The following is a 142,916-nucleotide window of genomic DNA, read 5'->3' as shown; positions in this document are numbered from 1 at the left end:
TGTATGGCAGCACAGCTGCTATCCCCAGGATATGGTACTCCCAAGCCACCTGTGTTGGCACCACAGCACCAATCAATTCGAGACCGGTGAACATCATGTACTAAGGTTGCCAACCCCCTAGCCCTTGGCTAGGTTTTGGGTCTGCCCACACTAGCATGCTCCATCCACTCCTCCCTTCCCGGCACCCGGCCCCACCATCACCCCCGTCAGGAGTGGGTCAAAATCCCCATTTCTGCGTTGTTTCCCCACAGACTGGGACAGAGAGAAAGGTCGCCTGCCACCTGAGTTGTTGCACCCTTCCCAGAGCCCACTCCCAAAGCAGGGAACAGCGGGGAGCGCACATTCTGCGGTGACAAAAGGAGAGGAGCCAAATTCCCCCCGCTCCCCTCTCGGGGTTCCTCAGTTGCAGCGAGGGTGCGTGCGCCTCCTCGCCCCGCTGCTAGGCTGCTCTCCCTTGCTTCCTACCACTCTCCCCGCGGTTCCTCGACGACTGCACACGCCTTCCCCTAGGCCTGGCACTGCAGAGAGGCTGGGGGCGGGAGGGCCACGTGGAGCGGAGCGGCCCTGCCCCGCGGGGGCGGTGGGGCGGAGGAGGAGGAGGAGGAGGAGGGCCGGGCGGGCGCCGGGCGGTGCGGAGCCGCTCCCCGGGTGCCACAAGTTGCTGCGGCGCCTGCGTGGAGCAGCCAGAGCAACAGCTTTCGGTGGTGGTGTGGAGCGGGAACTCCGTGCCGTCCCGCCGGTGCCGGTGTCCGCCGCGCGCCATGGCCCGCCTCCTCCTGTACCTCTGCTGCTGCCTAGGTAATTCCCACCCCGCTCTGGCCGCCGTCGGGGCACGGCAGGCTGGGCGAGTTCCTGCGGCGCTCGCTGGGACAGCTCAGGGCGCTCAGTGTGACCGTGTTCCCACTTCTCTCATCCCTCTCTCATCTCTCTCCCGCTGTGCAGCGCTGTGGTCCGCGGCCGCGCAGGAACCCGAGTATAGCTACGGCTGCGCTGAGGGGAGCTGCTATCCCGCCACCGGCGACCTGCTCATCGGCCGCGCTGCCCGCCTCTCCGCCTCCTCCACCTGCGGCCTCCGCCAGCCCGAGCCGTATTGCATCGTCAGCCACCTCCAGGTGAGCGCCTCGAGTGGTATCCCGCCCGGACTTAGGGCTCGCTGCCGTTGAGGCAGAACGGCCCTGTTGCGGTGGGACAAGCCGCTGCTGCGAAGAGGGGTGCGGGATGTGGTCTTAAAGCGTTGTAGGACCCCAAGTCCCGTCAAAGCAACCTGGGTCTAGGCAGTCTCCCGCACGTCCAGGCTCCCGACCCTCTTTTCCTTGCTGAGGTTAATGAGGAAGCGTGTGCCGCTGCGACTGCAATTAATACTTGATTTTCAGACGTACTCGGAGCTGTCTAGACAGCTTCCTGATGGAGAGTGGTCTGTAGGACCTGGGTAGTGTTTTAGCCGCTGTTCCCTTCATGCAGTTACATTTCTATGGTGAAAGGATGCAAATAAAGTTGTCTCGCACATCTGGTGGAAAGCAGTTACTTTTCAAAGCCAGAAGCAGCTCACTGGACTCATAATCTCTGAGACAGAAGGGTTGGTGGAGAAAAATAAAGTGTCAGTTATAAGTGCAGCTGTGTTGAACTGAAAGTAGAGAGATGATCTCCGACCGAATTTACTGCGGAAACAATAGGGCCGGATTCTGGCACTCAGAAGGAGAACCACGGGAAGTAGAAGGAGCCCTGCCTGAGGGGCTGTTGCACTTGGTGCACGTTCGTGCCCCGAAGTTAGGAAATATCTTTTCCGCGCCCCTTCTGCCTTTAATTTTAATTTTACTGTACTGCTCAGTCTGCTAGAGTTAATGCTCGATTTAACATGGAGGTTAGCTTCACTGGCATATTATCATAGTATACCAGGATTGAGTTTAATGACATAGAATCTCTGATGGAACAAAATAACAAAGACATTTTGTTATGTTTTCTTTTCTCAAAAATGCTAAAATACCGTAGTAAAAAGCATCATTTCAGAAGGTCACATGTGCCTGTATTCCTGGACTCACAGCCCCAGCTCAGCATTTGGGATGGCCCTGGTTTCTTCAGAGCTATAAAGTGGTATTGAAAAAATCGTGGGAAGATGCCAAGTGTCCTTTTAATAACTGAGGCTTGGCCACACTGAGCATTTTGTAGGATTGGGCTTTCTAGCAATCAATTTTGGTGGGAGAAGGAGCAAGTCGTGGCATGAGATGGGGTCTGTGGTCCTTGGGAGGAGATGCTGAAGCTGAAATTGGTGAAATGGAAAGCCTGTATGGTGCAGACCAACTTTCAAAGTCTTTGTTGATAAAGCCCCACACTTGTCTCCATTAACCTGCTGGAGGAATGGTTCTTGTGTAGCTTTTGTCAGTGACAAGTTGCTGGTGTGCTGAGGCTCCCTCAGTGTGAAATGATGAACTCCTCTCCCTCCTCTGCCAGAGTGCAAGGTGTTTTGGTCAGGAACCCTCTCTTTTTGTTCACATCCTGCCTCGCAAAATTGGAAAATGGTGGGGTTAGGCGCCAGGACAATGCGAAAATGGCATTGTTTGTAGTCAGGCTGGGTTTTCTCCTCCTGGTGAAGAAGCGTCCAGCTTTCCTAAGCAGCACATGCCAGACTGCACCCAACTGCTTTTTTATGGACACGCTTTGTAGTGTGTAAAAACTGAGTTTATGTGCATAGCTTGGGGTTGCCATAGCAGGTGAAAATGCAGCGTTTAGGTGGGAGCTTGACAAGCTCAATTCAGAGTAAAGTTAACCCCACAGTGAAAAGGCTCAGTCACTAAATTGCTGACGGCTCCTTGACACACATTGCACCTCACTAGAGGTATCACTGATAGTTAACATCTCCAGTCTAGCTCCCAAAAGCCAGCATTATTTCATGCTAGTTGTTGAGAACAGAGTTTTGCATGTATATGTTTGCACAGAGGCAATTCAGCAATTTTCTGTAGATACTGCCTTTGACTCTGACTGGAAGAGATTTCCTGAAACTGCAGTTTCAATAGAAAACCTACTTCTAAAAATAAAATTTATGGAATTCCTGGCATATTTTTCACTTGGCTGTGCATTATTTGATAAAGGTAAATACACTTATTTCAACAAAACAAATACCTGTGGTGACTCCTGCAGGCAAAATGAGTGGAATGTGATATGGATGGAAAATACCCTTATCTACAGGAAACAACTATAGCCCCACGGGTAGAATCAGTAATGCTAACTATTTTGTTGTTTCAGGAGGACAAAAAATGTTTCATATGTGACTCCAAGGATCCCTTCCATGATACTCTTAATCCTGACAGTCATCTCATTGAAAATGTTGTCACTACATTCGATCCAAATCGCCTGAAGCTCTGGTGGCAGTCGGAAAATGGTATGGGTCTTTGTCTGGAAACCATTTCCAGAGTGGCAGCTGTTTCCTCCTCTTGTTTAAGGGTGCCTGGGGGCTCACTGTTATCTCTGGCTTGGCAATTATTGCATATGAAGAATCATGCTGTTCAAGGAGGGCTGAGTAAAACTGGCTGCTTTTGTGTGCCCTGAATCAGTCCTTAATCCCTAATGAAGTCCCTTCAGCCCCAGGAGTGTTGAAAAGAGCTGTTCCACCACTTTGCAAAAATTCTTTCCTAAAGAGAAAAGTTTCCCCCCACGGGCTCCAGATCTCCCTCATGTTTGGGCAGCAGGAGTGGTGCAACCTTCCAGGAGTAAATATCCCAGAGTTGCACTGCCAAGGAAGCTGCTGCAGGGCTTCCCCAGCCACGGGGCTCAAAGGAGGGTGTGGTAGGAGGAGGTTTCCCTCCTGTTTCCCTCCTTGTCCTACCCTGGGAGAGCAAAACCAGGGGTATCTCTTAGCCTGTGAACTGCCTTCTCCCTCCTGGGCTCTCTGAATTCCTTTATCCATGTACTAAGGAGTAAAATGAACACTAGAAACAAGCCAGCTAGAAAAAATTGCATGTTAGTTTGATGGCTTTTTTTTTTTATTGAGCCCTTTGTCCATTTTACTTTTATGGTTATGCTTTTGGCATGCCTTCATACACAAAACAAGGCATTGAGGTTTTTCAAACAGCAGGCCTACCCTGAAATCTTAAAGACAGCCAGCTGGGATGGGATTTCTACAAATGCACTGGCAGTAGTATCCTACTGTATATGAAAATTAACTGGTAATATTTGTAATATTTCTGTTGCCTGGTAAAGAAAGGTTTTCACTAAATCCTTTTTAACCATTTAAATCAGCCTAACAAGCTGCTTGTTTCCAGCAGCTCCCTTCTTGCATCCAAATAAATCATGTTTTTTTGCAATAGGCTTGGCAGTGTTCACACAGGAAAGTTCTTAGCTCATAAGGTCATGAAAACGTCCTTCAACAATAAAACCCCAAATGATTCTTTCTGTCCAATTCATGTTTTCTTCTATTGAGGCATACAGCAAAAGAGACTATTGCTGCATGCCCCACATAAAATTGCAGCTGGTTGAAAATCTAAGCCCTTTATTGGTTTATTATTTCCTTTCTTACTCATTCTCCTCTCTGTAAATCTTGATTTTTTTTTTTTCTTTTCTAACTGCAGTATAATTAGCATCTAGCTGTTTTGAGAGGTCTTTTAACATGAACAATAATATTTATAACTGGTTTTCTTCCTCTTTCTGTGGAATCCTTGACTGCAGGTAGTCACACAGCAGAGTTTGGAAAATGTTTTGCTTCTCATCGGTTTCCTACCTTCATGATTGCAATGCAGGGCTGTGATAATTGCTTTAGGGATATTCAAAAACAGGTTGTAAAGGAACTGTTCCTGTCTCTGTATGGACAGGAGGGTCCAGAGCAAGTAGAGAAAGGTGGGAAACAGCAGATACCAGTCACTGGTGTAAGTTACGGTGTTAGAGCTGCAGAAGCTCACACCTCTGTTGCTGCCAGATGGGCTGTAATGTGTGAGGACAGTCTGGGGTCACCATGCAGGTCTGGGCTCAACATCCCCAGTTGTACCAGGCACTGAGTGCTTTGGTTCCATGATCTAGCGCTTAGCAGTTCCCATCCTTACCCTGCATCCAGCAGTGTCAGCCATCTTACACAGTCTGAAATAACAGTAGTGCAGGCTCGTGCCTTGGGTGTAACATGTGGTGCAGATGATATTCAGGAATTCAATGTACTATACATGATTCAGCAGGTCCTTGGTGTCTCTCCTGTACCTCAGTAATGCACTAACTATTCCTATTTGCCAAGAGAGCCAAGGGGCAAAGAAGAGAGCCTCTGTGCTGCTGGAGTGAAGAACTTAGGGAAAATTTAGATGTAGAGGGTTGTAGGTGTCCATGTTTGCTGCACGGCTTCTTTTCTCTGCCCCTGCAGGTTTGGAAAATGTGACTATCCAGCTGGACCTGGAGGCTGAGTTTCACTTCACTCATCTCATTATGACCTTCAAGGTAAGGAAGCCACAGCCTTACCCTGAACTTTAAAACATGAGGAAATTACATTAAATCATCTCATGGTACTTCACATCTATTTGAGATTTGAGCTCTGCCTGAGATGTTTTGCCTGATTTTTTTTTTTTTTTTTTTTTTAGAGTACCAACAATAAGTTGCATGGCTGAGTTGTCACTTTTGGCTTGAGTTGTGTTTGAACTCCAGTGAGGCTGGTGAAGGAGTCATACTGAAGCTGGGGGTTGTGTTGGTGTCTTTCTGGTGGTCATGTTCTAGAAGATCATTAGAAATTCATATAGTAGCAAGGATTTTTCTTCTTTAAAAAACATTTGGCCATGGAATCAGTTTGCATTTGGCAAAGGGAAAGATTTTCAGTTAAGAAGGAACATCTGTACACAAAGGGTCTTTGTCTTTTTACAAACAGATGTCTTGGAATGGCAGATTATACTCCGAACATCTTGAATCATAGGCAGACACTAACAGCAACCTTCAGCTGAGGTTTCAGTGGCTGCAGTTCCTGTAGGGGTAAATCCCTGCTCATTTCATGTGGACAAATAAATCTCTTTAGCTGTCAGCTTTCTAGGAGAGCATGCTCCTCTTTCCTATGGCATCAACTTGCATTTATTCCCCTGCCTCAAGGTGGTGGCTGAGGCAGAAGGTGATCCTTGCTGCTGGACCCTGGCAGCAAGGGACCACTGACCCCAATGCGGGTGCCATGACCATCATGCCGTGTGCTGTCAGGAGCAGACTGCAGGGGATAGATAGTCTTAGTGATGATTTGTTGAATTTCTGTACTAGGCACTTCAGCTCTGGATTGCTACATTTTTTGTTGGGTGGGGATAACAATTTGTAAGTTGGGTAATATTTTCAGCCAGGAAATAGAAAGAAAACTTCTTTCCAGCTGTGAGGGAAATGCTTTTGTACTTGGCTGTGGGAGCTCCTAATCCATAAAACTAATGAAAAGACTTGGCATTTCTTGGTAGGTGCAAGCAGGTGTTAAATTAATGCCTACTTTTTGAAAAGCAGAGCATAAGTCGAAACATAAGATTTTTCAGTCATGGTGATTGAAAACCTTTTAAAAAATCTCTTTAGCTAATTGTTCTAAAGTAAGTAGGAAGGGTGGTGATTTGTGTGAACTAACTGCAGCCTGCTGTAGTGTGGTCAAGGCCAGTTTAAGGAGTGTCACTGGGCATTGGGAGAGTTAAATGCAGCATGAGTGGATGAAGGTCAACCTCTCAATCTTCTTAAAGAAGAAATTTTTCCTAATGCAGCACAGAGGATGGCTGTCACTGTACAGCCAAAGGTAGTGCGCTCAGACAAAGAGAGATGGGCAAGCTCAGAGATTTTTCTGAGCATCAGAAAGAACTTTGGGCATCAGAGCTGGAGAGGAAGCACCGAAAGTGGCCTCCCAGTCCCCAAAGCAGGAGAGGAAGCTCATCAGGTCATTTGCAGAAGATGAAGCAAGGAGGTACTGCAAGGAGGAAGGCTGTGCTGCTTTCCATGAGCAACAGAAAAAATAATTTTCTCTCCCTAAGGCCCTGCTTTAACTCCCAGTTTTGAGAAAGGATTTGGAATCCAAGATACTTAGAAATTGGCTTATTTACTGTAGGTGCATTTAAGCAATTGGCCTCTGAGTGCTGTCTTTTTAAAGATGGGTAGTCTGTGATTTTCAAATATCTGCCTTTGAGCAGAAAGTGGAATATCAGCAGAAAATATTTCCAAATATTGGAGACAATGCAGGGAGAAAGATTAAAATTCAGTTAGGTAGGTTGCTCACACTTAAATGTGCTCAATATAATTGTGAGTGCTAACTAACTGAATAAAATCTCTTCTGATTGTCTTACTTTTAGACATTCCGTCCAGCTGCTATGTTGATAGAAAGATCATCTGATTTTGGAGAAACATGGCAAGTATATAGGTACTTTGCATATGACTGTGAGAGCTCATTTCCTGGGATTTCAACTGGACCCATGAAGAAAGTGGATGATATAATTTGTGATTCACGATACTCAGACATTGAACCTTCAACGGAGGGAGAGGTTAGAGGGGCTTTTTCCCAATGTGCTTGTTGGTTCTCTGTTTTTGATGCTGAATCTTCCATTGTAACATTTTTTTTTTCTCTCCAGGTAATATATCGTGTTTTAGATCCTGCTTTTCGAATTGAAGATCCATACAGTCCAAGGATTCAAAGTATGTATGCAGCTACCTTCCAGGCACATTTGAAAGCATTTCTGTACTTACTTGCTTACAAAAGCCAGTAAGCCACAAATAAAGCCATGCATTAGCCTTTAACAGTTTTGAAGTCACATGAATACATTTGTGGTATGGCTTCTTTTCCTGACTCAGGCAGTGACATGCTGGGAAATAATGATCAGTGTAGCCAACTCAAGTGATTGCTCTTACACACATTATTGTAGTTGGTCCTTTTCTTAACTATCAAGGATTTACTTTCATTAAAGATCCCCTCTCCCCAAAATACATGCAGTTGCCAAGAGAAAACTTGGAGTGTGATCCTGTAGTTATACAGTATTCACAAAGTAAGTACCTTTGAAGCTCTGGGTTTTTTTTTGCTTAATTTTGCATTTCTGGCTAAAGCAAGGGAGTTGTGGGTTTTGGGGCTTTGATGTTCTAAAAAAAGTCGTGACTTTGGAATGTTTGGCCTTGGTAGCACTAAGTGGCTGGACCACATGGATGTGGTCATAAAACACAAATTATTGTAGCATTCATGTACAATCATGACGATCCAGGAATGAAAAGGTAGAGAGGCCTGATGCTGAGTATGGCTGAGAGAGAAACCTCATGGGGCATTTAGCTGAAGTAGGAAACTGCAGTGCTTGGTCTTAAATTTGACCTCTGATTTAATGTGCGCTCTCAGTTTTGGTTTGTGTCTTTCAACATAAAACTAACTGGAGCAGAAGTATCTGAAGTGTCTAGTTGTTATACCAGTTGAATGGATTTTTAACCAATTAACATTTTAAAGGAGAAACTGCTTTTACTTGTTTGAAGTGCTTTCACAAGCCTATTTTCAAGGCTGTAAGAAATTACACAGGATTCATATAGTAAAGCAAATATGTAGGTTGAATTAATTCCTGTAACACTGTCTTCCCATGGGTTGTGCCTCCAGAACTTCTTTGTATTCAGTGATGGAGTGTTGCTTCTTTCAGCAAAATGTAGCTAATTACATTTACTACGAAAGATGGCATATGAGTAAGAAGAATTATTTGTGTCTTATTTCCAGCTAAGATTTTTTTTTCTAGTAGTCTATTTGTCAGCAGTTCCTTAATATCAGGTCTTGCTCATTTTACATTTTAAAGCCCCAAAGAACCAGTGTCTTTTTGATGGTAGTGTTGTGCTTGTCTTTAATATTTGTGCCTTTCTATGTCGACCATAAAATAATAAGTGATTGATCTGTCATAAAATAATGTATTTTTAAAAATCATTTATTGATGATTATGAAGTGATGTGAGGGGTAGTATCTGCTGGAATTAAGTCTGATCTAATCCTCCCATAGGAAGTGTGCTTGGGAAATCACTGCTGGCTTCCTCCTATTCAATACAAGATCTGGTAAATAGTTCCAAAACGGGACTTGTTTGGGTTTTCTTTTTGTGTCCTCTGCAGACCTATTAAAGATCACAAATCTGAGAGTCAAATTCATCAAGCTGCACACACTGGGAGATAATCTCTTGGACTCTAGGATGGAGATCAGAGAGAAGTACTACTATGCCATCTATGACATGGTGGTTCGTGGGAACTGTTTCTGCTATGGACACGCCAGTGAGTGCGCACCAGTGGATGGCTTTACTGAAGAAGTGGAAGGAATGGTAAGTATTCCTGCATAAAGCTTTTCCTCTCTGTACCCCTTTTAAGCTATTTAAACACAAATGTAAAGATGACATTCTGTCCCCAACTCTTTCAGCCTTTATTTTGCAACAAGAAAACATCTCTACTCCATTAACACCAATAATGGAGTAGAGAGCTTGGATTAGGTGAAAATTGTTCTAGCATTCCTTTCCTAATTATGTTCAGAGCTGATATAATTAAAAGGCGGGGTTGGGAATGGTAGTGTAACCCTGTGGGGTAGACAGGGTTACCCTAAAATTGAAGGGAATAGAAGCATCAAAGGATGTTTTGTGAATCAAACATGACCTGCGTTTGGATCAGTCTTTATGAGCTGAAAAGTGGAGGCTGTAGCCCTAATTAACAGCCAGTCCTGGGTTCCGAAGGCAGATCTTGCTGCCTGTGTTGTAAGCTGCTGTGCAAGTGCCATGTCTCTTCTAGGTTCTCCTTCCCATGATTTTTGCCTGACAAGCAGTAATAGCACCCCTGTTAATCAGTGAGTTATTAACTGGATGAAAATGGGGAGATTGTGTGGGTTGTCCCAGGGGGCCATAGGGATGTCAGCAAGGGGGTATGCTCCATTGCTCTGCACTTTTGGTGCTGAGCAGCAGCAAGACTGGCTTGGCCTTTTAAATCATAGCTGCAGTGCTAGTAGTCCCCATAACTATGCCTGCAGTTGTCACACAATCATTGCTGGTCTACATAGTGCTTGTTTTGTGTATAGTGAAGGCAAAGCCTGAGACTGATATATGGTCTAAATTGTGTTATCTTCACTTTGAGAACCAAAGTGGAAAGAAAGCGTGGGCCTAGTGATATGCTGATATAACTAGATGCATGTTAGTAGCTAATTAACAGCTAATAAACAGCTAACTTTTAGGTCTAAGAGGCTTATGTGATTATTGAGGCGGAACTGTGCACTCCTTGTTCATGTCTGAAAGTGTTTATTTAGTCATTAGTTCCAGTAAGGAAAGAAGGATAAATTTGTATGAGGACATGCTTACCTTGGCAGGGAGAGGATGCTCCTGCGGCCCTTTGTCTTCCTGCAAGCAGTTACATGCATTACAATCTTGAAAAGCATATCTGTTATCTACTAGCTATATTTTGCACTAATTGATTGTAGCCTATATTTCTTTTATTTTAGCTTCTATTTTTTAATATTTTATAACCAACTATATATATATATTTTTTTAAATACAGGTCCATGGGCATTGCATGTGCAGACATAATACCAAAGGGTTAAACTGTGAACAGTGTTTGGATTTCTACCATGACTTACCCTGGCGACCTGCTGAAGGCCGCAACAGTAATGCATGCAAAAGTGAGTTTAAGTGAGATGCAGAACTGGAGTGAATTGTGAGCAGTACATGCTGTTACTTGGGAACTTGTAACAGTATATAAAGTCCTGAATGCTCTTGGGTTGACTTTAGTGTGTCTTTTCTGCATGTCTCCGAGACCAGATGTACTTTGCTTTCTGTCTTTGCCCCAGAGTGCAATTGCAATGGTCACTCCAGCCAGTGCCACTTCGACATGGCTGTGTACATGACGACAGGCAACACCAGTGGAGGAGTGTGCGACGACTGCCAGCACAACACCATAGGGCGCAACTGCGAGCAGTGCAAGCCGTTCTACTTCCAGCACCCAGAGAGAGACCTGCGGGACCCCGATGTCTGCGAGCGTAAGTGCAGCCCTGCTCCTCGAGCTGGGAATGGCTGTGGCGTCCTGACTGTGGCCCCCCGCAGCTTTCTCTGGAGAGTGTAAGATTTACTGGCCTTCTTTTGGCCAGTGTCGTGCTCCCAAACAAAGATGCTTGAGGGAATGTGGTTGTCTTGGAGGTCTTGAGCTAGCCTGGCTGGGTATTGTTTTCTCTTCCAAGAGTCTGGACATTTATCTGGTCATTATGTGTTCATCCCATGTCATGTCTAATACTTACAGGAATGATACACTCTCTACACGGCAGCTAAATTTAATTCAGTGCGAAACTTGCCTTCTCTTTTGTAGTCCTTAATAAAACGTGCATGATGCTTCTTTCTTAGCTTGCAACTGTGACCCAGCTGGCTCCCAAAATGGTGGCATCTGTGATCGCTACACTGATTTCTCCACTGGCCTGATTGCTGGACAGTGTCGCTGTAAATTATTTGTCGAAGGGGAGCGCTGTGACCTCTGTAAAGAAGGTTTCTATGGCCTGAGTGCCGATGACCCAGCGGGTTGTCAGTGTGAGTAAAAACATATGTTCCTTTATGTGTAATCAAAAGCTCTTTGAGAAGCTGTTAGAGCTAGCAGAAGTTGGTTTGTGGGGTGCATTATTTTCCCTTTGTTTCATGTTTTTGCTAAAAAAAAAAAAACTATTCTTTCAGATTTGCCACAGCTTGGAGTCCACCCATCCTTAAAACTCAGTTGCCCAGCTGATCCTTTATAGTGTATTTGGTGTAAATAACAGAATCTCCTTATTTGTTTTTTAGTTATAAATCTCTAAACCAGGAAAGTTTTACTAGGGTAGGTGATGGACGAAGCATGCAATAATCTGTCCTGGGCAAACGTTAATGTAAATATTAAAGTTGCATACTGTCTAAAATGTAACTCCAGTTCTACGTTTTGATCTGCTTATTTTTATTTCCCAATCCAGCTTGTGCATGTAACCCTATGGGTACCCACCCTGGGGGGAATCCTTGTGATTCAGAGACAGGAAACTGCTATTGTAAACGCCTGGTGACAGGAAAACAGTGCAATCACTGCCTGGTAAGTAGCTTACCTTAAAATGCATTGGGAAGCACTGGTGAGGAAGGCTGGTGTGTGGAAAGCACAGAGGAGGCTGCTGGCCACCATCTCTGCCTACAAGCATGTGCCTGGTATTCATGCTAAAGTAGGCATCTCAGGACATCAGGAGCCATAAAGCCCACTAGGAGGTGGGAGGCAGGTCAAATCAGTCAAGGGCATCCAGATTAATTCTCAGGACTGTAAGGACTGAGACATTAGGATACCTGTAGCAGTTGCTCTGTGAAGAAGAGAGTTCTGGGGCAGTTGTGCTATAGCCATTGCTGGGGTGAAAGACAAAATGGTAGGAGAAGCATGTTACCAAAAAATTGCTTATTATCAGGCCATTGTTGTTAGACAGGATCATTTCATACACATATATTTCCATATAGTATTTATGCATACTGGAGTGTTATAGAAACACACTGTCAGATAACTGAATGTTTGTGTAAATGCTGACAGACTGTCTTATCTAACTGAACTACATGGAAAAGCTAAACAAGTCTGTCTAACAAGCAAGTTGCAGAGTAGCAGCCCTGCAAGGGCAGTGCCCCACACAAATGCCCCCCACCCCACGTGCAGTTCTTTGCTGGGGTATGTTGTACTGGACTGTGATTTTTTTTTTTTTATTTTTTTTTTTAAACCCTTCATGGATCATGAGCCCAAGGTAATGTAAATGGTGCAGTGACTGAGGTCTCTGAGCTTGGATCCTCATGAATCTTGTTTTTAAAGCTAGTCAGAAAGATGTGGGCTTTTTTCAAGGCCTTGAGATGATGAAAAAGGTGGAGGAGAGCGAGTAGGGAGGGTTGTGTTGGTGGATGTGAGGGTAGACCTACAACCAAGGGAGAAGGGTTCATGGACTGGGGGGCAGTCTGGGATAGTTTATGCCTGAGTATTTCAAAATGTGCCTTTAGGGTAGATGGGTTTAAATCAGCGCCAAGTTATAGTGCTGATGATATTTCCTCCCTCAGCCTGAGCACTGGGGCCTGAGCAACGACATGGATGGATGTCGGCCGTGTGATTGTGACCAGGGAGGAGCGCTGAACAACAAGTGAGTCTTAGCCTGGGTACTTACCTGTAATTATTCACCCCCATGAGTTTAACCTCATTTGCAACTGCAGCGTTCAGGGCTCAGTGTGCTCTGGAGAAGGATGTTTGGGAAAGCTTTTCTCCTCCAGAAAGTGGCAAATCTTGATTACAGCACAGGGTGACAGACATGTCTTTCCCATGCTGAGTAGCCTCCGTTTGTGCCACTGGTGCAGGTGAACATGTAAAGTTGCTTTTAGTGTAGCTCAGCTTTTGGTCATCCGGACTAGGAGCCACGGGTTAAGTTTTGCCTTGTTCATAACCCAGGGTATGGTCCGTATGAAAGCTTTGCTCTCACAGGGTCAAAATGGGAATCAGGTGGTGACATGGACCATCTGGTTAATTCTTGATTTGCTGCTGGATTGACCCTTTGGCCAGTCAGTCTATCTACCTGTACTGCAGGAAGTGCTGTAGCTGCATGATATTACTGCATTGACCCAGTGGTGCCACATTTTGTGGGATGTGGACCTGCAAGTGCCCACTTGGCAGGTGGAGGTTTTTCAGAGAAAAGCATAGGTTTTGAAGATGTATCCCTCAGTAAGAGCTTGGAAAGTTCCTGGTTTAAATGCCTTGTCAGAGGGGTGCTGGGTAGCCAAACTGCTCCTCCAACCAGAGCATTTTTCTATGCATTAGGTGTGTGTCCAAGCCCACTGCTTTTCAACAGCAGTATGTCCTTCATTCTTTATTTCTCTCCTTCTCTCCACATACCCTTTGAAACACCCTGCTTTTGTTTAAAGCCACAGAAGTTTCCAAAGAAGATGGGACAAACTGTTTCCCACTGAGGCCTACAGGACCACACCAGTGGAGGTTGGGGCTGGTCTCAGTGTGACTGCTTCAGGTCTTTACAGCCTGCAGACACCCCATCTGTGGCTGGATTGCCGTGGGAATGTCCTGTAGCCTGTCTCTCCCCTCTGCTCCTGAGTGAATTATTAGCCCTTGGCCGACAGCAGTGTGGTCGTTAGTGATTGTTTACTCCTCGGTGCTTGCTCCCTGTGCACAGATTGGTGACACCAAGCAGCTCGTGCTGGCTCCCCCAGCGCAGCTGCTTCCAGGGCTTTGGGATACAGCTTAGCCTGGGCCCAGCAAGGCTTTGCAGCCTTGTTTCCCATGTGCTGAGCCCAGCAATTGCAAAACCATGTGGGGTGGGGATGTGCGTGGTCCTGGCAAGGGCAGGGAGCAGCTGTGCTTTCTTCCGGCTGCAGGAGAGTCACAAAGCCCAGCTCAAGCTCCCGGCTTTGCTCTCTGCCATCAGTGGGAAGGAGCTTTGCCTGCCCTGGGGCTCCTCTCAGATACTGAATTGCCTTCTCTCTGGCTCCCATTCAGGGTGTGGCATGCAGCCCCTTGGGTGGCTGCACCTCACCCAAAATTCATCCCTGTGTTGTAATCCAGACAGTGGAGGGGAAATTTCCCAGCTCCCCTCCTGGGGCAGCTAGGGCACTAGCGGCATCTCAAAGTGAACATTTAAGAGAATCTCTGCAATTTCCAAAATGGTTTCAATTAAAAATCACCTCTTGGAATGGGGACTTGAAAAGCCTGGGTATTTTTCAGGAAACCCTCTTGGTTTCCTGAAATTCCCCCTTCAGGTTAAAGAAAAGGGCATATTTTGGTGGACCATGAAAGAGTGTGTCTGGGCACATCTGAAAATACAACCTGCCCGAGGGTTCTTCATAATGTGGACTGGACTCTTTAGGGACAATAAAACCACCAAAAGGCAGTTTGGGGATAAAGCTGTATCAAGAAAAGAAAAAGTGTCTCATCATGAATTAAGTAGAGCTGCTGCAGGTCATACTGGACAGACCTTCTCTATTCCCTAGTGATGGCTCTGTCTCCACATTTTTGGCTGTGTCTGTCCTACTTCAGAGCAGCCAGGTGTGGTTTTACCTCTGCACATAGCTGCTGGTGGGGGACCTCTTAGGATGTTCTTCGCAGCATAGCAGAGCAGCTCAGTGACCCAAGGCAGGCTGCATCATGCGTGTTCTTGCATTGCCTGAGCCCATATAAACAGATGTGCTGCTTGTGTGTCCTGCAAGCCTGGAGCTGAAGACTGCCCTCAGCTTGCAGGACAGGCATGTGTCTTGGCTACGTCTGTGGTGACAAGCAACGCTCTCCCAGGACTGCTGTCTGATCCCAGTGCAGCCTGCATCTGTAGCAGGAAATCCTCTTGCCATGCAAAGAGAGGAAAACACATGCAAACTGCCTACTGCAAGTAGTTCCTGGCTGCTCACTCCCAGCCTGACCCTAGGAGAATGATAGCAGGGTTGAACCATGCCTGCACCCAGGACCATGCTGCCACTTTAGCAGCACAGATGGTGCAGCTGCAGAGCCCGAGAATATCTTCTGTCTAGATGCAGCTGCATCTGGAAGAGCTTCTTCTCCTGTGTCACTTAAAATGTCAAAGTGGAAGATGACTCTAGCGCTGTCTCGGCATAGCCAAGGTATGTTGTAAATTCATTGCTCTTCCATTTTAGCTGCTCGAGTGAATCTGGCCAGTGCAAATGCCGGCCCCACACGTTTGGACGTCAGTGCAACCAGGTGGAGCCTGGCTATTACTTCATTTCACTTGATCATTACATCTATGAGGCAGAGGAAGCCAGCTTGGGTCCCGTGAGTAGCAGTTTTTGTGGGATGGTGTGTCTGGACAGCTGTTGGAAACTTGTTCCACCATTTGGGTGTTGGAAGCATCTATTTTATACCTTGAGTGGTTTCACAATTAAAACGTGGAAAACATGAAACTGTCTTCTTGTAGATCTTCAGTCTTAGTATTGATAAATAATGTAGCCATTTAGGGGGGAAAACCCTTTGATCATGTTTGTAATGTTAGTTTCCTGTCAGCATCCTTCACATACGCATCCCAATTGTGTACGTGCCCATCACATCCACTTCTTCCTCTCTTATCTCAGGGGCAATGTGATACTGACACTGGCTCTTCTCCTTGGTGCCACTGGGAACAGGAGGAAACAAAGCATACATTTAAGCATATGTTGCAATTTTTAGAGTCTCTGTACAGCGATAGCCTTTCTTTTGTCAATGACTAAAACCATAGTTGATTGTGCAAAAACTTGTTTTTGTGAGTAAGGTTGCTTCTGGCTTATTTTGCCTCCTGGCCGAGTACACTAGGATCTCTGGCTCTTTCTGTTCACCACTGCACAGCCTTGCTTTTAATTCATCAATAGCAGCTAGGTGATTACATCAATTATTTTTGCCTCCAGCAAGGAGTCAGGGAGATGAGATAATGGTTTCTGTAAAGCAGCAGATGCCTCTCTGCCTGCAGTTGGGGCACTTGGTCCTAATTTATTTATTTCAAGCAAAATGCAGCCACTTTGCAGTTTTACCAAGGAAGAGTGTTTTTGCTCTTAGGTAACTGCAGAAAGGGAAGAGAATGCACATCAGAAGTTAGACCACAGCAGAGAGTATGTGACGTGACAGAGACTTTTTCAAGCATTTGTGTCTGCCTGACAGGAGAAGTGGTACTTGAGACTTCAGCAAGGCTTGAATATGGAGGAACCCAATGTGAAAACCCACCTTGCCAAGCAGAGTGTGGGGATGTGCTATTTTGAAACCTCCAGAGCAAACAGGTGTTTTTTAAAAATTCCAGTGTTGAAAAGCTTTCTCACAAATTTTGTGGCATAATAATACTGTAGATTTCCAGGTAGGGGCCCAGCACAAGACAAAGTGACACAGAGCTGCAGGGGTTTTCAGGTAGTACCAAGCCCCTGTGCTTTCCACAGCTGCATGCCCTTGTTCATGTTCTGCCTGCTGTCCTTTCTGGGGAGCTCCAACCCTTTGTGCAAAGTGAAAGGGTAATAAATTATAGCTAGGCTCTCTTCAAAGAGTGTGAAAATACATGAGGGGACATCCTGAAGTGATATGTGTATAGAAAGAGAGAGGTATTTCCTCATATTTTATCCCTTTCTAGTGAAGCAGCTTCCTTAGGAATGCACAGGATGTTGTTCTACAGAGGGAGAACTATTCATGGATGCAGATATAGTTGAAACAGGAAGTTTCAGCATTACACGTTTCCATTTTCCATTGCATTTTTCTTCTTTGCTTGATACAAGGAGTAGCAGATAAAAAACCTGTCGCCTCAGACTGAAAGGAGTGACCAGGTATTAATTTGACTGTTGAACATCTATTGATGATGGTCTCTGTTATTTAGTCACAACCTACTTGTGATGGCCATGATCTGCTTTTCAAATGTTACCCTAAGGAGTGGTTTGGAGTAGCCCAGTGTTGTCAGGAAGTAATTAGCCCTCAACTTGGGTGGTTATGTGCTACTGCAGTAAATCCTGCTGCTATAAGTATGATGTGAAAGTCCTTATATAGAACAAGGTGTCATAGCTGGTGGGTTAGTTACTTGCAGCAAGTTATTTTATCTTTCTTGTTTTCCATATATTGTTAAGTGGAAGGGCAACAATGTGCACACACAGGAGTCTAAACGAGAATTTGTGCTCTCTGGGATGCAGAGGATGTTGCAGTACAGAAGTGATCCATCAGCAGAACTCACTGCACACTCCCGTGGGGCTTGCAAATTCAATATATCAGTATTAAAATGTCTGTTCCCTGTTTTTGTAGGGAGTAAATATCATAGAGCGCCAGTACGCGCCAGACCGCACACCATCATGGACCGGCGTAGGATTTGTAAGGGTCCCTGAGGGGGCGTACCTGGAATTCTATATTGACAACATCCCCTACTCCATGGAGTATGATATTCTGGTTCGCTACGAGCCACAGGTAGGTCTGGTTGTCCCGCTACAGGACCAACAGAAGCCCAGCACTTCCAAGAGACATTGGAACTCAAAGACAAGGATAGACACACTCAGTTAAGTGTCTGAGATGTATGAAAATGCAAGATGTTGTCTATTACTAGTCCTGTTTGCTTTACAGTTTCTTTCATTATTGTGATGTTTCAGCACCTATTTAATGAGCAAATTAAAATGTGTCCCATCAGGACAGATTAGATTATAAAATGGGCATCAGCCAGCCAGCCTTCTAATGGGCAGAAACACTGTTACATGCCTTAGGAGACAAATTGCCCACGTTGGATGCTGAATGCCTGCAGCTGAGTGTTTGCAAGCAGTCAGACTTCACTGTGGATAATTCACAGGGTGAAGAGAAAGAGAAAAGTCCTCCCAGCAATGTACCTAGAACTTGTCAGCAATGGGCTGCAGTGAAATACTCGGGTACTGTACCTAGAGGTGGGGAGGGAAGAGGAGGTTAGCAAACCCTGTGCTGATACCGTGCCACAGATGGGGCTGCTGACCACCTACACCTAGTCATGTGTTTGGGAGGGAGAGAAGCTGTTGTACTGAAAGAGGCCCAGGAGTACTCTCCTTGTCGTGTCTCAGGCCAGTAGATGCTCCGCTGATGCTGGAGCTGCAGCCCTGTCCTTCCCAAAGCACAGTTACCACCCTGTCTGTGTACACACTTTTCGTGGCCTGAGCTGTGGACGCTCCCAGGAGCTTCCGGACAGTGCTTGATGCTCATAATCCTTTTTTTCCCCAGTTGCCAGACCAGTGGGAAAAAGCTGTGATCAGTGTCTCACGCCCAGGCAAGATTCCCACGGGTAGCCGGTGTGGCAATACAGTTCCTGATGATGATAATCAGGTTGTCTCGCTGTCACCTGGTTCCAGGTCAGTATAACTGGATGGGTCAAAAGGAATAAAAATATTTAAAAAATTGAAACAGAGTAATTTCACATTTTCAGCTTGCTGTAGCCTCTGAAAATTTAACTTTCAATGAGATATAAAAACATATTTAGGATTGCCTCTGGAAACCCAAAGCTTTCAATTTTATTCTTGTTTTGCTCACTGAGTAAAAGAGGGGGAAAGTGTTTGCACAGCCTGTGAGTGAACATCAGTATGCTCTACCTTGCCAATAAGCTTTTCCAGTTTGACTTGCATAAGCCTCCAAACCGCCTCTTTCACATTCTAGCTTTTGTCCTGCCTGCTTTCCATTATCTCAATTGCTTTATAGCCCACCTGAAATGCTTTATGCTGCTGGATGTTTGCAGTGAGAACTGTTTCCTGTTCCTAATCCAGGTATGTTGTTCTCCCTCGGCCTGTCTGCTTTGAGAAGGGACTGAATTACACCATCCGCCTGGAGCTGCCCCAGTACTCCTCAGTGGATACAGAGACAGAGAGCCCCTACACACTCATTGACTCTGTGAGCAGAATGTATTTCAGGGATATTCTGTGGTTAAAGATTATTTAAAAGCCTTAAAGTTTGCATCTGTTCTGGCATGCGTCTGAACAGTGTAAAGCAGCATAGGTTTCTTCAGTCTCAGTGTGGGTTGTTTCTCTGCTAAGAGGCTTTTGCTGTATTTTGCAGGTCTGCAGCTAGTTCCACAGACCTGTAGTTTCTTTAGGGACGCTAATGTGTGCCATGTATGTTAGGAATGTCAGTGTCAGCCCTTTTCTTTTGAATGGATGGAATTTGGTAGATGGGTCAGATTTTGGTAGTTACCAGAACAATTGTACCAAAACCTGGAGAAATACCTTCATTTCCCTTCCAAATTCTGTCTAGCTGTTTGGCCAAAAAAGGATGATAGGAAGTGGAATAACACTAATTTTTTACAATTGTGATGGAGGCTATTTACAAGCAGTGACGTTTTATCATTGTAAAACTGTTTTGTAGCTTGTTCTCATGCCATACTGCAAATCACTAGACATATTCACAGTGGGAGGCTCAGGTGAAGATGTGGTCACGAACAGTGCTTGGGAAACTTTCCAACGATACCGGTGTCTGGAGAACAGCAGGAGTGTTGTGAAAACCCCCATGACTGATGTCTGCAGGAACATCATATTCAGCATTTCTGCACTATTGCACGAGACTGCATTATGTACGTAACCATCTACTTGTAGGGCAAACTGCCCGGAGGCTGGATGGCACTTGCAGACAGAGCGGTTTGCACGGGGAAAGAGTGTGCTTGGGATGAAGCAGGTAGTTCATGTCCTGCACCATAGTACTCACTCCCCATGAAACTTTTCTCCACTCAGCATGCCAGTGTGACCCTCAGGGCTCCCTGAGTTCAGTGTGCGACCCCAGCGGAGGACAGTGCCAATGTCGTCCCAATGTTGTCGGAAGACAGTGCGACAGATGCGCCCCTGGCACCTTTGGGTTTGGGCCAAGCGGATGCCGACGTATGTTAAACCCTTGGCTTTGGGCTGTGATGCTGTCAGTGCCCCACATTTAGGATGTGCCATGGAAACACAACTCCTCTGCTCTTCTCTTTGCAGCATGTGAGTGCCACATCCGAGGCTCTTACAATGCCTTCTGCGATGCGGAAACGGGCCAGTGCCACTGCTTCCCTGGGGTGTATGGGCGGCAGTGCGACCACTGCTTGCCCAGCTTCTGGGGCTTCCCCAGCTGCCAGCCCTGCCACTGCAATGGCCACGCTGATGATTGCAGCCCCTACACTGGAGAGTGTCTCAGCTGCCGGGACCACACAGCAGGGCACAACTGTGAGAGGTATGGCATGTGCACCCCTTCTCTGATCCCTCTCCTTCCTCACAGCAGGATGGGCACAGAAGCTGTTCCCCTCTGGCACTGGTGCTCAGACAGGTGTGAAGCCGCAGTAAAAGTCCCTGGATCCTGGGAGCCAGAGCAATGCTGATGGTCACAGAGGAAGATGGGAGTAGGGACGCCCTCTTCCCTGCCCACAGCCTTGCACCTCCTACCAAGCACCTACCCAGGTAGCTGAGAGCACAGGATCCCAGGGCTTCAGAGAGGCTTTATCCATTGCAAGCCTCCTGAGAGGCATCTGTCTTGACTCCTGCTCTTATACCAATGTACACCAGACAAATTTGCCTCTGTTGGCACAGCTGCTTGTAGTGTGAGCAGCATGGGAGAGCCATATGGATGTTTCTGCCCTTTGGTTCCTCACAGTGGTTGAAAACCTGGCATAATTATGGCAAGGCTGTGATTTGTTTGCCTGTGGTCCCCCGCATTCTCTGTACCTTTTGTGCAGGTGTGACGCTGGCTACTATGGAGACCCTGTCCTGGGATCGGGTGACCACTGCCGCCCCTGCCCTTGCCCTGATGGCCCTGAGAGTGGACGCCAGTTTGCCAGTGGCTGTTACCAGGACCCGGTCACACTGCAAGTCGTGTGTGTCTGTAGCGTGGGATACATAGGTACTGGTTGGGTTGAACCTCGTGGTGAGATGCGGTATGTTCTTATGAGTTGTTGGATATAACCACAGCACCATCATCAGTGTGTTGCTGCTGGAGATTGGCAGCACTTTGAATATGCCAGGGCAGAGCAACTTGTGCAGGCAATGCCAACACCACCATGAATCTCATCCCCAGCAACAAGGTGGTCATCAGAGGTGGACAGGACAGTAGTGGAATGGAGAGAATGGGTGTGCTGGCAGCTGGGCTGCAGCACCATGCCTTGGTGCCTCGGGTGGTGCACCATCCATGCTGCACCAAGTCTCTCCAAGTGCTGTTTCTGCAGCTTTGAGCTGATCTGATTAACGCCCCCCCATTAATGGCCTTTATTATCTTGCCTCAGTCTTGCTGTTTATGGGGCTGCAGGCTATCAAGCCACATCGGTGATTCCCAGCATGCTGTTTGTTCTAACAGGCAGCCGATGTGATGAATGTGCGTCTGGCTTCTTTGGGAGCCCTGATGAGGTTGGCGGCGCCTGCCAGCCATGCCAGTGCAACAACAACATTGACACTACTGACCCGGAGGCCTGCGACAAGACTACAGGAACGTGTGTGAAGTGTCTCTATCACACGGAGGGTGAAAACTGCCACTTCTGCAAACAGGGCTACTATGGGAGTGCCCTGCAGCAGGACTGCAGAAGTAAGTGGGGACACACAGCCACAGCCCCTCTGCCAGCCTTGTCATAGGGTGGCAGTGGCCACCTGAAGTCTTTTTAATTTACCTGGGAGAATTTGGGGTGGAGGGGAAACCTCATTTCCTCCAGCTGAAGCTTGAATGCAGCTTCTTTGCCGCTCAGCGTGGCTCCTGGCCTTGGAAGGAAGTCCTTTGCATTGGACAGGGAGAGCAGTGACAGCACCTACATGTGCTGAAATGATGGGCTTTTGTGGAGGGAGGGTTACTTGTTCTCTTATTAGCAGTCTTTGTTTACTTCTTTTGCAGAGATGGAGGTGGTGGGGTGAGGGCTTGGCTCTTATTTAAACCAACATCCCTGCAGATGTGGCTGGAGGAGCTGAACCAGGCAGTTAGGAGGCAGACCATCCTCTCCGTCTACCCCAGATGCAACCCAGCAGGGCAGGCAGGTTGCTGGGTGGGTGAATGGAGCCCTGCCCTGCTTGGCATGCCATCAGGTGCTCCAAGACAATCTACCACCATAGCCAGCTGACAGGAGTCAAGCCAGCTTGGGCTTTGGTTGTGTACAGAAGGAGGGAAGGACAAGATGGACAAGGCTAGGTTGTTTGAATGAAGCACTGTCACTTCCTAAGTGCTGGGGCAGAAGCCATAGAAGTGGCCAGCCTGGGACATGAGAGTTCAGAGCTGGGTGTCATGCAGCATTAGGTCAGCCAGGCCTGGCCATTGGCATGTGCAAGTATCTGCCCACACATCTGGGAACTCCAGGCAGTCTGGTAATGAGAGGGCAGGTGAAATCAGAGCAGTACACTCTTTCCCTCACAGAGTGCGTCTGCAATGTCCTGGGCACCATTCAGGAGGATTGCGAGGGCCCAGAGAGCTGCCGGTGTGAAGCAGCCACAGGGCAGTGCCGATGTCTCTCCAACGTGGTGGGGCAGACCTGCGACCGCTGTGCCCCCAACACTTGGAAGCTTGCCAGTGGCACTGGCTGTGAGCAGTGTGACTGTGACCCTGCACGTTCCCTTGGGCCTGCTTGCAACGAGGTGAGGATGACATGTGGCATGCTGCAACATCTTGGCCTTTGTGCTGGTGTGGGGCCAAGCTGCTGAGGTGGTCACATCTCCTATTGTGGTTGCGTTTTGGCAGTTCACAGGGCAGTGCCACTGCATGCCAGGCTTTGGAGGCCGGACCTGCCGGGAGTGCCAGGAGCTCTTCTGGGGTGACCCAGCTGTGGAGTGCCAAGGTGAGTCTAACCCCAGTGCCTGCTTTACCCTGCTTTACCTGCTCCTTTTGGAAATAACTCATCTGCCCCTCAGATGGGTGCTGGGAGCAGCTCCTCTGAGACCTGCCAGTGGCCACATGAGCCTCTGGGGACAGGAGGCCTGGCAGGAGCCTTATATGGCACATGCCTGGTTTAGGTTATTTCTTGTTGGGCCCTTAGAAACAAACCTCTATGTTTGGAAACTGACCCTTAATTAACTGTTAGATTGCAATTTTGTCAGGTGAGCTGGTGTGGTAAGAAAACATTGTTAAGTGTTTGGGTTTGAGAACTGGTCTGCCTCTTCTTGTGTCTTGTTAGGGAGATTGCCTGATGACGTAAGGTTTTTGATTTAGTAGGAGACTTTTCTTATATTTCAGTTGAAAATAAAGGAGTGAGCAGAGACCATGCAGCTGGGGTTAGCCATAGCTACATGCCACAAAACAGAGCACCATGAAGTCGCTTGTTTAGAAAACTGGATGCTCTCTGTCCTTTCATTATAAACAAGTCCGTTCATTAGCTGGAAAAGAAACTTCAAACACTGTCCAGACCAGAACAAACTGGTATCTCTGGTCTGTTCAAGTAGGAGTCTTTGCCAGGAGTGTTTGCAGTAGATCACTTTTTTTTTTTTTTTTTTTTTCCTGCAGGGAGGAATGTGCTTGCTGTGGTCTTTAGCAAATCCCTTACAATAGAGATACCTTGGAGCCCATTATCTAACCAGATAGGCAAGTCACAGCTACTTGTTTAATGCAGCAGATGAAAGAACTGGGGAATTGTCCCAGTCCTGAGTGTGTATTGTGTTTCTGGTAGGGTGAGGCAGTCTTTTGGGGAGGCTGTGTGTGTTCTGGCTTGGTGAGGAGTGCTGACCCTGCAGCTCCAGGGCAGGGATTGTCTCTTGGTATCAGCTGTCGCCATCAGGGTTTATTGGTGGAGTCCATCTGCATACCTTATCAGCAGGATTTTGCAGTGTACCAGTGTTTCTGATCTCACAGAGTTTCTGCTGCCTTTTGAGCATGTGAAAACCTGCTTTTTAACGTTTCTGAAAAGAGGGTATGTTCTGCAGAGCCTGTTTTCACCACGCAAGCTCAATGCTTTCCTTCCAACCTGCCACCCCTTCTGCTCCCAGGTAAAGAGAGACAGATGCAAGGAGACTTGCTTGGGTGGAAGTGCAGATTTTTCCTTCATGATTTCATGCAGCAAGAGGTCTCTGTGGCAGATGAGGAGAGCCAGTGCCCAGGGCTGAGCTGTGGCAGCCTGCAGCACAATGCTCCAGACAGGCTCCAAGCACGCACTTGCTCATGCCACACTGGCACAGCCAACTCTCCCTAATGTAGTGGGCTCAGTGCCGCCCACCCTGTCTCACATCCTTCTTCAGCAGGGAGAGAAACAACGTCTGAGCCCTCATTTAGTCCTGGCCAGCAGAGGCGATGCCCAGGCTGGCAGACATGCAGTTGCTGCATGGGCAGGTAGCAGCTCTCAGTGGTAAGCAATTTGCAGGCGAACTGGAATACTGCTGTTTAAGGACTTGTGGAGCAGTGCCATTGAAAATTAGCTTAAATGTGGCCTATGGCCAAGGTGAAGCTGAAACTGACAGGGATCTGTCACAAGATGTTGACTCCAGCCGAAGGGGGACAAAGGACTGCTGGTGATGGCATTTGCCACCTGCTTTAGGCAGCACAGTTGTGCTGGTCCAAGCATCCAGTGTGGTCAGATTTTTGTACAGCATTCAGGATGCAAATACAAAGTGATCTGAATGGAGAACTGAGAGCACTAAACCGTGTGAGTATGGACAGTCGTGGCTGCAGGTACTGAGCTGAGGTGGAGGTGTGGGCATCAGTCCCAATGATTCCAGGGTGGAATTCTCCACTGGCCAGTGCAAGTGGCTTCTCAAGGTTTGAAATCACAGGGTGCATCATTCAAGGGACAGTATGTGTATTTCTTCACAAGAGGTCTTTGTGCTGTTGGCACCAAGAGACATGAATTCTTACTGAGAAACAAGGACTGTACTGCCCACTTTGCTATGACATCCTTTACAAAATTTTTTAATTGCTAAAAAAAAAGTGAGGACATGTGAGCAGAAGTGCCTGCAAATAACCTCTGGACACACCTATATGAAGATACACACAATTGACACATCTAGGACAGGCTGGGGACTGTAACCTTCCCCCAGATTCCCAGATGCAAGCAGTAGCAAGCTGTGGATGTGGCCCCAGGCTCCCAGCATGCCCCCTGGAAACCAGATTCCAGAGCATGCATAACACTGTTCCCATCGGTGGTGGTGAGAATTGCAGGCTGCTGCTTGTGACTTTGTAGAAATTGGCAAGATCAGAGATGGTGAAGCAGAAGCTGGAGGAGGCAGGGTTTTGTACCTGGACTAGGTGCTTTGATTTTCAGTCTGTGCTTCCTGTGGTGGAGTGTCATCTAGTAGGATTGTCTCTCTGTGTGTGTCCAGTGATAACATTGGAACCTGACTGCTGGAGCAAGCTGAGGTAGGTGCCCACATTTAGGCAGCATCTCAACCTTTTGGTACTGGGTACACTCCCACTACCCACAGATGTCCATGGGGCATTGCACAGCACAGAGAATCTGTAGGACTAGGTTTTCAGAGACTGCTTATAACCCATGCTTTAAAAATCCCACATTTACTCATTTAATTTAACACTATGCCTCAAACAAGCACAGAAGTGTAGAGGATGAGAGAAGCCCAGTGCATCTCTCTCAGCTTCATGCAGGTCTCTGTGAGGATTACAGAGAGCAGGAGCTGTGCAGTGAGCATCTTCTGCTTGGTCCCTTTGCAGGACTCCTTATGGCTATTGCTTCAGTTAGGAGCTATATGCAGCTCTGCACGAGCCTGCACATGAACATGTGCATGTGCATAAAAATCTTTGCTAAGATCGTAAATAATAGGATTAATAATGTCACCAAACTCAAGTTTCTCAGGCATTATTCTGGAGCTTTTCCAAAGCCTGGCAAGCAAAGTGCAGGACTCAACATGCTCCGCTCTGCGCTAACTTCAGCCCACAAAGCACGTTTCTGGCAGAAGACTCCAGGCTCCTGGGAAGCCTCTGAGATATGGTGGGGCTGCAGAGGCTTGTGCACAGTAGATATTTGATGTCTATGGGATTCATACAATATAAAAGAGATAACAGTTTTACAATCATTACTGCTTTAATTGAATAAGCAGAACAGAGTGCAATTAGTAAAAGGCACTGTATGACGTTTGAACATTAGGTTGTATTGTTGCCTCCCCTTTACAGGAATCATACCTTTGTCAGTATTTTTCTGTGCTGGACTTGAGTGTCAAGGCCTGTTGTAAAAAACAAAAAACAGAATTTAATTGAACTAAGATGAAAAGAAGTAATGTTTTTATCAAATACTAAGTGCAGACACTGGTAGGAAGTTGTGTATCTCAATTTTAGTCTTTGTTATGCACTTGGTGGTGAAACATCGGTTCTCTGAAAATTACTACATTTATGGATAGGCTTTGTAATCTTAATTTACCTGGATCTTAAACTAGTCACATAGGCTGCTTTTATAGGATGTGTTTATGGTGCAGAGAGAAAGATAGCAGATGTTTCTTTACCTTTGATAAGTGTCTAAAGGAAGTCAGACAAATTCTACATGAAAGGTAGTATAATTTCAACTTTGAGTTTCATAATTTCAATGATCTGTGGTCTTCAAGTATTTCAGTGTATACTGTTTCCAGGAGATTGCCCTTTTGGCAATGCCTGCTATCATGTTAAAATGCAGCACAATGTGACTCATTCTAGGCTGGCATCTTATCTTAACATCCATACTGAAAATTGTACAGTGAGAAGTTAGCAATATGCCTACAGAGTAATTCAAATCAATAGCTGATTATTCAAAAGAAATTTGCTAGCTCTGCAAAACTTTCAACCTTACAAATTGCTGAATGGTTTTCTCATCATAGTGTCTCACTACCACTATGAAAGGATGCCAAGAAGTAATTTTCGAACAAACCCTTTGTTGTTTTTGCTGCGGAGGAGTTTAAACATTTGATGCTTTCTGTCCCTGATCTCAAGCAGTGAAGGAAAATTTCTGCAAAAAATGTTTCTGTTCTGTGTAGGATGATAAAGGATACTTTTTCTATCATCCTGCAGTAAGGCATTAAACTTTGAGACTGATCTTCATGCAGCCCTTTCAGTATCCATGATATCATCTAAGTTGTGCTATCAACTGCTCTGATACACCTTAGTTTAAATTAAGTGATATGCAAATATGATACATAATAAATTACTGTAGTTTAAATGGAAGTGAGTTCTAAATGTTTCAAATTAGAGGAAAAGGTAGGAGAGCTGTCAGAGAAAGCAGTACATGGATCCTTATGAGCTTAAAGCATAAGCTTTAACTCAAGCTAGTAACTTACTTCTTTGGCATTTCTCCCTGTAGGTTTCTACAGAACAACATTCAACAGATGTGTGTTACTTTTATCTTTAAGATCAGGGAAAAAAATTACTGAAAAAACAAATGCATTAATCAAGAATCTTTCAGTCAGTGCCACAGCAAGGAATCCTGTGATTGCTGTGGCTAGAGAGACTATACCCCCAGCCTGTAGAAACACCTGGCAAAATAACTCACAGTAATGTTTCTAACCACCTTGTACAATTTTCTCATGGGTCTCACAAATCTCAGTTTGGGAGTTTTGTATAATTCTAGAAATGTGATAATTCTTCCCACTGTTGTACTGCATTTAGAATAAATGACTTCTTTGCTGTCTTTATCATTTCCCAACAGGCAGCTGAGGAGTTTAGGTTTTCACTTTGCAAGTGAGTTAATACTTAAATTCTCCTCTCCCCTTCCCTAGCATTTTCTGGCCCCAGACATTTTGGAATCCACATTAGCATGTAAATGCTACTAAAGCCATGTCTGCCTTTCCTGAACATGCAGGTATTCAGGAGTAGAATTACCACCATGGGTTGGTTTTTTGTTTGTTTTTTTTTTTTTTCCACTTTAAGCTTTTTTAATCCCCAAGTAAATATAGTGGTCTGATTTGCCAGCAGCAAGTATTCCTGTAACTTGATCAGATCTCAGGATTGTTGAGAAAAAACACATGCCATTTAGCCTCTCTCTGTGCAGAGGAATGTGGACAATTCATCATTATACCAAGGGCCTTATTAGTTGACAGAAGGGTTAACTGACCTCCTTCAAACAGGAACTCAATGGTTTGCCTTCAGGGAACATATTCCATGGTGAGTTGGCTACTTAAGAGCTTTCAATGTAAAGTGAAAACAATCTCTTGTGTCAGGGTATAATTCAAAGAACAAAGGACCATTTTGCTCAATTGTGCAGGCAGCAGAAGTTATTTTTGTCTCTTGCCTATCATATTCGCATTATACAAGATGTCCTTTAGTTGAGTGATTTGTTCTGCTGAGGCTCTTTGTGTAATTTTTGAACTATAGACCACCACTGTGTTTTGGCACTGAAGCAAACAATGTCTGATCTTGAAAACAGCATTGTGTTTTGCCCTTTTTCCAAGGGGGCATGTGCTTGGGCTGTGTGAATTGATTTATAGACCTTTTTGAGCCATTAACCTCATTCAAGGATGCCTGGTAAATGGATGCATAAGTGAAAGCTTTTATCAGGTATCACAGTCATTTTTCTCTTCAAAGAACGTCTGCTCTGCAACAATGGTAGGTAGATATCCTGTGTGTTTTCAAGTCCTCTTTCTTTGTTCTTTGCTGCCTTCCCTTTATTAAAACCTTCACAGGTTGGTCATTGCCTCTGCTGCTGTTGTTTATATAATTAAAGAGGGGGAGAGGTGAAGTGGCAGCCCTGATGCATGGAACTGCTTCTTCTCCTAGTGTTATTGTGTAAAAAATGTCTGTGCTTTTAGAAATGACCTTGCATCAGTAAGTTAATTAACTTTCCTTCATGACAGATTAGTGCATCTTCATTCTGAAAGCATTTCAAAAAAAGGATGTTGCCCAAACCTTATCACTCCAATCTGGCAACCACCTGGAGCCCCTAGCTCTTACTTGACTAGCATATAAAGATAGGTGTTCACAGTTTAAAAAGATGTGAATACCTACTCCTGAACTGGTGGTCAAAGTGTGAGGTAATTTAAAAAAAATCTTTAAAAAATTAAATCTTAATCATCCTCATTCCCACTCGAGGATGAGAAACAGTGTGTAGTCTTTTGGTCATTAGCATTAGCACCAGTGTTTCCTTCAGACAGGGCTGCTCATGCACACGTTCTTTGTTTTATTCTACTTTTCACTGCCTGTTTTTTTTCCATTTTCTGTATTCCCAAAATGTCCAATTCCAGGCTCCTCAGTGACATCTTCTGAATGTTTTTCCACTGTCTGTGGCAGGACCACATACCCTGGTGACAAGGGGTGTCCTAAGACAGGCCCTGTGTCTCTGCATAGAAGATCTCTCATGAGCTCTTACTCCATAAATTTGTCATGCTCTTCTATGAAGCCCCATTGTCTTGTGGTATGGAGCTTTACCACGTAATTAAGTGTTGTGTAACCAACTGTCTGCTTTTATTGTGCTGTTTGTGGGAGGTGCAAGGGAAGGTGGTTGGGTTTTGATCTGCTGGATTCCTTACTTGAGCCTTACTCCTGTGCTGGAAGAGCCACTAAATGGTTGTTCCTTGTTGCTTTTCCCATTTCACTCATGTTTTTCTCATAAACTCTCTGCTATGTGCCTGCCTATCATTTCTTTTCCTGTCTGGAATGCCTTGCTTTACTTACTCTTCATTTTATCAGTGAAACTGTAATCTTTGTCTTCAGTTGCTATCCAATTGACATCCAGGCATTGCAAGAAGTGTCCATCCTTGCTCCATTTTAGTGCCTATGTCTGAGATGTACAAATCCCGGTCTTCCCTAGAGTTATTTCCCTATCTCCCATTTCACACTCATCCTTGATTCTCCAATACCCACACACACACATCCATAATCAGCTTTTTATAATCCAGATGCAGACCACTTCTATATTCATTTCACCACTTCACTTTCACCAATTTATCTTTTAATCACTGCCAGCATCACTGTCATTTTCCTCATCATAGCCTTCACAGATGCCTTTTTCTCCTTCCAGCATGTGATTGCAACCCTCGTGGCATCCAGACCCCGCAGTGTGACCGTGCCACTGGGCAATGCATCTGCAATGAAGGGGTTGAAGGGCCACGCTGTGACAAGTGCTCCCGGGGCTACTCGGGCATCTTCCCTGACTGCATGCCATGCCATCAGTGCTTCGCCCTCTGGGATGTGATCATCGGCGAGCTGGCTAATAGAACTCAGCAGTTTCTGGATAGGGCTAATGCCCTCAAAATCACTGGAGTCACTGGTCCATACCAGAAGACGCTCAACACCCTAGAGGAGAAGCTCGGTGAAATTAAAACCATCATCACCCAAAATCCAGCTGCTGAGCCCCTGAAGAACATTGGTAATCTCTTCGAGGAAGCAGAGTGAGTACAGTTGCAGTTACATGGCTAAGTCTAGCCTGGGAAGGAGTGGGAGTGCCAGTGAGCTGGGATTTACTTGCGTGACTGATGTCTCTATGCTGGGCTGAGGGCACACCAGCTCTGGTCCTCCAGCTGGGTGAGGTACGCTGTGGTTCCTGTAAGGAGCACTTGAGCATATGTGCCATGAGCAAAAACCTGGGAAGGGAAGGTAGGAGCAGTGCATCTGCTATGCTCCAGGCAGGGACTGTCCTGCTCCCACTGCTCACCAGGCAGCTCATTACCAGGGATCGACTCACACTGGCCCTGCACTCTGCCAGGGCAAAGGGCAAACACTGCTATTATGTGAGAGAATGAAGAGAGGAGAGATTAAAGTCCTGGATTTTCCTGTGTAACTGATGGGTTGGAAACTTGGGCTCCTTTCTGCACTCTGAGCACACGTGTAGGGAAACAACCAGCTTTATAACAAGGATTGTTTTCATTTTTCCCGGGATAGGAGCCTTGTATTTTGTTTTCAGCACTGGGCATAGAAAAGCTGGTAGTTTGTGCTTTTGGAGATGGGGCAGTTAAAGTAGGATTACAGATGCTTTCTAGCTCTTGTTCAACTGCTCAGATTTACTTGTGCCTTGTAAAGGGGACTGCACAGAACAAAGGGACAAGGATTAAAGCACAAATGTCTCAATTAGGGATATGCTTGTTCCCTGCAGCTCCCTCCCTTCAGCTGGAGAGCTGAGGGTTGTTGCTGCATTTGGGGAGTGTGTGTACTGAGGGTGATGAGAGCAGCTGAGGAACTGTTTTTCCCTAAAATACGTATATATGTGTATCTTTTATTGGTCTTCTCTGGTTGTATAGAAGTCCTGGGCTTTGGAGGACTCCTGGAAAAAAAGCAGGCTGTTGGGCTATTGAGTGAGTTGTAAATTGATCACAGAGCTTAAGTGCTGCTTGATTGTTTCAGAATGAGGAAATGCTGGGATCACCATGGATGGGAATAGCTTCCTACGCTCACTTCTGTTCTGCAGCAGCATTGACGTGTAACATACACTTGCTTTTCCTTTTAGGGTTATGCCACTAGTTAAAACCTGCTCACTGAGGCATTGCTGAATGCTAAGAGTAGGAAGTTTTCCTTTATAGCCCTAGAGAAACAGCTGGTGAGGAGGGATTTTTACAGACAAGTTAAAAGAATCCATTGTGTTACAACTAAGGCTTCTCCCACCCCTTTCTGAAGTTCAGATCTGTCCCATGAGCTCGTAGTAATCAAAACTGCATTTGTAGCTGTGTGGGATGGGAAACAAATTATGTATGGATCATAGTATTCAACTTTGACCTATGCAGTTGCCATGATACAAGAGCATTACACCAGTCCTCTGGAATCTGCCTCCAGTTAATCGTACATAAAGCAGCTGTTTTCTGAGCAATTTGGTGCCTTGAGTTTATAAACATGCTGTAGATTAAAAAGTTTTGTATGATAAAGGAAACAAAACAATATTCTAGGTAGGCATGTTGTTAAAAATCACTTACAGCTCCACTGAGGGAGGACAGGTCCTGCTGTGGGAGAAGCTTGGTATGGTTCTAACCACCACTCTTCAGTAAAGTGAAGTGTTGAGGCTCACAAACCTTACTCCTCCCCCTGTTCAGTCCCATGCCTCTGTTTTACAGAAAGCTGACAGCAGATGTTACAGTTAAAATAGCTGACCTAGAAGAAAATCTCTCAGCCTTAGCAATGAAGAGCAACAGCACAGACACTGACCTGAGTGCACTGGAGACAGATGCCAAAACCCTAGACCGTGTTGTGAAAGAACTCGCGGAACAGCTAGAGTTCATCAAGATCTCTGATGTTCAGGGTAAGAGTCACAGGGAGGGGGAGAAAGCAGTGGGGTGTCCAAAGATCTAATTCACGTGTGGTTTTAAATACGAGGTTCATCTTGTAATAAAACACGGTTCCGAGGAGGGTGGCTTCTTTCTGTGCATTAGCAGAGTAGCTGATGCAGCAGGAATTTTGTTTTGCCCCCCCACTCACTCTCTCCCTCTACACATTGCAAAACCACCTCAAGTTCTTGAGGCACAGAATTATCCTAAAGTCACTTGATTAATACATTTTTGAATTAGATGCAACAGGTGAAAGTGCATGAGATATCCAGGTGTATCTTAATATCTCCCTTGCTCTTCCAGTCTGTTAAATTGCTGTTTCTGGCTGAAAAATTGCCTGGGAATCTAAAAGAACACACTGCAAGGCCCAGTTCTGAGCCACTGAGCCACCCAAACTTTCCATGCCTATTGGCACACCAAAATGTGCCAAGAATCAAAATTGGCTGGAGAGGAAGGAATGGCACCAAATTATTTGAAAATTTGACAGCTGACTTCATTCCAGCTTGATTTTTAAAAAAATTTATTTCCTGCTTTGCAGGAAGTCTGAGATTGTTTCCAATAAATGCGGGATTTTGCAGAGCAAGAGAAATAGTATATAGGGCAGAGGAGTCCCTGCCTTGTGTCTTTCTGTAGAGGAAAGCTGCCCTGAGGTATAGAGTGTAGCCATCCCCACGAGGTCCCTCACACCCACTCAAGGGTTTTTTAGGAATTGTCCAAAACTTAACAGTTCCATAAAGCAGAATCTTTCATCAAGTATTTGTGTCTTGGGAAAACTGGCCAGTTTCCAAGCAGTGACTCCATAAGCTAGATAGCACAGGACAAGCAATAAGAATTAATGGAGAAAGTGAATCCTTAGAAAACAGGCTGTTGCCCTATAAACCTAAAAGGCTGGCTCTTCTTTTGCCCTCAGGACAAGCAGAATTCAATTGCTGGAGTTAGTAAAAGGGCTTAACTCCAAAATCTAGCAAACTTGACACAGTGTCAACCAAGAAAAAAAAAAAGACTTCTTTTTTCTTTTTTCCTCTGCAGCAAGCCAAATTCTGTCCTTTTTACTATGGCACCAAATACAGCTGCAAGGACTAGTCTTCTACAGACTTTGATATTCATATCACTAACCCTCCTGTGTCATCTGCCAGCCTCTATATATAATATAGTGTTACTTTGGGTTACTTAACAAATTTCTGAGCTGCTCCATCTGATTTCTGCAGGAGCCTTGGATAGTATCACCAAGTATTTCCAGATGTCCCTGGAGGCAGAGGAGAGGATCAATGCCTCCACTGTTCACCCCAATAGCACCGTGGAGCTGTCAGCACGAAGACGGCAGGAAGTGGAAGACTTAATCAATAGGAAGGAGGCCCAGTTCAAGGCTAAACAAGAGGAGCAGTCACGCCTTCTGGATGAACTTGCAGGCAAGCTGCAGAGCTTGGATCTCTCTGAAGTGGCTGAGAAGGTAACATTGCTGAGAATCAGTGCTGTAAAACCTGTAGCAAAAATAAAGTCAGGTTTACGAAGAAGAGATGGGTGAGGAGAAACAGCTTAGGGCCTGACAGCGTGAAATAAGCAGTTTCATGAGTGAAATGTACACTTCTTGGGTGATGGTGTATTTTGTGGGCTAGAACAGGACTGGTTTATTGGTGGGCTTTGAGATGTACTTGCTTTCAGGCACCAATCATTGATCCTGGTCTCCCTGCTGCTTTTCCCAGCCCCAGCAGAGCATCCACCAAAAGGTGCAGGGTGCATCACCCTGCTCTCACCCAGCCTTTTGCTGTGGACAGAGCTCCAATGAGCAAAAAAGTGCTGTGAGTCTGCTGGACTGAGAGCAATCCCCATAAGCCTGTCCTCAGTTCATGGGCTTGCTTTCTCTAGGCTCCCCCTGTTCCTTTTTGCAGCTCTGCAGGGCACGTGCTATGCCTGTGCAGCACCCACCCAGCCAGTGCTTCTGCTTGCACCAGCAGGCTGCTGTCCTCAGCATTCCCATCCTCTTGCTTGAGACAAAGCAGAACATACAGGAAGTCAAAAGGGCATTTTCTCTCTTGAAGGTGCCTGCTCATCTGTAAATATGGTTAAGGGTGGCTTTTTTTGGGAGAGGCTTGGATGTTCCTTCACTTTTGCTTTGAAACATTCAGAGAACAACACTACATGTAAGCAGGCTGCAGAGGACTGCTCATTATCTCCCCATGGCAGGCCAAAGCCTGTGTTAGAGGATAAGTTCTTCACAAGCTCAACTATCCCATCCTTTACTGGTCATCCCTCCTGACTTCCCCAACTCTCCTTTTTTCTCTCAGGAGGGAAGAGGCATCTTTTTGTTTAGTTCCCTTCCCCTGCATTCCTGCTTAACTGTTCTTGCAGACTGAAAATCCTGGGTAGACTTTTATGAAAGCCATAAATCGCAGGACACCAAGTTAAAAAAAAAAAAAAAAAAAAATCTACTTTACTTTCTAGCTCTTGCTGGGTTGCATGCCAGACAGGTAAGGGCTCATTTACACTTCACAGAAGACAACTAACTTGGTACAGCCCCTAGAGTTTTTCCAGAGAGGTGTTTTGGCTGCCAAAACATGTTGTATGTTGGTTAGTGGCTATCATTTGGCAAAAGGGGTGGGGTGGGAAGGGAGAAGAACCTTAAAATAATGGGGAATGTTCCCCTTTCTCCCTTCGGCTAAAACAACTCCTGAGTAACTTCATTGTACAGACAACTGACCAAGTAATAGGTAATTCTCAGTACAAATTTTGCTGATTGAAACTCTTTTGCTTTAAAAGAAGTCTACCCTGAAATTTTCTGTTGAGAGCACATCTTTGACAATTCACAAATTCTAAAGTGTTCTGAAAAGATGAAATCAGACCTCACATTTGGTGGAGTACAGCTTTTTAAGGGAAATGAAAGAAATTCCCTGTTCAACTTGGAGCATTTCAGCTTATTTAATTTCTAGAGCATTAGCGCAAAGAAAAAGACACTACTCTGCACAAAACGCTTCCTTCTAATACAGATTCTTGAGATGGCTAGTTTTTCCTCTAATAGTAGTGAAGACTGACTGCAAACAAATGGCACACACATAGCTTTCTAATGAAAGATAATGCACAGGAAAAGTAGAATAAAGACATGGCAAGGCTTCCCTCAACTTCCAGCTACGTCAGCCTTGGAACCAATGTAAAGGCAGAAAGGTGCAGGAGGGAGAGCAAGAAAGGTTAAAGCCATACTGCATGAACAACCTTCTGCTTACCATTCATTTTCAGCTTCCTTCCCTGTGGTACTTGGGATGCTACTGCAAGAGCAGAAACAACATCATGCGGAGCAGTGTCTGCCTCCATCTCCCTTGCAGTGCAGCAATGGAAATAAAGCTGTGACTGTTTCCTTTGTCTGCTCTGTCTCTGCAGACATGTGGCACTCCCATGGGAGCCTCTTGTGCTGAGTCCAAGTGTGGTGGTTTAAACTGTCGAACAGATGATGGAAAGAAGAAGTGTGGAGGACCTGGCTGTGATGGGCTGGTGACTGTAGCTCACAATGCCTGGCAGAAAGCCATGGATTTTGACAGAGACATCCTCAGTGCATTAGCAGAAGTTGAGCAACTCTCCAAAATGGTAATATGCCAAATCAATTATTAGATATTAAAATTAAATCTTTTAGTTATAACACAAGTTTAGACACTATTTGACAAAGTATGTGCCTGGTTTACTTAAAAATGCTTTTTTTCCACTTGTGTAATTTCATCATCCTTGTAAAGATCCTAAGGAAGGGGAGCTTGCTGAAGTGAAGCTCCACAGATAAATCTAAACACTAGCCTGAGTTGTTTAAACTAGCATTGGTGGTATGGTTCATGGCCAGCTTTTAAAAGTGTTTCATGACTTTTATGAAGAAAAACATTTCCCATTACTATATACCTTTGACTCCAGCTGAATTTCTGTTTTAAAACAGGCCTTAAAGCACAAGCAAATAGGCAATACAATCTTACATTTTTCTTCTCGTTAGGTTTCTGAGGAGAAACAGAGAGCGGATGAAGCAAAACAAAATGCACAAGCAGTTTTGCTCAAAACCAATGCTACAAAAGAACAAGTGGACAGAAGCAATGAAGATCTGAGAAACCTCATTAAGCAGATCAGAGACTTCCTAATGCGTAAGACCCTTAAATTTAAATTCTATTTAAATTCTGTGTTTGCAAAAACTATCTTTACTGGTGAATCATCCTGAGGGGTGATGCAAGAGTTGTCTCCTCCAAGGCCTTTCAGACAGACTTAGGGTATATGATGAAATTTGTAAACAAAAAGTAGGAAAGACAGGCAAGTGAGACCAAAGTGTGACGTGTTCTGTTCACTTCAGCTGAGGATGGTGCACTGCTGTAGTTTGCCAAATATAGTCCCAAGTTCTGGCTAGAAAGACAAAGTACTATTAAAGGGGAAGAAAGTCAGAAACTGAGTTTATCTCTCTAAGAAAGATGGTAAAGGTTAAATAAGGGCCTTGTTTGCCAGCAAGCAGCAGCAGGCAAACCCATTCCTTCCCTGTTTGCACAAGGCTAAGTATACTGTTAGCACAAACGCACTTAGGTACAACTGTTGGCTTCATTTCCTGTGGGATTACCGCTCCTCCCTGCAGCCCCAGCACGGTGTAGCTAATCACCAATGTCTTCAAATGGCTTCCAAAAGAAAGCTAAGCCAGCAGAGCCTTACATGCTTGATGAGCCTCACCTGAGAGGGAATTTTAACCCTGAGAAAGCAGTTTTAACACCTTGATTTTCCATTAAGTCTGGTGGAGGAACTTTTCCCATTATTTTCCTTCTTAAGGAAATACCTAGACAAGAATTTGAGTGCTGAGACTTGACAAAGGGAAGCTTTTACTCATGTCTTTGTCATTTGTGTCCATCTATTAGAAGACAGTGCTGACCTCGATAGCATCGAAGCAGTGGCCAATGAAGTGCTGAACATGGAGATGCCAACCACTCCCCAGCAGCTGCAAGCCCTGACAGAAGATATTCGTGAGCGTGTAGAAAGCCTTTCTGATGTTGAGGTTATTCTGCAGCAGAGTGCTGGAGACATTGCCAGAGCAGAAATGCTGCTGGAGGAAGCTAAAAAAGCAAGGTAGGTAACCCTGCTCTGTGTCAGTTGTTTTCCATGACCAAGCACTGGAATGTGACTTTCATTTTGCTGTATCAGAAAATGTGGAGTTTAACTTCCTTTGACACAGATTTTTCACTAAAGGGCAAAACCAGCCCTTTGCAGTCTCTACCTAGCTCCTTTTCTAGTTCCCAAGTAAAAGCATTTTTAGCATTAACAGTTTTGTTCCACAGCAAAGGTGCAACAGATGTTAAAGTCACTGCAGACATGGTGAAAGCAGCATTGGAAGAAGCTGAAAAAGCTCAAAACACAGCTGAAAAAGCCATCAAACAAGCTGATGAAGACATAAAAGGAACTCAAGACTTGCTGACTTCGGTGAGTTCTGATACTTAAAAACTGATGGAAACCTGTCTAGGGAAAGCTCTGCAAAAAACCCTGCAAATAAAAAACTTTATTTGGAATGAATCTAAACCATTCCTGCCTTCATACCAACTTTTGACTTGTAATGACAGATGCTAGGGGGTCATTTGCTCTTTAAAAAAGCCCAACCAAAAGGCTTTTCTCACTATATCCTGCACTACTGAAGTTAAGGGGGCAGGACTGTAGCTTTCTAACAGAGCAGCTGTGCCAGGATCCTTGAAAAGTTGCATCTGTCAACCACATGGGTCTAGCCATGCAAGCAGGGCCACTCACCACTGCATCATGAGGCTACAGTAAATGAATGCTGGATTCTTGTCAGATATAATGTATTTTAAGACTTCACTTTAGAGCCCTCATGAGACTATAGTTTATGTATAATCATGAAGCTTGGCCAGCTTAGAAGCTAGGCAGCATGGAGTCAAACATCTGAAGTTTTGCCTGTGGATAAGGTCACATGTGCAATATAATATATAATCAAGTACTTTTAAACCATGTTCCTTTAATGCATTTGCAGCCCCATATGTACCAAGCAGGGGCTTCTTTCACCCTGACTGCAGTTGGCCATTTGTAACAAAACTGAAACACTGGGTTTTATAGGCTGTCTCTAGACATGAATGAATGAGTTGGCCAGGGCTTATCCAAAAAGTTTATTATTATATTCAGTGTCTGTTGGAAGTGTAACTCTCATTCCTCTTTTTGTTAGATTGAATCCGAAAATGCAGCATCTGAAGAAACACTGAACAATGCTACCTTACGTCTGTTTGAGCTGCAAAGAAGCGTTGAAGACCTTGAGCAAAAGGCTGCTACAAATTCAGAGAATGTGTACAACATAGAAGAAAAAATTGTTACTGCAAACCAAAATGCTGAAGAAGTTAAAAAGGTAAGAAGCTCAGGAAATCTGCTAAGCAAAAGCCAACATAACTCTCACCCCAGGTTTGTCTAAAGGAAGTCTAGTGCATATGTGCAATCCATTGCATTATCAGTCAAGTACCAGGGACAAAAACCAAACCAAAACTGCTCCCCACCTAATGAACCTAACCAAAGACTGCAGGTTTTTTGCTTACTTTGGTACCAGATACAGATAAAGAAGTACTGGGAAATTTTCAGGTTCTAAAATAGCTGCAAGAAACTTGTCACGCTGTCAGCCTTTGATAGGTTTATTTCTGTCCCTCACAAAGCCTTGTATAGAGTATTTATGGTTCTGTGACATTGAAAGGTTCAAGACAAAACTCAGAATTTGGCATAAACAGAATTGAGCAACAAAAAGATTTGTTAGCTCAATATAAAACCGAAGTAATTTCTAAATCAGAAGCAAAATTCTCAATGACCACAGGGCATTGCTCCCACTGTCCACTACACACACACCTTTGTAATAGCAAAAGAATGCTCATTAACAAAACAATTGACAAATCTGCCAAAGGAAGTTTCATTGCTCCAGTCTGTTGTCTGTGATTAGCCCACCAATCTCCAGAGAGGCATGTTCTGCCAGAAGAGATGTATTATCCATCACATCAATTATTTCTGAACACTAAGTAGTATTTAAGGTGGCTGTCAAGGAAACAAGAGACTTCCAGTACTGCTGCAGCCTGTTAACTTGCTTACTGACTGAATGTAGTTGGGTCATAGGACTACTTAATCTCTCAGTGAAAAGCACAGCTGAGAAACCACTCTTAGGACTTCTCCAGCACCTTTACATACACAGACTATGAGGTAGCTGTTCTCATTACCAAAAGAGTAGTAAGGGTGACTAAAAGAAGGGAAACATGACATCCATTTTTAAAAAGGGTAGAAAGGAGGATGCCAGAAACTACTGATCTGTGCCTGGATGATCATGGACCATATCTTCCTAGAAGCTCTAATAAGGCCTATGGAGGACAGAGAAGTCATTTGAAACAGCCAGCATGGCTTTACTAAGGGCAACTTGCCTGACTTTCTACAATGGAATGACTAAATCCATTTGAGAAGGGAAGGCCAATGCATATGATCTATCTGGGCTTCTGCAAGGTCTTTGACACAGTCCCCCACAACATCCTTCTAAGTTGGAGGGATACAGATTCAATGGGTGGACTGTTCAGTGGATGAGGATTAGCTGGATGGTCACATCCAGACAGCAGTGATCAATGGCTCGAAGCAGGGGAAGGGACTGTTTACAAGGGCTTGTAGCAATAGGATAAGGGGCAATAGTTATAAACTACAGGAGGATAGATTTAGATTGACATGAGAAAGAAGTTCTTTACTATGAAGATAGTTGCCCAGGGAGGTGGCATCATTGGAGACATTCAAGATCAGGCTTGAAGGGATTTGAGCAACCTATCTGGTTGGGGATGTCCTTGCTTACTGTAGTGGGGGGGTTGGATTAGATGACATGACTGCTGGCTGTACCTTCCAACCCAGTACATTCTATGATTCTGTTTTGCCCCAGAAGCAGAGCCAGTTCCTTACCATACACAGCCTTCTGGCTGTACTACAGGCCATGGCTTGCATTAGTTACAAAGCTGTGTAACTTAATCCCATAAATCCTTGACAAAAGTCAATATTAAAGCTGTAGATCTGGATACAGGCAACTGCTGAGTCTTCACCCCAACTCCTAAAGCCTTGAATATTAAATAGGAACTACCCCAACACTGTTTCTGCTTCTGTTAGAACAGAGTTAGATGCAGCCTCCTAGCACCTGCATGAGTAGGAGGAAATACAAACTGGCCCTGTATTGCCTTTTGAGTGAGCTCCATCTTCTGCTTGAATCTGGAACAACAGGTTCTCCACACCGAGCTGAACAGCAAGTATAGAACAGTGGAAGAGCTCATTGCCAAGAAGACAGAAGAGTCGGCTGAGGCTAGGAGGAAAGCTGGCATGTTGCAAGATGAAGCTAAAGCCTTGTTGGCTCAAGCGAACAGCAAACTCCAGCTGCTGAAAGGTAAGGCTGTTAGAAGTGGTCAACTCATCTTTGAATCTGAAGCAATTTCACAGTGTTAAGCTGGGTTTTTTTCCTCCCTCCCTTCCCACTACTTTCACTACAATGACTTACATTACACAATGTTTTAATGTAGGGAACTAATTAATCTGATTTCCCTTCCTTTGCTGACAGACTTGGAAAATACATATGAAAGCAATCAAAAAGTTCTGGAAGACAAAGCCAAGCAGTTGGTGGAGCTGGAAGAGACAGTTCGCTCCCTCTTACAGACAATCAGTCAGAAGGTTGCTGTTTATAGCACTTGCTTATAAAGAGGAACAAGAAATGCTTGTGTTCAGGATGAATTTCACAAGTATTACTCTAGGGGTTTTTTGGACATTTTGCTAAGACCTGGTAAAACCAATAGGTTTTATATCAACTTTCATGTCACAAAACCAAAGACAAGTAACTTTCTGATGTTGAAAATAAACAGTACTTTTGTATCACTTTATGTACCCAGTATGACTCATTAAGTTCTTTCCTATATTCAGTAGCTGAAATGGTACCTCAATCTTATAGCAAGTCTTGGTTTTAAACTGGATAGAGAGCTGATAAAAATTTGGCTACACAATTTTAAAATAAAATGCCCTTATTGCTATATGTACGACAGTCAGTCAGAACAACAGTGCACAGCAGTGAAGAAATACCAAGGAGTCCTTGTGTGTTTAAGCTAGTATTTATACCATAGTACTCCAAAAGGATTAGTTTACCCTGCATGATGTCTGTTCAGGCTTAACAGTGGCTTCATGTCACTGATTATGAAACACTTGGTATGTGAAGTAGAAAGGGAGGTTAGCCCTGAGGGGGGGGTGAATGTAGTTTATATTTCAAACACCAAATTTATGTAATAAACCAAGTCTGGAGGATCAAGCCTTTCTGGAAAAGGAACTGTAGAAGTTCACTGGCCACTTAATGTGAATTTAGTTAAGGAGCTGGACACAGACAGCTTGCACTTTAACTGAAGGAGTGACATTCAGTTTACCATGCTTAAGCTCAAAGTTAACTGTAGAGCAGTGCACCTTCAGACAATCATACAGTACTACACAAACTGATTTACAAGATTCATCAGCTACACAAATCGGCATCCAGAACTGCAACATGCAGTTATACAGCCTGAGCTCTGACCTCAGCAATGTATCTGGGTATATACTCTGATCAGAACCTTGCCTAATATTATCAAGTCAGTCAGGACAACCGTAACAGGATCTATCACCACCTACACAAACTTAAGAGCAGTTTGCTTAAATAATTACCACTAAGTTCCATAGCTTCTAGATGCTACACCACAGGAATCGATTACTGTACCAGCATCATACACCCTTTCATTCCCAGTACACTTGGCAGCTGGTAAAGATACAATTTGCACACTGCACCATCCAGATTTGACTGCCATCAGATCATTGGAGGTGGCTCAGTAGCTCATCTTACTTATACCTTTACAAACACTCTTTGTACACTTAACTAGAACAGGAATGACAGTGAGAGAATTAACAACAGTAACAATTTTAAGGCCCCAAATTTTGAGTGTCTGGGAAACAATTGTTTTTGGTATAATTTTAGTAGTGTTCCTGATTAAAGTTTCCCTGACTTTCCAAACTTCATTTAACATGAGCAAAATGAGATAGGAGAACTTGTAACTGATGAACCCTAAGGCTGAGCTGCAGTATGAATGCCACAAGTACTGATGGAAGTGAAAGTGGACACAAAGCTGCTTCTGAAAGAGTGGGGCTTCCAGGAAGGACTTGCACTGCACAAAGAATAACACTTAATAGTATTTACCTGCAACAGGTAGAAGTGATTCCAAAAATATAGATCCACTAGAATAATCAAGCTTTTCTTGCGTCACTATTGTCTCACCTTTGCTTTCCTTTCAGAAGCTTTCTACTAACACCTGAAAGCAGATCCAAATTAATTTATTTAACCCAGCATATCCATGAATCTGATTCTCATAGCCTGGTGATAAGGTATGGTCACTGCATTTAAAACAGCTTTAAAAAAAGAAACAAAAACCCAAGGTGAAGCATGGCATCACTGGTGTTTGTTGATTAACTGATACCTTAATAAAACAATGATGCTGGCATACATTTCCATCACTGAGTATGGATACTGGATCAATATTTGAATAAGCAGCTCTAAAGAAAGGCAGAAGGATCACACCATCTTGTGTACACGCAAAAAAACAAGTAAGTTTTGCACCTTTTTCTGAATGTACATTTCTCATTCCACTGGCATAATGAAAAAGGACACGCACAACAGCAGCAGGTAAGATCTTCTTTGAGGAAGAACCAGCTAAGAAAACAGAACTGACACCCTGCTAAATGAAACTTAAAATGAGCTACTGGAATTGGGCACATGCCAATATACATGTTAAAGATCTTCCAAAGACGCCATTTGATTGCGAGTTCCTTCACGTATTCCACAACCTTGACCCTAAAGGTAGGAAAAGGATCATTCAGCAAACAAAACCCAAGAAGACCCTCCATCCATGTAAAAAAATTAAGCTCTCTTTCTACAGAAGAGACAGCACAAAATAGAAAACAGAAGGGCACAAAGTATGTCTTCATTTTGTGGAGGTGATGCTGCAGCCCTTTTACATGAAAGGTGCAAAATAACCCTTATGTCACAGCACTTAACAGCCAGCACTGCTTTGATACCCAGTTTTAGTGTTTCAAGTTTAAGAGTTGGACAACGGAAGCTTTAAAAGCAAAAAAATGATTTAAGTAGCAGTACAATTACCTTGTCTTCAATCCTTGATTTCTCCTTGAGCACTCAATTTTTCCCCTGATGAGTTATCAATATGAAAACACGACGTGGAGAATCACACATACACACAGTAGTTTTCCCTTTAAAAAGTCAATATAATTTTAATTATCTATATGAGCCCCACTTTTCCCAACATCGTAACATGACTAGGTCAAAACAAGTTTTGGTACTTGTATGCAAGAAGTAGGCTAAATACTGAAGTTAATCAATTCAGAACAAAACATTTTTGTGCGGAAGTGACAGTGGCAATTGTAAGTGCCAGCATTCAACTGGTTTAGCTTACCACTACTTCAAATAAGAAAACACCAGGTATGCAGAACACTTACCCAGAATTATGCCCAGCACACATGATAATCCCATGCAGCAGCACAGTGTTTGGCTTGCAAAAAGAGACGAGTTCTGCAAGGGTGTTTTTCTGCCACATTCATCATGTAAATAAACATGTAATTTTAAGTATTTAATTTACAGAGACTGAATAATTTCGCTTGTTCCAAACTCTACTTGTTTAAATACTTGATGTTTATAAATGAAGAGATTCTCTTAGTCCTCAAGACTCAGCCTTCCACAAGAGCCCACAGTCCATTTTCAGGGAGGTACTATGCAGGTACAAAGATCTGCTCTTTCATTTTAGAAATTGATAGCTTTGCCAAAAGATGCTGCTAGGTTTGCTTCCCTGAAGGCTTCTGACACTGTCTGTAGAGAGCAAATGCAAAAAGGTACAAGTCATTAATAATTACATGTAATTGCAGCATGTCTGTGTAACCCTGGTGTTCAACAGTCTGGTTAGAAAAAACAATTTACCGGGTGGGCATGGCAAACTCTGGCTACATCTTCACATGATGCTCCGTATTCCATAGCAAGGGCAGCTTCATTAACCATTTCACCAGCACCCTGTAATTTAAAGGCATTTGTAATTAGCACAAATCTTCATGCAGTGGTCCAGGTTCTTCTGACTCAGTAACAGCTCATAAACATATTTTGCTAAAAAAGGGAAGTTACACTTCAGCTGTCTTTTAGTTCAAGTTGTAAGTACTTAAATCTATGTGGTGACTGTGCTCAAGCTTAGTGTAAATCTAAGCACAATTCTCAACAAGATTATTCTCTCATTACTGAGAGTTCTGCAAAATCTGGGCATTTCTTCACTCTAAGATACTGATCAGGTAATACCCACATTCTCAAAGTTGTGAGGTACGTTACCACTGCTGAAACCTTCCCAAAACTTTAATGCCCTCCAAGAAAGCTAAATAGATAACTAGGTAAACAAAAGTCTGTTATTACATCTGCACCCTCATTTTTGTCATGTGTATTTACTCTGAGAACATTTCTTTTGAGTCAAAAATAATGAAACCTCCTGTTACATTTTTAGCATTCGGATCTGTAATCAAGATTTCTGCAGAACCCTTTTCCAATGAAGGAAATTGGTATGTCTCACACCAACAAACCTAAGTTGTGCTTTAAGGCTTGCTGACTTTCAAATGACTGGCATGAGACAAAGTAACTAGCAGAACTTACATCCTACCAGAAATGAGAATTGGATTTGCAAACAGAACATCTACCCACTACTGTTGACGGTTTATCCATTCATAGGAATAAAATTTCCAGAAAAAAAAATTGAGAACAGTTTTAGCATCTCCCTTAAACTCTTAAAAGATGTATAGAAGTGCTTCTGCATACATGTTTAGAGCAAAACAAAAGCAACAACAGGAAGAAAAGCTTTTGAAACCAAGACATGAACCAGAGAGAGATTTATCATTGGGCTTAACTTTGGAATGTGTGGGACAGCAGAAAAATTATACTGTTCCCAAATGGAATTTTCTGATTTCTCATCTTTACAAAGGACTTTTACTTGAAAGTTTTTTAAGATTTGGTAACCATAGCATACAGTTAACAGCTTTGTTGAAGTCTGAAGTTCAGAAAGGGGAAATAAAGAAAATACCAATTAAAAAACCCCAGTCTGTTCATCTCCCTCAACTTGCACAACTTCAGTCAACACTTTTTGCTGTTCTCCAAAATAAGCAGTCTCAATACCAAAATACCAGAAAAGTGGGAACAAAAGAGGGCAAGACTGCAGAAAATAGCAAACAAAAAATCATTACGGTAGACTCAATCTTCTTTTTACGTGCACCACTTCTTTCAACTTGACAGCTACTTCACAACAGTTCAATACTTAAAAGACCTTTACAAGGCCAAGACCACAGCAAAATTTGCAATACTCACTGAGCCTAAAATGTGAGCACCCAACATCCTGTCTGTTGATTTCTGACTAAGTATTTTCACCATGCCATCTGTGTCAGCATTTGTCTTCGCTCTGCTGTTCGCAGCAAATGGAAATTTCCCGATTTTGTATTCTACACCCTACAAAACAGAGGTGTTACTGCATTTATGACCAACAAGAACAATGTACTTACTGAACTGTCTATATAGTTACAGCCACAGAGACAGTACAAAAATAAAAGACAAGACACAGAAATGTGTAAGACCACCACCAAAAGGAGCATAAGGGGGCATTATAAAAAGACTGAATTGGCAAATGAACAACATGAACTTCACAGAATAGATGTCATTAAAGAAAGCTATGGCCCTTGGGAGAGCGTTGTGCAGAAGGGAATCATTCAATCTTATGCTCTGTGCCCTAAGCGACAAGCTCAGACGCAGAAATTCTCCTGGGAAAAAGTAGCTCAACTACCTGACAACGAAACCACGCCCGAGGTGGAAAAGCATTTTTTTTCTGATAAGAGAAAAAATAGGTACCTCTTCTTTCAGCTGTTCTTCGGATTTGCCAACCCAGGCCACTTCAGGGTGAGTGTATATCACGGAGGGTACGCAGTTATAGTCAATGTGAACCGCTCCCCCAGCCATCCCTTCTACACAAAGAATGCCTTCATCCTCAGCTTTGTGGGCCAGCATAGGTCCAGCAACTACATCACCAATAGCATAGATGCTATCAGACCAATGAAACAGAATAAGACACTGTTTAAAAACATCCTAGCACACCCAAGGCTACCTTATGTAACAGTTTGAAATGAGTTACTGAAAACTCTAATCAAAACAGATTAAAATAATACAAAAATACAAAGTATAGAAGAGCAGTTACCACAGAATCAAAACACTTCAAGAAATACTAGTGACATGAAATAGTGACACAAATTACAAAACTTAAAAGGTTGAATAAAATCTTTAGTTCCTGAAATAAACAAATCTTGAGTTTTCCTTTCTGAAAAGAAAGTTATTTTCTGCAATTAATAACAAAACCAAAGTGCTTTAGTAGGTTAAATTAAAAAATAAGAGTTCTGCTTAAAAAAAAAAAACGAAAAAAAATTTAAAAAATTGTCTTACATACTTTGGAATTTTGGTTTGGAATCTGTTATTGACTGGGATTCTCCCCCTCTTATCAAGTTCAATTCCAATATCCTCGAGACCTAAATTTTTTGTAAATGGACGTCTACCGATGCAAACTAGGAGCACATCACAAGTTATTACTTCAGCCTTGCCACCAGCAGCAGCTTCAACACTATAAAAAACAAGTAGCAAACATGTTAAGCTCTAAATTTTCAGCATTGTATTCCTCTGACTAGTAGCTAATATGATTCATATGTTGATCTATTGGCTGGATCTGGCATCCAGAATACCTCCATTCAAGACTGCACCCTGTTTCTTCCTTTCAAGAGCTGAGGAGCAGAAGAGAGAGGATCAGGCTTACTAACTCTTAGTACATTTGTTTACAACTCTTAAGATACAGAGACTACCAAGTAGCATGACCTGACAGGATCAAATCTGTACAGCAAAATAATTTGTGCTGAGTACTTGACATCCAAGATGGATATATTTTGGAGCGGAGTAGAGCAATGCACTCTGAGCAAGCTTTCTTTTGGCCCAAGAATGAAACACCTATTAGCTGCTGCCCTGCATCAGGTGCATTCCTCAAGTCCCTGTTTGTGTTTAACTGCATGCAGAAGTTTAGTTCATGTGCTCTGAGAGCACAGGAACCAAAGCATGGTAATTGTGGATATACAAGAAGGGTGTTTCAAAAGCATACTCCTGAACCAAAACAAACTCTGTGTAGAAAGAACTACAGGATAAAAATTAAATTTCACTGAAGAATTAAAAGAGTTGCATTCTAAATCCATTTTCTCTTCCTGTTGCAAAAAATAGCATCAGACTACATTTTTAAATAGGCTTGAAGGATTAGGAAGAATAATATATATAGCATGCAAAGAATCACAGAATTGTCAGGGAAGGGACCTCAAGGATCACCTAGTTCCAACCCCACTGCCCTGGGCAGGGACACTTTCCATTATATCAGGTTGCCCAGAGCCACATCCAGCCTGGCCTTAAAAACCTCCAGCGGTGGGGCTTCCACCACCTCCCTGGGCAACCTGTTCCAGTTTCTCACCACCCTTATGGTAAAGAACTTCTTCCTGACACCTAATCTAAATCTACTCTGCTCTATCTTGGATCCATTCTCCCTAGTCCTATCACTACCTGACACCCTAAAAAAAGTCCCTCACCAGCTTTCTTGTAGGCCCCCTTCAGATATTGGAAGACCACAATTGCTTTAGTTTTATGTTAAAATACTTACGCGACATCAATTTTTCCATCTGGTCTCTTAGTAGCACCAGTAACTTTGGTGTTCAGCTTGAATTTAAATCCCTGTTTCTGAAGAATACGTTGAAAGTTTTTAGAGATCTCCATGTCAATTCCCATTCCACCAACATGGCCCATGAATTCAACAGCTGTAACATCTGCACCAAGGCGCTGCCAAACTGAACCCTGCAGTCAGAACAATATAAGCAAAAAGCATTTTTAAAAGCAAACTTTAGATTACTCTATATTTACAACAGACTGTAGTATTTTCAAAAGCAGGATGACACCTAACAGCAAACTCATCAGTTTTAAAAAACTTGCAATAGAATAAAACAAGAGTAAAACAAGACCAACTCAGCTAACCAGCTGCAGGAATACTGATCCTACAAGCAGCACAGTTTTTCTGGTGAGAAAGAGCAAGCTATGAAGTCTGAACAATTTCACTACAACTCAAACATTTAACAAATCTCAACACAATAAAACACAAAAGTAATGCCTTGTTCCTTTGTAAATGTTTTAAATATTCTCTCACCAGTTCCACACCAATGACTCCTGCACCAATGACAACCATCTTTTCAGGAACTTTTTTCAGTGACAGTGCACCAGTGGATGACACAATATTATCTTCATCAATCTAATAAGGAAGAAATTCACAAAGGGAGGTCATAATCTGTTTTTTTTACATAACATATAAACCAGATGCAAAAAATTACACATCATACTATGTAGATTGAAAAAAAAGTACTATTGAAAAATACATACAGTAATTCCAGGGAAGGGAGCAACTTCTGAGCCTGTGGCTATGAGTATGTTCTTTGTATTGATAACTTGTGTGCTGCCATCTTCCTTGGTTGCAGTGACTTGGTTTTTCCCAGTAATTTTTCCAAACCCAGATACATGTGTGACCTTTAGTAATCAGAACACAGTAAATTCAGATTCAAATTCCTTATCTACATTATGCTACATTTAATCTGAGGCTCACTAATGCTTTAGAGAAGCTGCTAACACGTACCTTTGCATCACCACCTGGTACAAATCACAAAGTAATTCTTTTAAGCAGGTTAAGAATCAAGGAATTATTAATTTAAAAGTTTCCTAGAAGGGAATCATTAAAATTCTCCCCTTACCAGGTCAGTTATTCAAATTAATTTATATGGCAAGAATATTAAAGTATAAAAAGCAAGAATTCCAGATCAGAAAAAAAATTGTGGAAACACCTCAGTATATAATCCAAACTAACCTTGTTTTGTTTAAATAAATGAGCAATTCCACCTGTTAAGGCCTTCACTGCACCACTCTTCTGTTCCATCATCTTCTCTAGGTTCAAACGGATTCCTGTAACTAAAGTTGAAAAAACCCTGTATCAGGTATTGCAGTGTTTTTATATAAAGCAGCTTACCTAAACACAATTAACAGCTCTGACACAGTAAGACATTGAATAGCCTTACTAAATGCCAAGGGTTACATTTGACAACTGCTATGTTAAAAAGTAGTATTGGACTTTTCAAATATCCATGATTCAGGGTTCAAGAAGCAGATATGTATCACTGACCCTTCAAATTACAGATAAAGGATATTCCTTTTAAGTGCAAAAAGTCTTCTGACCAGAAAACTATAGTAGGTAGATGTGAATGATTAAATTTGCTTGTTGATAGAAATCATTTATGTCAACAGGCACTGACTAATTGTTCTACACACTCACTTTCAATTCCTCTATTAGCGAAATCTTTTCCATGGGCCAAGTGATACAAATGTGAGTTGTTCAGCAAGGCCTAAAATACACACACAGAAACAGGAATTAGGACATACATTCACAAATTGATTATTATGTAAAAATTAAGCACATATTAAAAAAGGTGCATTTCAAGCACAAACTGTATACAGCATTTCTACTCAAGTGTTATATAAACTTGCATATTTAATAGAAAAATAAAACACAGTTAAATTCATACCTATCCTTTTTGTACATTTCACCTTAGAAACTGGAAATGACTCCAGAGAGATTGAGAAAAAACAAACAAACAAACCAAAAAAAACCCCCAGACTTTAAGGAAAGAAAGATGATTCTGACTGACACACAGGAGAATTTCCTTATTGCCTCAGACAAGAGATTGTCAACAAAAAGGGGATACAGAAAAACCGGATAAGGAAAATCGATACTGAAATCACTGTTAAAATGTTAGCTAACACAGACATACCTGAGTTACAATTGGTAGTTAAGTTGTTGTACTAAAGTTACTCCAGCTGCATAGCTAGTTGGAGCTGAAGCTAGATGGCCAGCCCAGGTTACTGGACATTCGTAACTCAAGAATAGTTTTTATATGGGTATCTATAAATCAGCAGCTTGAAATGTAGAACTTTGGTAACTGCATTTTGATTAGAAATAGAAATATAGTTAGGGAGGGATCTTGGTAAGAAAAGTGGTGTCTCTCACTACAGCCCTGCTGAAAATGAAATTACCAGTATCTTTGCAAGGACAACAGTGCAAGACCAATATAGGATCATAGGATGTTAGGGGCCGAAAGGGACCTTCGAATATCATGAAGTCCAACCCCCCTGCCAGAGCAGGACCATAGAATATAGCACAGGTCACACAGGAACACATCCAGATGGGTCTTGACTCCACAAGCTCCCTGGGCAGCCTGTTACAGTGCTCTGTGACCCTCACAGTGAAATTCCTCCTCATGTTGAGGTGGAACCTCCTGTGCTGTAGTTTATATACATTACCCCTTGTCCTATCACAGGGTGCAATGGAAAAGAGCCTGTCCCCTCCCCCTTGACACTCAGCCCTCAGATATTTATAAACACTTATTAAATCCCCTCTCAGTCTTCTCTTCTCCAGACTAAAAAGACCCAGGACTTTCAGCCTCTCCTCATAGGGCACAGGCTCCAGTCGCCTAATCATCCTGGTAGCTCTCCTTTGGACTCTCTCAAGCAGAATCCTGTTCCTCTTGAACTGGGAAAAGCCCAAAACTGGACACAGCATTCCAGGTGAAGTCTCACCAGGGCAGAGTAGAAGGGGAGGAGAACTTCCCTCGATCTGCTGGGCACACTCCTCTTAATGCACCCCAGGATGCCATTGGCCCTCTCAGCCATAAGGGCACATTTCTGTCCCATGGATATCTTGTCCACCAGACTCCCAGGTCCTTCTCCACAGGGCCGCTCTCCAGCGGATCACCTCCTAACCTGTACTGCTGCAGTTCACTATTCTTTCCCAGAAGCAGGACTTTGCACTTATCCTTGTTGAACCTCATTAGGTTCCTCTGTGCCCAGCTCTCCAGTCTGTCCAAGTCTCACTGAATGGCCTCACAGCCTTCAGGTGTATCAGCCAAGCCTCCCAGTTTGGTACCAGCAGCAAACATGCTGAGCACTCTGTCCCCTCATCAATGTCATTGATGAAGATGTTGAACAGGACCAGACCCAGCACTGATCCCTGCAGTGCTCCACTAGTTACAGCTCTCCAGCTGGACTTGGCACCACTGACCACCACTCTCTGAACTCTATTTTGTAACCAGTTCCTAATCCATGTCTGCTCTTCTATCCCACACTTCCTGAGCTTACTCACAAGGGTGGTATGAGAGGCAGTGTCAGAAGCCTTGCTAAGGTCAAGGCAGACTACATCCACTGGTATCCCTGCATCTACCCATTCAGTTACGGCATCATAGAATGCTGTCAGATTAGTCAAGCACGATTTCCCCATGGTAAATCCACGTTGACTACTGATAACCTTCTTCCCTTCCAAGTGCCTAGAGATGACCTCTGGAATGAGGTCAGTCTGTGCAGACTGAAATCTAAAGCAGGCACAGTAAAAGATTCAAAGAGATACCTGCCTTATATGCACATGCTTGAGTAAAAGGAATACTGTCAGAGTAAGGTAATACCATTTTTATGAATAAGTCATGAACTTTCTCTCCCCAAAGTTCATTTACCCTTTTCACATGACTGTCACAACCCTGACTGTGTAATATCCAATATTAAAGACACAGCCACCACTTGGCTACAGCTCATTTGGATTCCAGTTTCAATTTTTAAAGAAAGTACATCTTTTTCCAAATGATGCACATATCTGCTGCTTTTAATGAAGTCATGACAAAATATATAAGCTTACCTTTGATGGAATACATCCAACATTCAAACAGGTTCCACCTAATGTTTCATTTTTTTCTACACAGACAGTCTGAGGAAAAATAACAGGAGGGAGGAGAATAATTTTTCAGTAATACTGTCGTACCATTTCCTTACAATTTATGTCACAAATCAGAACTGATGAGAAAGACCAGGCATTTATCTAGTAACTCTTCCTCTGCAAGTGCCTCTGATTCCATTCCTAGATTTTGTGGCTCAGATTTCTCTTCGTTCATTTTCTTCCTAGCTGAAAAACCACAAAATGGCTCTTTGCAACAAAATTCTCTACCAGGAGAGAGACACATTCTGCACTGCACCACTTACACTTTCATACCAGTTTAAGCACTGTTGTTCTAAATCCACAAAGCAGCCTCAATTAAAACACAACACTCGGTTCTGTCAAAGATATTCCCCTCAGAATTAGTAAAAAAAAAACCCTGCCAAAACCAGGGAAAAGTAAAAAGTAAATCACACAGAAGATTCCTAAAAGCAAGTAGTCAAGAGCAAACAACAGATGAATGAACCAGCAGAGGTTAAAACTGCATGAGGTTATCTTTTTTTTAAGGAAAACAAAACAGAACAAAACTCCGAAACCAGAAGCGTTTCCCTCTGTAGACATACTACCCTGCAAGACCCATTGCTATAAAGTTGTGCCAATACCTATAAAGACAGAAAAAAAAAAAAAAAGGCAAGTGAAGCAAAACCAAGCAACAAGGTCAGTATCAATATGAATGGAAAAGCTTTCATCTCATCAACTTGCCAGCATCAAAATATGCAAAGGAAAGAACTACAAAACTTCCAGAAAAACAGATCACTTGGGGTGTGACAGATTATTGCAAACCTTTTTATAGAAACAAAAAAACTGGCATCTCCTTTGCAAGGTACACACAATTAAAATATTAGTTTCTTGGTTTACACTCCCAGGGCTCCAATATGCTGAGAAGGGACTACCCAAATGAATGCCTTTCATTGTTTTCTTAAATTGGTGCTTTTGTGCCAAGTAGAGGTGATGGCAACATGAAGAGCAGAATTCACCGTGTCAAACCACAGAAACGTACTGAGACATGATGATTCCCCCCTGGCCTACCCTTCCTCCTGCCTTAAGCATATGAATGCATGAAAAATGATTCAAGTGGTTTAAAAGTTGCACTATGGATCAAACAATGCCAGATTGCTCCTACCTTTCCCTGATAAAGGAGGAGGTTCTGTCTCATCCACTTTACATCAACTTTACCAACAAGACCAAGCAAAACTGTGGGAATGCCAATGACCACAGATCATTGCTGGCATTAATGTGGGATGCTGTGGCAGTGATACAAGGACTTAACACTTGTGCTAACAGATGCTGGACAAATTTCAAGGTTAAAATGCAGTAATTCAGTAGAGCACGCTTAGGCTCTTCCATGGACAGTGTAACTAAAGAATTTTTTGTCAGTCTCAAAAAAACATTCCTCAAGCACAGCACAAACGTTTTTCATGTTTATTCAGTGCTACAGGTAATACATGCAAGCATGCCCAGTTCCATGGGATTCCCCTCTTCACATTCAAAAAGCACATCAGTTAATATTCTTTTTTTCCTTTCCAGATTTCCCTCAGTTGGTTCTCCAGGACAGTTAAGTGGCCTTTTTGTCACTGTCTTTATTTTTCCTTCTTTCTTTTTGGGGACAAAAATTCCTTCCTAGCATTCTTTCCTGACCTTCTCTTCCACAAGAGTATAAGCCCACTTCAATTAACACTCCCAATCAAAACCCAGGTGTCCTGAGCAGCTTTGTCAGTAGCAGCTTTGTCTTTGACTATAGATAGTAATACTTCAAATCTCCATTTCAACTTCTGCATCATCTGGGTGAGCAGGGTAAAGATTACCAACACATCAACAGCATCTGGTAGCCCAAGATGCAACAAGAGAATTTCAATTTTTCAGTATCACACAAACACCTTTTAGGTTCATTCTGCTATCTGACCGAGGTCTCATCCTACCTTAAATCCAAGCTGAGCTGCTTTGATAGCAGCCACATACCCTCCAGGACCAGAGCCAATGACTGTGACATCGGCATCAACTGCAACAGAGAACATTTGAGTTATTTTTGTTTCAATAATTAAAATTTTACTGCAGGAATACCAGTTTATTACTTTTGGAATACTCAGTGCTTGAATTTTTTTTTTTTAAAGCAAAACAGCTATTAAAACAATATGCAACTAAATAAACTAGCTTGGGAAAGTAAATTACACTTCACATATTAAAGTAACTTTCTGGAAGAAGGGAAAGGTTGTGTGGAGGTATTCACTCTGCAATAAAACAGCCAGTATTAAACTTTCCAGGGAAAGCAATGTAAAATGGAATGAAGAAACTGAATTCTGTCTGACCCTGTGCTCTTGCTATAAATCCTTTAAGAATTTAACCTAAGATGTCTGGATGGCTTATTATAACATTTTTCCAATATAGCTTCTATTGCTGTTTAGCACAAAATCCTTACTGAATGCCATAAAATTAGCAGTCTTTAAAAGAGAAAATATGGCTGAACTAGATAGTTATACAACCTCTAGTTGATTATAAACACAGCAGATGCTATGAACTTCATGCTTAATTAGTATCTTGCAACCACAATCACCATAGAAATATTAATTACCATTACTGTTCTTATGTTATATAAAGTTCAACTTCTATTTATAGCTCTAGCTTGATATCAAATAAAAAAGAAGCTACTAATCTTTATCTGAATATCCTTGCTGACATGCATTTCACATTCACCTCTAAGTCTAGTTTCCAAGTTTCAAGAACAGCTTTGGGTTTTTTTGTGGATTTTTGGGCTTTCGGTTGAATTTTTGTGCAACAAAATTCTTCACAAGTAATTACCTTGATCAGCGTAGGTCCTTTGTGACACCGCACAAATTCCCTGGAGACCATGAATTCGATCAAAATGGCTCCTCTAGAAAGGAGGGGGGGAAATAATCTTAGATTTAAAAGTTGAAGTCTACCCTGGACGAAGAAAATAAGCATTCAACCACACAACTGCAGTCACCAGTTAAACAAAACGAGAACAACGCAATTGAGGCAAACACTGAGGACACTGACTGAAATAAGCTAGAAGCAGTTCCGCCGTTTACTTGCTCTGCAACCTCAACCCAGTTAGGCCTGTTTTCATTTCAGCCTAGCCTAAGGCTGCTTTTAACTACTCGAACTTTCAATCCATCTCACAGGGCTCTCAAACTTCTTAATGACAAAGTGGACAGTCACAGGAGCTCATTAAGAGTCTTACTTCATAAACATCCCCTCTGGCCACTTCCTACGGACAAGCCACACCTCAGAAGTGATTCTGGAGGGCAAGATTTTTAAAATGTAATGAGACACAACTACCACAAGCATCTCATGGGATGATCATCCTGTAACTGGAGCAGAGGATGCTCCTGGAAATACTTCCGAAGCCGGCAGTGCTACCCGAAATGCGGGTAGAGATCCTGTGATAGCTGGCACTTTCCACAGCAGCACCCGCCCTCACTCCCGACTCTCCCGGGCCGCTCATTCCGGCTGAAGCCGGGGCAGGCCGGGACACCCCTCCTGCAGGCTCAGGAGGACCTCCATAAACAAATTATACGGAAGCAGGGCCAAAACGCCCGAGCTCAACGCTCCTGGAGCGGTGTGACGCAAGCGGCCGGGCGACACCGCGGACACCGTGTCACTTAGGTCGAGACGCGGGCGCGTTGGGCTAGGCTCTCTTTCCCCGCGCGAAGAGGCGAAGGCAGAGAAGCAAGGGAAACGCAGCCAAACCCCCAGCCGCCCGCCGCCGTACCCGCTCCACGGCGTCTGCTCTGGCTCCGCCCTTCTGCCCGCTGCCGGAGAAGGGTGGGGGGCCATGAGGAAGGCCCAGGCCCGAACTCCGGAGCGCAGCTCAGCTCAGCTATCTACGCCGAACCGCCCACCCCACAGCAGTGCCGGCCCCTGCCGGCGCCGTACCCGAGCGAGGGCGCAGGAGACACGTCCCCAGCGCTGCATGTCCGCCGTTGCCGGCCTTCACCCCTCCGCTGCAACTCCAAGGACTTCGCGAACTCGCGCAGGCGCGGTGGGGCCGCCGCGTGATATCGCCCCCTAGCGGAGACAGCAGTCCGGTACAGCGCAGCAAGCGGAGCTCGGGGGCGGAGCGATGCAAATGAGGCAGGTGCGGGTCGCCGGCGACTGACGTGACGCTGCCGGCAGTGAGCGGCGGGAGGTGGTGGTTGCAGATCCTACGCCTAATGAGCCAATATAAAACTTGGGAGCAAACACAGAAAGTCAACATATTTCGTTTTTCAGAATGCAAATTCATTCTTCCTAATGGCAATGAAATGTACATACGTTCAATTATTAAGACAAAAATATAAACATTTAACTTTGGAAAGAATTTCAAGTGGTTTGACATTACTGCTGTTGATGTATTTAATCAAGGGAAAAAAATTGAACGAGAATATTGAGAGATTTTTATAATTAACACAATTTAATGGTATTTGTATTCTTCCAGACTATTTATTCTCTAGAACAAAGGGTGCACACCCCACAGTCCTCTGCTGTTTGCACTTCAGCACCTCAGTATTTGAAAACTGAAATCCTTCATTGACTGTGGGGGAACAGCAACAGGCCAAGACACCAAATTCCACCTGAGTTAGGACATGCAATATTCTGTTCAATTTATGCTCAAAACATCTCTATGTGGATATAGATAAATAATATGCAGTATAGTTCATAATACAGATTGCCTATCTTGCCCAAAAGGAAAATATCTTCTGTGAGAAAGGGTTCTCAAGTTTCCCAGACTTTCTAATTTCTTGCCTAAAATCAGTATTTCCATCAGATGGCAGTGTTCTGTTGATTCCTACATGGAGAAGCACATCAGGGAGCACAAATGTTGAGGCATAATATTCATAAATGCAGGCTTTCTGATTATAGCAAGTTTAAATTATTTAGTGAAACTACCTGGGAGAAGAGCAATTCTCCCAGTAATAAATACAGTCAGACCTGTCAGAAGTGCACCAACTAATGAGTATGCCAACACCCAGTCACAGTGTGTGAAAGGCACCTGTGTTCAAAACAAAAGGCCATATTCAGTGGGCAGGATTCCTATTCTGTCTACCTATGTAAGTATTTAGCTGATTGCACCTCCACTAGAGACTGGATGTGCCTGATATATTTAAATCCCTAACTCTCACTGGATAATGAGAAAGCATTCTGGAATTCCTGATGTTTGCAGTAAAAGTGCCATGGCCTCATCATTTCCTCCCGTCTTTGCTAATGAACCAACAAAAGAGAATAACAATCCTTCTCCTGTAGCTAACTGAAAGTACTCAGCCAACACTTTTTAATTTGCCATGGCTTCTCTCCTGGCTTGCCAGCCCTGGTGCACAGCAGGTTACCCGAGTTCTCCCCTCTGCAGTTAGTGTTTGGCACTATGTGAGGATTTCTGAAGATTTTTTTTTTTTTCAAGCATAGATCTGAATGCCATGAGCATGTTGCTATCGCTGGCAACAAACTAGACCATCTTCTGCAACAACAAATGGCATGAGACTTGAAGGGCATGCTTTGGGCACATCACATCTTGCTAAGGGTGCAATGTTTGGGTTGCAAGCACAAGAACAGGACAGAGCAGTGCAGATGGTTGCTTGTCCCTGTTTCCCCTCAGAGGGGTAAGCCAAATCCCCAATAGAGCTGCTGGGTAGTCTCATGGGGAAATCTCCACAGAGATGCAATCTCTATTTGCACTCCCTGTATCCCAACCAGAGGGCTCAGCTATGGGTTCTTGCTGCAGCATGAAGTTGTCTCAAATTAGAGAAGATGCTGATGATTACCCTGGGCACTGAAGGGAAGGGGTGGTGTGTGGTGATTGCTTCAGGACCTGGGAGCAGCAAAATGGTGTAGGGAACCTGAAGACATTCAGAAAGCATCACAGTATATCTTGGTGGATGGGGGATATGGGGAGGTAAAGGGGCACAGGGGTGTGCAGCACTGGACTTGTCCCTCCCATTCACCACAGGCCTTACAGTCTCCTCTAAACAGCCTTATCCATTAATTGTGTGTCACTTGGGATCATGGTAGCTGGGACTACCTTTCTGAACTTTCCTGGGGACTTTGCTGGAATTTGGAGTTGTTAAAATATTTTCTTACACCTCAAGACCATAAAGATCAGATGCTCAGTAGATTGTGTCGGGGATTGTAGCAGTTGTAAATCACAGTCACCCAAGTACTTTTTGTTCTGTTGCTCCGGCATGACTAATTGACCTTTCTTTTGTGGTGGCACTCCTTTCATGAACACTGAGGTTACAGTACTTGGGTAACACTCATACTTTTTATTGCATTCATCAGTACACATTCTGTGATTCTGTGTCAGGAAAATAAACTGCATCCTGAAGTCTTCCAACCAGCTGCCCTGTGAACAAGAATCAGCCCTGACTTGGAACTAGAGGAAAGTTGCAGGTGCGTACTGAAGTCAACAGAGGGCAACGTGACTTCATAGACTAAAAGAGATCCACAAGGGTGTTCTTGAAAGCAGGCCATATAAAAACCTTAGAGCATTGCATTTCTTTGAAGTACTATTTTCTTGCATTACAAATATATCTATGCACACGTGTTTATTTGTACACATCAAGATTATAACATTATCAGTCTAGACAGAATATTACACTAGCTCTGACTTGGGAAAAAGAAAACTGGAAGCATCCAAGGATTGGATGGTGGCCATCAGTATTTTGCACCATATTTCACAAAACACATTTTCAGATGATTCCTCCTATCTTTGGTAAATCATTTTGGTAAACTGCTCTCTTTGGTGACAGCGAGTATCATGCCAGGGCAAGATATACCTGGAAAGAGACAGGGGTGGCATTTGGTTCTGCAACCTTGTCCAGAACAGGGTACTGTGTTGCTTTCCAAACTGCTCAGCTTACTGTTCTGGTTACAAAAGCTTCCTACCTCTCAAGACATTAATGCAAGCTGAGTAGAGAAGTAGAGAGAAAGCTACAGCAAGTCCATGATCTCTGTTTCAGGTTCTGCAGCAATATGTAGGCAATGTGAGATAAATAGAAAGGAGAAAGGGATGTGGGACAGTGTGAGATGCAAAATAGCAGCATACCTCAGATTCACTGAAGAGGCAGGGCAGATGTCTCAAAAGCATATCAGGAGCCTTGATATGTACTCTGCTCTGCAGATATTTTACAAAGATCTGTGGCTCGCAAATTCTTGCAGGACAATTAAGCTACTGGGACATTCCTCTGCCACCTGGAGCACTGAGGGAGCACACATAGGCAAGCAGGTGGTTGGGAAGGCTGAAATGATGCATTTTCAAGACAAAGGGAAGTTAGACGAAAGTCTCAGGTCCTACAAAGGGCACCAGAGCTGAGTCTGGCGGCAGGACACGTTTGAGTTCTGTCACACCCCATGGTGACACAGAAAAGGGCATTGGTCCAAGCTGTAACTATGACATACCTAAGGCCCCATCACATACCATGGTTAAACACCCAGCACCCTGCCCCTGGCAGTTGACTTGTGCGTGCAGTGCAGTGCAGCTGCCTCACCTGAGGGAGTGACTCGTCTTTGCATTTAAATGTTAGGCACCCAGTGAAGCCACCCTCCTGAAGCAAGTACCTACATTCTCTGGGTAGTCAGCAGGTGCCTTTGAAAACAAGCACTCAGGAGATCCTGTCTGCCTATCTTATATGTATGCACCAAGGCCAACATAATCTTCCTTGAGGCCTTCAAGGATTCCTGCCTCTGCTTTTATTATACAGGAAAAGAGCAACCAAGGCAGGATTTATGTCACCTTACAGCAGCTGTCAAGGTCAGACATCTGATTTAGCAGGTCTAATAGAAAGTTAGTTTTCTGAGCTCCTAAAGGAGACACAGAAAGACTGTCAAATTGAGAGGGTTATATTCATCTTGTCCCAAGATGGGTGTCAAGGATCACTTTCTAACTGCTGACTGTAACACTGCCCTCCTCTGAGCAGAAAGGGAGACCTGTGTTAAGCATCTGGCTTTGAGGTAGTCAAAGCTGGTGGGAAAAAAAGCTCATCCCATTCATCAAAGAGTGCCTCCATAAGGCATGGAGAACTTGGGTGCTAGCTGGGCATCTCAGGCTGTTCAGCGGGGTCCTGCCTTTGCTATACAGGGACACAACTGTGCTGTTGCCCCTCAGAAGAGACAGAGATGAATCTACATTTAGTCTTCAATTTGCTTATCTTTATCATGTCTGTGCTGCAGAAAGAAAGTGGGATCTCTATGTCCTTCCCTCAAATTTCATTCCATCTGAGTTCCTCCTGGGTACTAATTACTTCGCAATAACAGTGAGCGGCTTTGCATACCAGTAACTCAATGTACCTTGTAAAATTCTGTCTTCTGCACATTACACAGGTCTGAAAATCTGTGATCTCCTAGCTAGAGAAGAGACTGTGGGTGAGGCAAATATAGCATATGAAAGTCTGATTTGAACGTGAGAAAATGTCTGCATTATTTCCAGTAGGTTATGCAACAACAACAACAACAAAATATTCACTGCAGGACTGAACTGTGGAGTGCCCATAATTGAAAGTCTTTGTAATGAAAATTAGGATAGGATTCTGTATTGCTGATAGTTTTCCTCTCCTGTTCACAATTTATCATTACCCATTTAAACTTCTAAATAAATGCACAAATTACCAGTTAATTTTAATGTGGGGTTTTTTTTAAGAAAAAAGAAAATTTGTCTTAAGCTTCCAGTTAAGTTTTCAGGCTTCTAATAAAATAATGTAAGTATAATTTACATTCATGTAAATATAAATATATAAATGTTGGAGGCCATGAGGATGGGGCTGGGCTATTTTCAGTGGTGGCCAGTGATAGGACATGTACAAACTAGAACACAGGAGGTTTCACTTGAACTTAAAGAGAAACTTCGCTACTTTGAGAATAACAGAGCACTGGAGCAGGCTGCCCAGAGAGGTTGTGGAGGCCTCTTCTCTCAAGACTTTTGAAAATTGCCTGGATATGTTCCTATACCACCTGGTCTAGGCAATCCTGCTTTAGAAGGGGCATTAGACTAGATGATCTCCAGAGACCCCTTCCAACCCCTACCTTTCTACTACTGTGAAACCAAATTCATTTACTCTGTTGTTGGAAAACATTTAAACCTAAACTGAGATAGAAAGTTTCCACACAAGTTTTCATGTTAACTAGAATGTCACTTTTGTCTCCAAGAAAGGCTATTAAAAATACAATGACTATGCAGTATTTTTCTTTGATTCCAAAATCTCTGTCAAACAAGGTAATTAAAGTAAAAAAACCCACTAAATAGCAAGGCAATTAAATTCTTGTCAATAGATATGTATTATATCAAACAAGTGGCACGCCTCTACTCAGGGGATGGGTTTTCTTGTGCTGTTTTCCTAATTCAGGATTTCACAGATCACAGAATGCATTGGGTTGAAGGGGCCCTCGAAGGTCATCTTGTTCAACTCCCCTGCAGTGATCAGGGATATCTCTAACTAGATTGGGTTGCTCAGGACCCCACCAAGTTTGACTGTGAATGTCTTCAGGAATGGGGCCTCCACCATATCTCTGGGCAACCTGCTCCAGTATCTCTCACCACTTTCACTGTAAAGAACTTCCTTCTTACATCCAGCCTAAATCTACCCTGCCCATTGCCCCTCATCCTATCACTATAAGCCTTTCTATACAGTCCTTCTCCAGCCTTCCTGTAGGTCCCCTTCAGATATTAAAATGCAGCTATAAGGTCTCCCTGAAGCCTTCTTTTCTCCAGGCTCAACAGCCTAAATTCTCTCAGCCTGCCCTTGTTGTAGGAGAGGTGCTCCAGCTCTCTGATCATCTTTGTGGCCCTCCTCTGGATGCACTACAGCAGGTCCATGTGTGTCTGGGGCCTCAGAGCTGCTCCAGCTCTGAGTACCAGAGTACTCCAGGTGAGGTTTCACCAGAGCAGAGCAGTGACAGAATCACCTCTCTCAATCTGCTGGCCATGCTTCTTTTGATACAGCCGAGGATATAATTTGCCTTCTGAGCTGCAAACATGCATTGCTGGCTCATGTCCAGCTTCTCATCTGCTAGTACTCCCAGGTCCTTTTCTGCAGGTCTGCTCTCTATCACATCCTCCTCCAGCCTGTATTGATAATGAGGATTGCTCCAACCTAGATGCAGGACATTGCACTTTGCCTTATTGAACCTCATGAGATTCTCTTTAACCCACTTCTCTAGCCTGTCTAGGTCACTCTGGATGGCATCCTTCAGTCTTATCAACTGCACCACTCAGCTTGGTATCATCTTCCAAACCTGCTGAGGGTGCACTCAATCTCTCTGTCTATATCACTAATGAAGATACTGAACAGGATAGGTCCCAGTACAGACCCTTGAGGGATACCACTTGCCACCCATCTTCATCTGGACATCAAACCCTCTACCTGTTGTACATGATCATCCAATCAATTCCTTATCCACTGAAGAGTCCACGCAGCAAATCCATATCTATCCAGTTTAGAGAGAAAGATGTTCTGGGGAACTGTGTCAAAGGCTTTACAGAAGTCCACACAGATGATCTTCCCACTGATGTAGTCACTGTGTGCCCTTTAAATTTCCTGAGCAAGGTGGCTAACAGAAAATCTTGCTCCAGGAGTCAGGGACATTTTCTGTGTTTAGACAGAAAATTCATATTGTTAGATCATCTGGGCTTTATGAAAGTCAAAGTTCTCCCTGAAGCACAATGACATTGTGTAGCTTGGAGCTTTCTCAGTGATAACAAGGTGATAAACAGAGTGTATTTCCTGCATCTAAGATCACTGTGGTGTTAATATTGTAAGCACTGCGTGGTACTGGGATGGGAAAATGTCCTGATCTAGGCACAGCAAATCAAATGGCACCAAGAAAATCAAAGTACACATACTGTGCTAGTGTGCAGTTTGCCCTTTAAGAACCATAATTGATATAGATTAGTTATACTAACATTACTGTTTGCTTTTGATATTGTGTGCTAGTCATGCCCCTGGGCGGCACTAACCCCATGCAGCTGTGTAGGCTGAGTTCCAACTGGTAAGAAAGCAGCTCTGGAGAAAAGGTCCTGGCTGTCCTGGTGGACACCAAATTGATCACGAGCCAGCAACGTGCTCTGGCAGCAAAGGAGGGTGACAGTCTCCTGGGCTTCATGAGCAAAAGTGTAGACAGCAAGTCAAGAAGAGGGATTATTTTCCTCTATTCAGTGATTTTGGGACTACATCTAAAGATCTGCATTCAATTTTGGCTCACCAGTGTGATAAACATAGTGACAGAAGCAGTGGGCAAAAGTTGGAACATAAGTGCTGTGTCCTTGTTCTCAGCACCTATCCAGTCATCCCTGAGGCTATCTAACCTGCTTCAAGGAAATTTTTAGAATGCTACCTTTTCCTCAGCTCTTGCATCATTATCATTAGAAAATTTTGCACTGACCTTACATCTGCCCTGTGCTGGTTACTCTGTCAAAGAGAACATTTTATCAGTTTGATACAATTTGTTCTTGATAAATGTCTGTTCATTGTTGCTTATCTCTTTATTATCTTCAAGGTGCTAAAATGCATATAAAAGTGCTGAAGTTGTCTCAGATTCCCTTGCTTCTTTCCTCTTCAATGAAAAGAAAGTAAATCCTTTTGCATTCAGTAACTCTCCAGCTTCCCAAGTCTCTGAAGACAGTCAGAGGTTGTTCTTCTACCTCCTTAAGCAGTCCAGTCCTGCAAACCTGAGGACTTTTACCTGCAGCCTATAAGCAAAAATCTATATCTAAGGATATAGAAAAAAAGAGGTTAAATAAAATTCAGACAATCTAGAATAATATACAACTAGTCTTCACGCTAAGGGCGGGTGTTTCAGCAAGAAAGAAATGCAGTTTTTCAAGTAGTAAAACAACATCAAGACAAATGTTGCCTGAAACTACTTGTGTGTAAGTAGAAGAAAAGGAAGGAGAGAAAATGAAACATAGCGAGAAAATGAGAGTTAAACCAAACAAAACCAGCTTGCATTATGAAGTGAACAAGCACAGAGGCAAGAGCTGCCTCTACTTTAATGTGTAGTACATTGTCCTCATTTTGGCTGGAATGGAATTATATTTCTTCATAGTAGCCAGTATGTTGCTATGTTTTGGATTTGTTTTGAAAATAGTGCTATTAACACAGGGATGTTTTTGTTATTGCTGAGCAGTGCTTGCACCTCTCAACCCACAAGTTTTCACACTTCTACCCTTCTGTTTCTCTCCCCCATTCCACTGGGTGGAGGAGAGAGCAAGCAGCTGAATGGGGCTTTGCTGCTGGCTGGATTTAAACCACAGCATACATATAAGTAGGAGTGGATTTTCACAGCAAATCAGCTAGGACCTGAAATCCTTGTTTCAGTGTTTCTCTTTATTTTGCATGAGCTGCATCTGGCTCTATTGAAATTCCTTTTCCAGCTACTCCTGGATGCACCCCTGGAGCACATCTTCTCATTCATTCCCTCCCCCAGGAATCTCATTCATGTAGTCTAAGGGTGCTCCACTGTGCAACCCAAAGCAGAGAATAGGAGATGAACAAGAGATTTGCTGCAGAAGTGGGTTTGTGTTCTGAATCAACACGCTGATATAGATGTTCCAGATGAGACAGCAGGAGAATGCTGCAGTTGCTCAAATAAAATAAATCTATGGAAGAAAGTTTGGAAATTGTACTGAAAAAGAAGAGGTAATATAGAGAGACATTCAAAAGCATGTACTATCTAAAAAAATCTCTGCTTTTGAAAAGTGCACTCATGGCAGAGAAGATGATCCTGATAGATTACTCACACTGATACCACAAAAGGAAAGAACAGTCATATATTTCTTCTAAACTGACAACAGAGCTATCTTTAGATATTTAGTAGATAACTAATATTAATCACTATTCTTCCCTAGCCAGCCTTAAAAAACATTGTACCCCAAAATGTGAACTTCACCTTCTCTTCTACATCGTAACAAAAGGTCTCATTGTCATTAACATGTTGGATGGGCTAAAAGGTATTTTTTTCCCTCTGTTCAGGATCTCTGGCTTTCACTGCGTGAGAGCAGGGCAGAGGACACGGAGCAGTTTACATGCAACTAGGTGCAAGTCAGACTGGAGTTCTTTCTGTTATCAGCATCTAAATCAACCAGTTTTAGCCAGTTCAGATATGTCTACGTGAGTGGTAGTGAAGTGCAGCCATACTCCTAAGCATAGCTTCAGGGTGATAGGAATGCCTGGATAAGCCCAGCAAGGCTCAGCTTCTTTGGAAAGGATGTGTGTGGACCTTCAAGGCTGGTTTCAAGTAGAATAAGAAAGGAAACACCCAGAAAGGCAATGTTCCTGTGCCAACTGTTGGACAGATTTGTCCCCACTGCCCTGCTGGGTCATCAAATGCTCCAGCATCCCAAAGTCACCAAGCAGTAGCCTAAAGTACATTGCCAGCACCTATGAGGACTCCAGAACTGCTTGTTCTGCAGAAAATTCTGAGATTTTCCCTTCCTTTAACGACCTTATTAATTGGGCACGCATTCTGCAATTCAGCAACACCCTTGGGGTGTTAATATTCATTAAGTTAAAATAAATTTATTTTCTCTATCAGTTGTTACAGAGGGATATTTTCATCAACATTTTCACCAGGGATATTACTACATGCACTTCTCTTGCAGCAGCAGCCATCTGAGGTGACTTACGTCTCTGCGGATTTAGAACTAAATTTAGACTAACTGCTGTAGTTTAACTCCAGATTCCTCTTGCCCATGTTTCAAACATGTTTATTCTGCCTCACTCTAAAATGATACGCTCTCTCCAGAGGGAGCCAAGGGAACTTAAAAACTGCAAAAGGCATCAGGGCTGGGAAAGGACTGGGGCAATAGACTGTGCATTGTGTTGCTACCACAAAGCCACTGTGCTGTTGGGGAAAGCCTAGTAGTATAGATTAATTTCAAAACTTTTGCTTTGCTGTTGCTCCTCCAACTTGATTTATGCTGTAAAACTGTGATCTGACTATGCCAAGGGGAGATTGCAGAACAGACTCACAGTATCTGTCTTCACTGTTTACTGCCATGTTTCCACTCATTCTTCCCCTCTTCTCCTCTTCTATCTATTCTGCTACAATACAGTCAAGCTACACGTTACCATATTTGCCATGGGGCAAAGGATACATCAGCAATGCAAAGCAGAGGTGCCGGGGTGCTGGGGAGGGGAGCAGGACCCCACCAATAGCACCCACAGTCCCTTATATCAGCCCAGCTCACCTGACTGAGCTGATCCAGGAGGCTACTGTCAGCTCAATGAACAGAGACAGGAGTTGCCTTATCACACTGGGTCAGAAACTGCACTGATCTGTCATTACCCAGAACAGACAAATGCTGGAAATTCATCTTCTGTTCCTGATGCTCTCTAACTTCTTCAAAACTCCCTTTAGTGGCTCCTGCCATTATATACCAAGGATAGGAGACAATTCACTGGACTTTAAACATTAACAGTCAACACCTGCATCTAGGGGACTCCTGGGGAGAGCCTCTGTAGTCAGTGGGAGTGACAAATACTCACAAGCCACAATTCAGATGACCTCCCGTAGACAACCACCATGGGAAGATGGCCTAATCACACCCTGGAAATGCCCATCTTGTCATAAAGAGAGCTAAGTGTGGTAAGTTCAGCTATGGGCATCCACATCAAGTGTCTTCCATGAGCCACCTAATCCATCTCCAGCAGAGACTTCTTTTGATATGAGAAGCAAGGGAAGCATCCTGTGGAACACAGCCATGATATTTTGCAGTTAATATCTGTATCCAATGATATATATGTGTGTGTGTATATATATATGTGTATATATATATATATATATGTGTGTGTGTATATATATATATATATATATATATATATATAAGAGCAGCCTGAAATCTGTCACATCCTAATTTTGGATGCTTTACTTTGAAAACTTTTTTTTTTTTTTAACTAGTGTTTGTTTCTAGTCTCCTTTATAATGTGATAATCAGAAATCAGGAGACCAAATAGCCTGACTTCATTCTGGTCCCTTCTCAGCAGTTCTGCAGCCATGAGGCCCACTGGATAGAACAAGTTGGGTAAATTGGAGTGTCAGTGAGCAGAGGTGGACCTTCCACAGAGAAAAGCTGACAGATAAGGAGTGTGCTCTTCCTAAGTAATATGCTTAGAAATGCCTGAACCATTTTGACTGAAACCATCCCAGAATTCATCATGAAGCAGGTTCTATATACAGGAGATTAGTGCAAAGATCTGCAGCTCAGCATGCAACACTGAAGCTCTGAAGTGGGGCAGTCAGTATTTTCTTGCTAAAGTCCTGTTGAACTATTGGCCTCAATAACACCATATCGAAGGAATTTCACCTTGGACATTTACAGAAAAAGGATTCCTTTTATGTTTTTTTTTAATTTGGTTCTTCCTAGTTTCATTTACAATTTTTTTTTACTAGTATAGAGAGGTAGGGAGATGAGGAACTCAGAGCATCCATCGCACAGAGGTAGATGTGCCTTGGTATAATCTCATTCTCAATAAATTTGTAGAGTGCAGTCGTATTGATGTCTAACAGACTAGTATCAAACACCTGCAACACTCCTTGCAGACCTCCCAAACAATCTCAACCACAGTTATTGCAATTGTGGAATTCTTGCTGGTGGCCTAAACAATAACCAAAATGGATTAAAGAGACATCATTGGAAAATAATTAAGACAACTGACAAGATATCCTCATGGATGGCAGCACACAAACAATAGGACCTGAACACACAGGTCACATAGATGAGGCACAACAACCACAGAATCACAGAATCACAGAATGTTAGGAATTGAAAGGGAACTCAAAAGATCAACTAGTCCCAACCCCCTGCCAGAGCAGGATCACCCATATCAGATCACACAGAAATGCATCCAGGTGGGTTTTGAATATCTCCAGAGTGAGACTCCACAACCCTCTGGGCAGCATGTTCCAGTGTTTCATCATCCTCACAGTGAAAAAATTTTTCCTCATGTTTACGTGGAACTTCCTATGCCTCAGCTTCCATGCAAGGACATGACTGCCTGCCCTGTACCAGCTAGCCTGTTATGAAGTAAATCAGTGCCGATTCTTGAGGAACATGGTGATTTTGAGCTTGTTGATAGTGAGGGAGATGGAGAACCACATCAGTAATCCAGGTCCACTCTAATCATGATGCAAGAGCATTAGCTCTGCCAGCAAACTCCCCATTCTGCTTTTTACAGCCTGCTTCCATTCTGAAAAAACAGAAGGGAGGAACAGATTTCTAGGGCAGAGTTTTTCAATCCAGGGATCTTGAGATCTCAGGGTCTCAAGGACCTGCCACTGGCTCAAAGCATGAGTAAAAGAGAACATAAAGATTTGATTTTCCCCTTTGAAATAATTCAAAGCTTAGTTGGGCTCGCAGCAGGCTTCTCCCAGCGAAAGTTATTTTAATTCTAGAACAATAAAGCATATTGACTGATATGATGTATTATCTGCCTCTAACAAGAGTTGCATTGGTCTATGTGGGCTGTCATAAGAGAGATGTCCTTGCAAAGGAAGTTTCCAGAATACCTATCAGTAAAACATCCCATGATATGGCACAGTAATTTTTACTTGCCTCAGTTTCTTTTAAATAAAGCAAGTATCGTATGTTTATCTACTATGGAAGGCTGTTACACAGTTGCACTAACAGTCATAAAGCAATCCAAGAATCTCAAGTGGAAAGCCCTAAAAACTGACAAGTGCTAATATATCTATTAATACATTAATAATGGAATACCTCAGGTAATGTTTAACTGTAGAATGAGACATTAGTAATAAGAATGCCACTTAGATGAGCGTTAATTGTTCTTCTAATCAAGGTACTCTTCCTCTGATTGAACTTTTATCTTCCATAAAATTAGAGCGATTAAATAAGAGGCATATTTACAAGCACTTTCTCTTCAGATAGAGTGTAAAGATTATCCACATAGGTTTATGTTAACAAATTAGTCTTGAGTAGGAATTATATTTTGGAATAGTTTTCAAATGCTAACTGGAAGCACGAGACTACAATGGCATTTCATATGCTGTATTTTTAGACTGTGAAGGCAAAATATTATATATATTAATATCCATATAATAAAATACCAATATATTTTTAAAAATGTTTGTTGTGGTCACAAGAACCCAAACTCATTTAGTGTATGATCAGTCCAGTCCAGGTTGCATTTGCACTGTCTCAAATACTGAATAATGGCTGTGTTGGGATGGTTATTAGTATTCATTTGTGTTTTCATAAACATACATAAGGAATCTGGCACAGGCAGACATAGATATTAGTTGTCTAGGAAATGAGGAGAAAGCTTTACATATTGATTCTTAAGAAAAACAGGTGTTCACAGATTCAGAGTACCTGGGATTCATCTTTTCTGATGAAAATTCAGATGGTAATGTGTCAGTGCCTTAAGGAAACACCCACTATTCTACACATGTCATATATTCTTTCTACACATTTTGCTGGCACCTCATTCCTCTGCCATGGACTTGATACTCTTTCATACTCTTTGTCTTGCCTTCAGAATACTAAAACCGTCCAAGTTTTTCTTGCCTTCTGTGGCATAAGCCAAGTGAGGTCATAGCCTACATGACCTTTCACAACTATTTATAATCTTAGTACTTCATCAAAGTTGCTCTCTTCTGCACCTCCAGCTGTGTTTCTGGTTCCCTATGCTACTCCCACTGCTCCCTAATTATGGGGATGATAGCAAACAGGTTACAGCCATGGTAGGTTTTTGCTGGGTTCTTGTTCACACACTAGGACTCCTTCCTAGAATGACTCTGTTCACCCTCCTGGAACGTCACACAGGTCATCTCTCATGTGTTATAGCTTCATCAGAAACGCTACTTGTAGCTTTCGAGGATGAGCCTGATTCATCCACCTTAACTTCCAGCACATGCATCTTACAAGCTCCCAGTCTGCAGGAGGGTGTGCAAGCTCTGCCATTCAGCAGCTAAGGCCCACCTGGGTTGTCCTGCTTACACAATGCTGCTTAAATCACAAAGTCTTCTGGCCTTTGGGGAGAAGAGTCAAAAGATTGAGTTTAAACATTAATGAAGTGCTCTGCAGTGCACAAAGTCACGACTGGAAAAATCTTAGCTTTCAGCTGCTTTGTGTACACACAATAAAGTTTCATTTCTATCATGTAGGCAGTAAAAATTCTATTTTTACTTTATATGGCTAATTCAAGCCCAGAATTGTCTCTTTTCAGCCCAGAATGAGAGCTCAGCTATTTCTGTTGCCCTGTGACAGGACAGGCAGAGAGGTCATCTCTCTGCTCCTCCTCCTCCTCAATGGGGCGGATTTCTGAGCCCTCTGAAGCAGCCTTGCAGGAGGGTTACCTTTCCAGAAGAGAATGCTGGCAGCCCTCTATGCAAGGACAGGACCTCAGCTGGGGTTGCAATGAAAGTGGTCAGACACTTCCCCCTCCCCCGGCTCCCCATGCCTTTCTTACACACAAAAGTGTCACAAAACCTGGCAGGGGCTGATAACATACTGGTGCTCTGTACCCACTTCCCATGCACATGCCAAGCTGCAGGCACATAAAGCCCTTCAGGAGCACACAGCTCAAGCCCTTTCATAGGTTAATTTTTATTTCCTTGCTTCATATTAGCCTCCCCAACAAGCTGTCTTTCCTGGTTACTTCTGATATCTCACCTAGCAGCTGCACTCTCTTAAAAGTGTCCTTTCTCCTTTGCTTTACCCTGATAATTTCTATCAAATTTTGGTATGTCTCACTATTAAGCATTAAGGTTTAAGTCATCAAAAGGGCAAACAAAACCTAGTTACTTAAGAGTAACTGAGACTTAGCTTTGGGTGCAAAAAAATTTTCCTAGAAACTTTAGGAACATCTTAAAGTGTCTGAGAAAGTCAGAAAGGTTCTTGTGGAGGTGGATATCCTTTTGGCAAAGCCTCATTTTACACCCAAGAGATGAAGCAGAAAGCTTTCCAGACTTGCCACTGCTAGCAGCAGAAGGTTTCTCTTTCTACACCAGGCTGGCCTGGAGCCTTTCAGGACCCAGGCTAATCTGGGTGATGCAGCCTTTCCAACCTGAACTGCAGTAACTCAGCACTCTTTAGAACATCACAAGAACATGGAAATTTTGTATCTAGCATTTATTTCTTGGGATTTATTAGGAAGTGGCACCAAAGCAAACAACAGAACTGCACCCTACCTTGCATTCCATAGCTCAGGCAACAGTCCCTCCTCACCTTGTCCCCACAGTGAATCCTGCCCATCCAAAACAAATTGCAATCTGACTCAGTGCTGTTTAAATCAGGCTGCAAGTACATAGGTCAGTAAATAAAGGGCTGGACTGGCTAGGAAAGCAGAATGATTTAACAAAGTGAAGGAATCTGTACATGTGTAGGTATGGGGTTTTTTTCCCACAGGCACATCACAACACGGAAGATAATTAAGCAGTGTTTGTACTGCAATCAACCCACATTTATCAGATGTGCTTAGATACACATTTTTAATTTTACACCCATTCTGAGTCATAAATACAAAAGTTTTTCCAGCAGACCTTGGAAAATATTACATCATGTAAGTGCAGGAGGTAGGTTATAGGTAATTAACTTCTGATCATAAAGGCAGCTCATAAAAAGAATACAGATAGTTTGGATGTATTTTTCATGACAGCTACTATCACATAAAAATGTACTTACTATATTTATAATGACCAGTCTTAAAAAGTTAGTTATGATTAATGCCTTTGTAAGGGATATGGTTGAAAGTGGTAAAAGGGTATAACATTAATGAGGAATTTCCTCAAGCTCTAAGGCACTTTGTGACACTATTCCAGAACTGAGTTTTAATCCCCCATTTTAATGAATGGGTTTTGGTGTTACACAGACTAAAAATTTAATTTCAACTGACAGCCCAATTGGGTGGCCCTAACAATCTCACTTCAAGCATTTAATCTGCATGGCCTTTTTTTTTCACAGAAACATCTTGGGAAATGAGCGGGAAGGAGAATCTGATGAAGGCTGATTAATTTTCTGACCTTTGTCTAGAAGATTACCTCCCCACACCTCAAGCTCTAGCTTTCTAGACAGCTGACTCCTTTTTTCCCCATCTTCCTTTGCCCAGGTTGTGTGTTCCATCGCAAGGTGCACTGGCCTCCTCACCCTTCAGAGGAGAGCCCTGCTGGAAACGGTGCCCTTCTGTTTGTTCTAAATTCCTGGTTTCACAGACTGGGATAACTGGACAGTAAATATGGGCAGCTCCCCTTTTCCTTGCTGCTCACCAATCCCCCAAATGCTTATTCTCAAAGAACTTGTGCCCAGAAATATAGTTGTTTTTCCCAGTCCCAGTGCTGCCCTTCAGGCAGAACAGGAGTGTCTTACTGTCTTCTCTGTAGGTGTTTTTTTGCGTGAAACAGTGTGGAAGAGATTCCCTTCTTGGCTTCACCTAAAATACTGTTTTTGTTTTGATCCTGCAATGTCACAGTGCTCTAAGCCCCATCAATGAATCAGTGGGAATGATGCCAGCTCTTGAGAAAGAAGCTCATTTCGTGGAGTAGCTATCTTTTCCAAGATGGCCTTTATCCTAAACTGATTAGACACAATATTTTGAGCTTGTTTGGTTTGGCATGACTAGAACTCGAATCATTCTGTCAAGGAGAGAAGAGGAAGACCAGCTCTGGCAGCAGGTGCTATAGCCAGGGTCTGTTCCCTAGAAGTTGATGCAAAAGAAGGTGCCACTCCTGGACTGGAGAGTTTTCCCATTGCTCTTACTGCCCACTAGTTGCAAAATAGCTTGCACACATGGCTTGGAATTAGTTGCCTTGCATATTTTTATCCCAGCTGAAGGAAGTGCAGCTATTTTCACCAATAATGTGGCAGATAGGAACTGCAATAGTGGCCATTTTGGAATCCAAAGACATATGTGGGCCTGATTGCAGCCCTGGGTGGTCAAGCTTTCCTTCAGGTTTGGCAAAGGGAGCAAATAAACCTCTTTTTAAAAAACAAAACAAAACAAAATCAAATCCACAAGCAAACAAACAAAAACTCCAACACATCTAAAAAACCCAAACAACAACAACAAAACAAACCAAACCAAACAAACAAACAGAAAACACAGAAAAGGCTGAAACCATAGGCTACATGCAGTCACAGCTGAGCCTCATGAGCCATGAGGATTTCCATTGTACAAGCAGAGACCAAAGAATTAGCTGCAAGCATCATGTGAGGGAAGAAAACAACAGAGATGTTGTGGATGAGCTCAGGAGTCCCAGAGCTGATGAGTCTGAGGCTATGAGCACAGAAATACAGACATTGCTACCTGCTCTTCACCAAGTGATAAAAATTTATACAAATGGTCCATTTGTGGTTGGTTGTTTTATGGATCACTCAGCTGCCATTCTCTTAAATCTCCTCATGCTAATATGGAGTGATACAGCTGGGTTTGAGTCCTCAGTTGCCACTTCCCTGTTTCTGCCTTCTCTTGAGCAGACAGCATATCAGGTTGAATCCCTGTGTTGGTCTGCAAACAAGCAGATAGGAAGGATATTCAGTGATGTGAACCCCACAGAGGGTATTGTGGGACTTTTTAACAACATGAGAAGATCTCATTTGTAGATCGTGAACGAGAGGGATGGACAAAATTACACTTAATTTGTTTACAACTGAACTAAGATCTTAATTTTTACCTTAAATTTGCCATACTTGTATTTACAATAACAGTAATTTTAAAATAAGTGTAATATTTTATTTACTGTTTAAGATGTTATAATATTTTTCAAAGTATGTTGTCCCTGTTCTCTGCATCATATAGAGAAGCAAACTTTGGAGAAGTGAAAGTTTGCTAGAACTAATCTAAAATTGATTTTCAGCATGTGATCTTTGAACCTACTGCTTTACTTTTAAGGGTCTCTCTAACACAAGTAATAAAAGCAGGCTATTCTTAATTTTTTAGATTGCAATGTGTACTTGAGAGACTTGTATGGAAATGTTTATGAGCCTACACAGAAAAAGTTAAGTATGTTAACAGTAAACTGAAAAAGAAAAAAGAATTTCAGTGACAATTCATTACAATAGAGGAACTGGAAACCCATTTCTTAATTACCTAAATATTCAGGAACATGAGGCTCCTTAAATAATGTGAAACTATCCTGACATATACAATCAAAAGACAAAATATTCCATATGCCATTACTACCTAGTTTGTGCAATTTCAGGGGAAGATCAGGCTGGTAATAAAGATGAGTTCTGGCTGAAATTCTCATTTGTGATTTAAAAGAGACCGTACATGCCTGAATAGCTCTGGAACAAACACACAGGGAGTTGTAGGGCTCAGACCTGTCAAGCCTTGAAGCCTGCAGCTAGGTCAACCCCTCTGCTCCATGAGCAAAACCCCAGATAATTTCATTTCACACATTCTTGCAAAACAAGCTGAAACTGATAGGAACACAAGAACTGATAAGAGACCTGATGAAATATTGGGAAATACATTCTTTTCTATCTGTTACCCAAGGGAAACATCAGGCATAATTCAAGGAATGGCATAGTCTAAAGTATCTGGAGATAATGGAGCATTTTATTGCACTGCTGTCTGCAAAGGTACAACACACAGAGACACCTAGAGCACAAACATAAACGATTACAAGAAGCTGGCTCTGACAGTGTTTGAATATATTCAAACATTCCACCAGCTACATAGAACTATCTGCTGCATAATTATTTAGGTATTTTTAACAGTACCCTTAAGGGTATTTCCAAAAGGATAAGCTACTAAAAGTGTGCTCAGCTAGACTTTAAAGAGGAAATTGAGAAGAGTGGCCAGGGCTTGCCTGGGAAACATGGTGCCAACACCTATTTGTAGAAGCTGCTTGTTGTATCCTACCAGGCAGCGTTTTGGTAATTTACAATTACCATCTGGTTTTGGTTTTACTTTTCTGCCAGCTTGACTTTGCTCCTATGTAACAGAAACGTTTTGAACTTAGTAACAGAAAATCAAGTGACTGTTGCTAAGGACTTCAAGGGTCATATCTTGAGTGACCTATGAGAAGGCAAAAACCAAACTGAAGTAGTAGCTTGAGGATGGAGTCACGGGCAAGTGGTGCAGCAGTGCTGAGGGGTAGGAAGATAGGCGTTTTCTGGCCCAGCAGTGCTGGACATGGACACTAATGCACATGTCCATCCAATAAATGCAACAGTTCCTGGGCTGAAGTTGACAAACACCAGTCAAGAGAAGAATAAACTACTCCTCACTCTGCCACCTGCTCCCATTTGCCAGGAGGTAAACGTCTCTAAGAAAGTCCCAGGGAAAGCTCTGGTGTTCCCACTGGGTTATCACCACATTACCATGGTATTCAAACAATAGACCTGCACAATCTTATCAGGAAATGGCTGCAACATAAAGCCACAGGCAGCCAGCACCATGGCTTCCTAGAGATAGAATATACCTAGAGGAAGGGTATAGATGGTCTCTGTATGCAAGTCTGAGGTGAACAGGATGCCCTGCAATGCCTTTCCTTAAGCCTGGCAAAACATTGGATATTTTCACACTCTCACACGGTTGAAAACCCTTTGCAAATGTGTGTCCCACAAGCATCAATTTGAGCAGGTGTCCCTGGAGCCAGTGGGAAAATGCTTAGGGTGGAAAGGCAAGGCAGAGCCTCCTGCTCCAGCACAGCACAAGCAATACTCTGCTTTATTTTCAAATATCTGAATACTTGTCATGCTCTGTGCTAAATACAACTTGATGCACAGACGTAGCAGTACCCATACCAAAAAACAGAGCATATCGAGCTCTGCAGATTCTCTGACTTGCCCATCGCTGGAAGAAGCTCCACAGAGTGCTGTGATTATGCATCCCCCCATTGTTGTGATTCCCAGTGTTATATTCAGCCACAGTATAAAAATGCAGTTAAAAGCTGAATCAACAAGTTTAATCTAGTTGTTCATCTCTGATGCGAGAGATCGCCTAAGAAAGCAATTTGCTTCATGAAATCAAAAGACACATATGGCTTTGAATAAAAGCAAAATAACTACATACAGCTTAAGCAAAGTATGGAAAGTTCATAAGAGAGAAAACAACATTAACAGCAGATTAAAGCGACCAGTTTTGTCTTGAAGAATGAAGACCACGTTTTAACGTTGACAGTAAGGATGACAAAACTCCCCCTGCTCTGAAAGGCAACATACAACATTTTCTGTTTCTGCTCTTTATGGTATAATGCTATCATATAAACACCTGTCACTCAGGTCAAGGTTGCTGCCTTTCATGGCACAGTAACTCTTAATTCCATAATAAAAGTGAATTAAAAGAGAATACATACATGTAATAAAAGTGTGAATTAAAAAAAAAAAAAAAAAGAGAGAGAGGGATGTGTATAAGGCACTAACCCTTGGAATTTTCCAGCTCTTCTGCACGAGACATTGCTGTAACAGCAATGGGTACTCCTGCTTATGGTATGCCCTATACAAAGGAGTGATAACCTTCCATGACACATAACCTAGCAGGGTGTTACTGCTTCTTGAGTCACTAAGCAAAATTCAGATCCTCTTTTTCTGCAGGTCTCAATAAATCTGAGCAATCCAGAAGTATCACTGTTAATGAAACTGACTTTCCCTTCCTGCCCAACCTCACTACCCTCTTCAATTGTACACTGACTGCCAGACACTTGCTTCTTAATTAAAATTATTCATTCTCACCCCCATTTTGTGCATCACCACTATAGCACAGTTTGTACCAGGTACTAGAAAGAGAAGCTTGCTGTAAAACTCCAAGGTACTAGAGAGTATACAAAGCTGCAAGTGAAATGCTGTTAGTCCTTCTGACATCTGTGTCCTGAGTCTGTTAAGTACCAATGTGTCTACATTTAGCCCACATCTGGGGCTAAACTAGGGCAGTTATTCTATCACCCAATAACCACCCCCCAACAGAGAAGGTGAATGAGGAAAAGGAGGGAAGACACACAGATGGAAATGAAAACAGATTTAATGGAATAGCCAAATTAATACCAATGTCAATATAGGATATATAAATTTATACTCATCCCAGCAAATGTGCACCAGCCATACTAAACAGGAAGGAAATCCTCAAGAGCAGAAAATGGAAGACCAGAGTGAGAAGCTCAAGCAGAAAACTCTAGCAGAAACCTCCTCTCTCCTCACCAAACTTCCTTGTTTATAGTGACTGTGATGCTCACATTCTGGGATACGCCTGTGAGCCAACTCAAGTGAGCCATCTTGTCTGACTCAGAACTGCTAATGGACTGCATCCCACAGCTGGCCTATGATTCTGTCCCAGTAAAACCAGGACAAAGTGACACCTCTGATTTGCCTCTCAGGGAAGTCCAGTTTTCCTTTTCTTTCTTGGAGCTCCCCAAGAAAGGAGGTTCTTTTCTTTCTTGACATCCTCATCTTGTGGATGCCATCTACAGGCTGTGGTCTCTGTTCTTCCTCCAAAATGGGAGTGAGGAGCTGGCATCCACCAGTGATGCATGTCCAAACTGACCACAACATTTACTGCTGAATAAAATGTATTTCTTTTACCCACTGAGCTGCCCAAGTAGAGCAGAGTGCTATATCTGACAGGATTGACAGGACAAGGGGCAATGGGTGGAAGTTGAGGCATAGGAAGTTCCACAGGAACACAATGAAAAATTATTTCCCTGTGAGGGTGACCGAACACTGGAACAGGCTGACCAGGGGGGTTGTTGTGGAGTCTCCCTCTCTGGAGATATTCAAAACCCACCTGGATGTGCTCCAGTGTGATCTGGTATAGGTGATCCTGCTCTGTCAGGGCGGTTGTACTAGATGATCTTTCAAGGTCCCTTCTAACCCCCAAACATTCTGTGATTCTGTGAACTTTTGTTTGGGGTGTTTGGCCCTAGGAAGCATCACAGCAGATGGTATTGTGCTCTGGTGTTGGGCAGAATCTGGCAGCAGGATGACCAGATGGGCAGCAGAAGACAGGACATGGCCAGAAACGTAAACATGAGAACAGAGCTTTATATAGCACATGGTGAAAGAAACATTGGGAAATACTAGAAAATCCATGTTAGCTGATGCTGTTATTTACATTCTCAGCCAGCTAATCTCCCAGTTTCTAGACTGGTGTTTATTCAACACTAAAGAAAGACAAGTAAAATGCATCTCTGGCAGAACTGTTTTCTTCTTTCTCTGTAAAAAATAGCTTCGTTCTGCATTTCTAAGTTGCTCAGACAGTTTCTTAATGCTTTTTCTTCCTGCAGTCACTTGTGTTCCCTCCCATCCTGGCAGAGGCAGGAGGCAGCATACATAAAACCCTTCAGAGCTCAGCTTACCAAGTGGCTTTCAAGAGCTGTGGGTGGTTTTCAGTTCCCATGAAAACAGGAGGAAGATAAGGGCACTTGAGACTTGACAAAGGCTCAGGCTGTGATTGATTTACAGCACTGAACACTCTGTATTTCTGGCACTGTCTAAGAGACAGAGCAATGAGGAATTTTCATTTCCTCATCCTCTGCTCTGCCTTGGCAGAAAAGGCCACACTCTCCCAGCTGGTTATGGAGTTTAGCCAGTGTTTAAGCATCCGGTGCAAAGACATCAGGCATTTGCACAGGTGAACTTCTGCAGTGTGGGACAGAGTCAGCCTGTCCCCTGTATGACTCCTGTGCATAAAGCCTCTTCTGCACCATCAGGAGAAAATCCTGATGTTAACATTACTGCTGCAAATAGAAAAGCCAAAGTGGCTATTCTTTTTGTCACTCCAGGTAGTACCTTATTGCTTCAGTGGAAATAACCCAAAAGTAAAGCACTTAGAGGTGGACATGAGAAAGCCAAAGACAAGGCTCTACTGACTTCATTAGAACCGAGGGTCCCTCCTGCATTTAAACCTAGTCCTGAAAACGCTGTCCTACTGTTTTACATTGCAGCCTCTCATGATGTATCGCCAATACAAAGAATTAAGAATACATTCAACACTTCAGCACTTCTATGACTTCATCATGCCTGCACTTTGAGAAGGGAGACCAAAAGCTGTTATATGATTTGAGCTGTTCTACAAATTTTTAAATGTTTGTTATTTTAATGGTAAAAGTAATCTCTGTATCAGTTTTACAAACTGCAGCAATTTCCTTAAGCTTAACAGCAGTTACCAAAACCAAGGGTTGCTGTCACAGAGAAGGTACTCTTGAAAATTTAGGAAATTACTTGAGGTCTTTACTGACCAGGGGATCTTACAGTCTTGGTTAAAAATATAGCTCCAACTTTCAAAAGCACCTGAGGTCCATAAAGACTCTCAGGGAGCTTGGAGCCATGGGGTAAAGCACAAGAAAGCAAACCTGATTGAATAGTCTAATACACCTCTCACCTTGAGGGGGTGGGTATTGGCATCCTGCTCACTTCATTATTTCTTGGTCTAATCATTGACTGAAATATGAGCAAGTAGAACCTCAGGCTCCTCCTGCCTTTGCATGCAACTGTCTCTCCAGAGTACACAGGGTGCCTTCCCTTGTGTCATTCCCTTTCACCAGATGAAGAAAATTCTTTGTTCAGGAGCAGGGTCTATGATTTCAAACCCCCAAAGGCTAAGGCAAACTCTGACTTCCAGCCTGGAGGAGCGCTCTAAGGTGCCTGGCATTCCACAGCCTTCCTGATACTGTGGCTATCAACAGCTGAAGCATTTCTGCCTGCCTGTGCTCATGGAAGAGTCATAAGGATGATTTTTATCACCGTTCATCATTTCCTGAACACAGGCCACTTGAACACAGGACACCTAATGGCCTGAGACACCAAAATACTGCTTCAGCCATCTTCTTTGGTAGTTTTATGTATCTCAGGGAAATGTTTACACAGGCTCATTGTGGCCTAGGGAAGATGATTTCACTCAGTTTCTCTATAGGCAGTGAAGGGAGGAGGATAATCCAACTTACCTCTGTCATGTTTACGTCCCAACACTCGGCCACACACATGGTCTTCACCTTTCCTCTGTTTGTCACAAGATGCCACAGCTGTTAGTTCCATCAAGTCACGACTGCCCTCTGGAAATCCTTGTAAAGGCCATTTTTTGCCAATGATCTGAGCATTCAGGAATTGTTATTAGAAAGACAGAAGTCTGTCAGAAGACAAATTTAGAGTCCCTTAAATGTGCTTCAGGGGAAGGTTCACAGAAACACACCTTAGAGGTGGTATACCCAGCAGCCCTATCTTCCTTACGTGAAGGCAGTGTGTTTTATGCTCCTTCAGAAATGAAGGGTACCATAGCTGAACTCTGGTCACCACTTCCCACCATGCTCAGCAGATACCTGGCAGATGCACAGCACAGGATTGCAACAGATATTCATCTCTGTTTTCCCATATTAGTCTCTCACCAATCAGAAACAATTTACCAAACAAAGTTAAGCAATATCACAGAGAACTTTAAGAAATGACTCTTATCATCCCTCTTGAAGATAGGCTCAATGGTCAAGGCCACAGTGAAATCTTCCTTTTCTTGTAAAAGTTAACTCAAGTTAGTTATTAAAGTGCTGCCAGTATTTAGGGAGGTTCTGAAATGAAGAACAGCACAAGATAGCTGCACTGCCTCTGAAGATTTCAAAGGTGTCTTTTCCATAAAAATCTTGGTGTGGTTTCTTCTGAAGAGCTTCCTGGAAGACATACTAGGTACAATTTTGACTTGGCATTCTGTATATGGGATATGTGAAGTAATGCTCATAAATTGAATTCTTCTAGATATGTTGAATCTCTTGTAAAATGTAAAAGTTTCCTTTGTGAAATTCATTTGTATTTTTCAAATGTTTATACTGCAGAGAAGTGCAGTCTGTGGGTATGTATACCTAGACTGAAAAGTGGGATGAAGTGGGTTAATATTTAATTATTCAGTTAAAGTTACCTGATTTTTGTGTACTTCTTATATTCAGGATAAATTAATAAAGCAATAAAAGTATCCTTATGTTAATCCCCTCAACAAAATTACACACCCCCCAAAATATACATTACCAAAGGTTCACAGATGTGGGGCATTAGCAGTGGAGTTGGAGGTTTTTTTACACATGAGAGATGGTATTGCTGTTAATTGCTGGCCGTGAGAACAGGATCAGAGGCCATATGGAATGAAACTGAACCAAAATGTTATCTCTGGAGTCTCAGTTCTGACCCAGTCTTGGTCAGTAGTGAGTGAAACTTTACCACTGAATAGCTGTGCAGTGTAAGCTTTGTCTGCGCTCCTGTTACCCATGTGTGGGTGAACATATTATAGAAGTAATCAGAAGAATTGTGCTAATTGGTCATGTTCCTTGGGGAGTCCAAGGACTTCATGATGGGAGCACTTTGGAAAGGCAGCATGTGTTATTGGAGTATGGATCTTTCTCTTAGGGGACTTGCAGAGGATGTTGGCCTCCATTATGCTGGTATTCATCGCAATATCCCCACTTAAAACATCTAAAATAAGTAATGGTGCCAGCAGCTGAAAAAAAATTCCTATGCATAGGACATCCTACTTTTTCTAAACATATATAGGAAGAAAATAAGTGTGAGCAAGAGGAAGACATTAGTGGGTGAAGTCATGGTAGCTGTTAGCTGCCAAGAGAGCCAGTAGAGGAAACTAGACAAGTAAAGCTCAACCAGGGGGTGACTAGCATCTAGCTACAGTAAGGTGCTGCACTGGTTAATGAAACTGATGGCTCCATGAACCTGCCAGGAAATAGGTGGAAGGCACATTAACACTGCCCTTTAGGTGTTCAGGCTGTCCTGGTTAACTTGAGTAATGCTATATGGCACCACAGTCTTTAAAGCAGACTCATGCTCATGTTGTTCAGCCTTGGGGCGAAGCTCCAGGTCTTCTTCTTCAGTCTTCAGCCCATAGCTAACCAAGAGAAGAGCCAGTAAACTGAGGTTCTATCAGGAGGGAAAAAACAGATGCAAAATATTTACACTTTCAACAAGACCAAAGGAGATTCAGAGAGTTGGAAATAGGCATATTGTATGTTGTTTGAGACAGGGGAGTTAAATTTGGCTTGAGGAAAGATAAATGCTGGGCAATGGGGCAAGGGGCTGGAGTGACAGCTAAAGTATTGACAAAAGCTACAACAGCTGCAGCACTGGGAAAAATCTGAAATGCAAGAATAATCCACACACTTCTTTTATTTTTATGGCTTATGAACATTTCAAAGGGTACAAATAGTACATTTTGTGCCCTACAACCTACGAACAAAATTACTCAACCGAACTTCCAGCAATATTCCTCTCTGCAACATGAGGTCTAAAAACCTGATATGCAGACAAGGAAACAGGTAGACTCTAAAATCTTTAACAGAATAAGCAGATCTAAGTACACCAAGATTTATCAGAGAAATAATAAATTAACCATTTTGTTCATTGAAATTTAATCAGCCCTGGATTTTTGAACTCTGATCTCAACAGAGGGAGGGACAGCTCTGGAGTATGATTTTAATTTTACTTGACTTTTGGTAATAGTCTTAAATGAGTTTAGATTTTGAGTATTAGTCTGTTAGAATAATTACCTGCCAGGTTTTGGAAAATATCACAGATTTATTTTTTTTAATGTTAGAGAGTAAAAATGTCTAACCCACTGCCAAAATAGTGCATCTTTTATGGAAAAATATTACATCAGCAAAAGCAATATATCTAAGAAGTTCATCTAACATTGTTTGAACCTCTACACATCCATGAATTTCCCCAGAATGAACTAGAAGGAAAGTAAGATGAAATCACTTGAAATAGGTTGATAATAGGCCCTGAGCTGTAGCAAAGTTTCAGGATGAGACTCACATTTTAATGCAGAAATTATCATAGATAAATAGCTTTTCATGTATTCTTAACTATGCAAACTTCTTAGTGTCACTTTAAAATATGTTCTGTAATATCTCCAAATATTGAGTGCACATAAGTCCAAATGAGAAATGTATGTAGGCTACTTCTGCATATCAGGTGACAAACCTGAGCAAGGAACTAGTGTTGTCTGTCACAAGACACCAAGGAGCCAAGGAGCATTTGCACTAGGGGAGGCAAAACAAACAAAAGTTCTCTATTATCAGTGTCACTAAAGACTTTTTGCTTCCTATAGTACATCTTTAAATCTGAGTCAAGAGAAGACAGACTACAATAGAATAGATTCATTACAGCTGGAAGTCCAACTGCAGTTACCCAGAGCAAGTTCCACAGCTCCTATCAAAGACTAGTACTAGTACTCTATTAAATATTTAATGGTGGTTGCAGCACAGACAAAAATTTATTCAGGTGAATTGAACATGAGAGGATTGTGAGGCATAGAGAGAAATGTAACAGCACAGTGGGCAGCAGGGTGATGGCATTAACTGCTGCATAATATCCAGTGGTATTGAGTGAAACAAATCTTGAACCTTCACATATGTAGTTTGGGCTTGAGGGGTCGCTGCTGGAGTGACCAAGGACAGTTTCTATTCAGCACAAACATGCAAATGTGGTTTGGGACAAGGCAGAAAACAGTATTTAGGTCAGTCCTTGCAACAACTGTTTGTGAGCACGAAATAGAGGAGAAGCAGTTCAGATAACCTGTGGAAATAAATCTTACAAAACCCTTTACAAACAGAAATACCATGCTTTTTCACTATTGAGCCTAACCTCTTCATCAGACAGACCTGAGACAAAAGATTCAGCCCTGTCTCCAAGTCCAAGAGAAGCTGAAAATCTGTCTTGTCCACTTTTTGGCTGCATGTTTAGAAAGAAATACTTCATGCTCCAGTAAAACACTGTCCTTCAGTGGAAAGAGGAGCAGGGCAGGAGGACACCTTGGCAAAGTGAAGCAGGTGTCTCTGTCATCTCTCTTTTGATCTTCAAAGATGGTTTGAAGCTCACTCAGCTACACTACCCATCATGGCTATCTGCCCCACAGTATGTAAGGAGCTAACCCTGTTCTTCATTGTAGGCTTTTAAGTGACTAAGACCACAGAGAAGGACACACAATTGGCCATCCTCACCTGATATTTCATGAGAAATGGTTGAACCTGTGGGCAACCACTATGTTGTAGCCAGACCTGTGTACTCAGAGAATTTGTTCAATGAAGAGCACAAGATATTGCACAGATACCATAAAACCTTTTGGGATCACCTGAAACTATATTTTCGGTAAGGAGATATTTATTCATTTATTTATTTAGAATATGTATTTAATAAACAGCCCGAACTGCTGCTCTCAGACAACATGAACTCTATCCTGACAATTTCCATCCCAGATAGATGTGATTCCAACAAAGCAAACAAAAACTTGTTAACCAAATGCAATGTCATATTTTTTCTAAACAATTCTAGCTGCTATTACACTTAAAAGTCTTTCTACAATTGTATTCCAGGCAGTTTCTCTTTTCCTGGGGACATTGGCAATGATATGACAAGCAGTAATAGCTATAAACTGAGAGAGAGTAGATTTAGACTGTTTAATTGAGAATTTTTTTACAATGAGGATGGTGAAACACCTGGGAACAGGTTGCTCAGAGAGGTGATAGAAGCCCCATCTCTGGAAACCGAATTTCAGAGTCAAGTTGGATGGGGTTCTCAGACATTTCATCTAGTTGAAGAATGTCCCTCTTCATTGCAGAGGAGTTGGACTAGATGACCTGTAAATGTCCCTTCCAACCCAAACCATTATATGATTTTATGATTCTATGAAAGGTTGGAAAGGACCTCTAGAAGCCACCAGCTACTCCTTGAAGCACAGCTGGCAGAGCAGGTTGATCAGATTGGCTCAGATTTCGACCTCTGGCAGTCTGAACCTGAATCTTTCTCCATTTTCTCTCACAGACAGGCTACAACTCAGCTAAGCTGTTCACTGACAGAGCTCTGCATTGTGTCTTTACAGCTGCTCGCCTCAAAGGGTCAAAAAAATTGCCTTGCGTTTGTTTCCTATTACCTCATGGCTGCCAGCATACCACTTCAGGGAGTGGATCCTGAGTGACATCGTCTCTGGTATCAACACAGGGCTTGTGGCTATCCTGCAAGGTACTTCCACAAAACATGTGCTCTGTCACAGCCTGGTAGGCCAGCTGCAAAGGGGCTGCTGGCTTCAGCCTGTAACACTCATTTCTTTCTGTGGGTCTCTGTCCTTGCAGGTCTTGCCTTTGCTTTGCTGGTTAATGTCCCACCCAGTTATGGACTCTATGCAGTATTTTTCCCTGTTCTGGTCTATTTTATCTTTGGCACATCTAGACATATCTCAGTGGGTAAGTTCAGGTACACTGACTGCCATCCCCACTGGTGAAGACATACTTACTGCCCCTTCAGATCACTAATAAATGCCTTGTGCTGTTCAGGTCCCTTCCCAGTGCTGAGCTTGATGGTGGGTGGAGTCGTCGTTAGGCTGGTCCCTGATAACATGACTGAAAATGGCACTCCTATGAATATGTCAGCAATAAATGAAATGAGGGTGACAGTGGCTGCATCTGTAACCTTCCTTTCCGGAGTTTTTCAGGTTAGTAAACATATGTGTGTGTGCCTGCATGTGTTTGTATATGAGTAGATGAATAGCGGACTGGCCTTCCCCTTTGTTTCCTGCTAGTGAAGTCACCAAAGTAATTATCTTCACCTTCCAATGGAACTGACTTTGGCTCACTGATTAGGAGACATCCATCCTTCTCCAGTGACCAGCCAATGATCCATGCTGTGAAATTCCTGGTTTTTCCCAGACCTGAGCCTATAGCCTATGAAGGTGTACCCAACCTACAGAAAAAAAAAACATCTGTTGAACAGGAAAAAAGCTGTGGGAGTAATGGCAGTGATGCAGACACACCAAGTGAAAGAATAGTGAACCACTGAATTTATCTTTTTAAAAAAGCCTGACAACTTCTCCCTCCTTCCTAATATAGAATTCCTACATTTCATTCCTTTCCTTCTAACACATTAATATGTTTGTGCTTCATGAAACACTGGAACCATGTAAAAATAGGGGTACTGAAAACCCTAAGACTAAGGAGGTTTATTTTAGCTATAAAAGAATACTTAACTGCTGTAGCAATTAGTCTTACCAGTCTTATGCCCCCTGTTGCTAAGTCTCAACTTTTCTTGCAAGTCTGGTGACAGTATTCCTTAATTCCTGGATGCATGAGATTAGGTAAAAAATCTCTGTTTCATTAAATGTGGTTCTCTTTGTTGCAGAGATTGCTTAAAAGCACAAATGAATCCCACTGACGTACAGTCATTTTGAATTTCAGTTGCTTCTGGGAATTCTCCAGTTTGGATTCATTGTTATTTATCTATCACAATCGTTAATCAGTGGTTTCACCACTGCTGCGGCTGTCCATGTCCTGGTTTCTCAGCTGAAATTCATGCTTCAGCTACCTGTGCCTGGATTTAATACACCTCTCGGCATAATCTATGTAAGTGCCAAGTGTTCATTATTTGATAATGGTATCAACACCTGTGATGTTTATCTGACTGTGTGTCACAAGGCAGTAACAACAGAACTCAGCATAAAAACAGCCAAGCAGAAGGAAATACAAAAGAAAATATAAAATATGGGTTATTAGTATATAACCAATCAAGACAGGTTAAATCCATGGGCTGAGGTCAACAGTGCTGGACCCTGCACTTTGATCACAACAATCTCAAACAATGCTACAGGCTTGAGGAGTGGCTGGAAAGCAGCCCAGTGGAAGAGGATCTAGGGGTGCTGGGATGGACAGCTAAACATGAGCCAGAAGTGTGACCAGGTAGCCAAAAAGGCCCACAGCATCCTGGTCTGTATCAAAAACAGTGTGTCCAGCAGGAGTAGGGAAGTGATGGTGCCCCTATACTTGGCCCTGGTGAAGCCACTGAGTACACTGTTCAGTTCTGGGCACCACAGTAAAGGAAAGACATTGAGGTCCTGAAGCATGTCCAGAGAAGAGCAACGAAGCTGGTGAGAGGTTTGGAGGGCATGTCACATGAGAAGCAGATGAGGAAGCTAGGGTTGTTTAGTCTGCAGAAGAGAAGGCTAAGGGGAGATCTCCCTGCTCTCTACAAATACCTGACAGGAAGTTGTAGTGAGGCTGGTGCTGGTCTTTTCTCCCAAGTAACTAGTGACAGCACAAGAGGAAATGGATTTAAATTGTGTCTGGGGAGGTTTAGATTGGCCATTGGGAAAAACTTCTTTACTGATACAGCAGTGAGGCATTGGAAAAGGTTGCCCAGGAAGGTGGTAGAGTCACCGTTCCTGGAGGTGTCTAAGAAGCATGTAAATGTGGTGCTTCAGGATATGGTTTAGTGGTCATGGTAGTTAGGTTATATTTGGACTTGATGATCTTAAAGGTCTTTTCCAGCCTTAGTGATTCTATGATTACTAAACACCAAATTACACCCCATTAGGCAAACTAGATAATATTTTTAATTATTCTATTGTGTGGCATAGTTTAATCAAGTGCTAAGCTTTGCCTCAAGCATTTAGTTATTCATTTTTATTGGACTGATATTATATATATTTGATTTGGATATGAATAAATGAGGTCTGTTGGATGTGAAAAGAGAAAGGAGAAAATTGGAAGAAGGAGCATAGAGAGGCACCTGCTCAGTAATTCCATTGCTCTCGTTTCCTATCTTACATTTCCTATCCTATTCCTATTGTGTGTTGTTTCAACCCTCTCTCCGGAGTAGGCCAGGACAAGGGGGTTCAAGATCCAGTGGAAAGAGTCTTTCACGTCTGCTTTTGTTTGTACGATGCACATGCAACAGTCATTGGGGCTTGCAATCTGCATCACGCAGGAAAGGAATAATTTCCAACTTCCATTATCCTTAGAGCAATTCCAATACAGGCCCTACTGCAAAGGGATAGTGCTACTGTGCCAGAAAACTACTCTTTCTTAAGCACCACATTTTTCTTTCTGATTTTGCAGACTCTGGAGAGCGTTTTCAGCCAGATCACAAAAACAAACATCGCTGACCTTGTCACATCCCTTGTAGTTTTGCTTATTGTGTTCGTGGTGAAAGAAATTAATGATCGATTCAAAGAAAAGTTACCAACTGCCATCCCAATTGAACTCCTTGTGGTAATGGTCACTTCTCTTTGCAATTACCATATCACTATAGTGACAAAAGGAAGCAGGGTTTTGACTATTTCTTCTGTTCTGCACTAAATGATGATGATATTTTACCTATAAACTGGCAGCGTTCATGAGCTGTTGTGAGATGTTTTACCTCTACTTTGCTGTTCTTAACTGAATACATCTATAGTAAGATGTATAGAAACTATGAATTTTTTCCTTGGACAAAACTGGCTCCAACAGCAGCAGTCTGTAATCTCACAGCTGGAGCCCCTCTGTATGATACTTGCAGACTGCTACTAAAACCCTGGCCATCTGTTGCCAAGCACAAAACAGCTTTGCCCTCCAGCAGCAGAGGGGTTTGCCTCCTTTACCTCCCTGAGCAGCACTGGTGTGGGGGAAGCCTCACACAGGCAGCAATTTCCTAAAGTTCTGGAGGCTGTTGCTATAGGTACAAGTAGTGCTGGTTTTTTTCTCCAAGAGTTATTAGAACACTTCGTTATAAAACACAGTTTATGGGGTGGGATGTTCTCCCTTGTTAGTGAGATATTCTGATATATATTGTGTGATTTATTAATATAAACTCACACCTATAAGGTGATTCAGGAATGCCATCTGAACAGCAAAGGGATGTGCAGACTTGAGGCTTAATTCTGCTGCAAGTGATGAGACTGGAGGGTGTGTGGGAGAGGGAAGGTAACAGTCTTCAATAGTTTCTTCATATTCTTGCTTGAATGTGCCTAATGAGTGTGGGGTTTATTATCTTTCAGACAGTCTTAGCAGCACTGCTCTCCTATTTCCTTAACTTCGAAGAAAAATTTAATGTAGCTGTTGTTGGAAAACTAGAGGAAGGGTGAGTGGTTTACTTAAAATTCACCAGTGAAGCAAAATGTTCTCTCTAGTTTGTCAGTCTTTAATCAATTCAGTTATGTTTCTGATTAATCTGCTTCATCTTCTTTCAGTAAGTAACCATTTTGCTCTCAACAATATGAGGACACGCTTTCAATTGGTAAAATATGCTCACTAGATAACATCTACATGACAAAGAATACACTGTGACATGAAATGATTGCATGCTTCACTTGCTAACACAGCTGTTGAGTAGATGTTTGTCCCTTTTACTGAGCTACTAGGTCTTGAATGCCTCCATTTCACTTGAAGTACATGCATGGTTCAGCAGTCACCATCAGCCCCATGAAGTGACCAGAACACTGCAGTTCTGCCTGGTCCCATGACTAGCTGCCAGCATCTCCCCAGGCACCATTGTCCTCCAGAGGACTCAATGTCTGCTCCTCCAGGAGCATATCCATATAGGAAGTATATATCCACATATGGAGAATACATTCATATATAGAGTACATCCAGCTATTCCAGAATGAATAGGCACACATTAAGTTAAAAAAGAGGGAAGAAGACATTTACTAAAACGGCAGACTGCAGCCGTTTACTCACCACAGTGCTCTCGATTGCCTCTGGTAGGTAGCTGCAGGGTATTAGTGGATGAAGTTTGCAGAGGAGCAGCTATTTTTGCTCGAAAGTCTCCGTTCTTCATATTTCTGTTCACTGAATAAATAAAGAGAAAGTGAAAAAAATAACCAAAAATGGGGGGAAAACAAAAGCAAAACCAAAAACAATCCAAAGAGAGGAATTCTCTCTAGATTCTGCAAAAGACAAAAGGGAGGGGAAGGGACAGGAAATGATAAAGCTAAAGCATCTAGCAGATAGATATCCTGAGAAACTAACAGTGTTACCTGATAGTAAATACAGTGTTACCTGTTAGTAAATACTTGCTTAGCTGTCTAAAGGGTTCCAATGAATTACATTTTTTTGGTCATGATTAAGTGAAATCCTTCTGTGTGCAAACTCCCCATGCAAGCACCACGTCAGCTCTTACATCTGTGCATAACTAGAAGGCAGAACTGTGCATACACTTCAAATAAAATAAGCTGTGGCTGGTCCTGGCTAAGTAAATGAGAACTTGCTGAGACACAGATTGAGATGAGTGTGGATTAAGAGTCCTGGCCCCAACTGAAAACCCCTCGAAGTTTTATAGGCTTCAGACCTGCAGTTCTGTGTTATATCTCTCCAAAGTGCTCAATACGAGTGGACCACTGCCTTGCTCACTTGCTGGACAATTTGTCTCCTTAGGCATATCCTTAATGACTAGAGTTTGTTGTCTTTCAGATTTCATGCACCAGTTGCACCTGATGTACATATCCTCCAAAAGTGCGTCGGTGACAGCATTTCCATTGCAATCGTTGGATTTGCAGTAGCCTTCTCCGTGGCTAAAGTGTATTCCATCAAGCACGACTACACAATAGATGGAAACCAGGTAGGCAAATAACACAGAAATCACAACAGTGCATTTGTCAATGGGAAATAAGACATTTAGCCTTTGGAATAACTGTCATAAACTGGCTTTTAAGAACAACCTCTTCTGTTTTTATTTCAGGAACTCATTGCTTTTGGGCTGGGTAACATAGTTGGTGGATCGTTCAAAGGTTTTGCCTCCAGCACTGCTCTGTCGAGATCAGGTGTGCAGGAGAGCACAGGGGGCAAAACACAGGTATAGAAAACAACAATCATGGTGGTATTTAAAGCAAGAAAGCTCTCTTTTTTTCTCTAGCTAACCATAATGCCTGTGGGAACTTATTCTCGTTGGAATTGTTTTCTCATGCAGATTGCTGGCATTATCTCAGCTATAATCGTCTTGATTGTGATCTTGGCCATTGGGTTTCTCCTGGCACCATTACAGAAGGTATTCACTGGTTTCACCTAGTACTTCCTTCTGCTTGCCAAAGGCAAGGCTGATCTAGGAGTCACTGGGAGTGTTCATGGGCTTCAGTGGAAGCCAAACAGGGTTTTGCAAGGCTGGTTGTTCTTGCTAGATCATGAACAGAGGACCACTAAAGGTGGCCCCTCAAAAAGAACACAAGTCCCCAAATACCAAGCATTACAGCACCAGCTTTTAGGTGCAAAAAACCAAATGGGATTTGCAGCTTCACATCAGACACCTGCACTGCACGTTAGCTGGAGATGTTCCAGCAGCAGTGATACAACGGGAGGTGCTCCCTGGCCTTTCAGCTGCACTTTGGCCCTGTTTGTATAATCTTTTAAATCTTAATGTTCAACATTTGCTTTGATTGCTTTAAAATTCAACTTGTATTTTGGTCTTTATAACAGTCAGTCCTCGCATCTCTGGCTCTTGGCAACCTGAAAGGAATGCTCATGCAGTTCAAGGAAATAGGCATCCTATGGAGAAAGGATAAGTATGACTGTGTAAGTTGAGTCCCACAAGCATTCAGGAATGATGCACTCTGCAAAAGGCATCTATTTTGCAAATTCACTCAGAGGTTATCCTTTTTTTTCCTGTACCTGCCTTATTCACTACATGGAAAATACAACAGTGGCATGCCCTTTTCACTCGTATACCCTTTGCTCATGTTTTCCATTTTCAGTCAAGTCTCTCTCCGAACTTCATTTTCATCCATTTCATCAAAATCTGTTAGAATACAGTTATACAGAAGGACAGAAGGCAGTTACAGAAAATCTCCAAATACCTGTTGCATTGGCATGCATTCAGGGACACTTTCTCACACTCATGCAGCGTGTTAGATATAACTTAGACAGCAAAAAAACAAGTGATGACGATTCCCAAATGGAAAAGCTGGTCGATGGAAGCCAGGATTGCTTACCTCTGACACGCAGAAAATTTAGGCTCTTGACTTTCTCATCAGTCAATCCCTTGTATTCCCAAGCAGTTCAAGGCTTCAGTTTTCCCAGCTACCAAACAGTTATTTACCACATGAAATGCTTCGAGATCTATGGTTAAAAAAATATTCAGAATTATCTATGCGCTTGTCTGTTGCATAAATTCGCAGCACCCACATTTACACACATTCGCAGCACCTGCATTTGCGCATTTGCACATTTACAACTCTTAGCTTTACTGGGACCCCGATTCACATGTAACCTTGTGTTTCTGCTGGACTTTTGTTAAGAATTTAGTGAACCACCTATTTGTGATCCACACCTTTATTATTCTAAACCTTTATTGCATTGTCATCCTTATAAACACTCCCTGGTGCTAGCCAGTGAGTCTGGCCCTGTTTTACAAGAAAAAAATGTAGGAAACATGAAACCCTGCAACAAAAGCAGATGGACTGCCTGGAGCAGATCTGAGATCCGCAGCTGCTTACACTCTGGGCTCATGACCCAGGTCCTTGACATGCTCATAACTTTTGCCATCCACCTGCTCGTTACAGGTTATATGGGTGGTGACTTTCTTATCTGCTGTTCTTCTCGGCCTGGATATAGGGCTAGCAACCGCTGTGGCGTTCCAGCTGCTGACCGTGGTGATCCGCTCCCAGATGTGAGTATTTGTTGGACATGATGATAAGCTATCTCAGGGCTTCCTGTTATAAACTAACTTCCCTTGTACAGAGAAGGCCAACAGCTTCATGCCTCAGTCTGACCAGCAACCATGTATAGAAAAATAATTTACAGAGTTAGACCCTTGGATGTGGAGTCCCAATTCAGTCTACCACTACAGCTGAGGTTGCTTTCTCTGATCCTTCCCTTCCACCAGTTTTCCGTATTGGGTACTAACAAGTGTGTGTGTGTGTTTGTTCACAGTCCAAGTTGCACCGTTTTGGCTAATGTTGGGAGAAGTAACATCTACAGAAACAAGAAGGACTACACCGATGTAAGAAATGTTGTGATTCTTTTATTATCTGCTGCACTTCTGTTTCTATAGCAGATGTTGCTAGTGACCCTTTTGCTTCATTGTACAGATTTATGAGCCTGAGGGAGTGAAGATTTTCAGATGCTCATCTCCTATCTTCTTTGCTAATATTGAATTCTTCAGAGAGAAACTAATCACTGCTGTAAGTGTCTGAGGCTGTTATTCTGAGCACATGAGTTGCATGACACATTAAGGTGAATACAATTTCCCAATAATTATTATATGCAACCAGTCCATGGTTCAAAGTTTAATTTTTCACGAATTATTCAAATGTTGTTGTCACTACTATAATCCCACATGTACATACACAACTCTAAGAAAAAGAACAGCCTAACTCATGCTGGACTTAAACCATAACAATGTATATACAAATCTTAATTCCTTTAAAAGAAAGTAGCACAAACATTTTATTTCATTAGTGCTGATATTATTTACACCCAATAAGTGCTAGTTTACTCATCTTGCCACAAAGGACATAAACACAACAGTTAAAAGAAATGCCAAATGCAGTCACACTATCAGAGATCTTAATATCTTCCATGACAAACTGGGTGAAGGCAGCTGGTCTTTCCATAATCAGTACAGAGCATCAGGATCACTGAGTCCTCACCATGCCAGAGAGGCCCACCATCCTCCAGCTGAACCAAACCTGCACCCATAACCTCTGCATCCTGCTGCTCTAATAAGCAGTGGTGTGGTGGGTTGAAATTAACCCCAACTAATTTGGAGAGACTACCCCCAAAATAAAAATAATCGCCAGACTAACTCAGTTTGGGACAGAAGAAAACAAAGCTATATTTACAAGCAAACTACAATCTAGAAATATGAAATGCGACAAATTATAAGCAGCAAGAGGCTGTCTCAAGATCAGCAGATCTTGTTCTTATGGGCAACTTTAACCTGCCAGATATCTGCTGGGAACTTAACACAGCAGAGAGGAGGCAGTCTAGAAGGTTCTTGGAGTGTATGGAGGATAGCTTCTTACCACAGTTGCTGTGCAAGCCTCCCAGGGGTAAGGCTTTGCTTGACGTTCTTTTACAAATAGAGAAGGGCTGGTGGGAGATGTGGTGGTCAGAGGCTGCCTAGGGTGCAGTGACCGTGAGATAATTGAGTTTTCAATATGCAGTCCAACTAAGAGGGGCATCAACAAAACCTCCACTCTGGACTTCTGGAGGGCGGAGTTCAGATTACTTAAGGAACTAACTCAGAAGGTACCTTAGGAAACAGCCCTTAAAAACAAAGGGGTTCAGGAGGCCTCGACCTACTTCAAGAAAGAAATCTTGAAGGTGCAGGAACAGGCTGTCCCAATGTGCTGGAAGAGGAGCTGCCAGGGTAGATAGCCGGCCTGGATGGGCAATGTGCTTCTGAACAAATTAAGGGAAAAAAAGAGGGTGTATCACCTTTGGAAAAAAGGGAAGGTAACCCCTGAAATGTTTAAGGATGTTGCTAGGTCATGTGGGAAAAAATTAGAGAGGCAAAGGCCCCTTTAGAACTTAGACTGGCCACTGCTGGGAAGGACAATAAAAAAATGTTTTTATAAATATATTAATCACAAAAGGAGGGGGAAGGACAACCTCCACTCCTTAGTGGACATGGAGGGGAATATAGTAACAAAAGATGAGGAAAAGGCAGAGATACTTAATGCCTTCTTGGCCTCCATTTTCAATAGTAGGATAGGTTTACTCTCCAGACAACTGGCCTCCTGAGCTGGCAGATGGAGTCAGGGACCAGTATAGCACCCCTGTAATCCAGGAGGAAGCAGTTAGAGACCTGCTGAGCCACTTGGATCCTCACAAGTCTATGGGACCAGATGGGATCCATCCTAGGGTAATGAGAGATCTGGCAGATGAGCTCATCAAGTCACTCTCCATCATTTTTCAACAGTCCTGGCTCACTGTGAGGTCCCAGATGACTGGAAGCTGGCCAATGTGATACCCAACCACAAGAAGGGCCAGAAGGAGGAGCCAGGGAATACCAGACCTGGCAGCCTGACCTCAGTGCCGGGCAAGACTATGGAACAGGTCATCTTGAGTGCAATCACACAGCACCTACAGGATGGTCAAGGGATCAGGCCCAGCCAGCATGGATTTAGGAGGGGCAGGTCCTGCCTGTCCAACCTGATCTCCTATGACCAGGTGACCCACCTGGTGGATGTGGGGCAGGCTGTGGATGTAGTCTACCTGGACTTCAGCAAGGCCTTAGACACCGTCCCCCACAGCAAACTCCTGGCCAAGCTGTCAGCCTGTGGCTTGGACAGCAGCACTCTGCGCTGGGTTAGGAACTGGCTGGAGGGCCAGGCCCAGAGAGTGGTGGTGAATGGTGCCACATCCAGCTGGCAGCCTGTCACTAGTGGTGTCCCCCAGGGATCAGTGCTGGGCCCTATCCTGCTCAATATCTTTATTGATGATCTGGACAAGGGGATTGAGTCCATCATCAGTAAGCTTGCAGATGGCACCAAGCTGGGGGCAGGTGTTGATCTGTTAGAGGGTAAGAGGGCTCTGCAGAGGGACCTTGACAGGCTGGTCAGATGGGCAGAGTCCAACAGCATGAGATTCAACACGTCTAAGTGCAGGGTTCTACACATTGGCCACAACAACCCCATGCAGCACTACAGGCTGGGGACAGAGTGGCTGGAGAGCAGCCAGGCAGAGAGGGCCCTGGGGGTACTGGTTGACAGTAGGCTGAACATGAGCCAGCAGTGTGCCCAGGTGGCCAAGAAGGCCAATGGCATCCTGGCCTGCATCAGGTATAGTGTGGCCAGCATGATCAACTTCTGTTCTCAAGAAACAAACTGCACACACTGCAGTCAGGTGACAAAGAGCAGTTACAATATTTGAGCTCTCTAATCTCAGTTGCTTGGGTGGCCATCTAACAATGAAGACATGCTTTGGGATAGCCAAGACTGTACCAGCCTGCTTGAGTTACTGGCTTTTGCTACAGCATTGTCACTGCTATAGTGCTGTCTACGCTGGTGTCCTAAAGTTAATGCAGACAGGCTTTACTGGTTTGTATACCTGCAGTCATCTTTCCAAATAAGAAACAGAGACCTTGTCTGAACTGATGAAAAGTGGTAGGCCACATCAAGTCCGGCCTATGTTCATCATGACAGAAGAAAAGCCACATGAGATGCTATATCCTTCCCCTGGTGTCACTGTTGGTTTCAAAGTGCTGTTTCTGCAGGTTGGCTTCAACCCACTGAGAGTACTGAGGAAACGCAATAAAGCTCTGAGGAAGATCAGAAAGATGTTGAAGAAAGGAGAGTTGCAAGTGACGCCCGTATGTAAAGCAACACCACCTGGGGTGGGGGATTAAACAACCAGTTCCCTGGCTTGATATGGCAAAGAAGTGATTCACAGCCTCCTGTCCTAAGTAGATCTACTATTCCCCAAGTTGCTACTTCATGATGCAAAAGCATATATAAAAAGATTTTAAATGGCTCTCACAGTTAGAGACCTACAGCTTTGCCATGGGCAGTTTGTATCTGTCCACTGGAGCTTTGTTTAGTATCAAGTGGCAGGATCAGATCCCACAGAGGTGATGTTCATGCTGCATTAATGGTAGGATAAAGCTGGTTTTCTCCCAGCCAAACTCCTACATGCTTTTTGTTCACTTGTTCCAAAATTACTGAATTAAAGTGTATCTGACAGCTGACTTTAGAGAACAACAAAAATCCTTTATTAACTGATTATCATGATGACTAAGTGATTGATGAAAGGAAAGATAACATTCCAGACTTCTTCAGACAAGGGAGAGACAGAACTACTTCTAGTGCGAAGTGCAGGTGGGTTCTGCTCCATCTCATGGGTACATCAGTTGTGCATTGCTACCACTCTCACCCCTGCCTAAGATGCACTACCATACTGGCTGAGTCTTGAAAAGGAATATTAATTGTCACACTTTTCTCTGTCAACACAGAAAGGCTTGATTTGCATGGCTAATCATATGCACGAGTCAGATGAAGAAGTAGACAACAACAGGATAGAGGAGCTGGACCAGCCCACCAACATGACAGACTTGCCTATTCAGATCAACTGGGGTGCTGACCTCCCCCCTGGCATCACTGTGCCCCAGGTCAACATCCACAGCATTGTTCTCGATTTCTCATCAGTGTCCTTCCTCGATTTTTCTGCCATGAGAGTCCTCCAAAAGGTAATTGTAATTCACAAGACAAACAGTGATCACATGAAAGAAAAACATATGAATGCCGTTACACTCGATGGATACACTTAAGGGAAGGGATGGCATCCAGAGGGACCTTGACAGGCTTGAGGAGTGGGACAATGTGAACCTCATGAAGTTAAGCCCAAACTCTAGGTCCCAGTATCAGTTACAGGCTGGGGGATGAATGGATTTCAAGCAGCCCTGAAGAAAAGGATATGGGGTTATAGGGGATAAAGAACTGGAAGCCAGCTGTACCCTGGGCTGACTCAAAAGAAGAACAGCCAGTAGGTTGAGGGTGGTAATTCTGCCTCTTTGCTCTGGTAAGAGCTATTTCTGTGTTTCTAGCTGGCCTCTTACAGGCATTCCTACATGGACCTGAGACATGATTTAATGCCCATGGTGGTCTTATGTTGATGATTGGATTTGATGCCCTTAGAGGTCTTTTCCAATTGAAATAATTCTGATTCTGGACTACAAAGTCAGCTGCAACCTTTGAATTTATGTGAAGTTTAATGTATATTTTCCATTAAAAGTGTTTAGGAAATTAATTAAATAGTCTAAATTTCTTGAAATTAGGGTGCTGGCTGTGGCACCCTTTCTTTATCCAGTAACATTCTGGGAAGCTTTACAGAAATATGCATATGAAACGCAGCTTTAAACACCAGGCTGAGAGTTGGATCACTGGAGTTTCACTTCTGCAAAAATAGCAGTATCTCTTTCTGGTTCAACAGACTTTGAAAGAATTTATCCGGATCGACATTGACGTTTACATTGCAGGGGCACATGGTGAGTACTTATCTTTCCATCACATTACCATGAACGTATCATGCCACTGCCTTCCTTGTACACCACAAAGCATGGCTGCAGAGGACCACCCTCATTTGACCTTCCAGTTTCGGATAGTGAACAGATTCAGCTGAACAGAGCTCTCTTCCACACTGCCCTCAGAAGGCTGGGACCACACACAACAGCTTGTTTTACCTATGGTCACTGCTGTGCTGTACAGCTCTGGGGCGTAAGATGCCTAATACAAGCCTGGGTTAGGCAATAAATAAGGAACAAGTCTCAAATTCCTTTCTGCCTGGCAACAAGCAGAGCAGGACTGATGGGCATTTATATTCTAGCCTGCCCACATCAGTAAAGAGGAACCCATTCACTCTAATAAATAAAACAGTGCCATATACCATGTGCACAGTGGACATGCTCAGGATACACTATTTCTTCATTCTCAAGGCCTGCAAGTCACTTTGTCCTTTGATTATGTTCTCTTACAGAGGGCTTCCTGGACAAACTGGAGAGATGTGCATTTTTTGATGAGGAGATTAAGCCATCCATTTTTTTCCTCACCATTCATGATGCAGTTTTACACATTTTGCTGAAAAAGGACATAGCCAGCTCCCCCAAATTAAAGCTCACTGAGGTAACACTACAGTTTTCATTTTCACTACTTTATTGCTTTTACATTATTCACAGGCACACAACAGTACCCTGCATAGCTAGCCAAGTGACCTACACGATCTCTATATTCAAAGAAATTAATGAATAATTAACTCAGATTGTCTCAAATAAACTTGGAGAGTGAGAGTGGATCCTGGTCCAGGTGTCTGGCAAACCACTGGTGAAAAGAGTGAATAATTTACACTGGAGACTGGCTTGGCCTTGGATTTCACTTGAAGCCACTTCCTTTAAAAGAGCATGGTATGGGGCAAAATCCCAGTCCTCTGTCATCACCCATCTGTTACCAACTGCAGCATAGGCTGAAGTAGCCCTTGCAAGGCAGACTTGACGCTGCTTGCAAGTAGGCTTCCTGGGACTGTCCACTTTCAAAAGGAGTGCTAAAGTAGTACAGATAAATTATTATAACCAAATGTGGTGTTAGCATTTCAGAGAGTGTTCTTATGTCAAGAATAAGAAAGGATCCCATGTATGTTAAATTTGTTTAAAAGTACCAAACTCAGAACACTATTCTCATAGAAACTGTTTAATCTCACTTCGCTGAACTGGCCCAGCAATTCTGCACTGAGACCTGGCCAGGGGCATAATGAGCTGACAAGTGAGAGCTTCCTTCCATCCAGGTCAACTTCCCAGGCATGTTCCAGAGATTTAAAAACCAAGATTTTTTCCAATGTGGACAAAAAAAAAGAAGCAATTAATTTCCTAACCCTCAACTTCTTGTGTTCACTGCAGAAGAAGGGTAGCAGCAACAACCACACCATCATCCTCAGCAATGGACCGCACAGCCAAGAGGGCATGGTAAGACTCCTGTCTCCAGTAGCAGCACTTAGAACCATAGGAAACACAGCTCCAAAAGCTGCTTGCAGGAACTGCTAAGTCAGATAACAAAAGCATCTTCGTCCCTGAGCTCATGTCAGCTCAGGGCAGAAAGCATACAGACAGATGGGATTTGACTTAAGGCAAAACCACACAAGACTAAGAGGCATGGGGTTCTGCTCAGAAGCCTTGCTCTGAGCCCTGAGAGTCTGCCAAGAAAGGCAGGCAAAGGCCATCTCACCATGCTGTTACCTGATCTCCTCACCTGTCCACTACAGTTCCCCCATGATGAGCTCACAATAGAATGTTCATGTGGTAGAGACATCAGCATTAGTCCCACTTATATAAATGTCTCAGGCAGAAGGGGAGTCTGGAGACAGAGATAAGAAAGGGACATACACAGCCTTTCATCAGGGACTTAAAGAGAAGGGCAGTATCCAGCACATGGCAAACCCATAAGGAGAAAATATCAGATCACTGTCTTCCCACACATATGCTTTAAAGGAGCAAATTTCTACATATCACTCTCCAGAGAGCACCTACCCTGGCTACTCCTTACACAGAGTGATCTTTATTTCCGTTTATTTCCTACAGATTCCAACAGAAACAAAATTTTAATGTTCTAAATAGAGTATCTTCCAGCAACAATGTCACTTACAGAAGACAAATGCAGATACAGTGATGAGCACGAAGACAGAAGGATATTTTAAATACCTTAAGAAGGATTTACTACATGTACTTATGTTCCAGGTTTTGGAATGAGCTTGTGAAGTCTTTATGTGTATAAATATCTTTATGAATACACATGGAGACTAAAATCACACAGATTTTCTTATTTCACACCTTGTTAACAGCCTATCCAGAGAGCTGAAGAAGCAGGTAATGTTAACTCCATTTGCATATGCTTGTACATATATCTTTATTATTCTAACAATTTGTAGACAATATGTACAGTTACTAGATAACATATAAATATTCGAAATCTTGTAATTTATAACAGACTAATAGTCAGGAGTGGTATTTTATCTTCAGCTTGTATATAACTTGTATGAAGTTTTCTTGATGGTTTGTGAGATACTTAGTAGACTGACTCATTAAACTTGTTTTCAGCTCACTACCATGAGCATACTGTACACAGCGAATAATGTATCTACTGTAAAACATGAAAATCATTCAGAAAAGACATAGTATTTTCAAATCCAAACATGATTTTTTGATTTGGTTTGGGCTGGTATAAAGTGTACAAGAGAGGATATATTTATAGTCAACTAATAAATAGTACAAAGTGCACAAGAGAGAATATATTTATAGTGAACTAATAAATAATGATTTTGGTAACTTTTCATTACTTGCTGCATTTGTCAGTACACCACTGAGGTAGCTCAAAATCAGTGAAACCCAGCATGTGTTCCACAGTGGGTGGATAGACATGCTGGCCCCAGAACTTGGCTCAGGAGGAGCCACACGTATGGAGCTGCCAGGAGGGCAGGCTGAATTGCCCAGGCCTCTTGGACAGATGCCCAGAGGACTTTAATTTAAAGATACTCTAATTTGCACAACCCAGTCTGCCATGAATTAATGCCATCTGCTGGAAGTCTAAGGTTTGAAGATTAACTACTTCACATCTTGGTTGGAGCGAGGAGAGGGCCAGCCTCTTCTTGTGTCCTGGTGTCTTGTGTCCTGGTGTCAAGCAACAGGACTAGAGGAAATGGTTTCAAGCTGCAACAGGGGAGGTTCAGGCTGGATGTTAGGAAATACTTCTTCACGGAGAGGTTTGTCAAAGATAGGAATGGTTTGCCCAGGGCAGTGGTAGAGTCACTGTCCCTGGAGGTGTTTAAGCAGTGTGTGGACCTGGCGCTCAGGGACATGGTTTAGGATTGACCCTAAACTGGGTTGCAGGTTGGACTGGATGATCTTTGAGGTCTCTTCTAACCTGTGGTAGTTTTAGGCTATGCCTTTAAAATTTTTGACAGATCTTGAACAGAAAATGGTAAAATGTAAATAAATCACTATTAGGAGTAAAAAGGAAAATAATGATCATTCTAAACAATCTCATTGGAGAGATATCTACCATAAGATTTAGTTCCCAAAACAATCTCTCTCTCTTCTTGCTTCCTCAGGCTGGGAGTTACTAACTTTGTGCTTCTGCTGGCTTCTGCTTGTCCCTGGCTGCATTGCTTTTGTTGTGACTGGTATTAACTTCTCTGCTTTGCCTCTTTTCCCTTTCGTACTGGGGGGTAAGGGGGAGGCAGGGAGGGAGGAGCTGTTGCAGCTCCCCTGGTCTTTGGCCAGGGGGGTCCTTGTGCTGTTTATTAATTGTAAATACCTGTAAATAAATACTGTATATTTTGTACATATTCATTGCATTTCATTGTAGATTGTAGTTTTGCTTGTAAATACAGTTTTAATTTGCTTCCAACTGAGCTGGTCTGGCAAATTTAATGTTGTGGAGGAAATTTCAACCCACCATATTAAAAAATTAATTGGTGCCCCACATTGGGCAAAAGCAATGCAGCCAAGGTCAAGCAGAAGCCAGCAGAAGCACAAAGTTAGTATCTCCCAGCCCGAGGAAGCGAGAAGAGAGATACTGTTTACACTACAAGCTTAAGTCCGTTATCTTTCCAATGGGATTGTTTAGAATTATCATTATTTTCCTTTTTACACCCAATAGTGATTTGTTTACATTTTACTACTTTCTGTTCAAGATCTATGAAAAAAATTTAAAGGCATAGCCTAAAACTACCACACTGAAAAACGGAATGTTTTACGTGATTCTGTGAGAGAAAATAACCCCAAACTTCCAAAGTGACAGAACATTTAATTTAACATAGCAAGTGCTGGAGGTATAAAAATCTTGAGCCTAGAGGAAAATTAAACCATCTGAAAGAAACAATAGTCTGAAATCACAAGAGCCTTTAGTTTTCAAGCCTGGTTTTGATTTTTGACCAAGCTGGGGGTGACCAAAACTGTCCATTCGAACTTGAAGCGAAGAAGGGCTGAATGGAAGGATGAAGTGTTCTGGATAAACAAGAACCACCATTTTTATCTCTGTAGCATGCAGGACTTCAAAATAAAATCTGAAGAAAAATCAGACAGAAATAATTGGGAGAAAATGTCACTTTGTTTTATAGAAGGTACATGCACATATGCCGTGTTCACCTGGTACCATAATTTAGAAAAAAGAACTTCCAAAGGGAAATGCCAGATACGTCACCTGTCTGGACCTGCACAAAGCCTTCTGTTCTGTGCCATGAGGGCAACCGCTAATGCCATTGGAGAAGATGTGATGACTAAAGGTACTGAAAGGTGAAGATGGATTACACTAAAGAAGAAATGACACTCAGAGCTTTGAAAGGGAAACACCAGGATGGAAGGAACACTGATCTGTTCAATATTTTCTTTTTCTTTTTTTATCCGCAGTTATGTGATAAAATCTAATGAGACCAAGATGGAAGAGAGTATTAAAGTGAGGCTTTGAATACAGAAAGAATGAGGTGAGTTTCAAGACTTAGGGAAGAGAATGTCAGCATTCAGAAAACCCACTCATGCATTTGCAGGAGAGCAACAAGCTGTGGTTCTGTGATGGGTGATCTCCCTGGAGGTGTGACCTTCAGTGGTGATCACAGCAAGATGTTACAGGCTGCTTTCTACAGACATCAGATGAATGGTGTACTAGCCCACTGCTTTTCGGAGCATGCCACTGCAGATTCATTGGCTAAGTCAAGTACATTTCATGTGCCAGACAACCAGCTCAATTATACCTGAAAACAAGTACAAGACATACTCAAAGCTCTTCTAATACAGCCTTCCAAAAAAAAGGCATAGATTATATTAGAGTAGATTTCTCCAGCAGAATGAAGACATCAGTGCAACTGTGCAATGCACAAGGGAGATTTTGCTTCAGAGCCCTTTGCTTCAAGAAATATGAAGTCAAACTGTAATTAATGAGGAAAATTGCTATGAGAATCTTTGTGGAATGGAGAGCTTGTATCTGAGGAGTGGCAAAAAGAGATGTATTTACATTCGGGATTGAACATAAGAGAGGAAAAGTTGTGGAAGATAAAAAGTAATATTGCCCTATGAGAAAAAAAAACAACCAACCAACCAAAAACCCCAAACCAAACCAAACAAACAAAAACCCACAATCAATCAAAACCAAAACAAAAAACCAGAACAAACTGGCTGGACATAAACAAGCTAGGTATTAGAAGACTTTTTCTGATTTTTCCAATGTTAAGAATCTGGAACATTCTTTCTAGTTAGAATAAGTGGAACAAAAGTAAACCACTTTTAAGATAAGGCTTAACATATTTATGAAAATCATGATACCCCACATCATACCAGAAGAATCTGGAGTGACTCAGACTGCTCTTTCCAGTCCTGTGCTCAGGTGCACTTACACAGACTCAGGCAAACATCCCTAGCAAAACCAAGTCAGTCTGGTGGAATACACATACTGCACTTCATAATCATATTGAATTTGCTGACAGATTTTGGTTAGGAAAACAATATTCCTTTCTAAATTGCACTACTCCAAAAAATTAATTTCAAAACTAGTGACTCTTCTGACATAGCTGTGCCACAGAGTACAACTCCTCCTGCCAAAATTTCCAGAGTACAAATCCTCCTTTCTTAAAAGAACACGATACCTAGGAGGCCTTAACCAGAGAGCCTCCCGTATCACGTGGCTCTCCTAGCTACTTGACATCCTCTTAAGTCACCTTACATCTTCTTTTTTAATGTCGACAACAGCAGTATTGTATTTCTGATGCTCTTTGTGATTTCTCCCTCCAGGTACTGATCATTTCTGCATTCAACTCTCTGTTACCTTAATCCTGTTTTCTCTGGACAGTTTACCCTTATGCAGATCGTAGCACATCTTGCTACGTTGTGATGCATCATGTGATATGGATTTACTGGCTTATTCTTGAGACAGGGACCTTTGGAAACCCAGACACTTATTGCTTCTACACTGGGCACTGTTGCTTCTCAGTTAGAGCATTATCATGTACTACTTTCTAGCATTTTACTCAAGAGTAAGGTAAAAGGCAAATTTCATACCTGCTTCTTTCCAGAGAGCTGACATTCACATGTTAACTCATCAGCACATATGCTGAGCATAGCACACTGCAGATACTTAGCAACTAAACAGGCATTTTGAAAGCAGCCAGATGGATGGAAAACACAGAAGCCATGAAGCCTGTGATGCTCAAGCCTACTCTTAAGCTTGGTTTTCACTCTGCAGGGAAGAGATTGCCTGTGTGAAATGTAGAGACAAAAAATTCCAAGTTACTCAGTTATTCAAGGTCTTGGGCCCCATGGAGCATTATAACATGCAAATCCTTATTTTTATCTATTTCAAAATAAATTTCTAATTAAGGAAAATTATCTTCAAGCACCTTACCAAAAAGAAATGTCAGTTCTCTATTCTTCTCTCCTATGCTGAATGTGGACACCTTTCTTTTCTCACTCTTCTTGATGTATTTGCTCCATTCTGCTTCCTAAGAAAATGTCTTAAAGTTTACTTGATCCAGAAGGGCCAAATAACAAGTGCTGGAACTCTCATTAGTACTTACATGACTATATTTAGTGTAGGAAATAAATCACCATCCATTATCTTGGAGCATTGGTTTTCACGTATAAAACTGAAGAAAACTCTTGTTGACTGAGACATTCACATCTATTTAAGATTACTCACTTTCATTTTTTTAAGAACTTAACCTGTAATTCTCTGGTGCAACGTTATTACATAAAAATGGAAACATCCCTCACCACTTGTATATGTTATTACTCTTTCCATGAATGGAAGTGTATTACAATCTGTCCTATTAGCATTCAAGAATCACTTGCAGTTTTCAATGCAAATGAATTTTCGAGATGATTGAGCTAATTTACCATCCACACTTTTCCAGACCTATGTTCCTATGTTGGATTTTTTAATCTTTTATTGTCTTGTACTGATAAACTGAGTCAAAACTGAAAAACAAAACACAATAAATTAGTGCCCCATAATTAGAAAACAAGGAGATACAATTCAGAATTGCAAGTTTTTAAATTCACTTCTGTCTTATGGCTAAGACTAAGAGATTTAAATTTCATTATTCTCACTCACATTGCCGAAGCAAATGCAGCTTACAAATTGTTCAGTATGAATCATTAGCATGAATATAACATACCTGAACACAGTGAAGAACTTCACAGTTGTGAAGACATCATTACTATATCAAGATGACTTAGCAATTGCTGAGAATTGTTTTTAAAATAAAATAAAAAAAACAGGGCAAATACAACTTGCATAATAATGACATTTCCTTTTAGAAATGGAGTCAGGATGAAAATTAATACAAATATTGCATGATGCATTGGACCCTGTAGTGCTACATATATATGAACAGGAAAAATTTGAATGTATTCTCCATGTATTCAATTTTACATTGCAAATACAATCTTCCGTGCTCCTTCAGTTCCCTAGGCTTGACAGTACTTTCTGATGCAAAGCTGAGCATGCTTTTGGCAGCAATGTGGCACAAATCAGACATTTGGTTTTACAGAGCAGAAAATATCTTAAGAACAGAAAGGTGTATTCAGACTTGATCCACAGAGTATCCAAAAATGTGCTTTTGAGAACACCATGACTTTGCATAATACAGATGTTTTTTCTTCCTTGCTATGTGTGCAACCCTAACATGGAATGAATACAACTTACTTCCACTTTAGTTTTTAACAAACAGAATTTCACATTCCATTGACAGCAGTAAGTGAAAAAAAACCTAAAAAGTAGAAACTCTAGAAACTCTATCCAGGAAGGTTTTCTAATTCCCTTGATCAGATTTTTAAAAAATTATTCACATTTTTCTTGTTTAAAAGGCATGAAAAGTACCATATAACACATCCAGGTAACCAATCTATATGGTAACGTTATTTTTTTAAAACTCCACTGAAGTACATGTTTATGCAATTAGCTTGCTTGTTGTAAAGCATGCATGGTTACAGATAGTCTTCTAGGCAGTTTTAGATGGAATCTAAGATAAAGCATTAGGAGGCAAGCATCTAAACCATGGATGTTTTGAGGCCATCTGCTACTGTCCTTTCGTTCATTCTAGGGTGGATACAAGCTATCATCAAATACCTTTCCATTCTTCTATGTGTCATTACTAGAAGAATCTACAATGGTTGACAAATTTAAATTTAAATAATAAATCAAGAGTTCTCTTCAAACCTTGGATCTGTTCAGCAAAGCCTCAAGAAGATCACTGCCATAGACAGGGATATTCATTCAAATTAAACATCATTGATCAAATTCAAATGTCTTTACAGGAAGACGTAAGTCGTAATTCAAAGAATTTGCAAGTACATCTCACCATTTCTAAGACTGTCAATTATACAATTAAATGCAATACATGGCATTTCTCAACTTCACACTAAATCAAGTATTTTGTAAAACAACTGCAGCTGAGAAAAAAAAAAAAAAAAACCAACCCCAAACAAACAAAAATCAAAGACACCCCAAACCTCCCTAAACAAATTAAGAAAACTGTTACCATCAGGTTTCAACCAATACAGATGGTTTTTAACTTTGTAAATATGAAAGCATCAACAGTACCTATACTTACACAGGTATGCTTAGCTCTTAATAAATAAATAAATAGGGGTTTAGGTGTTCCTGTACAAGCAGGACACAGAATTTTGACCCAAGTACTGCCTGAATAAGATGACTTTTCAAAAAGATTTTTGATCCATGGTCACTGAACAACTCAAGTATCCCACTAATTATTTTGGGCAGTAAATTCCCAGGACATACACTACTTTTGCCCCAAATGTAAAAAGTTGTCATTCTCAGCAATGACATACATTTACCTTTTGTGCTTTTTGACAAAGGCTGCTTGTTTTCCCTTAATTGGTTCAGCTGCCTCAGCACTCTCAGAAAAGGACTTTGTCAGTAACTTTAAGAATAGCAGTGGACCCAGAATTAAGTTAGAACCCTTTATTTGCTTCACAAGAGACTGGGTAACGTAGGAGAAGTACGCAACTTTGCTGATTTCTAAAAGCTACCATGATGAAGAGTTGCTATGTTTCCTTATCACCTGTAATTGACAGGTAGCTGATTTCAGAATGTCTTATTTTCCAAAACAGTGTAGATGAGGTTGATGCATGTCCCTGCACAAAAGCCTGTCACATGATGTCCTTTAAATCTGCAAGTTCCTTTCTCAGCCTAAGCAAAATGAAACTACTACTAGAAACCTAAGTATACCTAAACGAGGTACATCCCACAGAATCTGGCTTTGCAAAGAACTTTCATCAGATATGCAGGCTGCCTCCCAGGTGAAGTTTTATGGTGCAATACAAACGTGCATAAGTCTACTTCCAGCCAACCAATTTAAGTGACAGAAAATGTTCCTTAGAAGTTCCTCTGGTGTTTACTCTTAAGTTCCCCAAACAAAGTAATGCTGGCAACCATTTTCACCTTCACGTACACTGAAACAGTAAATTTTCAACCAACCCCATATCATAGCACACTATCACAACCAGCCTCTATTTTCTGCACCAGTGTGCTTTATTTGGAATTACTTATTTTTCAGATAAACCAAAACAAATATCTGTCTTAGAAAGAATCATATTACAGCTAAGCAGACTTTTAACTACTTGACACTGGCCATTTGTATAGCCTAGAATCCATCTCAGAATTAATTTGTACATCACTATTTATTTGAAAAGTGGTCTACAAGATTTGCTTGTGGTCACAAAGAAATCAGTGACAGTCAAGGACAGAGACTAAGTCTAAAGAGCCCTTGCTGTGGTAATTGAAAATATGCAGTTTATAAATTTTGGAACGATGCACTGCCAAAGCTCTTTCACAAATTTTAACACCTAAGAGGCAGGAATAAAGGTTTACAAAATAAACAGTAACATGGATGCGTTAAGATGCTTCAGATTACTCAAGAACAGCAAGAAATTACAAACCTTAGAAAAAACCCAAAGGATTTCTCCATCTAAAACACCACTGCTAGGAACGTGGCATTTTGGGGGGGGGGGGAACAGAACAAAATAGAACAAAAAACCCCAAACAAAAAAAAACCTCAAAACCCTAAAGTTCAGCACTAACATCGCTTAGAAATGCAAAGATAAGCGCCCCATACAACAGTCATCTTATTGTCTGGTTCTGCTGGCAGCTGCACTAAAAACCAATGTTCTCATTTTACAGTTGTATTTTTCTTTAAAAGTATGCTTATAAAAAGTATGCTTATAAATTTCAGGCCAAAACAGACCTGAGGACCTGCTTTTTGAAAAACAAAATAAAGCACACCACCTAACTCATTTAAATCTGTATCACAAAATGGAAACAGATAAAGGATGTGTAGTTTTTTATTTCTTTGTACCTACATATGGAATTTCAGACCACCTCTTTCAGGTTGTCCGAATGGGAAGTTTTCTGGCTGTACATTATATAGTGACAGAGGCAAAAACCACTTCCCTACCTAAAATCAGCTGCTTCTCACAGACGTGACAAACCAATTCACAGCCATTTCCACACAAACACAGCCAGAGGTAAACAGTTTGAATTCAACTCCAGTGCACACTGTACATGTAAGAACCTTCTGAGTTAAAACTAGGTTTATATAACAAACCCACAATCCCCAAAACTCAAATGCCTCCCCAAATACCCCAATACATTATTAAATGGGTTTGTGTCATGCCCAAAGTTTTATTTCTGACAACTTTATCCAGCAGCATAAACAGAAAAAAAAAAAAAGTTGAAATGCAGTATTCTGCATGTCTGACTTTTAGTGGCATGAATTCACCATAGCCTGAATTTGTTATAAGCAACAGTAATTATTAGCAGAAGAAATACTTAAATTTCCTTTAATATTTCATTATGCTGCCCTTCCAGAAAGTATTAGTGCTGAAATGGAATCCCAGAACTATGTCCATGTTAACTTCATATAAAAACTCATCACTTTTACAACCATATTTCAATTTAATTATCGTACACAGGTTAACAGAAACATAGCACAAGTGAAACTAAACATTGAATTTAACAGAAACAATATTCAGAATGGTACAACACGTGTTCAATTTTTTCCAGGAAATAATATTACAAGTGTTCATCTTAGGACAATTTAGCCACACTAGAGACAGTTCTGTTAAAATGCAACTGTGGTCTACTAAGCCACTTATTTTAGCACTACAGAATATTTGAAGTCAGAGTCTTACCGCCAAGGCTTAAAAATCATTAAAGATTCAAACACCCAAAGGTCTTACAGTCAAAATGACAGTATTTTTTAAAAAAGCACAACAAAATATGGCCAAATTAATCAATTAAAAGGCTGTTGTACATGGTTTTATCCTCTTCATAGCATTCTCTATTCACACAATTGCGCGTATCATTGGTAATAGGGTCTGTATCTGGCTTGATCAGGGTGGTGTGGTCCAGGAAGCGGAGCCTGAGCAGGAGGCCCTTGCATCCTTGGAGGCGGAGGTGGGCCCCTTGGAGCGGGCCATATCCCTGGACTCATTCCCCCCGGCTGTGTGAAAGGGGGGCTAAGAGTTCCTTGATCTTCACTGAACTGTGGCAGTGAGTTAGGGTTATAGTGATGGGGAGGGGGTGCATTTACATTTACAGGGGGGCCTCCATGCTGAGGAGGAGGTGGTCCTGGAGGAGGATGATTCATATATGGTGGCATCTGGGCAATTATATGTCCAGGTGGTGGGGTTATTGGAGGAGGAGCAGAGGTCATTGGTGGTGGAGGAGCTTGGCTATATACCATGTGAGGAGTACCTGCTGCCTGGGGAGGATGCTGCAGAGGATGGCTTATTGGTGGAGGTGGGGGTGGGGGTGGTGCATAATGTTGCTGTGGAGGCATAATATGATGAGGGTGTGATACCACTGGTTGACCCTGGTATTCAGGATGATGATGAGCAGGTGTGGGGGCTGGTGGAGGTGGTTCTCGAGCACCTGAATTTGAATCATCCTGAATAGGGACCGTTATTAAGTTGCTGTGTTTTCTTGTTGAAATGCGGAAGGTATCCTGACTGACTGGGCGAGGCGGTGGTGGTGCCATTGACATCTCTGTGGGAGGCGCACGAATATCTTCGTGTGGCTGGTTATAATGCTCATGTGGCACATGCTGTAAAGGAGGTGGTGGTATCATGATGTGCTGCTTTGGCGGAATGTGGCTCATATGATGTTTCTCAGGTGGCAGTATGAAACGCTCAGGAATTTCAGCAGGTGGTGGTGCAATGGGAGGATGTACAGGTTCAATTGGAGGACGAGTAACAGGCTTTCCAGCTCTCATGTGACGATGGTTGATGTGAGCTTGTAAGTCCCTCTGGGACAGGTAAGTTCTCTTGCACCCCTGAACAATGCTACACATGAAGAGAGACCCTCGTACACACTGCTCGATTCGCTGCACAGGTTCATTACAGCTAAATCAAAAGAGAGTATTTTTTTTACTCACATCACAGAGAGCTCAATCTGCAATTTTTTTTTTTTGTTAGAATTCAGCCAGATTACTGTAATTAGCACAATTAGAACTGACATTTTTTTCTCCACTGTAACAGTAAAAGAAACATTTTATTGGTTTTAAAGTTTCTCTGTTTTTTAAGTCTCCAAGAACGTACAAATTTCACAAGGTGGAAATTTGTAAATAGCATCACTCTCTCTGCACATTAAGACTTACCAAGAGTCACTCTCACTAAGTAAATCAAACTGCCACTTATTCCTTTTCAAATGATAGCAATAACATGCTTATCGACCCAAATACTTATATAGGAAAGTAAACACTGATCTCTCCTAGTCCCAAAATATGGGATATGAAACTATAATCAATTGGTGTAGTACAGTACTCTACTGCTTCTGCTAAATGTATTTAAATAAAAACTACATTAATACAGTATCTGAAATATTTAAGTTATTTAAATTACTTTTCTACATGTCCTTGAGATAACTTACCCTGGACACATCTTGTCTCCCTTTTTCTCATGCAGTATAGCACAGTCATAGCAGAAAACATGCTTGCAAGGTATCTAAAGACAAAAAAAAAAAAAAAAAAAAAAAAAAGGGCTATGTTAAAACATCATATATAAGTATCTTTGTCATGCCGTACAATACAGTCCTTCCTTCCAGCACACAATTTCATGATAATAAAAGTACTAAGGTAACTATGAGGTTAACAGGCATACTGGTAGGTAGCAGTTTACAGCATCCTTGCATAGCTTACTAAAAGCGTGTGTTGAGTTTGGGGTTCTTTGAGGTAGGTTTGTTTGAATTATTTTTAAGTGCTGGCAAAAACGTATAGGCAAAAGTTTAAGTCATTGCAGTTATACCAACCTTGAACATTTACAGAAGCTGCAAATGCAAACTATTTAGATATGTCTTGCTGGCAAGGAAGGAAAGATTTAAAAGCATTAACCGTCATTAAGTTAGATCCTGAAGCCTGTTATATCACACTTAGAAAACTAAATTAGTCTCAGAGATTTTGTTACACTAATTTTAGAAGGACATAAAAGTTAAGTGTTTTCTAACTTTAGGTCTTCAATTGAGATAAAGGGCTTATTTTTAAAGCTAAGAAGAATAAGGTCAAACCCTACTGAACCTGAAGGCTTTTTTTTTGGTGACAAGTGTTCTTATCTTTTGTTTAACATTTTCAAGCTTACTTTATTAACGAGGAAGTAAATTGAAATGAGTCAGACAGGTGGAACAAATACTTCAGCAATGAAGGCCTATAGTTCCATACTGATATTCTTCCGCTGTTTATTCAGAAGCCTGCTGAAATCAGCACCCTCCAGAGGCCTCACAGAGACATAGTAAAACCTAATCTTACCATGGCTGCATCTTTCACTGATAATTTTACTCACCATGCGTCCATACATTTTGATGGGCAATCCACACTTATCACAGAAATGGACTGGTGTGTCATCCTTTTCCCCCAGCAAGTTTATCTGATAGGATAGAGAAGAGGGTAGGAGAAAAAACGAAACACCACTAAAACTTCTCATTTCAATTATCACCAACACTGAATTAGTTGAGAAAGAATACCACAAACATTCTCTGAGAAAGCAGAGAATGTATTTCCAGACAGTCAAAAATAACAGAAACACTTTCATTTAAGAAGGTATCTACCAGAACTACCTACAGTTCACAAGTTCCCATCCATGACTTTACCTTATAATCCCAAAAGATGGGTCCAGGGAATCTCCTTTGATTGCCAAACATTTCACCTCCTTTGCATTCATATCGCTCCTCTTTGTTATAATCAAATTCTTCTGTGGAAAGAAGAAAGAGAAGAAAGACACAAGCCAATCACGACAGTCTCCCTAACTGACACCAGCTGCTATTGAGAGTATGTGCCATTCTGTAATGAAATCATCAAGAGATGCCACAGCATTTCCGATCTGCTGGGTCCACTCTTCAGAAAGGTAGAGTCAGGATACTAAGACAGGTCTGATTTTGGAATGTGAACCATTTAATCCTCACAGCAGTTACCCAGAAATTTAAGATGTGGAACAGAATAATTTACTTCCGTACTACAGGGTTAATATTTAGATTAAACTTACCTTCATCACCAGCTTGTGACTTTGAGGGCATTCTGTTCATATTTCTTGGAGTTCGAGGTGCAGGTTTGGTTTTATTGGTCTGTTTTGAGATAAGCTTTATAGGGATTCTTCTACGAACATCAAGACCACCCAAAGATCCTGAACTATTTGTTCCTTGCAAATCATTGTCTATGAAAGAAAAATAGGTTTACATATTTTTTCAGTTATCTAATAGTTTCTAAAGAGGCTAAATATTAACAGAAGCATTTTAAGAAAAATGTTTTTAAAAGCTTATTTAAGACTCATGCAATGCACCAAAGTTTAATCACTAGAATATAAAATATTTTCACAAACAATTTCTTCTAGAAGTCAAGTCACAAAACTGTATTTGGAACATTTATGATTTTTAGGAATTTTACTTCTGAGGAAAAAAAATAAGTAAAAATAACTATATTAAAAAGTTAGCCAGTCTGTCATTTCTCCAAACAGAGAAAAAAATTTGTCTAGCTCCTCTCTCAGTGTGAATAGTACTGAAGAGTTAAGTCTTCATACAACTTTGAAAACATAGAATCTCTTATGCGACAAGAGCATTACAATTTACAGAAGCTGATTATTAAACTTGGAAGGAAACTAGTTCCTATATTAACTATCTTGGCAAATCACTTAGAAGTTTAGCATAAAGCATCACAAAAGTATCAGTACTTAAGAGCATGTAGTAACAACCTTGCTAAACTGAAAATTATTGTTCCCCACTATACAAAGAATTCTCTTTAACCAGATTTAATTCTGAGTACCAGGACAAAGGAAACAAGAAATAGCCAAACACATGTACCATGAGATAATCCAGAGAGGACAGTGCAACAAGCAACACCAACGAAAGGAGTACAGCTCTCTGAACTACAATGGAGTCTACCTTAACCATTGCATAGCATCTCATAGAAAAATAAGGTTATGCCCTTCACAAATCTACACAACTCACTTTCATTGAAAATTAAATTAAACACCTTTGACAGACATTTCAAATGGGACAACCTCAGCTTCAAAAAGATGTGCCTGCCACAAGCTGTTACAGTGCAAGTCCTGCCATTCCACTTGACATGGTACAGCAGCCCTGGAATAACCACTGCGGTCCCAGGGGATTACAGCATCTGGATGCTAAAATTAGGGCTCCATTAGTGTAACTCTGTACAATGCCTCAAAAACTACTTGTCATTCAAAGTCTACAACAACCTCACACAAGTAGAAAGAAAAACAAGGAAGGAAAGGATAAAAGGGATTGCTCTAAGTTTTTCAGCAGCTACCAGCAAAACTAGGAATTGTGACAAAGTTTCAAATTGTGACTGTGCCATGATAGTCACTTTACCTCAAAATCAGAAGCCCTTCATTTCCTCTGACAGATCAAATGTATTTATTTCACATAGCACTGCAATTGACATGTTTCACTCTAAAAGACAGTATCAATAAAGCCTTGTTTTACTTTTGTTCGTTTGTTGCTTTTGTTTAGGCTGTCCTGCTGGCCAAAGAGATAATCCTGCAAACATACAACACCAGGGCTCCCCAGAGATTGCTAGACCAGAACATCAGAACTAACAACGCTAAAGCTGTCTATTTTCTACTTGTTGGGAAATTCCATTTTCTACCAGAACACTTAAAAACTTAACAACACAGATCAGAAAAAAAGTCTATTTGAAAACTGGGATAACAAATTAAAACAAAAAAAAAAAAAAAACAAAAAACTCGTGTATTATTTAGTCCATTGACCTCCTAATATGAAACAAACACCTAATCACATTTTTCTTCCATATAGCTTTGCAAGCTAGAAATCAGCTGCTCAAGTAATCGAAACTAGCACATTTATTAGTTATTCATGCATCATGGAAGGATAATGAATTCCAGTCTGCAGTCAGAACTAGCAGGATTAAGTCCAGAAAGAAATATGAAAAACATACCAAAACTGTTAGGGGTATTTAAGCAAGCTCTAGCTAGAGGTGCTACATGATCCTGAACTGACACCTTCAACAACTTAAGCTTTATTTTGTATGTCAGGGCTTTTAAATTCATAAATATAGCTCAAATCCTATACCATATATACATATATATATACATATGCAATCTTTACTAAGAGGCAGAGAAGAAAAACAACAAAAAAATCCTATGGAGAGGGAAAAAAAACAACCAAGCACCAAACCATACCAAACATGTCAATTCAGCTATTCTTCAGACTACACCAGCAAGTTCACCAGCAAAGCTACAAACCCAAATCTAAGCACATGAGAAAGTTTCCTCTCCAAAGCACAACTACCAAAGCACAGTATCGATCATCAATACCGATGATCAAGGGAAACGCATCGGGCAAACAACCGCCTCGCTGCCACCTTCGAAATGAGACAAGCTGCCTCCACCTGCTGCAGGCCAACGGATGCACAACGGACTGTCTGTCGCAGACCGCCTGTCCACCCCGAGAGCGCGTAACCACCGCCGGCAGCGGCCGCGCCTGACGCTGCGTCAGCTCTCCCCCGCGCTCCACAGCTTCAGGACGGAGAAGGGGTCTCTAGCGGCGGAGCGGCCCTTCAGCCGGCGGTTGAGCCGTACTTCGCTGGGGGGCAGGGGCCAAGCGCAGACGTTCCAGAATGGTGGAGGCGGGGCCGTCGGGCGCGACCGTTCAGAGGGTGGACAGTGGTCGGAGGTGGGGAGCAGCGGACCGCGAGCCCGGCGCTCAGGGGAGAGACCAGGCCCCGCCGCGCGGGCCGCGAGAAACCGTGGCGAAGCTAGGCCCCCCCGCCGGCGTTACCGGGCGCCAGGCCACATCCTACTGCTACCCTGGCGCCTCCCCTCACCCGGCAGCCCCGTGCGTGGCCTCTCCTCGCTCAGTAGCGCGGAGCGGGCCCAGGTGGGGAAGGGAATAAATGGGTCTCCCTGCCTCTCCCCTCCTCACCATTGTGGTCCATGATTTGGCGCGGGGCACTGTGGGAGCGGAAGGGTGCGGCCGAAAGCGGAAGCAGATGGGATACGGGCGGGGGGGATGTGAAAAAAACTGCGCAGTGGGGAGGTGTTTGTGGTGCTGCGCTTGCCGCGCCCTTGTGGAGCGGCCACTCCGCTGCAACACAGCGAGGGCATCCCAGAGCCCACGAAGGAGCTCGGAAGAGCAGCGTGGCTGCTCTCCGCGGCAGAAACCTCACTCCCGACAGGCTCTGCGGCGAGGCCAGGGGGGAAGGCGTGGCCGCTCCGCAGTGCCTGCCGGGATGGTGGCTGGCAGAGCGGTGCCGTCTGGGGGCTGTAGTGCCACATGCGCAACGCCTGCGCTCCCGTGCGCCTGCACAGATGGCGGCGGCGGGGTTGAGTGCTGTTGTGCTGGGAGCTGTGGAGTGGCCGGGCCTTCCTGGGCACTTGCCCGGCGGCCCGAAGAGGTGCCCAGCTTCCGTGCGCTCTGTTCAGGCGCTGCGCTTCTCGCAGGTGCCGGCAACTGTTCCGCTCGGGGCCCGTCCCGGCCTCCGGGAACTTCTTCCCCGCTAGGAACCGCTTTCAGCACCTCTATGCGGAATTTAGAGGAGTTACCGTCTGGGTGGCTGGGCTTTGGAAGGCCTTGGAGCTGCTGCAGGGAAGAGTAGCGGCAAACTGCTGACAGTTTGGGCTATGGAATTGCCAGTACTTTGATGGAAGCGTGAAGTGAAGCTCCAGTGCATCCTAAATCTTCACAGCAACAGAAGATGAAGCAATAGAACCTCAAGCTACTTTGTTTAGTTTCCATAAACTTAGTATTTTATAAATTCTATGTAATTCAGTGATGGAATACCATCACTATAATAAAGAATGCTTCTGTGGCACTGATAAAAGGCAAAGAAATAGAAATACAATGAAATCATAGGCTATAGGATTGGCAAGTGGCCGCAAGCAGTCAGTCCTCCCACAATCCCAAGGTAGGGGCAACTCCACACATTTCAGATTAGCGATTGTCTCAGTACAACTCTCCAGGATCTGAATCCTATGTCTCCACAGTTAATGTCTCTTTTTATAGCCTTAACATTTAAAAGCTGCTCTTTCTTCCCTTATTGGTACAAGGCAGTCGGAACTGCTGTTCCCTTTTGTCTTTGTGGCTCTTCCAACGAGGAGGAAGAGTGACACTGATCCCTGCATAATGAGCTTTATTTCTTCATAAGAAGAATGCACAAAGAGAAGAGATAAAAAACCCTCAAAAATGCAGATGGATGGAGCATGTATGCACAAGTTTATTTTCTAGTTAATGGATACATTTATTTTTAACATGCAGCTTTTTAAGAGGGTACAAAACTTAAAATACAGCGCCAGATTTAATACCTGACATGCAAAGACATGAAAATACTCAAGATACATACAAAAATACCACCTCTTCATTCTACTGGAAAAAGATGAGCACATCTAGTTGCATTACTTCTGGATGCTTGAATTAGTATGAAATTGTAGAGAATTTAGTTTCATTGCAAAAGCTGTTTATTGTGATGGATCCTCAGAAATTTAAGAAGCACATACCCCCTGACACACTGAGAAAGTGTCTGAATGCTTTCTGCACGTTGCTTCTTACTGATCCGTGTGGCTTTGGGTTTTTTTTATTCAGGAAAAACTGAATATATTCGTTTAAGGACAAATACAACCATGTCTTGAAGAAATATGCGGGCCAAAAATAAGTGCATTGCATCATATCAGAATTCATTAGAGATTAAGTATCATTGAGAAAGGAAACTGGAAGCCTGTTGAATATTCAATCACTTTTTCTAAATACCTGCATGGGCAAGAACTAGAAAAGGTTCAAAAATAATGTAAGCCCACATTTCTGTCAAGTTAGAAACTCAAACTTCACAGTGCACATGTTCTTTTGAGGAAAAAATTAATTCCACTGCTGTTACTTTTTTATACCATCCTTTCCATAGTATGTGTTATGCATAAAAATTAGCTGAAAGCTCACTTATCAGTCCTAAGTAGAATATTTTACTTTTTACATGAAACGTACATCCACTTTAGAAAAGTAATACAGCTTCTGAGAAACAAGTAACTTGCAACAGTGCCATTTATTCAGATTAATGTAAGTCGGGGCTATGGCCTGATAGGAAAGTTGTCAGTAACGTGGGCGTCAACCTCCTGCATTAGGCTGGAAAATGAGAGAGAATCGAGGACCGCACTAAAAGCATCAATTGTCCGACCACAGCCTGAGCTTAAACATTAGTGTAAATTTAAATTAATGCTTTTGTCTGAGGAGGTGCAGATAAGCCTGACTTGCTGCTTAAATACATGCCTCATTCTCAGCTTGTGGAGGTGCCGATCTAATATATAAATGGCACATGTCTATTTGTAAATACAGCTCTCTGGTTTTGCTGGCTTGGACTGGGAACATCAGTATCATCTAGGCTCAAGCCTATATTGCATCTGAAATGAGAATTTTCACTGACTATCATAAGGAGTGAAGTTTTTGCCTTAATCAGAGAAAAAAATATGTCAGTCTGGTGCTGCTACCTACGGTGTAAGATACTGTCCAACTGACTGAAGGTTACAGGATTTTTTCCACTGATTTTGATGGAGTTCATTTGGTCTTTAGGACAGAACAATTTAGTGTTCAGCTTTTCACCTGAGATTTTCCACTAACATTACTTGCAGCAAAAAACTTCTCTGTGCAGTGTGATACAGGAAACTTTCCCTGATGTAATCAAATAATGAGACTTAAATACATGAACTTCCTGAAGCTAATTAGCCCACACTGCAAAACTTTAGGGGATTTTATACTTGGACATTCTTACACTTTTGTTACTGTCTGTTCCATCACTATGGATTTTTTTTCCATTAAAAGAAATCAGTGCAGTGCTAAAAAACTTTAAAGGCACAAGTCCATTCTCCACCAAAACACATTTCCTCATCATGGAATGTAAGAACATTGATTTCCTGTCTCTCTATTTTATATAGTTGTAAAATAAGGATTAAAGCTTTAGGTCAAATCCCTTATCTTTTTGACTGCCAAATGTAAAAGAACAGCAGCAGTCTGTTGTAGAATATTAGAAGAAAAATTATGACATATAAAAATATAACAATTAAACTAAATAAACTCCTATATTCCATTTAAAACAAACAAAACCAACTAACAAACCCAGCAAAACAAAACAAACAACCCTGCTAAAAACCCCCAACAACAACAAACAAACAAAAAAAAAATCAATAAAACCCCCCCTAGAGTAGGTCATATTCTGACTTCCTTCCTTGCACTCAGTAGCAGCCTGTTCTATAGACTTCATTATCTACTTGGAGACTAAAGTTTTTGTTACTCTAATTTTTGCAATGTTATGACTCTTGATGAAAAGTATGTACCCTAGACAAAATAATCTTCTGTGTGTCACTTTAGGGATGATCATTAATAGTAGAGCATCATTTGCTACAGTGGGATTAATAGAGAACTAATTAACCTGTATCCAAGGGTCTTTTCCACTGAAATTTATCCTATTGAAGGTTCAGTGCTGTTTGCTGTTCATGGGACTATTTCACCTGTCAGCATTTCAGTTATCTAACAACCTGGAGCAATTTAAGAAAATGCTTGGAAAAACCATCAGGATGCATTATGTAACACTTTTCAGCATGTACACTTACACTGATGTGCAAAGCCTTGGCTAACTACTATTCCTGCCCACTTGCTACAAATACAGAACGAAAAAAAAGACCATCCAAAGATTTTGGTCTCTTCCACTCTCCTGGGCAGACCACAAAGCAACTTTTCATCCTGTATACACCGATAAAGCAGTGTAATGCACCTTCTGCTTCACTAGTCCCATAACTGAGTACATCTTTGTGATAATATTTGGATTTTTTTTTTTAATCAGTGTATCATATCAGAAAGTGCTTGCTGAATCAAAGTCCAGAATATTTGCAGGATAACGTCAGCTAAAATGTAGAGATTTCTAGAGATCTGTATCATTCAGACAAAGAATCACAGTTTTCTTCAAGTGCAAAGATTGGTTTCATTCCAGAAAATGCTTATATAATACTGGTGCATAAATATTGTTGAGTTCAGAGATGGGACAGCACCAGCAGTCCATCTTCATGAAGCAAGTCTGCGCATAGCCTAGTGAAATGGTTTTGAAAAGGTGGAGAGAAACGGGCCATGGTTAGTTCTGAGTACACAATTATTGAAAATATGTCTGTGTATCTGTTAACTAAAAACTATCAAATTCAACCTGGCTCTAGTGAAAGTTCAGAGAAACTAAGCGTGCTGAGGCAGCAGCCTTGTGACTTCAATCTGCTTTGGTTCCTAGCTCTCACCTTCAAAGTTTGACTATGAAGATGGAGGACAGAAGCCTGTCAGAATACTCTTTGACCTTGGATGGGTAGTTTTGTGTCTAGCTTATTTTCTTATTTACAATAATAGAAATATCTAAGCAATTCTGTGAATAGAATTCAGATCTTCTTGGCTTGCTATTCCCAAATGCTGCTGTTACAGAATCATAGGTTCATTATACCTTTCATTCCTTTCTGTACTGTGACTTACAGAGGAGTGGAAAGTGCTTCTCCCCATATTTGTGACAAAGAGTAAAAGTTTGGTCTCTTCCAATAATCATACCAACTATAAAAGGATGGGGTTAATCAGGAATAGTAAGCATCACAATCTATTTACCAAGCCCTGATGAAGTATGAGAGGCTTTTGCTTAGGGTCTCAGTTTCTTCTCTCACCAATAGGCTTTCCAAGCTAACCTTACCTTTTCCTATACGGCATCATGCCTCGGTAGAAACTACAATGCAGGGTGATCCTAAGAACCTCTGCCTACCCACAACCTCCTCTTACTGACTCCTCTCCAGGGACCTCTACATCTCCCACACACAGCAACCTTGCTGCATCGTTTTGCTAAAGCATGACAGAGAGAAGGGTCACAGCATTCCTGTGGCTGGAGCAGAGAGGCTCTAGAGGAGCACAGGGCACTATCCCATTTTATTCAGGCAATTAAGAACAGAGTTCTGACTAGTACCACAACAAGAGGGGCACATAATAATCATGCCTTTACCTACATGGTTGTTATAATACTTCCAAGGTGTTGATGCATCACTAATTTAATTCATTTTGGACAACAAAATGGCATTTAGGCTGATCTATTTTCTAAGTAAGTGAACTGTGTGATACACTGTTATTAAAGCAGTAAGTGCTATTTCAGTACAAAATGTATTGGTATTGATTAATCAACTTGTTTTGTTGCATGTTAGTTATGTTCAGTACACTAACTTGCTACAGTTTATTGCAAAATGTTTAGACTGAGCAAGAAGATGCTGCTGTGTTATAATGAGGAGTTGACTGTAATTTTGGACTCATGTGCCTCAAACCCCAACAAGTTTTATCTTAGGCATCTAAATTAGGCATCTAACTCATGCCCCTATAAGGCAAATGTAGTCCTAATGCAACAGAGATCAGGAGATGCTTGTGCATGTACAATCTACTACATCTCAAAAAGACCTTGACTTCCACTAAGCACTGGCATCCAAGTGCCCAAGGAAAGCATTTATTCATGGAGAAGGAAAGGTATTTATTATGGATGTTGCAAGCCTAGTTCGTCCACTGTGCTAGCAGTATTCTATAAGTAATAAACACATTCAGTTCTAAAGTGTTTACCTCTTCCTGAACATCAAATTCATCATCAGGATGGTTTGTTTCTGTGAATTCGATGGGTTCTTTAGAATCCTGCATGAGTGAAATCTTCGTAAAAAGAAATTAAGAAACATGACGAGTTACACATTGTTTGTATCATTGAGATTGTTTTATTACTCTGAAGTACCATAATATAACTTTCACAATTCAAAAGAGTCTGTTCTTTGACAAATCTGATGCTTTAGTTCAGCAGAGACTCCTTATGTAACTAGTTAAGGCTTTGTAAAAATAATACAGGCAGAATCCATTTCTGAACTGCAGTATGGCTTTGTCAATATGTTAACCTCTGAATGTGCCATGCTGCATGGAAATTGCAAGAACGAACGCTACATGACAGGAAGAAGGGAAATGTACTGCTGGGTATCCCTACCTTCTCAAATATGGGGTCCTGGTTGTCCTTGTATGTCATTTGATTCCTTATGTAGAGCACAGCATCATGGACAGTCAAGAAGAATATATCTTTTCTGACAGTATCATCAAAGAAGGCACTCTGTTCCAGTTGAGATATAAGGTTGTCTGAATAAAAAAAAGTCATAACATGTTATTTACAATCTGAAGTAATTTAAGAAATAAATGTAAAAATACACGGTTGCAGCTATCAGAAATCGAACATACAGCCAAATTGATCAATCAATTGTAGCTTTGTCTTGGCTTTTGCTTTCCATATTTCATTTCAACCCCAGCATTCTTTGTGTCCCACTGCAGCCCACCATGGTTATCAGAGTGGTTATCACATGGTTATCACATTTTTCTTAGAACAAACACTCCCATAGACACATCTAGAGATCTTATTCCTTCTCATCTTTGCTTTGTTATTTGCATGAGTGGTAGCAGAAATATTTGGATGTTTACCTTGATATGAAGCAAAGTATACTCTCACATCAATTCTCTCAAACTCTCTGATTATCTAAAAAAAAGAAGTTTTCAACAAAGACATAAATAAGGTCTGTAAGGAGAAAATACATATATGTATACATGTCTATATATGTAATGTATAGTCTCTATATATAATGTATAAAAACTTCATTTGTTTCTGAGTGTCTTTATTCCAAACTATATGTGTTGTTTATTTATTATAAATAAGGAACTGCTATATCTTGCTATACTTAAAGATCCAGTAGTTAAGTGCCTGGTTGCTGAGCTGGTCTATCTTTGACTATGTAAGCATAATTATCATTTTACACATACAAACACTGCTGCCTTTTAAGGTTCTCATAGTATGAATAATCATGTCACAGGATCATAGAATCACAGAATCGTAGGGGTTGGAAGGGACCCTGAAAGATCATCTATTCCAACCTCCCTGCCAAGCACATTTACCTAGGCAGGCCACACAGGAGTGTGTCCAGGAGGGTTCTGAAAGTCTCCAGAGGAGATTCCACAACCTCTCTTGGCAGCCTGTTCCAGTGCTCCATCACCCTCACAGCAGAGAAGTCTTTCCTCATGTGGAGGTGAAAGTTCCCATATTCCAGTTTGTACCCTGTTGTGGTTTAACTCAGCTGGCGGGCAAGTTCCAACACTCTGCTCCTTGTCCCATCACAGGACACCACTGAAAAGAGACTGGGCCCTTCTTTTTGACACCTACCTTTCACATATTTGTAAACATTACTAAGTTACCCTCTCAGTCTTCTCCAGTGCAAACAGCCCCAGGTGTCTTAGACTTTCTTCGTAAGACAGATGTTCCAGTCCCTTAATCATCTTTGTAGCCCTCCGTTGGACACCCTCTAGTATTTCCCTGTCCCTCTTGAGATGGGGAGCCCAGAACTGGACACAATACTCCAGATGTGGTCTCACCAGGGCAGAGCAGAGGGGAAAGAAAACCTCCCCTGACCCATTGGACACACTCTTCTTAATGTATCCCAGGATTTCATTTGCCTTCTTGGCCACAAGGGCACAGTGCCATGCCATGGATAACTTACTGTCCACCAGGACTCCAAGTTGCTGCTTTCAAGTAGGTCCACCCCTAATTGTACTAGTACATGGTGTTGTTCCTCCCCAGGTGAAAGCCTCTTCAAGTGAGAATAACATGGCTCTGAGCAAGCCTTATTTCTCCCCATGTGTGTGATATGATAAAATCTTTCATTGGCACATGCATTTTTTTTTTCCACACAGATTTTTCCTTCATGCAGTGTACCAGATGGACATGTTCTTGGAAAAAAAAAGCTGCATAAGGAAAGAGAGAGGCATGTCTGCAGACCCAGTATCTCCTTTGTGTCAAAAAGGCAGAACTGAATTGAAACTAGGACTAGGCAGAAGGCTGAAGCAAGGCACAGAGCAATTTTTTTTTTAATTTCAGTTAGTTAAAAGGTCGGAGACTAGACTCCCTGGCTCCCTGGTGGCAGATAGTTCTTATAATATTATTTTCAGAGGTGATTGCTAATTCCATCCCCATCTATTCAGTGATAAACTAGAGTCTTGGCAGTATAAGATATGGCCTATAGATAGGTAAAGAAGTCCCAACAGCAAAATGAAGTTTGTGAAAGCAACAATCTGAACATACCAAGTATCATAAAAGACTAAGGACTAAACAATCAGGTCCTTCACACTTGTAATGGGGCACCTAAAAATTATGTCTTCATTTTGCTCTCCCTAAACTAGTAGTATTATCTCCTTATTACATAATGTCATGTTTGAAGATGCATTAATCAATAGTGATGGAATGCTCTGATATTAGCCACAGAAAACCCTGTGAAGAAATTAATCATACTTCCTTCCTTCATAATCTAAATAATATGGAATGAATAAATGAATATTGTGGCTAAAGACTGAAGTGACAGTAGAATGAATTTTTTACTATCTCTGTGTTGAGTGAACATCATCCTGTGTCCAGATTAAAACAGTATGCATGTGGAAAGAATATATGTAATTGTTTCATAACACATGCATACAAGGGGACCACATTTTGCATTCTAATTTTAGATTACTTGACCATACAACTTTCAGATTGTTCTTTAAATGCTTTTTTTTTCACACCTAAAATATGCACACCCCAAGATTCTACCTCTTGCTGTGTAATTTTTAAAGGTATTTTTCAACTTTAACTCACAAATTAACTTCAGTCAACAGCTCTTGATTTACATACTATGGACTAGTTTCGTTTTCATGTAACACCAGAAAAAAATGCCCTTACCGTTTTTATTGATCTCACAGCTACAATATCCAAGAAGGTTACTGCTCCAAAATCAAGAATGAGACTGTGGATGGGCACCTTGGGTATGTTTACTTTGAATGGTAGTTCTGAATTCCAGTCCACTTGGATCTCTACTTCTTTGGTGGGCAATTCATTATCTTCAGGTTCCTCATCAGTCTCAAAAACTTCATTATTAATACCAGGCTCACTGATGATACCATTCTAATGTGCAGATAATATAAGGGACATAGCATTTAATCGTGAAGAATATTTTTTTGTTACAAGAAACACTTTCCTGTGATAACTTCTGTGTCAGCAATGAACAAGAATGATACTTGTGACCAGTACCCCCTAATCCTGACCCCTGGTAATGTGGTTAGCACAGGGGTCAGTGTAATTAATGTCATTTTTTAAGGCAAGAAGCCATTCTCTGTGAACAAGAAGGTCATGTATTTGTTCCCTCTCCCCTTTTTCTCAGGACTTAGAGGTCTTGCGAACCAAGTAGACAAACCAAATCAATTTCTTCTTCCTCTCCCTGTAAGCCTCAAGTTTCCTGGGTGCCAGGCTGATTACTCCCTTCCTTGCCAAGTTTGATGTTCCCAAGCACCTGGCCTGCCAGGTGTTGTTGATGACCCTGTTATAAAAACTGGGAAGTGTAACAGCGCACAGAGCACTGTCCACAAAATCAAACAGTTACAAGTCCTAAGTGAGGAATTTGGACCAGAGTTGCTGCTGAACAGTAAAACCACCTCCATCATCATCTGCTTCCTCTGAGAACAGGGTGATTGACTTGTCTTCTTTTATATAATTTTGAGTCTAGATTATTATATTGATACATCAAACTGTGTATTAAGATCTGACCCAGTCTATGGAGGGGCCAGATGATTAGAAACCGTAAATTAAGTTGTATTACACATTCTGTATTAATGTTGCTTATAAATTGTCCTACATTGCTTCTGTTTGGAGAAATCATGCACCGTTCTAATCATAAATTGTGTTACACTAATCATAACATCTTGCTAAAAAAAGTAAAGCTTCAATTGTATCTACAGTTTAGTTCCATTATCATTCTGCCAAGTATCCTTAAAAGAACCTGTCTGTCCCCTTTGTGTTGGGTGACAGTACTGCATCCAAGAATTTAAAGAAAAACAAGACAGAGCATATATTTACTTCCTCCTTGTGCAGTGTATTTCCTTTTTTAAAAGGGAATCTTTTAAAAGGCCACTATCTAGAAAAATAAGTATCTCAGAGCTACTTTCTCCCTCAATAGCTTTAGTTCTCAGAGATATTTAAGCCCAGTATTTCCAGCTTTGGATTAGATTTACTGTATATAGTTAACTTCATAAAATGACTAGGTCAAAAGCTGTAATGTCACATAAATGAGCATTTATCTGTATCATAAATTATAATGTATACAGGCAATGCTGCAACCTGCACTGACAGCAATGACAACAGAAACCCCATTTCTAACTTCCAGCCCTGGAGATTTGATTGGTTGCCTTTACCTGTCCCTTTCTGTAGGCATTTATTTATTGAAATGTACATTCCATATTCAGAGAAACATATGCTGCTTTCTTTAAAAAGGATGTAGAAGGCTGTGTCCACCAGCCAACTGATAGAGCTCACTTGTGCATAGGAAGCTGCATGATAGGAGCACAATGTACACATGAAAGAGCCAGCACTTCTACTGCACAGAGACAATCTGAGGTGGTGAAGAGGTCGAGGAAACAGGGTTTCCATTCATGGTAACTCTGACTGTCACAGCTGCCTGAATATGTGGTTCTTTGGCAACAGCTGGACTCCTGCAGGTCCTAGACTTCCTACCATACTAGTAAGTCACATTTTTCCATCTTTATTTTAAAGATGAATACAGAGGAACTCCTAAGTAAGTCTAAAGTAATAAATTCTAACAGTAATCCTTTGAGTAAGAATAGAAAGAAAAAAAGAGAACAAAAAACCCCATGTTTACCTTCGTAGCTTTTAATTTTCCCTTCTTGATTAGCTTTTGTATCTTCCTCAGTGCTTTGAGCCTCTTATTATATACCTTGACTGCATCAAATCCCACCTACAGAAAAAGGGTCACAATTATTTTTGCTTTACCTAGATATAATTCTGAGGAAATCTCAAAGACAGTTAAGCATCCATTATCATCATGTATCACTTACTGTGGATTTGAGGCTGCTTTTTAGTCCATCAATGTTAGCATAAAAAATTGGACTTGAAAACTTGAGAATCTTCACACCTTCTGGTTCTATAACCTGTTGCCAAAGAATGTAAGGTTTAGTTACAGCAACCACATTTTGGCTAATAAAAAACAATTTAACTGTTTCAACAGTTCAGCAACTTGTCTGATTCACACAAAAAAAAAAGGTGTATAATTGAGATGATTTGTATTCTAGAAGCTTAGATCTCAAGCATGCAATATGGACCAACCATCAAGATAAGGAATTCAGTACTGAAACTTGTTATCTTTGAGCATGCCACTTCCAAATCCAGGTTGTCCACAACATGCAAGGCACTACTCTTTCTTACACTGCCTTGAAGGCTGAAGGGAAACAACTCAGCAATTACTTACATTTTGGTAGTCCTTGATCTTCTTGTAGATGTCTGTGCCAGGAATATTTCCAAAGCCACCCCATGAAGGACTAATAGAAACAAAAAGACAAAACAGTTAAGATAAACATCATACTTGGGCATTCACAGACTCAAAGGAATTACTACGTACTAACTGTCATAGACTCTTGTAGTCTGCTCTCTTCAGCCAAAGAGCCTCACTGTAAAAGTGCTGCATCTGTTTTGTGTCGCTGTGCAAGCATCTTTTTCCAGTTTGTAGTGAATGGTCACTTTTAAAGACAGGGTACTTTGGTTTCAGCCTACTTGCTGCACCATTTTTATGTCGAGCTGAATGAATAACTTGTTCCATTTGTTTCCCAAACCAGGAAAATGTTTTACAAGCAGACTAGTTTGGTTTGAAAGCAAAACCATTTTTTCACTCTAAAAAGAAATTGATGACTTTTTTCCCCCCCATCAACTGAAACAATACATTAACATTCTTTTCAGATTACTTACAAGTTTTTGTCCAATCATTTTAATTTTTATTTCAGCCAACAGCAAAGTCAAAAATTATGTTGCAGACTCCAGATATACTTTTAACAGTTGAAGCAAATAGTTTTGAAGTTTGTAAAGCCTAATCTCCTTTTTATCTTTTGATTTCACAAATCTGACTTGAAATTGGGAACCTCTTCTGAGGATCTTCAATCTCCATTTTTTATAATCTACTATTCTGTAACAACTTCTGCACGGCTTTGCTTTCATGCATTTGCTGACAGTGCAGTTCACCGGTATTGCTAGTAACCATAATCTCTAAAATTTAGGCTGAAGGAACAGCATGATGTTGTACTTTCAGAGAAAATATCAATTAAAAGTAACAAGGGGGCCAAACACGCTTCTGTAAAGCCACCTTTTCTCAGCACTCCACTACCATATGCTGTTTGAGCAGCAATAAGTCAGCTCGAAGCACAAAGTTTTGTCTTATCCTGATCCTCTTCTTTCACAGGCATACACTCAGTTTTGTATAAGCAATAAGTATGACATGATAAGAGTTTCTATACTGATCAGTTAATTGCAGATGCCATTCATACATCTTTTTATATTTGACTCGTATATTTGACCTGGAATGTTCCTGCTCCTTTCCACAACTATATGAAGAGAGAGAGAGAGCGAGAGAGAGAGGGAGCGAGAGAGATGGAGATATATAGCTATATGGGTGCATAAAGAGCATGTATCTGTACTGGCAAAGTGTCACCACGGTACCCAGCATGATGTACAATAAATGATGATAAAACAACAAAGCATCTATTTTATCAGTGTAATTAAATGTTGTTGTTTTTTTTTAAGAGAAGATTTTTTCAAAATTTTTGTAAACCCAAGCAGATTTTCTGCCACAAATCAGCTTGCTTTTCAGCATAATTTCTTCTTTTCTCATGGTATGACACTTACAATTATTTCTGATCCTGTGTTACTTACAACTGAACTCTCAGCACAACTGTCAGCAATCCAAATAAAAGGCCAGCAAGTAATCCCAAATCAAGTCCCAGAATGATGGATGCTACACAGGTAAAAACCCAGATCATCTGGAGAGGAAATAATGTAAAGTCTCTTAACTATTACATGTAACTCCTGGTCATGCTAAACAATCACTAGACCAGACAATATGAGTAGCAGAAGAATTTCACTTTAGAGATGACCATAGCATACTGACAATTACCTGACTTCCTTTTCCTTCAAGATGCTTCTATCACTATGTTACTAGGCATAGACAGCTTTTTTGGAAATAACTTTTTTAATATAACTACACTTTTCAAGGATGAAGTTACTTTGGTGAAATTAAAGAGGACGCAGGTAACCATTGCATTTTCTTCTTTCTGAGTGTGATGGTCTTTGTTAATCTTTCTTTAGGAATTGGAAAGATTTTCCCAATATGTAAAATACTGTAAAATGCTCCACCTGCAGACATATAGAGATGGAAGGGGTCTCTCCAGTGATATCTAAGACTCAGAACTCTTCCAAGGAGGGTATTTCATATTAACAGGTTGATGGCACTCTCTAAAGTCTCCACTTGAATATTCAGACAGAAGAACTGAAGTGGGCTACCCAGTTCGTCTCTACATCACTGCCCAGGCAGAACATTAATGGAATCAATCACGCAAAAAGTTGAGTGCCCACAGTTCTCAATGAAAGCAGTAGAATCTTTAACCTGTAAAGAAGACTACTATATGACTGATTAAATAGTTTCAAATCTGCTTAAGACAGATACTGCCCACACACATATTATAAAATCTGTGTATAACAAGGACTGTATGGAGGAAATACTTTGCATGAAACTTTTTCCTGTCCTAACAGCCACAGTAAAGGCTCCCACACAGTGGGAGATGTGAGCAAGTACCATGAGATATGGTTACAGTGCTTTGTATGAAAAGCCTGTTCATACATCCTCTAGTATGCCAAATGAACCCACATTCTAGTTTGGATTAGTCTTGAACGACAACAACAACAACAACAAAAAAAAATTTTGACGGCTACCTGAGATTATCCAGGCAAATGGGATACTAATGTGGTAATAACATAAATATACGTATATGAATTAAGAAAAGATCAGCTTTTCTTATCCACTTAAACTGTGCAGAATGGTAAAGGCAGCAACAGGCCATCTTTATTCTGATTTTCAAGCCATCTCAACACAAGATTGTTGTCAACTATGGGAATTGCTATGAAGAAGTCATCACTGCACAAGAATACCCTGATTGGCACCCTTACTATGGGGTACAGGGAATAAAGAAGCAGCAAAATATTATGCTAGGCTCTAAAATGGGGAATTTTTAACTGGCACTTGCATTTTAAGTATACCAGATAACTCTAGCAAATTCTCTTTCTGTGGTAGTTAAGAGAAACTTGGATGGCATTAAAAGATAAAAAGAAAACCAGACAAAAATACTCAGCTGCTACTTACAGCATCTACTTTGTTCTGTCTCCACAAACGGGGAACGTCAAACACTTGCATGAACATCCCTTTCAAGTTAGCTATGACTACAGCTGCCAACACAGACTGTGAAGAAAAACAATGAAAAAGTTTTATTCAGAAGCAAAGATGCATTTATACTATAAACCAGAGCTTCATGTGGTATCAGTTACCACATGAAGCTCAAACAGGGCTGTTAATCCTGCCCATTAATGTTGGGCGTTTGGTTCAAACTGGTGCTGGTGGCTGTGCTGCAGAGGACAAGTACAGTACCTTTTGTAAGGGCTCTAGCAATTTCCCCAAGGCAACAATGGAAATCAAAACAATCCCAGCTGAGATTATACCAGCAACCTACAAAGAACAGAGTGTTTATAGGAAATGAATTTAAGACTTCATCTTATTTTTCAACATAAGTAGTTGCACATTAAATTTCTTTAGAAATAAGGAGACCTGCCAAAATGCCATTGTGTTTAGGTGTATGTGGACCATCATTATACACTTCAGCTAACACAGAGGGAATTCAATTAAGCAGGTAAACAACTGCACACGAGGTAAAAGCTCTTGGAGGAGTTATATTGCATAGACAGATGACAGGAGCAGTCTGCCTGTCAGCTGGAAAAGGGCTGCTGGATAGCCTGTAGTTCTCCACTGCTAAAAACCACAAAGCTGTAGTACTATAAAACAGCAGTTTACTCAATATGAGAAAGAGAGCACATGGGCAGATGATGAATAGCAACTAGCAGGGCCACTCAGGCCAGTACATGGGAGCTGAAAGAGGATTTCCTCCTTCATACTAATTCCTACTGTGACAAACTCAGTCACTCAACTGGGAATTAAATTCTGGGGAATTAGGCTTGAGGGATTTCTCACCTCTAATGTAACTCATGCTATGAGTTACAACGTGATTGCCCTCTTCTGGCAGAGCTACAAAAATTATTCACTATCAGAGCACAAACTTTCCACGTGCCAGCAACACAGTCATTTTAGGACAGTTCTCATCCCATTGTGAAAGCTGTGCCCTATACAAGATTAAATTTACCCTTGCACAGTACTAGTAAGAAGAGGTCATTACCTGAGTCTTTCCACCAGTACTTTCTTGGACTGCAGTCCTTGAAAGAGCAGTAGTTGCAACAAAACAAGAAAAGACACCTGAAAAAATGTTGCTGACCCCAAAGGCAATAAATTCCTGAAAGATAATTGGATGGTGCTGTAAATACAGATACCTAAAGACAATTTTGCAATGAAGAATGACAAAAGCTTCTACAGTAGTTTGTAAAGTAGATAGCACAATATATTGAGTAGAGTATGGATTAGTAATAGCTGTTCAAAAATTGCACAAATACCTCTTGTGCCAGTGTAACTGCCTGTGTTTGGAAACCAATACAGTGAAGTTGGTGTACCTCCCTGACATGGATTTGGTATAATTGCATCAAGAAATGAGGCTAGTAAAAATTTAACTTGCAAGTATCCTCAGCTGATTCTAATTTTAATCAGTAAAACAGTCTGAGTTTCGATAAGCCTTTAAGTAATACAAAGAATAGTATTATTGATAGAACTAATCGATAAAATTGCAATAAAATACAGTTTCAATGAAAACTTGTAGTTTGTTGAGCCAGAGGTTTTTCACTCTGAACATCCAAATGAACTCACACTGAGTCCTAGACAACATTCTCATAAATTTGCCCCAGGGTCACAGATGCTGATGACTACTGATGGTGGTTGTTCTGCAAAATGACAAGGAGCCTGGGAGCTCTATGTTCTGGGATCTGGACCATTTCTCCACTGGGAAATGAGGTGTTTGGGAGCAACCCCATATAATTGACAGAAACGTTGTTTTCACCAAGCTGACACAGTCACAAAAGATTTTCACTGACTTCAAAATTTTAAAAATATAATTTAAGATTGATGTTGACACTCTCACTTCTTTTCTCCAAAGTGAAAATTCCTGTAACCTTCATCAACTACAAGAGTAGGATTTTGAAGCTTTAACAGACAGATCTAGAAGATCCATGCCTATTGCTGTGTGACAGCTGCACTCTGCCAGAAAATATCTGAAGTAGGTTCCTAATGTTTTTAAGCCTTAATAATTTAAATATCTGTGGAGACAAAATAAACATTGGTAGATAATAGTATTTAGCTATCCTCCAAAATTATTTTACTACCTGCTTTTATGATATTATTCTATCTTCTCCAGTTTAAGTAAACTATTTGCCCATCATTCATGGCTGCACTTAACCTTTGCTATCTGCAAAATTCATAGCATAGTATAGGCACTTGGCTTTTATAGAAAGTAACTCTACTACTAGAATATTTAATTAGTATCTTTGAAGCACATTAGTGCTGGCAGAAAAGCATAGTCAACAGAAGAACAGTGGAAACAGCACTTCCAGTAATAAGTATTATTCATTCAGATGTGTTAAACTGAAAGTCAATGCATTTTAGACAACTTCAAAGCAAAGTGTTACCAGATATGAACTCTATATTGTAAAGTGATTGGCATGTTCAGAAGTACAATTTTGTTACATACTGCAAAACAGTGTTTCCAGTGTATTTTTTCTTATGTTCAATAGATAAAATTCAAAATTAGCACAGATGCAAGACAAGGAAGCTTTCTGACATTTTTCTGCCATACCTATGGGAAAGCCATGGGAAACCCTGGTGAAGACACTGAGCAACTGCATGAATTCTCTAAGAGCTTGCTGATGCATAGCTCATGTACCATTCTACCTATGTGGTTTTAGAAGCTAATGGTTAAAACAATTCAGTCATTTGGTGCAGACAGTTATACAAGTATGTTTGTATGTTGGTGGACATGTATTTGTGTGGAGCTGCAAGACTTAGCTATAGAACTACAAGTTTATTTACATTGATACAACTGGTGTCATGCTGAGAAGTAGAATGATTTATTCCATAGGAATAAGATCATGCCTTAACTGACAACTGATATAAATCCTGCATGTAGACTAGGCCTAAATAAAGCTGTCCAGAGCAGCTTCATAGCTTGACATGGCCTTCCTCCCCAACCCCTGTCCCAGCCTGTAGCAACACACCTCAAAATATGCCTTACAAGTAGAAATGGAAAGCAGGCTGCTAAAGCTGGCTATGTCATCTTGACATCACCAGAAAATTCCTCTATACAATGCTTAGATTCAATTACCTTTCCAGAGCTACTGAAGACACTAAAGCAATACTGAAGGAATCCATTATTATGAAAAGCCCATACTAAAGACTGACTGCATCTAGCTCATCTCTATGTGGCAAATATTTCAGGTAATATATGGCCACTTGAGCTGTGTCTTTCCAATAGCTGAAAAAAATTCCTCCTGTCAGATTTCAGCTTTAGTCTGAAAAATGTGTGGGAATGATGTTTTTTTCATTTGGCTACAGAAGTCAACATGAAACAGAACTGAACTTCACTGTTTTGGTTATACATACCTGGTTTCCATCAATAGCATAGTTGTACTTGGTTGCATATACTTTTCCCACAGATACTGCAATAGCATAAGCAACTATAGCAATGGAAAAGGAAGCTGCTATCATCTGGGAAAACATGCTGACATCTGGAGGTTCAGGAGGCAAAAATCTAGCATTAAGAAAACATAGCAGTGTTATCAAATTGATCAAATTCTGTTCTTGCTAGAATTGTCAAGGAGTTTGAGGTGGAGGCATCCAGGTTGCTTATAATATGAAGTGTAATGTTTCAAGTTAATAAAAAGGTGGAAACAGGCCACTGACATGCAGAACACGTTTATCTAGCTCACCATATCCCAAATCCTGATGCTATTAGTCAGCAATAAAGCTCCCATTGTTCTCAGCATGACAGAGATTTGGCCTTCTGATAGCAAAGTGAAAAAGTACATTTTTTGAAGCATTGAATAAAGGATGTATTGAACAGTATGCTGAATTACATAAATATATTAATGACACTTCATACTACTGTTAACTTACTTCTTCACATGATCTCAGTAACATTTTATTCCTCACTGTGGTTCTGCAAATTTTAATTAATCAAGTCCTGAATACCAAATGGAATGTGAGGGTTACTACTGTGAAGTGTCCTGAATCTTCTAAATGCAAGTCTACCAGTGTAATCCTGAATATCCTTGCTCCTGTGACTATGAAAGTGACAGGATTAATTTGGGTAACAGTTTTGGCATGAATATGAACCACAATGGCATAACTCAGGTCTACAGAAATTAAATCTATGATTTTTTTTTTTTGTTACATTTTCCATAGTCATATATTCACTTTGTAAGCATCAAGCAACAAATTCTCAGATGAACTTTATGACTCAGGTAGATGTTCCTAAGCCCATTTTACAGATGAAGGAAAGCTAGGCAACACATTTACATGGTGTAATTGGCAGAGTGAGAAGTAAACCTCAGGAAATCTCCATCTTTGAGTTCTAAACTCCAGGTTACAACTCTCAATATCTCTTTTACATCTTGTCTCTAACCACCACCTTTTTTATCCAATTAAAATAATACTTACTTCCCAGAAAACAAAGCTACTCACCCTCTTGGAATGCTTTTAACAATGCCTGCATTGTATTTTTTTTCCAAGTCAGCAGCATATGAAATGCCAGCAGCTACTATTGTCTGTAACAAAATATAATAGTTTAAATACTTTTAAAGGGTTCTTGCGTTCCTGTGGGTAGCCCCATCTATTTTATCTAAGCTTTTATTATGCTCCTTGCTTACCACAATAACTTCTATTGGTATGGGAATAGGTATCTTGTGTCTGAATCGATCATTTATTTCTTTAATTACCACACAGACAAAAATGGTGAGGAGTCCAGCAATAAGATCTGCAATGTTGGTGGAACCAATTTTTTCAAACGTTTCAACAAGAGTCTGAAAAATAAAAATTACAACATAAATCACGTCCATGTCCACGTAAAGGATGTGAAAATACTCATGAGAAGACCCAGATACACAGGGCTTTGGAGGAAACCTAATTACTTCTTTGCTCAGGCCTGGAGGAGCCTGAGGGTCTGTCAAGGTGCTGCAGAATCAGTGAATGGACTTAATGGTGAATGTAACTGAAAAAGCAGAAATTGTCTACATGGGTGGGCCTCTGCTTCCTGATTCTTAGGAAATTAATACTAAGCTAGAAGAGCTAACCCCCTGACTGTGTTCTAACTCTACCTGTTCTTGGGAGCGAGGAAGGGAAGACCTACAGCTTCTTCACTTTGTCCACATAGCAAGAGAGATCCTAATTTTTCTATTCAAAAGACAACTTGCAAACCTATGGGCAAAACTCTGTTTCACTACCTGCCCAATACATGTGCTCCATGGATTACATGCTTCTTATTTCCACTGCTGACATCCAGAGATTGACTATGAATACATGAGTCCTGCCAGGCTGTGAAGAAAAGCAGTCACTAAACCTCACCTTATAGTACATTAACCTTCTCAGTAGAGTTCAGTCCCTGGATGGGGGATTCTCACAACTGGGTTGCAATAAGCAGTTTCCTTCTCTATCCTTGCCATGTCCTTACTTAGTCCTATTGTTTATTGCAAATGAGCGTACAGAGAAAACATGAAGAGCTGATTACAGAAAAACTACAAATACTCCTCTGTCCTCTTCCTAGGCACCAGGGTAATTCTCACTTGTCCTCTGTCTCAAAGAAAATTCAATTTTTCCATGAATAGTGAAAGCAGCTTTTAACAGAACAATCTAGTAGTAAATCACAGAATAGCTAAGGTTGGAAGAGACCTTAAGGATCATCTACTCCAACTGCCCTGCCACAGGCAAGAATGCCTCTCAAATAGACTCAGCTGCTCAAGGCCCAGGGAAGGGACATCCACAATCTCCCTGGGCAGTCTATTCCAGAGTCTCACCACCCTTGTACTGATGATCTTGTTCCTAAAATCCAGTCTAAACCTACTCTCCCTCAGCTTAAAATTCCCCCTTGTCCTATTGCTAGACACCCTTATTAAAAGTCCCTCTCCAGCCTTCTTGTAAGGATCCCTTCAGGTACTGGTAGGCAGCTATACAGTCCTCTGAGAGTCTTCTCTAAATTTAACAACCCCAGTTCCCTCAGCCTATCTTCAGCAGAGGTGTTCCAGCCTTTAGATCAACTTTGTAGCCCTCCTCTGGAGTCAGAAAAAAAAGAAATAAAATCAGAAACAGGCTTCTTGCATCCTGGTTAGCTTACCAAATACTAAGCTGTCAGTTTCAAGGCAAGGGGAGGGTTTCCAAAGCAGTACCATTACTATCATTGTGAAAAGACTCTGGTTTTGAAATAAAATAAGTGTTGAATCTGCTATGCTTTCTAAGCTAAAGCAGAAGCCTTCCTGAAACACAGAATCAGGTGCTCTTCATTGCGTAACCGAAACCATTTCTTGTTTTTTGTACCGCTTACCATGGATCCCATTCCACTCACCAACTCTAGCACTGCCTCACTTCACAGAACAGTAACCTCCTACCATAGGGTCGTGGGCTCCACTAACAGTGGATGCTTAGTGTCGCAGCCTGTTAAACACCATTTCTGAAACAAATCCAAAACTTGCTGAAGCTGACACAGCAAGTCACTTGTTGAGCAGACCAGAAATCACAATTTGCTCTACATGCATCTGCAAACATATTGACTTCGCTCACCTGTAAGAACACAGAAGCTCTGAACTTTAACCTAGAAAGTCAGCATTCTGCTCAGGCTTGCTGGAGCTGGAAGAACCATTCAACTACTTTTCAAAAATACTTTCTACTAAAATTACTAACCTTCAAAACCATAAAAAAATTAAAACAGAAAAAAAAATGCTGGATTAGTGAATCCATTACACTGCCAGGTCTGCTTTAAGGTCTATTAGATGTTTTGTTTCATCTAATTTTCCACGTTCTGAGGGAAAGAGTTTTCATTAGTTCTGAAAAGTCCCATAACATTATATGCCAAAAACAGCAACAAAACTTTCAGTAATTTTCCTGGGGAGGGAGATTATTCTGTAACATGATACTTCTAGGAATTCAGTATTTCTGTAAACTGGCCAAGATATTTCTCCATTTGGTAATTTTCTCCAGATCAACAAATGGAGTTGACAGCAACATTTAGCCTCCCCTTAGCTAACCAGTAGGTACCTGGATATAGGGTGGGAATTCACATCCTTCTTTAGATATTCACAAGTATGGCTAGAGTGTGGAATGGATAGCAATGCCCTTTACCAGAATGAACTGCTGTCTTAAGAGCAAAGGGGCTTGGGATCAGTGAGCTTTGGGACATGACCTGACAGTGTTAAGAAATGATGAAACATCCTCCACAATGAGCCAGAAAGCAAGGAGTGTGATGAAAAGCAGACTCCAGAAGTGACAACCTAAAGAACTGTTTTGCTGGATAACAGTGTTTGAATTTTTTGTGAAAAACTGCACTGTCAGAAAAAGATTTCAAGATGGCAACTGGACTTCCTATCTGGGGAACCCCAAAAGCAGCTACTTAAGAGTCCCACAGCTATACATGAACAGCTGCAGATATTCATGAGAGTAAGAATTAAATGAATGTCCTTTACTTACCACCATCTATATATGAACCATTCCTGTATGAAATGGAAGCAAAAGATAAACAATTATATAAAAATTCTGGCATAAATTCAAAATGGATTAGAAGGTCATACTTACATATATTATAGAAAGGACACCATTATAGTTTTTAGTTGAAACATTTAGGACTATTTTCAGTTGTGACACAAGCACTTGAAAAGCAGCTGCAGTTGTGAATCCCCCAACTAATGGATCTGCAAGGTACCTCACAATGAAACCAATCTGAAGGGCTCCAAATATTACCTGGAAAAATCATGAAGAATAACAGCTTGCTAAAAAACAAAAAAGTACTCTTTTATTTGGTAATTTCTCATGCTTTGTTCTTTTCTCTTTGTTGATACAGAGTCTTAGGACCATCTTCCCCCACTGCAGCCTAGTATAGCTTAAAATCATGCAATCCAATGAAATAAATGAGACCTGAAGAAATGTGTGAAAGGATGCTTTAGGATATTCACCATTAGTGGTTAGTTGTGTGCAGGTCTCTTGTCTGCAATCACAAGCCTAGTCTTCTGTTGTCTGTGCCCCCAGACTCTGCCCAGGATAAGAATAATAATCCCAAAAGAAGTTCTTCAGAGTTTGAGATGACTTTCCTTTAATTTTGTGTTTTACTATGCCAGAAGTATTTCCATACTTTATGTGTTCCCATTAAAATTAAAGCAATATCAACCTTGTGTCTTCAAGCCAAGTATTTTACCTGCAAAATTCCAACCAGAAATGTGAGGGTACTAGCAATTAGCACTCTCTGTGCATCTCTGGATTCAGTGTCTATCAGTGTCCCAGTACCATTAGTCCCTGTAGCATTACTGCCATCTATGAGAAAATTATCATCTGGGGCCATGCTCAATACAACAGATCCCACCATCAAACTGACTACAGGGAATGGTCCTGTAATGAGAAACAGAAACATTAAAGTGTAATATACATAAAAAATAAGTGTTTACAGACTAGACAAACAAACTCTAAATCAGAGAATCCATTTTGTATTTTAACTGGGGTACAGAAGTAATATTAGGGGGTCAGGAGCCACGGGCACTGCAAACATGACACAAAGATACAATTTGTTCCTTAAGTAACTTAGCATTCTAGACACAAGTGTTTAAGCCAATTCAGGGCTGTACCAAGGCCAAAAGGGGCAACATGTTTCAACCATCCCTCTTGTATCAGCACCACAATCAGACAGAAAAGACCACTGATCCAGCTGAAAGAAGTATTTATGTATTTATTTACAACATTAGTCTTCAGCTGATACAGACTGCCACATAGCTGCATGTTTAGAAATCCTACAACACGGTCATGGCAGGAACATGCACCATGGGGTAGGACCACAACTTTCAGCAGTGCAGTGTGGTGTTACATTGGCTAAAGATGACTGAAACTATACTTTGGGCAAGATACAAAGATAATTGTGTCAGCAACACACAATCTAATAGTAATCACATTTGTTGCAGTTATTTACTAAAATTATGGAGAAAAGGAATAGGTCATGAAATGTCTTATAGAAAGATACCTTACAGGTACCTCAGAAGACACTTCATGAATAAGAGTATTGGAGAAATCTTAAACAGGAGTGTTTGATAATGTAGAAAGTAGGAATGTCAGCCTAAGTAGAGGTGACATATCAGACTTGGATACAAAATGTGAGCAGGCAGGTAAGGTAGGAAGAGGCTAATGGAGAAAACATAGAGGTATCTGTGCAGCAGAGAAGAACGTTGATGAAAAAGTATAGTATCATGCCAAAGCTTTGGGAGGGCAAAACAATCTATTCTTAGTAGATATGAACCAGGAAAGATTGTGTTTTGTTAGAATGAAGAAAAAGAAACTTCAATAATCAAGCTGTAGCATGAATTTTAGATGTAAGAGGTGACAGGAAGTAACTTCCATATTTTAGCGAAGTACTCAGGAAGAATCAACGAGGTTTACCCATAGCCTTGATGTGAGGGCCTAGAGCGAGGCTGGAGTGGACACACAGGTTCTGGGTCTCCGCGACAGGCAAGAAGGTGATATTGTCCACAGTGATCAAAAAAGGATGCAGCAAGGAAGGCTTGTAGAGAAGACTAAAAGAGCTGTTTTAGCCATCTTGAGCTTTAGCCGATAGACAAAACGTCTGTTCATACTGTCTATTGAGGCCTTGATCTTGTAATTTCTTGCATTGAGTATGGCCAAAGATTTAAACTTCAGCATAAATGTAAGCAAAAAGCATGCATGGGCATGACTGAAATTAGCTATTATGCACAACTGCCTGTACGGTGAAGAAGTAAGCCTGAAGTCCCCCAGGTCCACAAATATTAATATTCAGCACAACCAGATTTGGTTCAGAAAATAGTTATCTTGTATCAAATATGAATGTTCACAGTAAGGATTAACATTTTGTAATAGATAGTTCACTGTAACTTGAACACATGCAGTTACCAACTGAGATGTGCCTTGATGTTCCCAGGAAAAAGTAGGTCAAGATGGGAAAAAAGGCAGAATAGAGACCATATCCAACAGGAACTGCAACCAGCAAAGCATATGCCAAACCTGAAATGACAGGTCATACAAATGTCAGATTTTAAATATCTCAACAGAATACTACATTGTCTAGAGCAGACTTTTAGAAAGATTTATTCCTTTTGTTCAGGTACAATTTAGAATGTGCTCTGTCTGTAAATCACTTGCAGGCATATATGTGAGCATCAATGGCTGTAAATGATTGTTATCCTATTACTGAGCACCACTGGAAAGAGATGGCACCTTCATCCTGACACCCACCTCTCAGATATTTATAGACGTTCTCAGCCTTCATGGTATTTTAAGTATCAGTTTTACAAGTGGAATCTAACAGTGAGAAATAAAATCAGGCCCCTCTGGAAAAAAATGAGGGGGTGATAGTAAGTGCGTAATAGCTGGTTTAAAGTCGTATTGAAAGTCCATCTGTCTTCTTTGTGAAAAGGTGGGAGAGTACTGTAACTGTGGCACTACTGTCAACAGATCTTTAAACTAATACAGACTTCCTGTGGAGCTGTGGACAAACCACTTTGTTACTCCTCAGGTCACTCTGCCTGGAGCCAAAGTTTGTAATGTTGGGGTTTTTTTCTCACAGTATGTGCCTCCCAAGCACACTTCAAGGAAACACACTGTAGGGAAAACTTGTGGCTAATGAGGAATGTACAAATGGCTTTCTTTGTTCCCAGGGTGAATCTTTGCCCTGTTGTGCAAATGCTTAAATTACACTGAAGGAAACTGAGTTGACTGCTATCTTAACATCCCTTACACCTGAAACATTGTGAAAATAGTGTAAGAGTGCCACTGAGACAAAATAAATTAATATGCTAGATCACTTCAGGGTTATAGCTAGTTTTGTCTTTGAATGTGGACCTTATCAGCTGCTTCAGGCAGAATGGTTCTGCCATTTGTCTTCATTAAATAGCTTATTTTAATTAATTTCTGCTTATATTAGAAAATATGTTTGAATGGTTTCCTAAAAATGGAATAAAGAAATAAGGAAAATGTAATATTGCAAGCCACACTCTAAGTATCCATCAAATTTATCTTTTTTTTTTTTTAATGTAAATATGCTGTCATCTCCTTGGAGGTTGCTTTCTGCAGATACCTGAACAATCTTAGAAGCCGAATTTTAAAATGAGAGTAGATAGCAAGGCTGCATTATTTTGGGGAAAAAAATAGACTTCCGTAGGTAACTGCGGGAAAGGCATAGACTCAGATAATGAAGAAAAAGAAGGAACACCACATGATTTATCACAATGTAATTAAAATTTTAAGTATCAAAATGAATACTCTTTGAGTAAAAGGCTTGGGTGAAAAAGTTAAATACATCTTGAAGATAGCACATCAAAGGAAATTTAAATCTTCTATCCAAGCAGAGAAAAAAAAAGGAATACATTAAACCCATCAATTATTTATTGAAAAATAAAGCCTAATATCTAGTATTAAATAACAAGTCTTAGATTTGTAATTCCATCTGCATAGCACTCCTGTGTTCAGCTGTCTCCCTTATAGAGATGTCCTGGAGAAGGGAGGGCAGACGTGCCTGGCCTTACCTTGCAAGGTGGCTACAAGGCCAGTGCTGACCCCAGAGATGATATCGCTGACCAGCCACTCTTTCACCCGATAGTTGGGCAGCCACTCCAGGATGGGCAGAAAGGATTTGGCAACCTGAAATGCCCTTTTCCTTGAACATCTGCAAGAAAACAAGTGCTGAACATACTCCACGGGGCTGCAACTGTTAAGTCCCAAACAACTCCAAGCTGACAGAATGCTGGGGTAATGCACATTTTAAAATGCAGAGATTGGCACGGTCGTGTCTTCCAGACAGTAATAGGGCATGCACTGGTGTCAAAAGTGCCATCTCCTGAAGGAGGCACCTGCATCCACGCGCTTCCGTATGAAAGGAAGCCAAGACTGGTCTATGCATAGATTGCCGTAGGTTGGGCCACTTTATTCCTCCGCAGGTGGAGTTTATGAGCGCCGGCCGGGACAGTGCGTCTCTCGGCCGCCGGCCACCCCTACCCCGCGGGCCCGGCGCTCCCCACTCCCAGCGCCCGCCGTGGCCGTAGCCTCCGCGGGAGTCACCACCCACCTGAAGGCGGCCTGAGCTCGCTCGCGGAGCGTGGGCGGCAGCGGCGGCCGCCGCTCGTTCTCCTCCTGGAAGCCCGCCTCGCTGTAAATGGGCCGTGCCACCACGTAGTGGCTGAGCTCCGCCAGCGGCTCCTCCGTCCGTTCGCCCGCTGCCATGGCCCCGCCTGAGGCGGAGGGCACCGAGCGGCGCCCGCGCCGGCACCCCCTGGCGGTTCCCCGTCCGCGCCGCCGGCTCCCCCAGCCGCCAGCTGCACCTCAGCGCCAAGCGCGGGTCGGCGCCGCGGCGCAGAGCTGTCCGCGTCCTGAAGCGGTGACTCAGGCGGCACCCTCAGCGCCGTCGCGACTGCCGCCGGTCTACCTGCGCCCGCTCCTGCTCTCCGCCGTGGGGCAGGGCGAGCCAGCCCCGCCGCCACGGCATTTATACAGCCGGCCGCGTCCGGGCGCTTTATTTACAGGGAAACAGCGAGACCCGGCTCCAGGCTGGCCTGGGCGACGCCTCCGTCCGCCCTCCCCCGGCGGCCCCCCTCGCAAGCCTTAGCCCAAGCC

The 142,916-nt window shown here is 42.0% G+C and overlaps 5 protein-coding genes across 9 annotated transcripts; 2 read left to right on the top strand and 3 right to left on the bottom strand.

The window, feature by feature from the left end:
* The first annotated feature begins 761 nt into the window (after window positions 1-761).
* Window positions 762-41,236, top strand: LAMB1 (laminin subunit beta 1). Its single transcript, XM_054399890.1, has 33 exons — window positions 762-798; window positions 943-1,112; window positions 3,241-3,376; window positions 5,336-5,409; window positions 7,257-7,445; window positions 7,533-7,596; window positions 9,025-9,227; window positions 10,441-10,561; window positions 10,730-10,918; window positions 11,277-11,456; window positions 11,867-11,979; window positions 12,966-13,045; window positions 15,549-15,684; window positions 17,653-17,811; window positions 18,583-18,710; window positions 19,119-19,242; window positions 19,714-19,918; window positions 20,076-20,219; window positions 20,316-20,547; window positions 21,047-21,210; window positions 21,661-21,885; window positions 22,699-22,916; window positions 23,020-23,116; window positions 30,194-30,563; window positions 32,214-32,398; window positions 33,632-33,873; window positions 35,796-35,999; window positions 36,388-36,532; window positions 37,283-37,490; window positions 37,700-37,841; window positions 38,590-38,766; window positions 40,641-40,800; window positions 40,972-41,236. The coding sequence occupies exons 1-33, from the start codon at window positions 762-764 to the stop codon at window positions 41,106-41,108; spliced, it is 5,358 nt and encodes a 1,785-aa protein (XP_054255865.1). The 3' UTR covers window positions 41,109-41,236.
* Window positions 41,237-43,675: 2,439 nt separating this feature from the next.
* DLD (dihydrolipoamide dehydrogenase) lies at window positions 43,676-56,329 on the bottom strand. 4 transcript variants are annotated; one of them, XM_054399395.1, is made up of 15 exons: window positions 56,261-56,329; window positions 55,163-55,235; window positions 54,515-54,517; window positions 54,286-54,365; window positions 52,292-52,360; window positions 49,886-49,955; window positions 49,424-49,524; window positions 48,946-49,089; window positions 48,716-48,817; window positions 48,179-48,369; window positions 46,940-47,110; window positions 46,351-46,540; window positions 45,817-45,954; window positions 44,401-44,490; window positions 43,676-44,292 (listed from the first exon to the last, which is right to left on the bottom strand). In XM_054399395.1, the coding sequence occupies exons 1-15, from the start codon at window positions 56,297-56,299 to the stop codon at window positions 44,227-44,229; spliced, it is 1,527 nt and encodes a 508-aa protein (XP_054255370.1). In that variant the 5' UTR covers window positions 56,300-56,329; the 3' UTR covers window positions 43,676-44,226. The 4 variants fall into 4 exon arrangements, with proteins under 4 accessions (XP_054255370.1, XP_054255369.1, XP_054255372.1 ...); XM_054399394.1 differs by lacking the exon at window positions 54,515-54,517; XM_054399397.1 differs by lacking the exons at window positions 48,946-49,089; window positions 54,515-54,517.
* Window positions 56,330-84,246: 27,917 nt separating this feature from the next.
* On the top strand, window positions 84,247-99,494 carry SLC26A3 (solute carrier family 26 member 3). The gene is made up of 19 exons (XM_054399784.1): window positions 84,247-84,377; window positions 85,108-85,247; window positions 85,358-85,468; window positions 85,559-85,716; window positions 86,456-86,620; window positions 88,112-88,264; window positions 89,029-89,111; window positions 90,443-90,590; window positions 90,711-90,824; window positions 90,939-91,016; window positions 91,442-91,537; window positions 92,524-92,630; window positions 92,894-92,963; window positions 93,052-93,144; window positions 96,183-96,278; window positions 96,918-97,151; window positions 97,895-97,949; window positions 98,438-98,583; window positions 99,351-99,494. Exons 1-19 carry the CDS (start codon window positions 84,247-84,249, stop codon window positions 99,492-99,494), a joined length of 2,322 nt encoding a protein of 773 aa, XP_054255759.1.
* A 10,231-nt stretch (window positions 99,495-109,725) lies between these two features.
* On the bottom strand, window positions 109,726-115,930 carry CBLL1 (Cbl proto-oncogene like 1). 2 transcript variants are annotated; one of them, XM_054399628.1, is made up of 6 exons: window positions 115,903-115,930; window positions 112,989-113,156; window positions 112,597-112,697; window positions 112,290-112,373; window positions 111,385-111,458; window positions 109,726-110,858 (listed from the first exon to the last, which is right to left on the bottom strand). In XM_054399628.1, exons 1-6 carry the CDS (start codon window positions 115,913-115,915, stop codon window positions 109,817-109,819), a joined length of 1,482 nt encoding a protein of 493 aa, XP_054255603.1. In that variant the 5' UTR covers window positions 115,916-115,930; the 3' UTR covers window positions 109,726-109,816. The 2 variants fall into 2 exon arrangements, with proteins under 2 accessions (XP_054255603.1, XP_054255604.1); XM_054399629.1 differs by having other exon boundaries at window positions 112,597-112,694.
* Window positions 115,931-120,018: 4,088 nt separating this feature from the next.
* Window positions 120,019-142,526, bottom strand: SLC26A4 (solute carrier family 26 member 4). Its single transcript, XM_054399448.1, has 20 exons — window positions 142,389-142,526; window positions 141,833-141,989; window positions 140,202-140,312; window positions 138,487-138,677; window positions 137,871-138,035; window positions 134,960-135,112; window positions 134,775-134,857; window positions 133,695-133,842; window positions 131,332-131,445; window positions 130,533-130,610; window positions 130,251-130,346; window positions 128,768-128,874; window positions 127,317-127,386; window positions 126,907-126,999; window positions 126,711-126,806; window positions 124,742-124,963; window positions 122,464-122,518; window positions 121,982-122,127; window positions 121,576-121,659; window positions 120,019-120,042 (listed from the first exon to the last, which is right to left on the bottom strand). Exons 1-20 carry the CDS (start codon window positions 142,524-142,526, stop codon window positions 120,019-120,021), a joined length of 2,331 nt encoding a protein of 776 aa, XP_054255423.1.
* Between the last annotated feature and the right edge of the window lie 390 nt (window positions 142,527-142,916).

Source organism: Indicator indicator, chromosome 3, assembly GCF_027791375.1.
Source record: "Indicator indicator isolate 239-I01 chromosome 3, UM_Iind_1.1, whole genome shotgun sequence".
Lineage (NCBI taxonomy): Eukaryota > Metazoa > Chordata > Aves > Piciformes > Indicatoridae > Indicator > Indicator indicator.
Note: the sequence above shows the minus strand (reverse complement) of the source record. Positions and strands in the feature narration are given on the sequence as shown.

Excerpts from the sequence above, each read along its gene's own strand:
- LAMB1 (XM_054399890.1), top strand. The coding sequence starts at position 762 with ATGGCCCGCCTCCTCCTGTACCTCTGCTGCTGCCTAG. Across the intron at positions 15,685-17,652 it reads AGGAAGCCAGCTTGGGTCCC|GGAGTAAATATCATAGAGCG; the intron begins GTGAGTAGCAGT and ends CTGTTTTTGTAG. Across the intron at positions 19,243-19,713 it reads CCTACACACTCATTGACTCT|CTTGTTCTCATGCCATACTG; the intron begins GTGAGCAGAATG and ends ACTGTTTTGTAG.
- DLD (XM_054399395.1), bottom strand. The coding sequence starts at position 56,299 with ATGCAGCGCTGGGGACGTGTCTCCTGCGCCCTCGCTCGG. Across the intron at positions 49,090-49,423 it reads ATTTATTTAAACAAAACAAG|GTCACACATGTATCTGGGTT; the intron begins GTTAGTTTGGAT and ends TGATTACTAAAG. Across the intron at positions 45,955-46,350 it reads AAGAACAGCTGAAAGAAGAG|GGTGTAGAATACAAAATCGG; the intron begins GTACCTATTTTT and ends TCTGTTTTGTAG.
- SLC26A3 (XM_054399784.1), top strand. The coding sequence starts at position 84,247 with ATGGTTGAACCTGTGGGCAACCACTATGTTGTAGCCAGACCTGTGTAC. Across the intron at positions 93,145-96,182 it reads GAGAGAAACTAATCACTGCT|GTTGGCTTCAACCCACTGAG; the intron begins GTAAGTGTCTGA and ends CTGTTTCTGCAG. Across the intron at positions 98,584-99,350 it reads CCAAATTAAAGCTCACTGAG|AAGAAGGGTAGCAGCAACAA; the intron begins GTAACACTACAG and ends TGTTCACTGCAG.
- CBLL1 (XM_054399628.1), bottom strand. Across the intron at positions 112,698-112,988 it reads GTCACAAGCTGGTGATGAAG|AAGAATTTGATTATAACAAA; the intron begins GTAAGTTTAATC and ends TTCTTTCCACAG. Across the intron at positions 112,374-112,596 it reads CCATCTTTTGGGATTATAAG|ATAAACTTGCTGGGGGAAAA; the intron begins GTAAAGTCATGG and ends CTATCCTATCAG.
- SLC26A4 (XM_054399448.1), bottom strand. The coding sequence starts at position 142,526 with ATGGCAGCGGGCGAACGGACGGAGGAGCCGCTGGCGGAGCTCAGCCAC. Across the intron at positions 127,000-127,316 it reads AGATCAAGGACTACCAAAAT|GTTATAGAACCAGAAGGTGT; the intron begins GTAAGTAATTGC and ends CTTTGGCAACAG. Across the intron at positions 124,964-126,710 it reads GAAAATTAAAAGCTACGAAG|AATGGTATCATCAGTGAGCC; the intron begins GTAAACATGGGG and ends TCTGCACATTAG.